General features: G+C 42.3%; 5 protein-coding genes and 1 long non-coding RNA gene across 12 annotated transcripts; 3 read left to right on the forward strand and 3 right to left on the reverse strand.

Moving 5' to 3' along the window:
* Positions 1–14,402: 14,402 nt before the first annotated feature.
* CACNB3 (calcium voltage-gated channel auxiliary subunit beta 3) lies at positions 14,403–55,589 on the forward strand. Of its 2 annotated transcripts, none has more exons than XM_087954015.1 (13): positions 14,403–14,611; positions 31,482–31,604; positions 34,443–34,565; positions 37,846–37,961; positions 38,484–38,536; positions 39,644–39,663; positions 40,165–40,245; positions 40,381–40,439; positions 40,662–40,771; positions 47,252–47,403; positions 48,899–48,994; positions 51,970–52,128; positions 53,077–55,589. In XM_087954015.1, exons 1-13 carry the CDS (start codon positions 14,570–14,572, stop codon positions 53,389–53,391), a joined length of 1,449 nt encoding a protein of 482 aa, XP_087810141.1. In that variant the 5' UTR covers positions 14,403–14,569; the 3' UTR covers positions 53,392–55,589. The 2 variants fall into 2 exon arrangements, with proteins under 2 accessions (XP_087810141.1, XP_026533150.1); XM_026677365.2 differs by lacking the exon at positions 14,403–14,611 and adding an exon at positions 16,319–16,472.
* Positions 55,590–57,560: 1,971 nt separating this feature from the next.
* Positions 57,561–74,007, reverse strand: DDX23 (DEAD-box helicase 23). 2 transcript variants are annotated; one of them, XM_087954014.1, is made up of 17 exons: positions 73,822–74,007; positions 70,677–70,885; positions 70,315–70,425; positions 68,806–68,902; positions 68,241–68,306; positions 67,233–67,371; positions 66,973–67,106; positions 66,129–66,241; positions 64,906–65,049; positions 64,168–64,393; positions 63,712–63,857; positions 62,671–62,848; positions 62,167–62,409; positions 61,601–61,752; positions 59,969–60,077; positions 59,352–59,526; positions 57,561–58,639 (listed from the first exon to the last, which is right to left on the reverse strand). In XM_087954014.1, the coding sequence occupies exons 2-17, from the start codon at positions 70,883–70,885 to the stop codon at positions 58,416–58,418; spliced, it is 2,466 nt and encodes an 821-aa protein (XP_087810140.1). In that variant the 5' UTR covers positions 73,822–74,007; the 3' UTR covers positions 57,561–58,415. The 2 variants fall into 2 exon arrangements, with proteins under 2 accessions (XP_087810140.1, XP_026533149.1); XM_026677364.2 differs by having other exon boundaries at positions 73,789–74,007.
* A 3,441-nt stretch (positions 74,008–77,448) lies between these two features.
* LOC148132269 (uncharacterized) lies at positions 77,449–79,575 on the forward strand. The gene is made up of 2 exons (XR_015747789.1): positions 77,449–77,585; positions 79,451–79,575. It is a non-coding gene; the product is annotated as an uncharacterized LOC148132269 (long non-coding RNA).
* Positions 79,576–81,105: 1,530 nt separating this feature from the next.
* On the reverse strand, positions 81,106–87,485 carry RND1 (Rho family GTPase 1). The gene is made up of 5 exons (XM_026677363.2): positions 87,254–87,485; positions 86,450–86,537; positions 84,588–84,697; positions 83,463–83,597; positions 81,106–82,020 (listed from the first exon to the last, which is right to left on the reverse strand). The coding sequence occupies exons 1-5, from the start codon at positions 87,371–87,373 to the stop codon at positions 81,772–81,774; spliced, it is 702 nt and encodes a 233-aa protein (XP_026533148.2). The 5' UTR covers positions 87,374–87,485; the 3' UTR covers positions 81,106–81,771.
* A 361-nt stretch (positions 87,486–87,846) lies between these two features.
* On the forward strand, positions 87,847–127,575 carry DRC2 (dynein regulatory complex subunit 2). Of its 4 annotated transcripts, XM_026677389.2 has the most exons (10): positions 111,451–111,575; positions 115,458–115,614; positions 116,874–117,041; positions 118,330–118,499; positions 118,608–118,746; positions 120,074–120,271; positions 121,433–121,651; positions 125,852–126,004; positions 126,961–127,286; positions 127,462–127,575. In XM_026677389.2, the coding sequence occupies exons 2-9, from the start codon at positions 115,483–115,485 to the stop codon at positions 127,273–127,275; spliced, it is 1,494 nt and encodes a 497-aa protein (XP_026533174.1). In that variant the 5' UTR covers positions 111,451–111,575; positions 115,458–115,482; the 3' UTR covers positions 127,276–127,286; positions 127,462–127,575. The 4 variants fall into 4 exon arrangements, with proteins under 4 accessions (XP_087812458.1, XP_087812460.1, XP_026533174.1 ...); XM_087956332.1 differs by lacking the exon at positions 111,451–111,575 and adding an exon at positions 87,847–88,051 and having other exon boundaries at positions 126,961–127,575; XM_087956333.1 differs by having other exon boundaries at positions 126,961–127,575.
* Positions 127,576–128,811: 1,236 nt separating this feature from the next.
* Positions 128,812–135,754, reverse strand: FKBP11 (FKBP prolyl isomerase 11). Of its 2 annotated transcripts, XM_087956336.1 has the most exons (7): positions 135,527–135,736; positions 135,044–135,109; positions 132,972–133,115; positions 132,418–132,505; positions 130,953–130,986; positions 129,486–129,556; positions 128,812–129,051 (listed from the first exon to the last, which is right to left on the reverse strand). In XM_087956336.1, the coding sequence occupies exons 5-7, from the start codon at positions 130,961–130,963 to the stop codon at positions 128,834–128,836; spliced, it is 300 nt and encodes a 99-aa protein (XP_087812462.1). In that variant the 5' UTR covers positions 130,964–130,986; positions 132,418–132,505; positions 132,972–133,115; positions 135,044–135,109; positions 135,527–135,736; the 3' UTR covers positions 128,812–128,833. The 2 variants fall into 2 exon arrangements, with proteins under 2 accessions (XP_087812462.1, XP_026533147.2); XM_026677362.2 differs by lacking the exon at positions 132,972–133,115 and having other exon boundaries at positions 135,527–135,754.
* Positions 135,755–142,615: the final 6,861 nt, after the last annotated feature.

Consider the following 142,615-nt stretch of genomic DNA (forward strand, 5'->3'; position numbering starts at 1 on the left):
AACCTAGCATTTGAAGGCAGAACGAGGAGCAACAATGGATAGAAACTAATCAAGAAGACCAATCTAGAACTGAGGAGAAATTTCCTAAGAGTGAGAACAATTAATCAGTGGAATGAACTTGCATTCAGAAGTTGTGAGTGCTTCAACATGGGAGGTTTTCAAGAAGACACTGGACAAGCATCTGTCTGAAAGGATATAGGTTTTCCTGCTTGAGCCGGGGTTGGACTAGAAGATCTCCAGGGTCCCTTCCAACTCTGCTATTCTGTTCTGTTCTATTGTCCAGGATTCCTTGGGTGAGCTTCACAGCCCAAGTCAAGGTCACTCCCTGCCTTTCAGAGCAAATTTAACAGTCTGGGCCACCTAGCAAGGCACTTTTAAAAAAAAAAACATGATTGAAAGATCCCACAAATCCAGGGGTTCCTCAGATCAACTTGCCTTGTTTTCTAAAGGGAAGTGGGGGAAAAAAACCTTATCCTTCCGGAGCAGAGAACTCCTATGCTTAAAGGCTCCCAAATAGCACTTAGGAGATGTGCTCACAATAAAAAGCAAAAGGAGGGGTAGCTTTCTTGAATCAATTGCCCCTGAGGGAGGGTCAGGAGAAAGGCAGCCTTTCCACTATGCCTTCAGCTCCATCCGAGATGCTCCCTTTGACAGCAAACTGTGTTGCCTTCTAATTGCTGTGAGAAGCTTGGGGAGCCACGTTTTTTTTGGCTGAAAAGGAGGCTAAAAATATCACAAAGAAAAGAGACAAGAACCCCTCCCAGACCCGGGAAATGGGGGAGGTGCCTTCGTACTGTGCATACTGTTCCCTTCTCTTGAGCCCTGGATTCATGCCAGATGATAGGATACAGGGCCTTTATGTTGCCATGATGAGCTACTCAAGTTGTAGGTTTCTCCTCTTCTTCTCCCCAACCCCCCGGCCCCCGACCCAGCAGATTATTTGTGGAAGGGCAGAAAGGAGTCTTTCCAAAGCTGCAGAGTGTAGTCCAGTTTATTCAACCCCGTATCCCCCTATTTGCTAGCATTTCAAATTTGGGTACCAACTTGGGTGCTAGCAAAATATTAACAGCCAGGCTGAAACGATGATTCATTTCTGAGTAGGGTTGTCAATTCTTTGGCATATAAAAGGGCCTTTTACAGAATTTGACAGGTAGGTATTCTTGCTATGGACCTAGACATGGAGTCCCAGTGCTTGGAGGGAAATTCAGAGGAGGAAGCTGCCCAGAAAATTCCCTCATTGCCCCCTCCAAAGCCAAAGGATGCCCTCCTTATTACCTTCCTGTGACCATTCAGGCCGTGAGTTTGACAACCCTAGATTAGGGCCTTGCCTAATGATATTAAATGCATCCAGGTAAACCTAGCTGGATGAATTAAAGCTCTCTTCCCTAAACAGATGCCCCATCCAGATAGGTTGAATGAACAGCTACAAAGCTGACTGGACATTACATTTTGCTCTCTGATTACTCTGGGGACACACCAGCTTGAGGACAACTGCCGTTGTGGGAATGTTACCCTTGAACATGGAATGAACAATGCAATATATTAATTAAATGCTTGGAGCAGGTGGCCTCTTCTGCATTAGATTCACTCAAGTTCCTAGAAAAGGCTTTCCCTTCCATTCTGTCAGCCCTACAAGGTAAGCCAGAGCAACAGAGAGCTATCACATATGCCTTAAACTACCTTTTTGATGATCAGCTATAGTAACAGGATCTTACAAATCTGAATACAGTATGCTTTTTCTCAGTCCTCTTTTATGTGTATGTGAATTCAGGGATAACTGTCTGATATGTTTTCATATCCCTTCCTTGTTTGGTTTCAAGCAACCTTTATCTGCTCATTGCCTTGGTAATAGATCTTCCCTCTCTCTGTCAAGGTCATGCTTTTTATTCTCTAAGCACCCAGTGGACACTTCTGCCATAGCTTTGCAGACCAGCATGATAGGAGTTACAGTCTAGCAGAACAAGGAGTGCCAGGTGGGAAGTTTGAGGTACAGATTCACAGACACTAGATATTATCCAAGGACATGTTACCTCTCATTGTCTACGGAGATTCTCGGTCATCCAAGTCATGGTTGTCCCAAAGGTGCTTTTTCAAGAGGCAACTGGACTTTCTGGTTTTTCTTTGAAAACTTTTTGCTTCTCATCCAAGAAGCTTCTTCAGCTCTGACTGGATAGTGGGGAATGGAGGGATTTATATGTTGTGGTCCGCCGCTGGCCTACGGAGCGGGCAGCAGAGTCGGACAGTGGGGAGGAATATGGGCCAGTTCTGGAGTCTGGGGTGGACTTGGATAAGGGATCTCTGTCCAACACAGAGATGGGGCCAGGGCCATCTGAGAGCTGTGTGCTGACTCTGGAGCCTCCAGAATCTGACATCAGCGAGGCTGAGGAACATGGGGAGCCTGTTCCCAGTGTGCGCTTGCGCAGAGCTGCCAGAAGGCAAGAACAGTAAAGACAAAAGGGGCAACTCGGGAGTAAGGCTTGGAGATGATTGGCCCCTCCCATAAGACATAAAGGAGGAGCAAAGGGACATGAGCCTTTGCAGGAAGCAACTTTCTTTGTTCTAGTCAGTTTAAAATCTGAAGCTGTGTTGACTTTGTGCTCTTTTTGGTCTTGTACAGTTAATTGGCAATTTAGTCATTGGCAGCATTTCAAGGGAGATAAAGGTGGGTGCTTATCAGCTTTATCCTGAAAGACTGTGGCAGACTTCTGTTGGACTATTTATAAACCGTTTGGGACTCATTATGGGCTGTGAATGCATATAATTCACAACTGTTGAAATTAAAAAAAAATATTTTTGGGAACAGCGTGTGATTGTTACTGTCTCAGGAAGCCTTGGTCAGAACATTATACTCCTGGCAGACAGCTGGTCATTTGCATTCTTTCAGCCAGTCATTAAGCCCACCTGGAGGTTTATCTGTTTTGTCAATGGTCACCTGAGTGGTGCAAATGGGTGTGGAGCTTTCTTGGAACATTTGAAAATCCAGTTGCCTCTTGAAAAAGCACCTTTGGGTTACCTCTCATTGATCTTCATTGCTTTTCTTGCACATTGCAGAGCATTGGACTAGATCAGGGGTGTCAAACTCAAGGCCCCATGGGCCAGATCCGGCCCACAGGATGCTTAAATCTGGTCCGTGGGGCTGGCTTGCAAATAGCAAAGAACCACCCCATGGTGTCTCTGGCAACCAAAATGGGACATGGGGGGTGCGCGAGGCCCCCTGAGCCCCATTTTGGCCAGCAGGGTGCTTCAGGAGGCATCCATCCCATCTCCCCCCCCCCCGGGCCCACGGAAAACTACAATGCTGATCTGGCCTTTGAAGAAATCCAGTCTGAGACCCCTGGACTAGATATCCTTGCAGACCCTTTGTGTGCTGTAAGTCTGCCAATTATGTTCCTTTCCTTGGAACAAGCTAACTCAAATGATTTTACTCCTCAATATCAAGAAACAATTCCCCAGCTCTTTATTTACACCTGCATCTTATATATGGATGCAATGGGGGGACGGGGTTTATGATGTATCTTCCTTGTTATCTCCTGGCAACAATTGCTTTCCACCTCTTCCAAAGGGAGTGGGCTTTTGCCTCCTCCAAAAGATTAGAAAATCATAGAGAAGGCTGTAGCACTGGGAAAGATGGAAAGAAAGAAGAGGAAGATCAACACAAGGTAGGGCTCATCTACAGTTGTGATAGGTATCCCATTGGAAGATTTGAAGGAACTGGTTGGGGCAGGTTATTCTGGGGGAAAAAAAAGAGTTGATACCAACTTGATGGTACATAATCACTGAGAAAAATGCAGGGGCATGGCTTCTATATCACTGAAAGTTAAAGTGGAGACATCTGAATATGTTTCTTATCAAGCTAGCTTGGAGCCTCATGAAGTTTGTCACCAAATCACCACCTCTGCAGTTGATCTGGAGAACCAAGTTAGACAGGGTGCCGCAGCCCTCCTGATGGCAGAAGCAAAAAATATCCTCTTTCTCTCTCGTTTTTGCTCTACTTCTGCCTCTGCTCTTTGCTTGTGTCCACCCCCAGCATTTCTGAATCCACCTGGCTTCTTCTCAGCAGTATTCAATAATTCATATGCTGTTTGGAGCTGTGTGCAAGCTGTCCTTAATTTTTGAGGTGATCTTGGTTTTGAGGAGCGGCCTCTCCCTGCTTGCCTCTTTTCATAGCCCTATCTGCTCTGGGGCAAGAATGTAGGGGATTCTGAAGAACACAAGGAGATGAGAAAGAAAGCCTTGCGTAGGTCACTCCATTTTGTAACCAGGAAGCAGGTAACACCATTCGTTTTAGCCTTTGATTAGGGTTGGTTTCTTATTCTGGGGAAAACCCAAATTCTTCTTTATTGCACGAATACACTTAGACAACTCTGGGGGAATGGGGTAAGTTTTCCTTTTGCCCTTTTTTCATGCAAAAAAGTACTGAAAAATAGCAATAGCATTTACTTATATATTGCCTAATAGCACTCTCTGGGTAGTTTATGGAGTCAGCATATTATTGCCCCCAACAATCTGGGTCCTTATTTGACTGGCTTTAGAAAGCTGAGAGAACTTTTGTGGGCAGAATTACCCTGCAATACTGCATTCTAACTACTGTGCAACCACACCACCATAGTGGAACCATACTAAACACTTTCCAAACTACTCTTTTTTTAAAATAAATATTTATTTTACAAAACTTGTACCCCACTGCATTCCACTGACCCTGGGCAGCTTGCATTAAAATTCATGTATCTTATTACTTATCGATTTGAAATCTCTTTCTGGTTGTTAGAGGTTATATTAGACCACTAACTGTCCCTTTCCAGAAAATATAAAGACAGAAGGTCTTTCTATGCTATATAATTGAATCATATATAGCAGGGGTCTCCAACCTTGGCAACTTTAAGACTTGTGGACTTCAACTCCCAGAATTCCTCAGCCAGCTGAGGAATTCTGGGAGTTGAAGTCCACAAGTCTTAAAGTTGCCAAGGTTGGAGACCCCTGATATATAGGATTATATTAAATTTATCAGATTAAGTTTACCAGATTAACCACAGATAAGCAAAGAAAATATGCTGACCTTGACAATTCAGATGTAGCAATGTCTTTCAGTCTTGTACCTTCCTGGTGTGCTGGAACAGCAATTCCCAGAATTCTGAGCCATAATAGCTTTTGACTGGGAAGTCTGGGAGCTGTAGTCTTTAATGCCCTCCTGAACTAGCATTCTCTTTCACCTAGATGTAAACTGAAGTAAAACCCATTCATCTTCCAGTTTATTCCTGTCTGATCTTTGCGAGGAGGAAACTTAATTTGTAATAATTTTTATTTGCTGGCTCACGAGTCATACTAGGGCTGTAATGTAGCATGAGGGAACAGGACTTTTAAGATATATGTAGAACAGGGGTGTCAAACTCAATTGAGTTTGACACCCCTGTTCTACATATATCTTAATATATTATATATCTTAATATATCTACATATATCTTAATACATCTCATTGAGGACTGCATCAGGGTTGTGTTTGACCTCTGGGGGCTGAGGTGGGCGTGGCCAGGGTGGGCGTGGCCAGCTTGAAGTCACTCAGGTTAGGGACGCCTGTGGTAGCCGGAGCACTCTGCCAGTAAAAACCGGCTCCCGAGCTCCATTTTCAGCTGGGACAGCCTCCTGCAACCCTCTGCCAGCAAAAACAGACCTCAGAAGGGCCACCTATGGCCCTCTCGAGCTCCGTTTTTGCTGGGCAGAGGCAGCACGGACCGGTCCTTCACTGTTTCCAGGGTGGCCCCGCAGGCCAGATCTAAGCACCACATGGGCTAGATCTGGCCTGTGGGCCTTGAGGTTGACATCCCTGATGTAGAAGAAGAAATTTCAGCCAGTGTTTGACAAAATACACTTTCCAGAATTCACACTGGATTTGCCCACTGCACAAAATCATAGCTTGCTTAACTAAGGGTCTTGCAAAACCATCATTACAAACACACCATGCCACTGTTGTAAACCACAGTGTCTGGCTTCATGCGACTGCTAAGAGCCAACCCACAGTAAGGTTTAGTGTGATATTTGAACCCAGTGCACTGCTCTGCAAATTAAAGGAGCCTCTTCCCTTTTTGTAGGATTACAGTACACTTCCCGGTCCAATCCTGTTGCATTACATAACCAAAGCTGTTCAATACAATAGCATGCCCTTCCCTAAAACTTGTGGGATAGAGAGGAAGCCAGAGGAGACTGTTTGGATATCAACATGGAAGATACAAGGGTTGGTTTTGCTAAGTACATGATGGTGCTAAGCAGGACTTTGTGGCATCTGTCAAAGCTTCTGAGAGTCAGCAGGAAGCATGCAGTCTTGATAGTGCTGCCTGGATCTGTTGCGCTATTTTTATATCTAGCAAATGCTTTGTCAGAGGACAGCATCCGGAGATACTGAGCCTTTTGAAATACCAGCTGGCAAAGTGACAAGATGGTCAATGGCTCCCAGACCAGTTAGAAGCAAAATAAAAGGGGAGGTTTGTGCCTATGCCAGACCTCCAAGTAAAAAGTCTGTTTTCTAAGCACCAGTGAAATCCTTGCATCCCGTAATAGGAAAACAGCCCTTCCTCCCCTACCCATGTCTTACAGAGTTGACTTAGACTGAGTCACAGCCTGCATCTACATTGTTATATCTCCTCCTCAAAATAAGTTTCAATTATTTTTAGGGGAACCACAAAAAGACTTTTTACGTCACCTAATGTTTGATGCTTTTTGAAATTTCCGGTTGTAACTTGGCTTAGCTTTGATGTTCTGGAACAATTCACTTACTCTCTATTTTTGAGATGTTTTATATTCTAAAAGACCTAGAAGGACTTTCCAGGCCAGTGTGTCAAATGACAGTGTGTCAAAGGTGACATGCCACAACATTTTGGAGGACACACCAGCGTTCACCAACACGTGAGAACCACTCTTCTCAAAAGCTCAACTCTAAAAATGAGCTTGCTTTAGAATTTTAAAAAGTAGATTTTTATAGAAAAAAATTCCTCCAGTTAAGCTGGTGACTTCATGAATTCCAAGTAGTTTTCTTATCAGCAATACAAAATGATTTAGCATTGCCACCGCCCCCTCCAGATGCTTTAAAAATAATTTTAATACATTAATTTTATTGATAGATACATATTACTGTCACAACTTTGGGATTGCCTGGTAGTTCTCCATCCAACTATTAATCAATCAATATTCTTTAGATTTCTAGGGATCAGCCAAAGTCATCAAGATCACATGCTTTGCACATATAACTCCATGTCCCCACAAAAAAAAACAACTATTTCTGAGTAGGCACAGACCTATATGCACAGACCTTTTCTAACTGATAACAGTTCTTCTAAGACTTAGGATGGTAGGAACATAAACCTAGTGTCGGAAGGATCAAATTCCTTCTTTTTCCCTGGTTTGTTTCCAAGCTGAGAATTTTAATAAAGTCATCAGATGATCAGTGGAGGTCAAAGATATTACATTATTTTCACCCCAAGTTGTCAAGTTGATCAGGGGAGATCAAACGTGTTATATTTATTCATCCAAAGTTGTCAAATTGCTTTGAGTAGGTGACTGCAAAGGAATATCTCTCCATTTACCCTTTGATAGATCTTAAAAGATTTAGCCAATCATTATCAATGGAATGGAATGCATCAGCTTATTGCAAACGAATGTTGACTTATCTTAGAAGGAAAGCAGGTGCTTCTTTATTTAGTTAAACTGTCTCCTTATCTAGAGCTAAAATATATGTTTTTGTATGCATAAATTATATGACTTTCTTTACATGAGTTTTGCTACATCATGTTTATTTCATTTATGCTGTCGGAGCCAGCTTTTACAGAATTTAAACTTTTTGTAAATGTATCAGAAAAATATTCCAGCCCTTAGGATTGAAAGAGCCTGTGAACTGGAACTTCATTGCCCAGTCCTTCTCCCGAAAAAAAGACAGCATCTTCCAAAAAATAATAATTCCATTATCACATTTTTGTCAACCAACAAACCCTTTCCCTAAGAATACAGGACCATCATTAAAATTATAGTTCGATACAAGGTGTATCCATACAATAAAAGGAATTTGGGACATTTTTTTTAAAGGTTTGCTGGTATCCCATTTTACAAAAAGTCTAAAGCTTCACTCTTGAACAAGTTCAAGATTAAACTGCTCCAAAAGTGTGCATTCCCATGCATGCACATGTGCACGGATGCATGCACAGATACACCCACACATATAAATTTTACATCCTGATGCAAACCCCCCAAAAACGTTAACCTTAGACTGTCTACTATTGACCTCACCCCTTTCCTAAGAGGTCTGTAGTAAGTCTGCATAAGTGCACCAAAGTCCTATTGTTTCTTTTTTATTCGTATCCATTTCATATATTCATAACCATGCTTATACTTATACCTGTTATCTAATACTTGCTTGACAAATAAAATTAAAAAAAAAACCACATGATGAGGAACAAAATGAGAAAATACCTTCTACTCTCATTATAATTCTCTGCTGCTCAAACCCAATATTTGCCCATAAGAATGGGAAGAGCTAATGGACAGAAATAATGGGAGAATGTTCTTTGGCTCAGAGGTTACTTTTGGTAAGGATTCTTTTGCCAGCTACTCATTCTGAGTGCCGGCATCCAGCCATCCCTCAATCGAAGTGGGAAACAGGAGAGAAAAGTTGGTGCTTGGTCCTCTCCACCTCTCGATCCAGAAGTGACAAGAGTGGACTGCAACTCTCCCCAAAATGTTAAAAGTGGGAGAAGGCTTTGGCAGCCCCGCGTCCTTCCCCTCTCTCCTTCCTTCTTGTTCTCCTTCTTTCTTCAGACAACAAAGAGGCTTCTTACATCCCCAGGGTGTTCTTGGCGTCTGAGAACATCCATTAACGGGCATTCTGGTCTCCCCCACCGCTCCTCTGGTCCTTCAAGGGGAGTGTTTCCTTATTGATGAAGCCGCTCTGAAGCAGCCAAATGGAAGGATTCCCCAGCATACAGATACTCCCACTCCTCCCTCCCTCCACCTTCCAAGTGGAGTACCTGCTTAGAAGGGGGAAGAGGGGGGGAGGCAGGAGCTGATCTTGCAAAAGCATTTCAGAGAAATGCTCCTCAAGCTTTTATTTCTTCGGAGGGGGGCAAGCGATCCTCCGCAGTGCAGGAGGAGGGGCAAGGGAGAAGAGGTGTAAATGGGAAGAGATGAAAACTACTCCGCGTGGGAGGGCATGGCCTCGGCCCCTGTTGGCAAGGCGAGGGTGGATGTGGGTATCTCTTTCTCGCACTACGGTTTCCAGGGCAGGAGGCAAGTCTTTGCAAAACAGATCTTGGGCTTTTGGAATTAAATATGTTTTCAAGCAGGATACTGAAAGATGCTAATCAGGGGCCAGGCTCAAAAAAGGGTGGTCCGGGGAACTGGGGAATGAAGTCAATGAACTACTGAACCCCATGACCCATCAATTAGTCTTGAATCCATTCATGCATTCCAAGAGATCAGGGATTCTAACTTCACTAAAACTGAACCGCTGTTGAATAAAATACCCCTCAATGGCAAGAAGCAAAAAAAGTGTTTTCACAGATCAAACCAAGAAAGCCCATTGCCTTCTGAAAGGGACAAACATGACCTGTATGATTGAGAATCTCCATAGACATTCAGGCCAGCACGTAGGTTTTCCTTCAATTGCAACAGTGCAATATAGTTTTTTTTTTAAAAAAATATTTATATCAAATGTTTGAATGACCAAATATCAGGACCTAGCAAAGGGAATTTGCAGACAAATTGGCAAATCAGCAATTGGCAGGAGTCCTATGGACTTGGAAAAAACCGAGTCCACCCAGGCTCATGAATAAAAAATGAAAGAGAAAAACTCACTCAGGTTAACTTCTAATGGCTACATCCATATCACTCTCTTGGCAACAATACAGATATGGTTTACCTTTGTCTTCTTCCATAATGCTTTTTATTCCTTTCAACTCCCCAGAATGTTGAAAGCAAAGTATGTAAAAGGAATTAAGGTTCTGCCTGTCCATCTATCAGCAGGGAAATGAAAATCAAACAGAATAGTCCAGGTGATTCTGAAAAGGGGCCAGATCTGGCTGGGGGCTATAGTGAAAAACATTCCAGAAAAAAAGTTCTCCAATCCATCCTAAAGGAGCAGCAGTTGGGGAATGGCTTGGAGTGTTGTTGATTGCTTTGTTCTAAGCCAGGGGTCCCCAAACTTGGCAACTTTAAGACATATGGACTTCAACTCCCTATTCTGTGCTGTGCTCCCTATGCTATGCTGGCTGGAAAATTCTGAGAACTGAAGTTCACAAGTCCTCAAAGTTGCCAAGTTTGGATACCTTTGTTCTAAGCCCTCTGACCTCAACCCTGGTCTTGAGACACAGAGTGACCCACACAAATAAAACACAACAAGAGATAAGAAGCACACATGCACACATATATGCAAAAGAAAGGGTTTTAAAAAAAATATTGGTAAAAAGGTTGGAAAGAATATCTGCATGTGTTTGCTGCTTTATTGACTCCCCACTCTAGCCTGGAGTTTCCTAATAATCTCATCTAAATACAAACCATGGTTACTACTTAGTCAACACTGCTGAACTTTTGAGATTGGCTGGGTATTTGATTTTATCTAAGAAGAACTGTTAAGTTTTCTTATTGGGGGAAAAAATTCACTCAGGGTGAGAAAAAAAAGAGGAAACTACAGGGTTTTCTGAGCCAAAGTATTTGTGAAAGTGACTCATGATAAGGAAGGCAAGCATCTGAAACAGGTGGAGGCAAACTGCTGAGAAATATTACCAAAAAGAAGAAAACAAATTTGGGTCTCTCAAATTATCCTTTTTGAAGTTTGAGGGACAAAATGCAATGCTGAGCACAGGTCAGTGTAAAGATAGCACCTGTTAGAAACACTTTAAATCAAGTGTGTCTCTTCCCAGGGTCATGCAGGAGAAACACCTTTTGTTTAAAAGTGTTTCCAACTCATGCTACATTCTCACATCTTCCTACACATCACATTTTGCCCCTCAAATCTGGCTTCCTGCATAAACCAGCTAAATAACCTTTTGGTCTGATCTCACCAGCTGGGCTCTTCTTGGGGTTGGATCCTTCTGGGAGTGGAAAGAAAACAAGAAAAAGCAGAATGTTTTTGGTAAAAAGGAATGAAAAACGTAAGACAAGGCATTCACATATAGATATGTAATGCTTCTAAGATTCAGGATGCAAGTGTCAACTTGTAAAGCACTCCTGGCCTGGTTTAATTAGGGCATCTGTCGGAACCCTGACAGGAAGATTGGGGATAGGCGCCGTACATTTGGAGGAACCCAATAATCCCACAAAGATTACATAAATATGTTTGGCCAAAAATGTTTTGCTGCTTGAGATTCAAGTCACAGAAGGCCAGCCAGATTTGCTGCGTGGAAGTGGCTGTCTGTGGCAGAGGTCTTACAGCCTGGTGGACACATCTGGAATTCTGAAATCATGTTGTGGATGCCAAGAGCACCTGGGGCAAGAGTAAAAAAAAAAAAAGTTAACACGGTGTCCAATAGATTGTGTGGTTGCATCCACCACCTCAACTTTATGATTTTCCTGCTAGTTTCTCTCATAACAAAAATTGCCCTACTGAATTTTGTATTTGCACAGTGGCTGCCAGGAAGAATGTGGCTGGCTGAAACATTAATTTACTGGAAGACAAGCAGGCAGGATTACTTCCAGCAACCCCTTTCTAGCTCTTAGAGATGCTCTTGACCTCTCTATCTTACACTGTCCCTCCCTCCATGTGTTACTTGATTCTTGGTGACGGAATATTATCACACTGACTGAAGGTAATCATATCCTGGATTGCCCACTGAGGACAGGATGAAGAGAAGATACATTCCAGCAATTTGAGAAAAGCAGATATGGCTCAAAAGATCTCGATTGCTGGTCTGATAGGTTTGCCATTTCAGTACTTGCTGGCAAAAATAGCGATTTTCAGAATCAAAGAGATCCTCTCAAAAGGTTTAATCTTTTCTTGGACTTAATTTCAGTCCTTCTCTGAAGACCAATTGCTCCACTGCATCATCCTTCCCAGCAGCCACTCTGGTCAGCCTGAAGATCCAGGAAACAAGCTGCGGAGAGAACGAACACCACTCTTGGGGAAACTATTCCTTCTAGAAGCCATAATCCTGAAGAGTCTTTCTTCCAGCTTTCTTATAGCCTCAGAATTGTCAGTGAGTAGCATGGATAAATCTGTAGTGCTTCAAGAGGATGCACAGCTGACTTTGCGATGACACGCGGGGTCCTATAAGAGCCTACCAGCTAACGAGGTATTTCTGCATGGTGTCATAAGGCAAAGAGCAGCAGTAGAAAGCATATGTGAGAATCAGAAAGGATTCACTGGGGGAAAAAATCATGCCTGTTTGCCTTCTAGTAAATAGGTGTTTGCAGTTGGCCATATTCTTCAGCTGGCAGCCAGGTACACAATTTGCTAGTAGCCCTGATTTTTAGAAACTGCACACTCCCCCTCGCAAAAGATGCGAGCTGGGATTCACAGCTGCCTTATGAAGTAGGTTGAAGTTGGAGGTGGCGGGAGGGGTACAGCGATCTGTGCTGCTTTCAGCAAAGACGCAGCCACTTCTGCATCTTTCCACAATCCAGCATCTTCCTGCTCAATGAGGCATCTGCCATGGCCTCTTGGGCTGAATTGGAAACGAGGAGGAGGACTGGAAGGAATAATCCAGAGCCTGGGTTGGGGCTGGGGTAGTGGAACGGCAAACCCAAACCCCAAGAACCGAATTCAAGACAGGCAGAGTGAACTGGGCCCCGAGGTAATTGGCAGATTCAAAGCAGGCAGAAGGCCTTGGCTCCCACTGTGGCTCACAGCTTCTTCAGCAGCAGAGAACCCAAACAGATGCACTGCTCTGTCTTTTCAGTTTGTTCGCCAGAACAACACCCAAGGCTTATGTATTGCAATGCCCTTTGTCGAATGAAGTCATTTGAGGGAACAGCTCCCCACGAAACAAACAGTTTAGCTGCACAAAATGCTGAAAGTGCTAAATTCTTTGTCTGCCACTCATGCTCCAACTCCTGGCATTATTGTCCTCTCACAAGTCTGGAACACCCGGCCTCCCTGCGGCTGGTGTCACCTCCAGATATGTTGTCCCTTCACTCCCAGCTACTGCCACACAGGATGGGGACAGTTGTAGCCCAAAACACCCAAAGGTCAGAAGGTCATAACGGTTGTTTCTGCACCCTCCCTTCTGAAGTTCCTATCAAATTGTGCCAGGATAGTGACAAAGCTAATTGCTTCCCTCTCTCTCTCTCTCTCTCTCTCACACACACACACACACACACACACACACACAGCCCCCCAAAGGCAACAGTATAGAGACTTCGCTTGCGTAGCTAAGCTTTCCACTTAGATCCACTTGTCTCACATCTGCTGCTCTTTCAAGAGTCAGAGGAGTACGATGGCTCCTATTCTTGTCCCCCTTTCTCAAATCTGGCTGTCCCAAGTGCCAAGAATCCCACCTGGTTTTCAAAACCAGCTTCTGAGACAAGCCAGGAAAGGGAGTGGGGGAGCCTAGCAGAAAAGAGGTTGAAGGAAGGAATGGATGCTGAAGGCAAGGGGCATTTCTGAGTGGATCCCATTACTGGGCCAAAGCAGGATTCAGAAAAGAAAACATCATCACTTCCGGGGAGGAGGGGGGAGGGAGAAACCTTCCGGTAGGTCCGAGTACCTGAACGGGCATTTCTCTGACTTAACGGGAGAGGCTTCTCCCCCCGCCCCCCCATTTCCTGCCGTGTGGAGATGCTTAACAGTCCTTCAGTGGACCTACCTTCTGCACTGAACTTTCAGTAACTGGCACTTTATTTGATCCCCGCCTAAGATTTTTTTCCTTTTCTTTTCTAAATCCCTTGAAATCGGTTGCCCGAGTTGGTTGAGCTCCGGGGATCCCAGACCAACACGAAAATGCGGCGGGGATGAGAGGGAGGGAGGGTGGGTGGAATGGAAGGAGGATGGGTGGGTGGGTGAGCCGCTTGGGCCCGCCATCATCTGGTCTCCCCGGTTTGCAAAGGTGAGCAAACCGCCCTCCGGCCATTCCTGCTGGGGGAGCATCCGAGGAGCACGGCGAGAGAAGAAGCCGCCCGAAGAGTCCGCGGCAGCAGCTGCTTCTCCCGACGGTCCCGGCTGAGAAGACGGTGGGGGAGGGGGGGGCGGCGGGGGGGGAAAGGCGCGGGGTCCCGGAGCTCGAGGACGCCGGACGCCGCCGCCGCGCGAAGTGAGCTCAACGGGCTCGGCTGGGCGCACCCCCTCCCCCTCCCCCGGAGTAATGTGATTATTTAGCGCTTGGCACGTCTCTCTCTTCTCCCCACCCCCCCCAACCATTATCCGAGCGGCGCGTAACGGGAGGAGGGGGAAGCGAAAAGGGGCGGAGAGGAATGCGCGGCGGCGGCAGTCCTGGAGAGCGAGAGAAGAAGGAGGAGGCGAGGGCGAGGAAGGCGCTTGGGAGCGGCGCGGCGGGGAAAGCAGCGGGGGCGGGGGGCGCCTCCCTCCCTCCTTCCTTCCTTCCCAGCTGGCACCGCACTCCGGGCCTCGCCGGCCGGCCGGCTCCCTCCCCGTCTGTCTATGTCTTTTTCTGACTCCAGCGCTACCTTCCTGCTCAACGAGGTAACTTAACAGGCACCGCGCAGCCGCCGCCGCCGCCGCCGTTGCCATCGCCTACCACCACGCTGTACTCAACCTCTCTTATCTTCTTCTCTTCCTCCTCCTCCTCCTCCTCCCTGTCTGCCTCCCTCCGCCGTTCTCTCCTGCTGCTGCTAAGCACCAGGACCGGCGCGGGCGCTCCTGCCTAAGCTCTCTTCCCTCAGATTCCCCGTCCGCCTTGAATGCAACTCCTGGCAGAACCGGAGCCTTTTTGCCTTGGAGGAATTCTGGGCAGGAGACGTCGGGGAGCAGGAAAAGAGGGGCTGGGTTGTTGTTGTTGCTTTTTGCTCCCCCCTCTCTTTCGGTCATGGTTCCCCTTCCCGGCATTCCGATGATATGTGTGTGTGTGTGTGTGTGTGTTTTTAAACATCTCAGCCGGGAATTGGGTGAAAAACTCCTGTTAGAAAACAGTGTGAAGAAATGGTGAGATCGGATCTCGTTTTGGGAAAAGCTGGTGTTAACCCTTCCTCCGCCAAATATATTGGACAGCTCTCCAACTTTGGATGGGAAATGGGCGTGGGGCGGAGATTAGGTTGTGCCAGCAGCTCTGGCACTGAAGTCAAAGAGGCAGATGGAACTAGCGCCTGGGGGATTGCAGGGGGAAAATCCCCATCTGGCCCATTTCCTGCAAAGTCCTCCCCTCCCCGCTTTGCCCCTGCCAGCCCTGTTCATTTCTGTCAGCCCAGTGCAGGTGGATAGGCATAGTCTGTCCCCAAGTTGGTAGGGTCATACGTAGGTAAGGGTGGACGTCTAGTTGGTTCGTGCATGTGCAACTGTGCATGCAAAGTTGAAGATCTGGGCAAAAAGTAGAATGGGTTGTAGCCTTCTGGTGAAGTCCAGAAGTGTTGGACTGTAGCTCCCATCCTCTAGGGAATGGTAGAAATTGTCCAATAGAATGAGGAAGAAGAAGTAGGTTGGTGAAGTATGAATCAAGGCTGACTGTCCAAGAATGCCTCTCAAGATGGTCAAAGGTTACAGAAAAGGCCTGAGGACTAGGAATGTGGTATGTGGGAAATTAGGATTATTGGTAACTGGGTAAAAGCTGCTACTACGGAAACTGGTGTTTGATAGAAGGGCAGTCCTTTGTGATTCCCTGTCCATATGACTTTGCTTGTCCCGTGTTGCTGTGCCCATCCCAGCCCACCTTGCATTATTGTGCCAGGAATACCATGAGAGATCCCCACCCACCCGCAGGTTGGATGTCTCAGTATGCTTTTCCTGCATCTCTGTGGTAAATTGTCTGGGACCCGCTTAACTCTTGGAAAGCAGTCTAAAGGGGTGGGGGGGGGGATGCAATTGCTGGAAAGTGTGGTTACACTTCTTGCTCTCCTCCCATCGGGTGGGATTGTTCCACACTTCCAAGAACCCTCTTCATGACCAGCTTTTCCCTCGTTGCGTCCCGCTGCTTCATGCCGCCTGGCACCCGAACCCTACCTCTTCTGTGTTGCTATAAGGAGTTGCAGATAGAGCTGCACTGTCCAGATGCCACTGCCTTGCCTGCCTGCCTCCCTCCTTACTTGCCTGTCTCTGTGCCTGCCCCCAAGGGAGGGCTGGTGGGTGGGCGCTATTGTTTTTGCTGTGGCTGCTCGGCTGAGAATGAAAGCATCCAGGGAGGGGAATCGGATCGATAGCAGGCTGAGTTGCTTTGCCACTGTGTGCCACCTGCTGCCCCCAACCCAACTAGGGCAGGGGGCACAGCTGTAGACCTCTGTCCGTCTGGAAGAACTCCTATCTTTCTTCCCTCTCGGCTCGGCTTCCTCAACAATTCTTTCCTTCCCCCATGTATGACGACTCCTATCTCCATGGATTCGAAGACTCTGAAGTGGTGAGTCGACAGGCTGAGAGAAAAGCTCTATTTTAAGCTGGGAGACGCCCACTTAAAAGAACTTGGCCTCTTCCTAGCTGGTTGTTGACCGGTGATGATCTCTGGGGCTATTGAAAAGGGACTGCTGGAAAGTTGGGGCTGAGGAACCTCGGGAGGGCCAGGGTTTACCACCAGTTCATTGCATGGTTGCTGGGGATTGGGTTAAATGGGCACCTGGGAAGAGGGAGCAGCATTTCCTTATTTACTGGGACCATCTTGACTGGCTTCCCAAATCAAGAGACGATATTTTGTAACGGAGAGATCGGTGGCGAAAGAATCCCTGAGAAATGGACGGGGACTGAAAGGATTGCATTGTTTGGTTGGAGCAAGACTGTCAGATAGTGTTGGTCTCGAAGTCTTCCTCAAAGAGCAGAAGAGAGACGCTGGGGGTAGGTGAGCCATTTGAATATGGTCCAGACCTGGAAATTCCAGCGCATTAACAGCTCTCTCTCCAAACAGCTCCACCTGCTGGCTGGTGAGCCTAATGTATGTGTGCTCGTCTAGCCCATTCAGAAGGGTGGTCTGGGCATCGAACAGATCCCATGTATTCCCCATTTGGACCCGTTCTACACCCCATCTTTGTGAAGGAAGTGCTTTCTGCCTTTCTAAAGCTGCGAGCAGAAAGGGGTAATGGAGTCCACACAAATAGGAAGCCCAGCTGAGGTTCTTTTACACTGTTTTGGGGAGACATCCGTTGTTCCTGAAGTGGCTTCCTTAAGATAATCCCTTTCTGAAAGAAATAGGGAGCTTGAGAATTAGCTTTGGAAATCCTGGATGGGAGTGTGCGAGTGATAGATATGGTTAAGAAGAGAGGTTATTTGGGAACAACGATAGAAGGGAGGGAGAGGGAGAGAGAGAGAGATCCAGGGAAGCCTCCACCAATATGCCAGCTCAGCAGTGTTGATCACCGGGGTTTGGGGTTTCCTGCAGGGAGGCCAGAGTTGTTCTTATCATCTCCAGACCTGGAGACTTCCTGCTTTCTAGGTTGGGGTCAGGCAGCCACAGTAGGCACATCTGCTTTGCTTTCAGATGTGTGGGTGGGAGCCAGTGGGGGAGGTGGATGATCAGATGGCATGACGGAACTGGGTCGTGGGGGGCTGTGGCATTTCCCAAAGGTTCTGCTTGAGCTGGAGGGATGGGAGAGAGGCACTGCATGTTCAAAGGGTGGGTTGTTGTCATCTTCCCCCACCTTCCATCTTTAAGATGTCTTACCAAAATCAAAAACTGTTTCTGAAGATTGCATGGAGTTATTATTTCTCTTCTTTCCCTTGATTACGATCTATCTCAAGAAAAAGAGAGAAAGGGAGGGCATCTTTTTCTTTAGATAGAAACTGGGCAGATGATGCAAGGTCAAAAGACAATTGAGGGTCATCACCTTTTCCTTCTCTATAGGTGTTGTGGTTTCTGTCAGATATTTTGGGGTGCAATTGCAAATTCTAAGTAACAAGAACATGAATTGGGGATCATGGGAACTATAGTTAAAAAAAAATCTGAGAAGCACCATATTATTAGAGAAAAATATTCCTAAGTGCTAATGTCAGGTGTCTAAATTCTCAGAAATGTTGGCATTCTGTTTATTCCCTTTATAAACTTGTTGATTGTTTTAAGTTTTGTTATTAGATTTATGATTATTCTGTATAGTGCTTTTATACCACTCAAATAACATTTAGATTTTTGCTAAGTTTGGTTGTTTTCTTGCAGATGTTTCACTACCCAAACTTCATAACATCGTCAGTGCCAGTGTTACCTAGTTAGTTACATAGGTGTTATCTAGTTTGGGTAATGAAACACCTGCAAGTAAATGCCAGTGGAGATTCTCAGTCATCCAGGTCATGGTTGTCCCAAAAGTGTTTTTTCAAAAGGCAACTGAATTTTCTTTGTTTTTCCTTGAAGGTATTTCACTTCAGAACTGCTGAAGCAGTTTCTTGGATGAGAAGTGAAATGTCTTCAAGGAAAAACAAAGAAAATCCAGTTGCCTTTTGAAAAAACACCTTTGGGCCTGCAAGAAAACAACCAAGTTCAGAGAGCACCAACACTGAGCTACAAATATTCTCCTTTATTTAGAGTTTCCTTCAAAACTTGAAGGCAGACTATATGATTTTCCTCTACTCCTTTGATCTTCTTGCAGAATCCCAACCTTCCAGAGCAAATTAGGCTGAGAAACAATGACTGGACCCAGAAAACCTTTCAGGCCCTGTTTGATGGTTCAGTAATAGACCCATATTCTTATCTTGCCTTCCATCAGTCCTGATGGCTCTGGTGGTTGGGGGTACATAGAGTTAAAACCTGGGCAATCTGGAAGAGCCTTAATTTGCAAAGGTTTCTGGATCCGCTACACTGCCCAAATGTGTACTGTGTACTTGTTTGAGGGGTTAAGCCAGAAACAGGACAAACAGCCCTGATGATAAATTGAATGTGAGTGCCTGGGATCACGATCACAGCCATTCCTCTTGTCATTGTGAATTCACCAAGTGTAATGGTAAATTAAATAAAATAGCTGGTACAGGAGCAGAAGGTGCACCAAGTTCATGGCTCTGGATATGAATACTTTGAAGGTTGTTTCTTGTCTCTCTGTGTTTGTTTCCTCTTGTCCAATTACCATTGCTTGGGGGACGGGGGAGAAACATACATTAAAAAAGAACCCAGTCCTGCCTTCTGGGTTTCTATTTGTCATTGTAATCCATAATCCCCCATTTATAATATTTGCTTTCAGTATTCTCTGGAGAAAGAAGGTGGTTAGCTTCCATTTGCATTCGCCTTCAAAATAAGGAATCTTTCTTTCATTTTAGACACACGCACACAAACACACGTGTGTGTGTGTGTGTAATATGAGCGACAGTGAATCTAAGGATTGTCAAGACAGTGGAGATCAGAATAAAGCTCAGCTAAGTGGCAAGATAAAAGCAGAGAGAAAGAGTTTGCATCTCTTTGACAAGCATGCCTTTTAAGCTCTTTGACCCACATTCAGTGTCGTCTTAGGTTGCTTGTAGTTGTAGCCATTACAACACAAAGGGAACCAGAGATAACCCTTCTCTCCCATTACTACATAGGTATGGGCATTAAAGATTTTAGATTGGGGGACTTTGAAATCTACAGGCACTTCTAGAAGGAGAAAACCTCCTTAATTCTAATTTTGAGCACAGGCTTTCAGGACGCTCAAAAAATATGTTTCCAGAAACAGGAAAGAGTAAGCTTCTGGCCATGTTTGCTGTGGAGGCCCTGAGAATTATCCCAGCCACCCAGCATTATACGTATGGATTGGAGGATAAAACATATAGTGAACACTTGCTGGAATTGGGTATGTTTAGTTTAATCAAAAGAAGAACTAGGGGAGACATGATAGCAGTGTTCAATATCTCAGAGGCTGCCACAAAGAAGAGGGGGTCGAGCTATTCTCCAAACTAGCACCTGAGAGCAGGGCAAGAAGCGATGGGTGGAAACTAATCAAGGAGAGAAGCAACTTAGAACTAAGGAGAAATTTCCTGACAGAACAATTCATCAGTGGAACCACTTGTCTCCAGAAGTTGTGGGTACGCCAACACTGGAGGTTTTTAAGACAGGATTGGACAACCATTTGTCTGAAATGGTATATAGGGTCCCCTGCCTCAGCAGGGGGTTGGACTAGAAGACCTCCAATTCTGTCATGCTGTTAAGTTCCGGTTAAGCTGAAATACTGGTCATGCCTGTACCCAAGAATCTAGTCAATTAATGGTCAGTAATAAATTGGAGCTAGATAAGAGTTAATAAAATTCAAGAGAGGCTGGATCGCTTGTGGGAATGTAAGAACTTCAGTCAGACTCCTCTCTTAGTCCCTCTCCTGGCTCCACCTTTCCTGCTACAGATCAGATCTAAAGCAGTGGGACTTAAGCACAAAAAGGACTTGATTTCTGACTGGGCTTCAACACAAATGTGGTTTTAAATAATTATTTTAAACTCATCTTCTTTTCCTCTTCTTCCTTCGCTGTGCATGCAAAAAGGAAGCAGGGTTATTCCATTAACATTTGGTTTTCCACAAACAAGATTGGGTAAAACGCCAAGAGATGCATTCACACAACATGCTAAGTTTGATTAGCCTTAACCTTGGCTGTTTGTGCATGGTTTAATGCATTGTACCAAGTGGTTTAATGCCTTGTGCAAAGCAGAAAGAAGATGGATTCAATAACGAGCTTAAATGCCTTGTGTGAACCACAGTCTTTTTGAATTTTTCATGTTCTCCATATGCCCAAATGAGAGAATATCCAGTGGGGAAGAAAAATATAATTTTGGAAGGGAACAAAAAAAAGCAGTTCTGGGTCTTCATCACGCTGCATTTGCACGGAGATTGATCAGACACTTCTGAAAAAAGGGAAAAGCATACCAACAGAGAAGGAAGGATGAGGAATCAGAGAAAACAGGCGCACTCTAGTATGCCCTACAGTATTCTAAAATAGGCTGTTATCAAGCTTTTGCAAAACATGGTGGGCAGAAGCGTTTTGTTGCTGAAGGGGAGTAGAAAATATTTCCCCGACACAACCAGCTTCTTTGGACCTGAAGCATAAATGCCCTTTTGGGAGGGAATACATGTACAAATACAGTATGATTACCAGGATATGTATTCAGTCACTATACTAAGGTAAAGTACCTGCCTTCATATACTCAGCTGTCCTAACATGTGACAAATTTCTTATCGTCTTTAAATAAACAAATGCCGCTTGGAGGCTGTTAATTTGTAGTGGAGGAAAGTAGCCTTCCCCCTACCAGCTGTTTTGACGGAGCTCAAAATCACTGCAACCCCGAAGGAAGAAAGCTGCTTTTGTTATAAAAGGGGAAAGAGAAACAACATCTGTCAGAGCTTTTTGTTCCGTCCATGTGCACGTAATGGGTGGTTGCAGCTCACACGGCAAATGGGGTGGCTCTTCTGATCTTGAAATAGTCTCTGTAAATGTTTTCGTTTGCAGGGTATTGGGAAAAGCCTTTGTGAATGGCTATTGTCCATACAGGAATCTGAAGTTTGAGGTCGGTTTGGTTTGTGATTGTGACCATGTTCGAGAACCAGAAACTAAACACTTTGTTTGAAGGTCTCTGTATAGCAAAGCCTACAGAGCTAAGGCGGCTGGAACAGAAGAGACCGGAAGGCAGATTGTAATTTCTTGTGGCTGGAGCTGGCATCCATTCATTTTGCCACTTTTCTGCTTTCTTTTGGTTGAATGGGAAAGGGTTAGTTTACAGCTTTGGTTGCTGCTGGGATGATAAGATTTATTAATCTCAATTTTCAATGTCTCTCATTCCCTCTTTATATACTGGAGTCAGTCTGGTTTTCACAATATTTCAAGACAGTATAAAGCTTCAGGATGCTTCATACTTTCTGTATATGCTTCCCAGTTCCTACCATCGGGGATCTTCAGCTAACTCCTTCCCATCTTTCCCTTGTCTTTGAACAAATTGTACACAGATCCCTTTGCCGGTTCTTCTGATGTTAACTCCTACTGTCCCTTGTGCCCCACATTTGAACATAAAACCATTCTTCTTTTCAGACCAGCTTTGAAGCTCCAACCATTGCAAATGTCAAAACAGCACTAGCCATGCACGAGTGGGAAATACCAGCCGAAAAGGGAGTAGAGGAACGGGGAACTGAGCATGCTCAGTTGCTGCAGAATGCCAACCAACTCTTGAGGGAAGAAAAATAGAAAACTCAAGAGGGAATACCTGGAATCTCAGTGTATAGCATGCTGCACCGTCACATTTTGTTGCGCGTAGTTTTTGGTTCCTGGTTCCCTTTTACACAAAACTCAGGATGACAGTGTTAACTCACTTTCCCCACTGAGTACTTTATTGTTGATTCAGCCCTTGCTTTGTCAACACAAGGCCTTGCAAGGATAGGGACCATCAGTTCTATTGTGTGTTGGGGTTAGAAGCATATGGTCTTCATTGGTGAGTAAGGGGAGATGCAATATTTTGTGGTCAATTCTGACTGATGATGAGACAACTGCCCTCTTTCCTAAGATACAAGGAATCTACTAATGACAGCCCAATGAGTACTGTTGGTCTATTCCCCCCAAAGGGGAAAGCAGTTTAATAAAGTTTGTAAAACATGACTCTTTGGGATTAAGTTATTTTCTGAAATGAGGAGGTTTATCAATAAGACTTATTTTATATCAATGCAATCCTAAATTGCATTAACAGAGGGACACAATCAAGATCAATGAGATACTAATACCACTCTATAAAGCAGGGGTGTCCAACCTTGGCAACTTTAAGACTTGTGGACTTCAACTCCCAGAATTCCTCAGCCAGCAAAGCTGGCTGAGGAATCTGGGAGTTGAAGTCCACAAGTCTTAAAGTTGCCAAGGTTGGACACCCCTGCTATAAAGTCTTAGTAAGACCACACCTAAAATACTGCATTCAGTTTTAATCACCAGCTATAAAAAAAGATGTTGAGACTCTAGAAAGAGTGCAGAGAAGAGCAACCAAGATGATTATGGGACTGGAGGCTAAAACATGAACGGTTGCAGGAACTGGGTATGTCTAGTCTAATGAAAAGAAGGACTAGGGGAGACATAGGAGTGTTCTAATATTTGACAGGCTGCCACCGGGGGGGGGGCGGTCAAGCTATTTTCCAAGGCACCCAAAAACTAGTCAAGGAATAGTGGATGGAAGCTGATCAAGGAGAGATTCAACCTAGAAGCAAGGAGAAATTTTCTGACAGTGAGAACAATCAACCAATGGAACAGCTTGCCTTCGGAAGTTGTGGGAGCGCCATCACTGGAAGCTTTCAAGAAGAGATTGGATTGCATTTGTCAGAAATGGTGTAGGCAGGGAAGATCTTCTGCTTGGGTGGGGATTTGGACTAGATGACCTACAATGTCCCTTCCAACTCTGTTAATCTATATCTATATCAATAAGTCCAGAATAGGCAGATTTTAGGCATTTGTTTGTTTGTTTTTAGGACCCTGGACTGCCCCAAACAGAGCAAAAGACAAAATAGTGGCTTGATAAAGCCTAGCAAAAAAAATACTTATGAGTGCAGCCCTGTTCAGCCCTATTTTATTTGACAGGGAAAGTGCCTTAAGTTGGCAGGTGCTGTGTAGCTGAGGATGGATGGATGGATGGATGCAGGGGTGGGATTCTACAGGTTCACACCTATTCGCTAGAACCGATTGTCAACATTCTAAGCAGTTCAGAGAACCGGTTGTTATTAGAAATTACTGGTCTAATCCCGTAAGGAAGGCAGGAAGGAAACATTCTGGTGTTGCTTACAGAAACTGCCTCTCCGTTAACCCTTATTACATTCTTGACAGAACTAGACTTCCTGTCTCGGGAACGTCTCTGGAGTTATTTTTCCCCTCCTTTGCTGGTACTTTGCTTGTGTGGAATGACCATTCAAAGTTACAATGACACTGAAAAAAGTGACTTATGACCGTTTTTCACACTTACGACTATTGCAGCATCCCCACAGTCACGAGAGGCCAGGCGAGGAGATGCGTGCCTCCATGTGAGTGATGTTGAGTTGGCCATGCCCAGCTAGTCACATGACCACCAAGCCACGCCCACCAACTAAGCCATGCCCACAGAACCGGTTATTTAAAAAAATTGAATCCCACCCGTGGATGGATGGATGAACTGAAAAGTTGGAGGATGTTCCTGCACACACATACCCTCTGCTCCTCAGCAAGCAAGTCCTTTCTTGACATGAAGGAAGCAAACTTTCTCCAGGCTTCCCCTCATCATGTGCACCATAGGCTGTTCGGTTTCAAATAACATAAATCTGTTGCACTTAGACTTTAATGGGGTGTGGTCAAACAAAAAAACGTTTCCCAATTGCACCAAGAAGAAAATATTTCTTTGTCCTGCTTGCACAGCCCTGTGGGATCCTTGCAAAGATTCATACTTACATTTACTTACAGGAACGGGTCCCTTGTGTAGCAGGCTCAGACTAACAGTATTGCCTCTTACTTACTGTCCAAGCAACATCTTCATTACAGTACTTTCCCACCTAAACCTGGGTTTGATTCTTTTGCAGAGAGAAGCCCAGTGTGTGTGTGTCATTCACTCAGTCACCATCCTGGCCTTGGTGCCTGCCCTTCTAGGGTGACTTGCCTGTTGCTGGGAGCAGCTTCCTTCCCTTCCCTTTGAGGAAGCTGCCATGCCCACAGTTAAAAGGAGGGGAGAGCAGTAGCTGGCATTCAGTGCGAACCGTTTTATGCCCAGCTGGGTGTAGGAAGGGAGGGGTGAGATTATTGCTTCATGGGAGAAAGAAAGGGAGAGGGGGAACTTCACCCTTCTTCTTTACTTTCTCTGCTTTATTTCTGTCAAGGTGCATGTCTGAAAGCTCCCATTTTTGATGCAGTGTCCAATAAATGCATTTTCACTTCTTAGAGAAAGATAAGGTAATAGCCTAGCTGCAGCCGTGAGATACTACCAAGAATAAGTACACAGTCTTGCTGCCATTGGTTTGTCCCAGATCTTAATCTGTGAAAACATAAATGGCAGAAACATAATACAAATGCAAATCTCCTTAATTTATTAACCCTTCACACTCTGCTGTTTAGAAGAGCTACGAAGACCTGGCTGTTCATTCACTTCTTCAGTGAGAGAAAGTGAAACTCTTATTTCATAGAGCTTGCCATCGTTTTTGCATTTTTTTTAATGTTTTATTGTAATTTCTTTCTTCGATTATTGTGAGCCTCTCAGAGTCTTTGGCAGTTGGGCCACTTATAAATTTAATTATTTATTAATGAACCAAGTCATTAATTATTTACTAATGAATCAAGTCATATAATGAACCAAGCAGGGGTGATCATATGGTTGCCTGTGGCCCCCTTGTACAGTCATGTAATACGCAGGTGTCAAATTTGGCAATAGTACAACTAGATATTGGCACGATTATCTTGGTCCATTTTCCAGGATATGGGGTGGTTTTAAGGATTGGGAAGAGAGTAGAAGGCATCCCAGAAACAAAGCTTCCATCTGTAACCTCCCTCCCAAATTTTCAGCCATGTTTTTCCAATGATGCTAGCTAGATGGAGTCATATGGCATTTGATTGAGTGACTGACTGATAGATTGACTTCGAAGACTTATGTCCTCTCTCACAAGATTTGGAATGGTTCACAGTTCACAAAGCGGTACTTTTAAAACTCAATAATATCCATCAAAATTATAGCCGAGATGCAATACCATCAAAATGAAGTGTAACAAAATTAATCCAATAGAAAGGTAGCTTCACAAACAGCCACTCAAACCTCAAACGCCTAGTGAAACAAGATCAGTTTCATCACTTTCCTAAAAATCAACCTTTTGGAGAACCGGTAGTGGAAATTTTAAGTAGTTCAGAGAACCGGCAAATACCACCTGTGACTGGAGATTTTACAGTATCCTTCCCCTGCTACGCCTACCAAGCCACACCCTGTACCGAACTGGTAATAAAAAAAAAAATTGAATCCCACCACTTACTTGGGAATGTATCAACAATCCATTCAGCACCCTCCAGCAAGAGGGCCACCTTCAACTAAAGTTTCCAGGTACTCTTCAAAGGCAGAGTTGAGAGCCAGACTTAAAGGTGTAGCCTTTGTGTAGCCTATGTGTAGGCTACAGGTGTAGCCTATGTGTAGGTGTAGGTGTTAAAGGTGTAGCCTATGTGTAGCCAGACTTAAAGGTGACCAAAGCACGAGTCGTTGCTATGGCTTCTTGCTCCAAAAAGAGATGGAACTGGTACACCAGCCAAGGTTCTTCAAAGGCTGCTCTGGGCAAAGCCTCCACCTGCTGATCAAGGAGATTGAGAAGCACCTCCAAGTTGCAACATGTCTTTTTGGGGACGAGATTGACTCTGTCCAGAGGTAGCAATGGAGTCAAAGTATTTATGCGCCAACAATACCTCCCCCTTTCTAGAATTCTGTTTTAGCTTGGTCAAGTATTTTATTTGTTAGATTTAGCTCCTTTTTTCTACATAGCAAGTCAAGGCAATAGCAAGTCAAGGCAACACACATGGTACTCGTCCTCTTTTTCTTCACAACAACACTCTGAGGCAGGGTGGGCAAAGACAGTGAGTGACTGGCCTCGCACTTTGGCCTCCCCATATTATAGGTAATTTTAGATTCCAAGCAGAGGAAATGTTCCTGTGGATAAGTCATTGTAGAAAGGAGAGTGTCAGCACAGAATTTACCACAACCATGCTTTATTTTGCAGGGTCCAATCTGGGTTGATTACTGGGATCAGAGATTTAGTCTTCTGAGCTTTTGGATTCATGCTGGAGCCCATCACCAGAGAACGTCTCCCTCACCAGAATGTGACATTCCAGTGGAAAGTAGTTCCCTGTGGATGGGTTTCAGCATGAGACTGAAAGCTCACAAGACCAAACCCCTGATCTCTGTGAGCCATCCAGATTATCCTGGGACATGTATATTTGCCTTCATTCATACTTTATTTTGCCCCAAACAATAAGTACTGGCATCTGTCCTCTTTGCAGTAGGTTTGATTTCACATTTGCAAATCATATGTTTTCTTTTCTCAAATTCTTTTGAAACTTGGAGTTCCTTACAGAGGCAGGGACCAGGAGTCTTCTAGAAATTTGTGGCTTATTGTTTTTGTCATTCTCTGGTCATTGCAGTGTGGTTGAGGCTGCTGAGACATGGAGTTCTGCAATAACTGGAAGGCCCCAAGTTCCCTACTTTTTTTTAAAAAAAAATACATCCATTAAACTAGAATGTATTTCCAAAACAGATGTTCCATTTACAGCCCAGTTCAATATTGAAATAAATTATATATCCTTTAAGATGCTTTGAGTATTTTAAAGTGGCCCTATAAATTATTACTACTACTTTTCAAATGCTGTAAATATTTTAAATACGCCATATGCATTGCTTGTTAATGTTGTCAGGTAGAATTTTAGGATGTCAATCATAAGGCTTTTCACGGTGGCCTCACTGTAGATGTCTGGTATCTCAAATTCTTCTTTTGAAAAAAGCACTTCTGACTTTCAAGATCAGCAAACGCTCCTTAAATCTGATCCCCCTGATAAGTGGCATTAAAAAAAAAAAAATCTGTCCAAATGGGTTGTTGGCATTTTTGTTGGTTTAACATACACTTACATGACATGTGTCAAAATTTCATTTGTAAACGTCTGCTGATTCCTTTCCTGTAAGAAAGGAAAGCTCCACAAAAGAGAGAATACCCTGGGAAGGGCAAGGAAACTGAAGGGTCATGAGAAATGAAGTTGCTGTAATTCGCATATAGCAGGGGTGTCCAACCTTGGCAACTTTAAGACTTGTGGACTTCAACTCCCAGAATTCCTCAGCCAGCTTTGCTGGCTGAGGAATTCTGGGAGTTGAAGTCCACAAGTCTTAAAGTTGCCAAGGTTGGACACCCCTGGCATATAGTGTTACATGGATTGGCATGGGACTTGGAGTCTGGGGCTTGGCCAAAGGGTGGGATGAGGGCAAATAGATTTTAAGCAGGACTTTGTAGGTGGGGAACGCTTTAATAATACCCAAATGCTGTAATGTGGTGGAAAAATTAGCTGTTTGATCACAGGAACATGAGTGTTAGCAAATCAGTGAAAGCATGGACAGAATTTAGCATTGAGTTTGTCACTAGAGAGCTGACAGCCCGGGTTTGAGACCCGAATTCTGTGCAACAGGGTAACCCAAGCTCCCATTACTTGCCCCAGCCTCCTGTCCACCTAGCAGTTCGAAAGCATGCCAATGCAAGTAGATAAATAGGTATCACTTTGGTGGGAAGATAACAGCGTTCTGTGCACTTTGGCATTTAATAATGCTAGCTACATGGCCATGGAAGGTTAGCTTCCATGCTGGCTGCCTTGGGTAAGAAAAGGGGATAAATGATGTGCTGTAAACTGACAGGGAGACCTTTACCTTTACCTAGTGGATCATTCAAGCGTTCAAAGGGCTTCATCTAGATTACTTTAGCAATCCTTTCCATAACAGTCATAGAGGGCAAGCCTTTACTATTGTCTATTGATTGCTAATTAAAGGGCATGGAGGCCCCTGTAGAGTCATTTTTGGGGGGATGTGTTGAATTTGGACTTCTGAGTATTTTGCTACTAGCATCTTATAAAGGAGTGGTGCGGTGGCCTTGGGGTGGAGCTCTCATCCCACAATCAGGAAGCTGTAAGTTCGATCCCAGGTAGAGGCAGATATTTCTCTCTCCAGGCCCAATGAGAATATATCTGCTGAACAAAACTCTGCATTGGCAACAAGAAGGGCATTCGGCCATTCAGCACTGTGCTAACTCCATTCAGTTGCCCAGACTCCACCCTGCAAGAGATTATGGGGTCATTAAAAGATGATGATCATCATCATTTTGTTTGTGTATAACAGGAGCTTCCTCATCCACATCAACATAGAAGGTTGAGCTGCTCTTGTTCTGGCTGAGGAAAACTTCAGCCTCTCCATTGGTCTGGGTTACAAAAGAAAATAGGAGCAAAGCTGCAGCAATCCAGCAATTACTACACCATTCCAGCGGTTGTATGCACTGTTATACCACACCTTCAATTACTGTGACTTTATATTTCTACCTTTCTCAGTCTTCTTTTGCCTTCAGTGTTGTTTGTATTGACACCTGAGACAGTTGCAGACTTTCCATTCAAGGCAGCCATGGTGAATGTGGCTGCAAATGGGTGTGATTATAGCCACTCCACAAACATAACCCTATCGGTTGCAACTCACTGCTTTATTAAGGGGTAGGAGTCAGTCTGTTTTCACCCAAGAGCCCATCTGACTCTGAGTAAATGGTCAGGGAGGGGTGAGGAGGTACCTGCAACAAATAGGACAAAATAATCAAATAGGCAGGGCTGTCTCATTGCAGGCATATCTCACACGTAAGCACTGGTCTTCTTGAGTGCAACACATATTCATTGGAAGCCAGCACAGGAAAAGATAATACAAGTAGCCCTTGACTTATGACCACAATTGAGCCCAAAATTTCTGTTGCTAAGCAAGATAGTTGTTAAGTTAATTTTGCCCCATTTTATGGCCTTTCTTGCCCCTGTTGTTAAGTGAATTGCTGCAGTTGTTCAAATTGCTAACACGGTTGTTAAGTGAATCTGGATTCCCTATTGACTTTGCTTGTCAGAAGGTTGCAAAAGAATCACGTGATCCCAGGACATTGCAACCCTCATAAATATGAGTCACTTGCCAAGTGTCTGAATCTTGTTCACGTGACCATGGGGATACTACAATGGTAGTGAGTGTGAAAAATGGGCATAAGTCACTTTTTTCATTGTAACTTCAAATGGCCATGAATTGTTATAACTCAAGGACTACCTGTAGTAAATATATCTCAGAGGAAGGGCCTCCAGTGCTTTCCATATACTATAGAACAGGGGTCCCCAACCGCCGGGCCGCGGACCGGTACCGGGCAGCGGAACAAGCCTTACCGGCCGCTGGTTGCTGGGTGCCGCCATCTTTTTTGGTAAAAAGCGCTTCCGGTGAGCTTTCCGGGTAGAAAGCTCACCGGAAGCGCTTTCGTCAAAAGATGGCGGCTATCGCTCGATGAGCTTTTCCGGGTAGAAAGCCATTTCTACCCGAAAAAGCTCACGAAGCATACGCCGCCATCTTTTTGACGAAACAGCGCTCGGTGGCGTCACCGGAGCGCCTTTCATCATAAAAGATGGCGGCGCCCAGTTGACGCCCGATACCGGGCCGCGGCGCCCAGCTGATGCCGGAACCGGGCGCGGCGTTGAAAAGGTTGGGGATCCCTGCTATAGAAGATGGAAATGTTTTTTGACAATAACCTTTCATGTGAAGAGAGGCCTGTTTTAAATATACAAAAGTACCTTTTTAAATCTGGGAATAAAACTTTGAGGAAGGGATGCATTCATTCTATATACATTTAACCTTTTTGCTGACTTAACCAATTTTCTGTGTTCGTACAATATATCAAAGCACAAACGAATGAAATAAGCTGGGTTCCCAAAAAATGACATTTCCCAACATTTCCCACAACAAATGAAGCAAAGTTAACTCTAAGTAAGCTTAATATGTTGTGGAAAAACACTTGCTAGGGCCTGGCACGTCCTGGTTAAACATAGAGATTTCAGATTTCAACATTTTAATAGACCCCTTTCACCACTTGTTGGTTATCAAATGACAAATTGTAACCTTATAACTCGATCCCAGAATATTATAACCTAATCAAAACCCAAATCCTTCACGTATCCAGTAACCTCTAAGATTTGACATTAGGAATTGCAGCACAAATCACAGTGGGGATGTAGTTTACAGGTGATTGTTCTAAAACCCTTGGTTCTCTTATAGTTAGTAAGGCAGGTTTGAGACTAATTTCAAAGTGTAAAACGTCTCTGTAGCTGAGATATCCACTCCAGCTGTGTTACTTGATAGTGTAATGGTATGTGGGAATGACTTTGGGTGATAGGAGAGAGAGGCACAGAGTGGACAACCAGGTGTGAAAAAAAGGCTTAGCTCAGAGAAGGAGGGATGGTACAGGAAACATTTCAGAACTCTCGCTAGTTTTCCAGAGAGTAAAGGGAAAGAAGGGAAGAAATACCTTTAGTCTTGCAATATTTGGTGGATGTAACCTTACAATAAGGAGAGAGCTAGCACTTCTGGTTATTCTTCTTGCCTGGACTAACTCACTAGGCTAACAGGTAGAGAGCTCAAACAGCCAGTATGAATTCTAATTTCCAGTGCCCCAAATAGCAATAGCACTTATATACTGCTTCACAGTGCTTTTTTTCCCCCCCAGTCCACTCTAAGTGGTTTACAGAGTTGCCCCCAACAATCTGGGGTCCTCATTTTACCGACCTCAGAAGAATGGAAGGCTGAGTCAATCTTGAGCCGGTCAGGATCGAACAGCTAGCAATCGGCAGAGTCTGCCTGCAATACTGCATTCTAACCACTTCGCCACCATCGCTCTTAATATATAAATAATCTGTGAGTGAGTGAGTGAGTGAGTGTGTGTGTGTATTTCTTGCATTTCCACCAGGGCTCTGCTGATATTTCTTGCATTTCCTCCAGGGCTCTGCTGATTCTTACACTAGCCGCCCATCGCTGGATTCCGACGTGTCGCTAGAGGAGGAACGTGAAGGGGTGAAGCGCGAAGTGGAGAACCAGGCCCAGCAGCAGCTTGAAAAAGCCAAGGTAACGGATGGAGTGGGCAAAATCTTGTTTTTTCTTAGGACAGAGAGAGGGTTGCATCAGGTGAGAATGATTGCCTCTGTAACAAGCCAGGTTAATATCCTGCAGTCCAGTTTTTTATTGTTCAGTTGCTCTGCTTCCATTATGGATTTCCCCAGCTGGTTGGAACACTTGTCATCTTTCTTTGTTTTCCCACTCTTTCTGCCTTATTTTTCCTTGAAGCCACAGAGGATCAGCTAAACAGAGGAAGTTGTAACAGCTACACAGCAGAATGTTTTTGGCAATGCGAGAAGCTGCTGTTTGGAAGCACAGATTAATTTCTGGTAGCCCTAATGAATCTGAATTACAATTTCATTAAAAGAAAAATATCATAAGCTGTGAGATCACATGACAGCTATGGAGAGAAGCTGCAGGGTTGCAGAAAAAGACAGCATCTTTAAAGAGGATGCAGGTGCTATATTTATACTCATTTTTGGAATAAAATCTGAATTACTGAGAGAACTGACGAGGAGAGTGGGGGGGAAAGCAACTACTAATACCGATCTCTCTAATGTGACTTAGGTAGCCAAAAAAAGGCACAATTCTTGTCTAAAAGTTGGCATCATCAGGTTTGAGAGAACTCCTTAAGATTTTCAAAAGTACAAACTGTCTTGTGGAGAGGCGGTATTGTGATAACTAATTATTATTATAGACTATAAATAAGATTGCAGATTATAGACTCAAAGACATCCCCATCAGTGAGAGAAGATTCTTTGTCTCTCATACACAATCTTGCCTTTCCTTTTGCTAAGTACTGTATAGAAGGTGGTTTAATCTTTTTAAATCATGGGAAAAAATGTCAAGGGAAAGAAGCTGGCTGGGTATGGAGGTAACAAGTTTTCCATCATCTGCAACTTGTAATGAATATTTAGAAGCACAGATCCATTTGCTTCAGTTGTATAGAAATAGATAAATGTATAGCCAAGTAATAGTTATTATTATTATTATTATTATTATTATTATTATTATTATTATTATTATTATTATTATTATTATTATTATTATTATTATTCTACACAAAAAACAACAATGCACACAGCAAACGAGATAACTATGCTGGGTTTCGTATCACAAATCACTAGTCGAACACTTCCCAAGCATTTAGGACTGCGTGATATATGGGCGGATTATGCAAGCAGATCCCAGTAAGGTGGCCTTCTGCAGCTGACCTGCCTAGGTGTTTAGGCACAGCACCCAGTGTGCCGATTACCATTGGAACCACCATTATTATTATTATTATTATTATTATTATTATTATTATTATTATTATCATTATTATTATCATTATTATGTTGTTGTTATTTCATTATTATTGTTCATTATTGTTGTTTCTCTTTAGTATGTTGTACTACATCTTATTTTCTTTAATTTGGTACACCAGTTGTGGGATTTCAGCTTCTTTCATACTTCAAGCTACGTACATGAAAATATTTTTTTCTTGAGAATATTCTTGTGGTTTGTAGTAATAATTATACTGTATATTTTATCATGGGGGTGGGGTTTACATGATGTTTAGATAGAGAGTTCTTCATATGTGGTAGGAGAGTATCAACCTGTGATCGCATATTTGTATTTTCATTTGAATGCTTCTTGAACTACTTCGCAAGTATTACTGAGATCTGGGCAGTTCTGTATTTATGTTCTGTTTTTTTATGGAAGGTTTACAGTTTGGTACTTAATTTTTTTTTAAAGATCTTGAAATAAAGTTTCATTTTGTTTATCTCCAATGAGATTTGTCCACCTTTCCGGAGACAGTTGAAGGGAGAGAAAAGAAGGGCTGAATTCTCTAGTCATCATACCTGTATGCCACAAGGCCAGGAGGTAGCACTATGGAAATTATTTCACCATTTGCCTTTTTTAATTATTAGAAAGGGATCAGAGAATGTGAAAACTCCATTTCTAATGCCATCTGGGTTTAGGGATTGTGAATCTTAGGTGAAGTGCCCTCTGCGACACCTGAGCTACTGACCCGACTATAACAAAATTGGAGGTGGAAGCAAGGTGTGAAGAACCAGGAAACTTCTGGGAGAAGAATTTTGGAACCTCAAGCTTTCTTTCCTGCAGGCCTTAGCATTTACTAGAAGGGAGAAATACTAAAAGGGGAAAGCTTTCCTTTTTCTATTCAGGTTTCCATCAATCCATTCCATCTCCCCTCTCCCCACTTCTCCTTTTTCCCCATCAATATTCAGCCAGTATTCCACATGCCTTGCCTTGTCTGTTTGCTTGTTTGCAATGGAAAGGATTGGCATAAAGCAGTTTAAAGCACGGTCTGGGAACAGAAAGAGGATGATGGGACTTTGGCATGGCCAGAGCATACTCCTCCAGGAGAGAGAGAGAGAGAGAGAGAGAGAGATGGACAACCTGGAAACTATCCTACCACATATTAGAAAAAATATATAATCCATGTACCCATCTCATTAAAGGAAGGCAGTGGTGGTAGTAGTAGTAGTAGGTAGTAGTAGTAGTAGTAGTAGTAGTAGTAGTAGAAGGAGAAGGAGAAGAAGACAACTATCTATGCTTTGGCTCTTGTGACATAAAAGTGAACCCTGCTTAGATGTAGGTAATCTCCAAGCAGTGTTGTGCCAAAAAAGGATCAACAAAGGCTAAGTGGTGTTTTCCTTTGAAGGGATGGTCTACCTTTCTTGTTCGTGAATCCCTATAATTGTTCTTGGGTGTTCTTTGAGCCAATCAAGGTCATAGAAATAGGAGAAAGAGAAGGACAGACATTTTATTTAAGGTCTTATTTTACATTGGGACTCACCTGGCACTGATAATTCATCTTTGATTTCTTCTGCTCCTCAGAACAAACCGGTTGCATTTGCTGTCCGTACTAATGTCAGCTACTGTGGCGCATTGGATGAAGAATGTCCTGTGCAGGGATCTGCCATCAACTTTGAAGCCAAAGACTTCTTGCATATTAAAGAGGTGGGGCATTAGATGAGCAGAAGCAACCTGCTCTTGGATTTGTGAGGGAAGACACTGCATTGCTGCTGCTACGGGTAGAGGTGGAAAGGGGATGGTCTACAGGTCGTATGACCTGTCAACCAGGTCAATGTATGATCACAGTTGAGACCAGAATTTCTGTTCCAAGCAAGGCAGTTGTTAAGCAGGTCACACCTAGTTTTACAACTGTTTTTGCCATAGTTGTTAAGCAAATCACTGCAATTGTTAAGTGAATCATTCAATTGTTCAGCGAGTCTGGTTTCCCCCATTGACTTTGCTTGTTGGAATCCAGCTGGGAAGGTTGGAAATAGTGATTGCATAATTCCAGGATGCTGCAACAGTTGTAAATACATGCTGGTGCCAAGCACCTGTATTTTGAACATGTGACTACAAGGATGCTGCAACAGGCATAAGTGCAAGGACTAGATGTGAGTCCCTCTTTTCAAGGCCATTGTAACTTTGAATGGTCACTAAACAAATCATTGTAAATTGAAGCCTTTCTGTACAGTGTGGTAAGTTTAGACCAGTATTTTGCAACCTTGGCAGCTTTAAGGGAATGGACTTCCAACTCCCAGAATTCTGGCTTGAAAGTCACTTCTCAAAAAATGTTCTCAAACTTCCCATATAGAAATGGAGTTTAGTTTTTCAAAATGAAAGGGGGCGTTTAGATAGGAGACTACCAGAAAATCCCAAGGCTCCAAGTGTCCGCAGGATCTCACACTTTCACCAGAAGGACGAAAGCTGCATCATGCTGTTGTGATGCAAGCACAACCCATTTCACACAGGTGTCTGATGTATTGACACATGTACTGTACATAAGAGGTGGAACTTATGTTGTGACATTGCAAACTGCTTTCCTCATTCTCCTCCACATGCCCTGGGGATGTCTATGAGTACAGGTTAGGTAGGGAGATTATACAACCCAGAAATAGACAAAAGTTTAAGTCCTTGTATATTATTGCTAAAAACAACATTAAAGTGAGTTGAATAGCCTAGAACATTGAATAACTTTGTTTTTGAATAGCCTAGAACCTTGTTTCTCAACCTTGGCAACTTAGAGATGTGTGGCCTTCAGCTCTCAGAATTCTCCAGCTAGCAAGCTGGGGTGGATTCCATAAGCAAGCTGGCTGGGGAATTGTGGGAGTTGAAGTCCAGATATCTTAAAGTTGCCAAGGTTGAAAAACGCTGGCCTAGAAAGTATGGATTGGGTTGCAATAAGTAACACGTTAACTGATTTCAAAATCTTAATTAAAGTGCAGGTAATGTTTGATTTACAACTGTTGGAATGACAATGGGGGGAGGGGTATTTTGGTACTTGGCAACTGTTTTACATTTATGGCCTGCTGTAGCACCCTATGGTCACATGACTGCAATTTGCAATAGCTTTTGCTCAGTTTCTGGAAATTCTGGTCCCAGTTGTGGTTGTAAGTCAAGGGTTACCTATATTATAAATGTGAACCCATTTATTTCTGTAATTTACGTGCTGCTCCATTTTAAAAAGGTTTCCATTTGATTGCAATAATAATAGGGAAAGAATAAAAGAAAATATAATAATAACCCCACTCCAATAACAGCAATACACCTTCCATTCCATTATCATACCAGGGAGAAGATCAGTTCTTACTATCAACCTTGCAAAAAAATTCTGGAAGAGACAAGTCATAGTGGCTTTTCTTGATCTTCAACAGGGTTGGGGCTGACTGCCTCAAAGATATTATATTGTTAAACACTGCTCTGTTTTAACTGGATATTTCACCTAAACCCAAACCCCATGCAGGTTGAGGAAGAGAAACAGGGAAAAAGTAGCTATTTAGAAGACGGAAGTAGGGGGAAAGTGAAGAAATAAAAGTCAGGCTTTTAAAAGCCCTAAAAATGTAGACAGGGTATAGTTTAATTTAGACCTAGTATCTCATTCCTTGGTTGCTGTATCCAGAAGATCAAATGTTTAATTTTAAACAATTTTTATTCCAGGGATGTAGCTTTCCAGTATTGGAGGAACAGATGTTTAGCTATAATGGCTACCCACCAAATGCTATGTTTAATTAATTATTCATGTTAAAAATATATAATTAGGAAAAAAAAAAACACCTTCGAAGTTCTGCTCTCATCCGAATAGCTTAAGAAGATGAGAGAGAAAGAGAGAGAGAGAGGGAGGGAAAGATGGAGATGCAGAGAGACAGATCCTATTCTCTCTCTCTTTTTTCTTTAAAAGAAAGATTGAGTTCACTATCTGACTTGCATATGACTTTCTTAGCCAAAACAAGGGTTCCCACATCACACTAAACCTTAAACAGTGCTCTGCAAACCACAAAGGCCCAAACAAAATAAATCACATTATGATTGCGTGTGATGCATGACTTTAGCCCAGGTGTTTCCCACCCTTGGCAATTTATTATTTATTTATTAATTAAACAAATTTATATAGCAGCCCAACTCGCATATAGATGGCTCTGGATGGCTTACAACATTTACTTTTTAAAATATATATATATATAATAAAACCATTAAAAAAAGGAAAAAAACATGACCCCACTCACCATGGCAGCCATGATCAGATTAGCAACTTGATCAGCTCCATTTCCATTTGTAGTTCTTAGGCCTGCTGACAAAGCCATGTCTTTAGGGCCTTTCAGAAAAAACAGCAGGGATGGGGGCCAACTGCACTGAGGGGCAATGAAGTTCCATGAAGGGGCCACCACCAAGAAGGCCTTTTTTTGTGGTCAGACCAGATCACAATCCCTAATCGATGAGACCCACAACATGCCTTACCTTCCTGCCCGGTGGGAAGAGGTAATCAGGAGAAACGTTGCTTCAAATAACCTGGCCTCAAGCCAGGTTATAGTTTGTAGGAGCTGTGGTGGTGCAAGTGGTTAGAATGCAGTATTGCAGGCAAACTCTGCCCACAGCCACTAGTTCAATCCTGACCTGCTCAAGCCTTGACTCAGCCTTCCATCCTTCCAAGATCGATAAAATGAGGACCCCGATTGTTGGGACAATATAAACTGCCCAGATAGTGCTATGAAGCACTATTAGTCTAAGTGCTATTGCTATTTAAACCAGCACCTTGAATTATACCTAAAATTTTATATACAATGGCTGGAGGGGGCTTCTACCCTTAGAATTCTCTGCAATGGTTGCGTTGTTAAGCCCACACATTTGGAAGCTGTCGAGGTTAAAAACACTAGTCTAGTTTGTATGTGTAGTGAAGTGGCGATTAAGTTGGGGATCAAGCTTATGGCTCTTCCTGTGATATTCCCTTCAGAAATACAGCAATGACTGGTGGATCGGGCGGCTAGTGAAGGAGGGGGGAGACATCGCCTTCATCCCCAGCCCACAGAGGCTGGAGGCCATACGGCTGAAACAGGAGCAGAAAGCCAGGTGAGATGAGACAAGCATATAGAGTGTTTAATTCCGGCAATGGAAAGAGATATTAAAAGTGTCTCTGGCCATAAATTTGGCAGTAGAAGATCAAGTGCCTTCCCACACTGAAGCTCTTGGCTAACTCAACTCAGCCTCCAATGCATAGAATTCTACACGTGTGCAAATATTTAGGTTACTTTAATGCTTCTTTTAAGGGGCAACATCAGTGGAAAATAATTTGGAAGGTCAACAATCATGTCAATATTTATTAATAAAATTGGACCTTGGGAGGGGATGTGTCATATACAGTAGATCAGGGGTGTCAAATACATTTCATCACGGTGGCATCACGTGACGTATTGGGATTTTTTTTCCCCTTCACTAAACCAGGAGTGGGCATGGTCAGTGCGTGACGCATCCGGCCCGTGGGCTGAGAATTTGACAGCCCTGCAGTAGATGGATTCTAAATCTGTAAACACACAACACCACTTTTTAAATCCTAGGTTCTTACCATGCATTTGCTTTCCTCTCTTACACTAGACAATCTGGGAATCCTGCCGCCAGCAACCGGCGATCGCCTCCCCCATCATTAGGTAAAGACATAAAGTAGAACTAACCTTTACATATCTCTGCTGTTTTGTTTGGTTTTTTTTTTAATTTTTAACTTGAGAAAAGGTGTGAGTCAAATCACGCTGCATATCATCATTTTGAAAAACCCCAACAGGTCAGAATTGGAACTGATCCACCTTGCATGTTTCACCTGTGCATTGGAAATGGGGTGATGATGGAAAAAGAGGGAACAGCTACGAAAGGAAGGAGGGTTCGTCAGATGTGAGAGGAATGTTGTCTGGATTCTCAGAAAGAAATGTGTGAGATGAAGTTGGTAACACCTTTTAGGAGTAAGACAGATGCTAAATGAAATCTTCAGTGGCTAAGAGCTTTTCTCCATAAATAGCAAAAAAAAAAAACAAAAAAAACCAACCCCAAAATGATAGCAGTTAATTTAAATAATGCAGAAAAGGGGATATCTTAGTCATTCGATTTTGCCTCCCTTGGCTTGTCTCAGGTATAGCATTTTCCGTGAAGTTCTAAGTGCAAACAATGACTTCCAATGCTGTAACGTAAATACAGGTAGTCCTTGACTTACAAAAGTTTGTTTAGTGACCGTTCAAAGTTACAACGGCCCTGAAAAAAAAGAGTTATGGCCATTTTTCACAGTTATGACCATTGTAGCATTTCTACGGTCACATGATCGAAGTTCAGATGCTTGGCAACTGACTCCTGTTTGTGACGGTTGCAGTGTCCCTTTTGCAAACATCTGACCAGCAAAGTCAATGGGGATGTCAGATTCCCTTAACAACCACGTTACTAGTTTAACAACTGCAGTGATTCACTTAATAGCTGTGGCAAGAAAAGTCGTCAAATGGGACAAAACTCACTTGGACAAACGTCTCCCTTAATAACAGAAATCTTGGGTTCAATTGTGGTCGCAAGTCAAGGACTCCCTGTATGTGTGGGTACACGTCCTGCTGCATTTGGGAAATAATGTCAAGTATTTCCTGGGAGAAGCCTTCCTGGTCCTGTTGCCATTCCAGGAGACCATATCTCCATCCCTGCAGAACTCCAGTCCTTCGCATAGTTTTTATCTTGCTAGACCATGACCGTTGACAATCTCGTATCTTTTTTTCTCTTCCAACAAGCCAAGCAGAAGCAAAAGCAGGTAAGGCCATAACGCTGGGGTTCCTTCCTGGGACGGTACTCCCTTTTCTCCTCCAGACAGTGTCGTCCCCGCCCCCACAGAAAAGCAGGATAAATTCTGAGGCTGTCTTTTTCTCACTTCATACTTGAACAGGTTGGATGCTAGGAGAAATCTGAGAGCCAGGCTTCCCGGGGCCAAAATAACTGTTCAGTAATAGTGGAGGTTTTTTTTTTATATCACAGAACTTTCAAAAGGCAAAGTGAGGCTGGAGTCTATTCATCTTACAGAAAACCTGAAGCCTCCCCAGCTGGGGTGTGATATTGTAGCAAAAGCAAAACAAAATGGATCCTGGTGGGGTGGGGATGATCTTGATGTTGTGGGGTCAAAGAATTGGTGAAATGTGAGGCTTGGAGAAACTTCTCTTTATCTTTGCTACTTCCCCCTTTTCTCCTTATGATTAGCAGACTTTAGCAGCAGAATAGGGGGGAAGCCACTTCCGGTGACACACTCTCCTTTTTACAGACAGAGCACATCCCTCCATATGATGTGGTTCCTTCCATGCGGCCAGTGGTGCTGGTGGGGCCCTCACTGAAAGGATACGAGGTACGGGGGTGGGCAAGGGATGAAATTCACTCCTAAATTCTCTCCTAAACCCACATCGGATATGCTAATACTGACTGTGGTTGTCAGCTAACTAGTGTCTTTGCTCACCTCCCAACTTACCTGTCTTTCCTCCAGGTGACAGACATGATGCAGAAAGCTCTTTTTGATTTCTTGAAGCACAGATTTGATGGCAGGTGAGGCATTAAAAAAAAACACCCACTTCCTCTCCCTTCTCTCCAACTTCCTACCCTTCCTGAGGTGGGGAACTATGGCCACCACTACCCTATGGCCCCTTTATGTCTTGTGGACTTCAACTCCCAGAATTCTAGGAGTTGAAGTCCACAAGTCTTCAAGAAAGGGCCATCGTTCCCCACCCCTGTCCTAAGGGCATTTAGCAGAGTCATCCTATTTTTCAGAATCTCCATCACGCGTGTTACAGCAGACCTGTCCCTGGCCAAGCGCTCGGTGCTGAACAATCCTGGGAAACGGGCCATCATTGAGCGATCTACAACTCGGTCTAGTATCGGTGAGTCCTAAATAATTGGGGTCATCTAGCCCTGGATTCATTTCCAGAAGAACTTCAATTTGGAGCATGTCTGCCACATAGAAGCTTGATATCTTCAGGGATCAACACAATCTTTTAAAAATTGTGCTTACTATTGCTTTATAAACACTGCACAGAGATTTTTGAACCTGGAGTCAGCAGTGAAAGAGGTCTGGAAAATTTTATCGTATAAAAAATAAGGACAAGCAACATTCTTTTTTACTAAATTATTTTCGGGTTCAGCTTCAGAATTTTATAATCCACCTGAGACCTTACTAAAGAAATTCCAAACTGAAGCAGATCAGAAGTGGCAACGCATTTATGAAAAATTAGCAATAGTACAAAAGTAGTTTTATAAGCATCACATCCTGAAAGGCAAGGGAAAATCCCTCTTTCCCATTTTTATTGTTGCTGCAACTATTTCATTGGTTACTTGTGTGGAACCAGAGTAACTCTTTCAAATCTCCTGGGCAGAGATCTGTTCTTTTCCTTTAGAATTTCTCTTGTTGCTCAGGCAACTATCCCTAAAACAGTATTTCCCATCTCATTCTTGTCATTTCAGCATAGGCATCTATGCAATTGAATGGTTTATACAAACCATTTTCCCTAGATTTCAGGAAGGGCATGGAGGAACCATTTCATAACGGCTGTAATGTAAAGTATGTTTATTGGCGTTTAAAGGCACATAGCCCAAAATAGGCATGAGTGGGAGGAAATGGGGGTATTGCTAAGTGAGTATAAATAGAGGAAGAGGAGGAAGGGAAGATTCAGGGGCAAGGCTGAAAGTATTGTGATTTGAATTAATAGGTGTTTAGGACCAAATGACATTGAAACACTGAATCTTAAACAATGAGCTATGCATTTAACACTGCTGTTGTGGGGAATGAGAATGTCATTTGAGCTTTTGAATTGTGCAAATTGTGCAATTTCCCCCCATTCTGCTACCATCCCAAATAAAAATAATCTCAAAGCTGCCTCTATTGGAAATCCATTAAAACCTAGCAGATCAGCAAGAATTGTTAGTTATTGTCAAGAACCCTCATGTAAATATTAGCATGTGCTAGCCATTAATATTTTAGCAACTTTTTTTCAGTACACACACACACACACACACACACACACTGGAGCCCCTTCTCTGTGAGAGGCACCCTGTTGATGGCATTTTTGCAAAATACAGGAGCTGAAAGTAATTAATATAGCATTGCATTTGTTATGATGAAAACCAGAGGATGAGGCCCATGCTAATACATAACAAGCAAAATACAAGTGAAGTAGTGTTGTACAGGTCACATTTTACAACCTGGGGCAATGCAGTTGAAGGTTCAAATGGTTATTGCTGCAGTGTTTTTGTAATTCTAAAGTCTGTCCTCTCTTGGCACAATGATATGTGCAGATCATTTAAAATAGGCAATAATTCATTTTAAAATTTGTATGCATTTGCACATTGGAAATAGCTTTTAGCTTTTGAAGCACATGACCTTAGAAATCACCCAAAAGAACCACCTAAAAAGCAATCTGTGGGCAAAGTGATTGATGGAAAGCTTGTCTGGAGGATAAATGGGAATATATACCACGGTCCTGGTGAATGACTCCGATGTCATAGTAAGGGGATAAAATATTTGTAGACACTAATACCTTTTTAAAGATGCAGCTACTGCCCCAGATTAAGGCAAGTTACAGTACTAGTATTATTGTTTATTAAATGTATGTGTGATCTAAAAACTCCTGCAATTTTTCCATGGCTATTCATGGAATCAAACAATCTGTTTTAATATTTCTTTCTGATATCCATGCAGTTACAAATGTGGTAGGTGTGAGCAGCCCATAGACCTATAGGCCAGATGCAGCTCTTTTGAGGGCGCATTTAAACTGCAAAATTATATTAGTGGGATTTTTAGGTTAAGTTTGAAAAAGAAGAAGAGAAGAACAGACTTATAATCGATTTCCTCTCCTCTTTCCTGATGGCCTCACTGCTATATCTTCTGTAGCTCTTCCAAACTGGGAAAAGATATGTAAACTTTTAATTACAAAATAGTTATCCTCCCTCAACATATGGTCATGGAAATTCGACTGGATGAAGTAGAAGGCTGTGACATGGCTATGAGTGAGAAAAGTTGGAAAATTGTAGAGATTTTACTTTCATTTGACATTGTGTTGCAAACCTGGATCAGCTAACCTCACCTGATCTCTCTTAAACGGCCATCTAATCATTCTCCTTGAATATACTTGCTAGCTCAAATTTCTCAATTTTCTGCTGTAGTCAACACATTGTATTTATATTCTTTTTATGTTCCATCAGTGCAGACTGTAGTATTTCAAAAGCACTTTCTATGCATTTCCCCAAGCATTGACTGAAGAACAGTGATCCTCCCAAATTCCATTCTATGTATTGTTATTCTATTCAAAAGTAAACCCCACTAAGTTCAAGGTGATTAACTCTGAAATATGCACAAAGCCAACATCTGGAAATATCTACCCCCATCCCTTAAGCCAGGTGCTGAAAGCTTATGTGTTGTTTCAACACCTTGCCTAGTTGAGCTGCTTGCTAACACTGGGACAAAATAACCTGCCAAATTTATGAATATTCTGCATTCAAAAAGGTTTGACATGTTTGTTTTGCTGTAACCTTACAATCGCTGTGTTATATGGGCCACCATTTATAGTACTGTAATCCCCAAATTGCAAAGTAGTTGCTTATGAAAAATTGGTTGGTTACCTCTTGCTACTTTATACCAGTTGTGGAAAAATTAATCAATAGAAAGTTTTTAGATGGGGAGGGTGTGTGTGAATAGATTCCAAGAATCACTTAAAATTCCAATTTGGCAGTTTGAATCTCACCTGGCTCAAGGTTGACTCAGCCTTCCATCCTTCCGAGGTCGGTAAAGGAGGAGCCAAATTGTTGGGGGCAATAGGCTGTAAACCACTTAGAGAGGGCTATGAAACAGTATAAAGTGATATATAAGTGTAAGTGCTATTGCTAAAAGATAAGCCTATTTTTAGAATCAACAAATGATATTATTTTCAGGCAATGGTTCTTAAAGTGCAGATTCTTTCAGAGATTCCACAAAGTTAAATCAACAAATATTTTAAGCTTTCTCAATTTTAATTTCTGATGCAGTAAATATTGATAACTATAACCCACACAAACCAAAGTTCTTTAGGGTCCTCAATAAATTTTAAGAATGAAACCCTTTCATTTCTTTGCCATAGTTATTCTACATCTATTTGCAGGTCTTTGTATTTACTATGGTGTCATTATTATTATCAATATTAGTACCTCAGTATCAGTATCAATACATCAGTATTAGTATCAGTATTAGGATGGGAGACCACAGATAATCTCAGTGCTGTAAGTGGAGACTGGGAAATTGAAAACCATCCCAGGAAAAGGAATGTCAAACTAACCCTTTATTATTTATTTATTTTATTTATTTATTTATTTTGTCAAACAATTATTAGATAACAGGTATAAGTATAAACACGGTTATAAATATATGAAATGGATACAAATAAGAAAAAAAAAGTAACAATAAGACAGGGACAGAGGCACGTTTTGGTGCGCTTATGCACATCCCCTACAGACCTCTTAGGAAAGGGGTGAGGTCAATAGTAGACAGTCTAATGTTGAAGATTTTGAGGTTTGGGAAGAAACCACAGAGTCAGGTATTATTGACAAGGAAGCTCCAGGGATATGTCCAAGCATTCTTGAAAGTGGGAAGAAGGAGAAGCCACAATTCCTTTCAGATGAATGGAAGCAAATCTCAGGAGACAGAATGAAAAAGAGAAAAAGCTCAGGAGAAGCAGCTCAGGAGGAGATACTGCAAGACTTTTCTCAAAGCATTTCTCCTGGAGAAGGAGCCAAACAAGTTCAGCCTGTGAAGAGCCCCGACCCCAATGTTTTGATAAACATTGCAAATGAAGGCCTGAAGCCCCAAGGAGATGCAGTGAGTTGGCACCAGGATCTCAGATTGGCCCTTCCTCAGTGTATGGAAATGGCTCGAGATAAAATTAAACTCATTGATCAATTGTGCACTATTTTAGGAAAGCATCAATTCTATCACTAAATTCAGCTCTCTGAATAAAATATATGTTTGTTGTAATGTCTTTAATTTCACTTGGGTTCATTCTCAAGAATCAGAGAGGGCAAAACCTTGGCTGTCACTTGAAATGGGTCTTTTTTTTTTTTCCCCTTGAGCTTTTCTCCTGAAAGTTACCTTCATTTTCTGCTTAAATCTTCCTTCTGACTGAGAAAGAGGAGGCAGGTCAAGACATCATTCATTACCTTCTCTGAAAGTGACTTCTGCTGACTCATTGCCCGTTGTCTTCTGTGGAACCACTTCCAGAAGACCTCCTTCTATCTCTGCAGACATGCTACTCCATGTGTAAACCCAGAATGGTTTAGAGCAGGGGTGTCAATCTGGATTTCCTTGAGGGCCGCATCAGGATTGTGTTCGACCTCAGGGAGGCCAGGGAGGTGTGGCCAGGGTGGGCGTGGCTAGCTCAATGTCACTCATGGGGGATGTCTATGGTGACCTAAGCACTCTGCCAGAGAAAATGGAGCTTGGGAAGGCCAGCCCTCCCGAGATCCATTTTCGCTGGTGGAGGCACTGCAAGCCAGTTCTTCATTGTTCCCAGGGTGGCCCCGTGGGCCAGATCTGACAACCCAGATGCGACCCTCGGGTCTTGAGTGACACCCTGGTCTAGAGTTACCCTTTTAAAACAGGTAGTCCTTAGACCTATGACCATAATTGAGCCCCAAAGCTAAGCAAGACCGTTTTTAAATGAGTTTTATTTTACGTCAGAGTTGATAATTGAGTTCTGTATTATCAAGTTAGTAATAAGTTTGCTGCATGCATCTGGCTTCCCTGTTGACTTCGCTTGTCAGAAGGTTTCAAAAAGTGGTTATGTGATTCTGGGGACGCCACAGTTGTCATAAATACATGCCAGTTGCCAAGTGTCTGGATTTTGACCACGTGACTATGGGGACGCTGCAACGGTCATTAGTGTGAAAAATGGTCACACACAGGGGTGGGATTCAAATTTTTTAACAACCAGTTCTATGGGCGTGGCTTAGTTGGTGGGTGTGGCTTGGTGGTCATGTTATTGGCTGGGCATGGCCAACTCAATATCACTCACATCGAGGCAAGCATTTCCTCGCCTGGCCTCTCATGACTGTGGGGATACTGCAACAGTTATAAGTGTGAAAAATGGTCATAGGTCACTTTTTTCAGTGCCATTGTAACTTTGAATGATCACTCCACACACAACCAAAGTACCAGCAAAGGAGGGGGGAAAAGACTCCAGAGAAGTTCCTGAGACAGGAAGTCTAGTCCTGCCAAGAATGTAATAAGGGTTAACGGAGAGGCAGTTTCTGTAAGCAACACCAGAATGTTTCCTTCCTGCCTTCCTTACAGGATTAGCCAGTAATTTCTTCTAACAACCGGTTCTCCGAACTGCTTAGAATGTTAACAACTGGTTCTAGCGAATAGGTGCGAACCTGTAGCATCCCACCCCTGGTCATACATCACCTCTTTCAGTGCCATTGTAACTTTGAACAGTCACTAAGTGAATGGTTGTAAGCCATATAAGCCACACCAGGGAGGGAGGGGTTGGTTAATAATGGATAAGCAGGGGCAAAGCCTGATGAGCTTGTTTCCCATTAAAGCCAAGGGAAGAGGCTTGCACTTCATGTTACCTCGTCATGGCTGCTCTTGTGATTCCAAGTGAGTGTCCCTCTTCGGGACTTTTCCTGGAGAAGATGGTCTCCCAAAGTGTAGTAAAAGACAAGGCTTTGCCAGCGAAAATGGAGCTTGGGAGGGCTGGCCCTCCCGAGCTCCATTTTTGCTGGCAGAGCCACCGCAAGCCAGTCCTTCACTGTATCCAGGGTGGCCCTGCGGGCCAGATCTAAGACAAGGCTTACAGGGAAGGAGGAAGATGAGGATCATTGGAGGTGAGAAACACAAGAGATACAGGTATTCCTCAACTTACAACCACTTGTTTAGCGTGTGTTCAACTTTAACAACAGCACTCAAAATAGTGCCTTATAATCTGCGCTTACAATTATTGCAGCTTCCCCATGATTAGAATTCGGATGCTTCACCACTGGCATGTATTTACAATAGTTGCGGTGTCCTGGGGTCATGTGATCACTATTTGCAACCTTCCCAGCCGGCTTCCGACAAGCAGAGTCAATGGGAGAGGCTGAATTCACTTAACAACCCTGAGATTCACTTAACAACTGCCGTGATTTCTTAACAACCATGGCAAAAAAGATTGAGAAATCGGCAAGACTCGCTTATAACAATGGTGTTGCCAAGCGATGGAAGTTCAAGCCCCAGTTTGTGGTCCTAAGTCAAGGATTAACTGTATCTGAGACGTACAGAGGGAAGGAAGCTGAGAAAATGGCATTTCCTCTTGGGGAGAAGGATGTCCAAATTCACAGCCCTTCTGTTGCTTTTACAGCTGAAGTCCAGAGCGAGATTGAGCGGATCTTTGAATTGGCCAAGACCTTGCAACTGGTAGTGCTGGATGCAGACACCATCAACCACCCAGCGCAGCTGGCCAAAACCTCTCTGGCTCCCATCGTTGTCTATGTCAAAGTTTCATCCCCAAAGGTGAGCTGGGAATACAGCCTTCCCGGGGGTGCTTTTGCTGCCTCCTTGTGGTGTTACCTGGTGATGCTCCTGAGATTACAAAGCTGTAGCCTTATTCAATAATCTTTACAATAGTCCTCACAACAGGGAAACAAACAGTTGCTATCCAAATAAAGTTAGCAAGTCAGAACAATCTTTGAATAAGAGAGAGGGGGGAGGGAGGGAGGGAGGGAGGGAGGGAGGGAGAGAGAGAGAGAGAGAGAGAGAGAGAGAGAGAGAGAGAGAGAGAGAGAGAATTCTCTGAATTTTGCCTCTCACTTCCATTCTCGGCTTTAAAATACAAGATTCCAGGTGTGTGTCCCAGAGCAGAGGGTGATGGGAAAATACTTCTTCAGTGTTTTATGCTAAAGCTGCTTGTAACAGGGGGGTCTGGATTGCCCTGCCATTTTCTTTTTAAAGAAATTTGATTGGAAAGGGCTGTTTTCCATCACCAGAGAAGAGGCAGAGCGCTGCCAGCCTTGATTTCTTGAGTGAACAGCCTGATACGCAGTCCCAAAGGTGCTTTTTTTTTTTTCTTGAAAAAGTCCAATTGCCTTTTGGAAAAAGCAGTTTTGGAACTACCAGTCTCTACATTTTGTAAAAAGCACCTTTGTCACCACGATGACCTGGATGATTGAGAATCTCCATAGACATAGGGCCATCTGATAGGTGGGTGGGCTACTCCCATAACTAGATGGTCTTCCAAGCTACCATATCAGAAGAAGGAGCCACATCAATCAAGAGAATTTAGGAAGTTCCTTAGGAAGCCCAGGTTCATTTCCAACAAGGGCAATCAACCTTTGGTTGACTATGGGCTATCTGTTGTAATGAGGAGCAGTTGCATCTACAGTACACGAGGGAATGATTCAAAGGACAAGAGTTTTGCTGGAAGAGCAGACTTTGGAGAGATGTCTTTGTTTTTCAAGTTATTGTAGCCAAATTATATTGGCTGCTTAACTATTTTCACACATCTCCTGCCTCAGAATAGCTGACAACTGCAAGACCAATGCTGCATATTTGCACAGAGGGATATTTGACCTTCTGTGGACCAAGGAAACAGGGCTAAGGGCCACATAACGAGGGGAGCTATAGTGGCATAGCACAGCAGATCTGTAATTTTCTCAGTTGGCTGAGGCTGAGAAAAGGAACTGGATGTTTATGAATTGAACGTTCCTGGCAAGAAAGCCAAATTCATTCCTTGGCCACTGTCTTACTTATGTAGAGCAATAGCTCTAGATCTCCTCTTCCCAATGGGGGGCACCTGCCAGATGTTGGGGTTAAGGAATCCCAAGGTAAGCAAGCATTCTTGAGAATTAATTAACCCACTTGGACTTTCTTAAGTTTGGGTAAGGGTGTTCTAATTCTTAACTCAAATCTGCTACTAAGACTAGTAGCTACTAACCTAGTACTACTAATCTAGTAGCTCTAGATTTCATGTGGTGACTTTGAACTGTATCTTCTCCTTGTTCTGTGGAAGGTGTTGCAACGCCTTATTAAATCCAGAGGGAAATCACAGGTGAAGCATCTCAATGTGCAAATGATGGCTGCTGACAAGCTTGTCCAGTGTCCTCCGGTGAGTCTTTTATGCGTAATTCATTTTCCATCTTGGTCTTGGCTCTGCTTGGTTCCACTTTGGTGGCATAAAGTAAAATAAATTTCTCTGGCTGCCCTTCTCTACTGATAATTTGCCCCTTTCTTAAAGAGACTGAGGCTTCCGGTTTTGCAAGGCTTCGGCGGCGGCAGGAATTCGCGATTCCTGCAGCACTCGCTGCCGAGGTGCCTCCGATCCAAACGGATCTGGAGGATATGGTTGCCCCGTAGAGGCAGCCGAAGAGAGAGGGGATCCGGATTGGGGTTTGGGGGTACCGCAAACCCCCTCCTCAGCCAGCAAAACCCCTTTTTCCCAACGCGGTGGAGCGGCGGTCAGCAATGGCCGCCACAAAGAAGCCTGCAGCCGGGATAATTTGCCCCTTTCTTAAAGAGACTGATACGAAGCTACATACTAGAATCCGTTTGCTTTTGGACATGCGCAGATGGTTTTCCCACAGACCCCAACCAACACTTGTTTTATTTTCTATACAAGTAGTCCTCAACTTACAACAGTTCATTTCGTGACCGTTCAAAGTTGCAACATCACTGAAAAAAGTGACTTATATGACCATTTTTCACACTTACCACTATTGCATCATGCCCATAGTCCCATGATCAAAATCCAGACAGTTGGTAACCAAATCATAGTTATGACAGTTGCAGGGTCCCAGGGTCAATGTGATCCCCTTTTGCGACCTTCTGACAAGCAAAGTCAATGGGGAAGCCGGATTCACTTAACAACCGTGTTACTAACTTAACAACTGCAGCGATTCTGTGGTAACAACTGTGGCAAGAAAGGTCATAAAATGGGGCAAAAACTCGCTGTCAGCTTTGGAAGCCATATTAGCACCAGACGCTTCCACGCTGCCACATTCTTGAGCCTGGGAAAAATGGGAGGGGGAATTTCTCGGAGTGCATGTGGTTAGACATAATAGCATTTTTCTGCTAAGTCAAGGTCATGTTATTACTGCACCTGGTTGAGAGGACATCTCAAGCTAAGGTGAATGGTGATTGGGCATGTGATGCGATGAGGGGTTCAGGGGGTGGATTTGTAGTTTTTACTTATTGCAAGGAAACCTGGAACTTTCAGATTCGGGATTTCCCAGATGGTGCCAGTTTACTACCGAAATAAAAAAGAACTTTGGAGAGGATGTCTGTCTCGGAGTTGTTTGTTGGAGTGGAGGTTTTCTGAAACGCTGACACTCATTTAACAAATGCCTCGCATAGCAACATAAATGTTGGGCTCAATTGTGGTCGTAAGTCGAAGACTACCTGTACTTTGCAATGGCTCGCATCCATAGAGGGAAGATACCCAAATTCTCAATTAATAGGTTTATTTATTCAAGAATCCAGGCTGTCTGTGAATTTTGGGGAACCATCGAAGCATTAAATTCACAGTGAAAGTTCTGTGCCTGTTTGAAGAGAATGTCATTTTCCAGTACTTAATCATGGTCACTACTGAACACTTGCATGATGCCTCAGCAGCGGTTGCCTCTGTTCCAGTGCTCCTTTGCCTTCCGCCTTAAAGATGTGTTGGACCAGAATTCCGATTCTTCCCCTGCCATTGTTGTTCAGGTTTGGAATGATGGGAGCAGGAATACACAATGCAGGTTGTTGTTCTGACCAAGGCTTCCGAGACCGTAATGAAGCACACGCTTAGTTAAAACAACTCTTGTTTTATTTCAACGCTGGGAATTATGTTCATTCCCAGCCTGTAATGAGTCCCAAACAGTCCCTCGAGATAAGCACCTTTCCTTTGAATTGCTGCCAACAACAAAAGTGCCAAAAGAACTATAAAAAACCAACCAAAGTAAAAAGTCCACACAGAGCTTCAAGGATTAATCTGAACAGAATGAACGACTTTGCTTCCTACAAAGATTTCTTTCCCTTTGCCTGTCCTTTATACCTTATGGGAGGGGCAATCACCTCCAAGCCTTACTCCCGAGTCTCCCCTTTTGTCTCAGCTGCTCTTGCCTTCTAGCAGCTCTGCGCACAAGCGGACTGGGAACAGGCTCCCCTTGTTCCTCTGCCTTGCTGCTGCCAGATTCTGAAGGCTCTGGAGTCAGCACCCCACTCCCAGATGGTCCTGGCTCCATCTCTGCATCGGACGCAGGACCCTCATCCAAGTCCTCTCCAGATTCCCGAACTGGTCCCCGTTCTTCCCCACGGTCCGATTCTGCACAGGCTGCCAGCGAACCACAACAGTTGTCTTTGACTTAGGACAGTACATGGAGACTGTCTATTATCAGGGAAGGAGAATATTCGTAGCTCAGGGTTGAAATGAGGGGTCCTTGGTGCTCTCTGAGCCTGCTTGTTTTCTTCAGGGCTTTCATTATCCTAGCTAGATAACATCATCGGTGCTAGTCACAAGCACTGATGGTGTTACCTAGTTAGGGTAATGAAACATCTGCAAGAAAACAAACAGGCTCAGAGAGCAGCAAGGACCCCCTCGCTGCCTGTTATGTGGTCATAAAGTGGCTTATTATGAGACCATCCCACGACCACTGTTATTTTACAGCAGTTGTGAAGCAAATCACCACATTCGTTAGGTAAATCTGCAGCTGTAAAGCAAAAGCTAGAGTTGCTAAACGAATCCATCCGTTGTTTGCTCTGATGTGCTTTTGCTGAAAAGTGGAAGTAAATGCTGGGTTTTGACAAAAACCTACACTGCAGTCACCTGACTACAGGATGCTGCAAACAGCTGTAAAATGCAGGCCAATTGCCTGAATTGCGGTTAAGTGACTGCAGGGGAGGGCAGCCATCGGAACTTCACCACCAGATTGTAAGTACCTTTTGGGGGGGGGTGTTGGGTCTGTTGTAATTTTGAACAGTTGCTAAGTGACTGGTCATAAGTCGAGGACTAGCTTACAGAGGCGGCAGCAAGGGCAGATTGCAGCACAGTTTATAACTCTTACTCCTCCTTCCTTTTTATCTTTGCTGTTTGTTTCCTTCCCCAAGGAACTCTTCGATGTGATCCTAGACGAGAACCAGCTGGAGGATGCTTGTGAACATCTGTCTGAGTATTTGGAGGTGTACTGGCGAGCAACCCACCACCCTGCACATGGTCTTGGGAGCCAAAACCTCCTGACTCCTTCCACTGCCATTTCTGACCTGCAGGTACGACAAATTGCCGGTCTTGCCCCAACTGAAAAGTCTCTTTCTAATACAACATCTAGTTTCTAGCAGTGACTGTGACAGATGTTTTGAAACTCATTTGAGAACTCCAAAGGCAATAGGCTACCCTTGTTATCTCCAACTGGGAATTGCTATTATGTTGCCCCCCCCCTCAAAAAAAACTAACCTCAAATGGGGCAGTGAATCTTGGCCCCACCAGGTATTGGATTCCAGATGCCATTAGCCACTGCCAGCATTGCCAGTGGCCATTCTTTGTGTCCAAAAATATTTTGACTGGCAGAGATTTTCTGTCTTTGAGTTATTCTCTTAGAGAATCTTCAACCAGCTGCACCTCATTTCAAAAAGCTAACTTTGGGTAAAGAGGAAGAGACCAATATACAGGTTGTTCTTGAGTTATGAGCACATTTGGGGCCAAAACTTCAGTTGCTAAACAAAGCGATTGTTTTTTTTTAATTAAATTTTATTAGTGAAACAAAAGGAAAAGCATTTAAAAACAATATAATGTGGTGCATACATCCCGACACACCTGCTTGTCTTACATCACCAAATGACACATATAACGAATAATGCAAATTTACATATATGTATAAACTTTGGTCATCTTTAAAACACTTATTCCTTTCTTTTTTTCAACCAGTGGTTCCATGTTGATGATGGCTCCTTTACAAGCTGTGGACTTCGACTCCCAGAATTCCTGAGCCAGCATGGAATTCAGGAATGCTGGGAGTCGAAGTCCACAGCTCGTAAAGGGGCCGTGGTTCCCCACCCCTGCTGTAGATGGATTGGGGATCCTGAATCTAGTCATATAGTAGGTCTTGGATGGAGCAAATTAAAGGCTGAATTCCAGCCCAGCTCCGGGTGTCATGTTGGGAGAGCACGAGGCAGGCGGAAGGCTTGCTAACAACTTCCTTCTGCGGTTCCTTCCGTCAGAGCCAGGCCCCGGTGGGCGAGCCTGAGAGTGAGCGCTCCCCAGTGGAGCACGACAGCTTGATGCAATCCGACGAAGTGAGCGACGCCTCGCGGAAGACATGGACGGCATCCTCTCAGCGCAGCTCCCGGCACCTGGAAGATGAATACTCCGACGCCTACACTGACCTGTACCAGCCTCACCGTAACCACAACAGTGGCCTCCGCAGCACCAACGGCCATGACTCGCAGGACCGTCTTCTGGAGCGCGACTCTGAGCACAATCACAATGACAGGAACTGGCAACGCAACCGGCCCTGGGCCAAAGATAGTTATTGAGACATCCTGGCCAGGCATCCAGGGACACAAGACACGGCTGCTGCTGTCTTTGCCATCTCCCAAACTGAGTTAATTGCCTGATCTCAAGCCTTTCTCTCTTTCCCTTTGTAGCTGAGCCCCACAGAGTGCAGGTCCTGCCCCAGGACACAGGTGCTATCTAGGGTAGCCCAGACATAGCCATGGCTGCCTAAAAGAGGTTGGGTGATTTGTCTGGCCCCCCTTCACTTTGGATTATGTAGGCCATGGTAGTATCTTTGCAGGGTAAACTTCACATCCTGGTTCTGTTTTGGGAGAGGCGGGGAGGCTAGGATTTGGATTGGGCTTCTGCATCTCAGAGGAAGAAAATTTTTCCAAGAGGGAAGCTGGTTGTAGCTCTTTTTAACTGAGCAGGAGATCAGAGCTGAAGATTACAAGGGAGAAAGTAAGCCAGGCATGTAGAGACCTTAGGTTGAATTTACTTCTTCAAAGCGGGAGATCCAGAGCCTCGCTTTTTGCCTTGCTATAAAAGTTAGAGCTGTGTGCACATGTCCCAAGATCTGTCTGGAAATTGAGATTGGTGTAGATAACCAGGATTGCTAATTAAGAGCGATACGCACTCTAGAAATGGATATGAACAGCCAATGCTGATTCAGTTACAGGGCATGATCCTTTGTGGCATTGGCAACCATTTTGTGCAAATGCTTTGGTGAATCATGTGCAATAAGCAAGTGAAACTGAGCTACAATATCTCAGCCAGCACAGAAAAAAGTTAATACATCAGGAAGAAGGTAGAACTAAAAGGCTCCCTGACATTGAATGTTCTGCATTCAGGGAATTTAATTTCGTTTTAAGTCGAGATCATGAAAGATCATTCAGCTATGGCAGGGTGATCTAAGAGATTATTGAGAAGTTATCCGCTGCTAAGTTGGATAGAATCCAAATATCACAAAGGCCAAAAGATAAATCTGTGTGGCAGTGGCTTTTCTACAAGAATATATAAATGTTCATCGCTATCGCTGAGAGGGCTACCCAGATTCCATCTTCAGTTGCCCTTGCAATCATTGAAAGATGAATAGAGGCAGATACAAAAGGAAAAAAAAATCACTTCAGATTTACCCAAGGTTTTCTTAGCTTCCATATTCTTCTATGTAGTTCCTCCCATGACCTTGAAGCAAGTTATTGATTCTAAGGAAGCTGAGATGCAAACTGTACTGAGATGCAAACTGCACACGCAATAAAGCCTCCACGCTTTATTGGTAGAGTAGCAGCAGGAAAGAGGTTTACCCCTTTCCATCCTAGTTCCAAAGTATTCTCTGTCCAACCTATTCCAGCCAACTGGCTGCCTTTTCTAGATGGGAGTTTTAGATCCAAAGGGGGAGTCTTCAGCAGAGAAAGTTATTTTGCACAAAAAAATAGCCAGTGGAGAAGGGGACAAGTAGGCCTTTCCTTATCTTTGTTGGCCTTCTACTCCAAATCTATTTCATCCCCAATAGAGTGAAAGCCTTGAAACCTTTATTTCCTTGGAACCACAACCCAACGCTCAGCCTTGTTCCTCCTGTCCCGCTAGATCATCTCCTGCACAGTCACTTCTATTAGAGGACTAGTGGGAAGACATTTTTAAAGCCACAGTATGAGATGCTTGTGCTCTGTATCCTCCTCACTTGTTCCAAAATTCCTTGCTAATTGCATGCAACCTTCATCTTCCGCATTCCACTTGTGTTGCGGGAAGTGGAAGGAAGATGTGGTGCCGAATTACCGGTGGGTCCTGCTCTTTCATGGTGACTCCTACCTTCAGCACTTCGGGCTTCCATCTTGAGGAAGTGGCCCAGGGCTATAGCCATCCTTCTTCCTGCTTTTTCTAATGCGCAAACCCTGCTCTTCCATTCCCCTCTTCCATTCTCGAGGCAGTGGGTGGCAGTTCCTTCCCTTCAAAAGCACGTACAGCTACCAGAAATCAGCCTGTAAATATTGCCCACTAGCATTGGGAGTTGTGTTGAGTGTCTGTTGTACCCCTGGATGGTCCAGAGCCGAAGGGGAAATGCTCTTCCCTCTTTTGTGGCTTAGGTGGTTTTGAGGATGGGGAAATGTTTCTATCCATGCGGTAGTGTGGTTGTTTGATGGGCTGCTGCAACAGCTTTGTTACTCTTCTTTTGTAGAGAGCACTTATTTCCCCCAAAACTTGTAAGCCGTTTGAAACAACAAGCATTTGCTATTTATAACATGTGGCTGAGTGGTTGTTATTTTGAGCACAGCTACAAGGACATTGGAATGGAAGGTTTGAAGGACAAAAGTTAAGGTGGTGTTTTGGTTGGTGTACGTAACACCCTTCCCTTGAAGCAACTCTAGACCCAGCGTGGTTCTTGAGCCGAAGGTTGGGATGAACAGATATCCCATGACTTGAGTGTTCAGAATTGATCTACCACAATTTTCAATTGGCTCCAGAGCTATTCTCTTCTAGGATAAGAGTAAGGCTTGGTCTCCTCATTTGCAGGACCTTAGGCTACAGTTCCCAGAGTTCCTTGGGGAAAATCTATGGCAATTACATGGGATACGTAAGCCACACTTTATCGGTATAATTGTCTCAAACAGCTTTCATGTTAAAGTGGCAACGGTTCAAATACCGTAGCCAGAATAAACAAGGTCCTTTTAGCTCAAATGGCATTTGTGCAAAGGAGTAAAAAGCAGGTAGGTCAATGAATGGGTTGCAATCATCACATTCTCGATTTACCCATCAGTTGCATTCAACCTAGGAAAGGTGTGGACTGGGTGGCGTCTAACCTTCCTCAGATAATAACCGAAACACTGAAATTATAAAATAAATAAAATGTCAGAAGTCTGCCTATTAACCAAGACTCACATAAACGCGCATAACACACCATGAGTAGCATTTCTGCTTGCTCCCTATGCATCAATTGTGACTTTCAGATATATTAGAAAAAAACCTAGCCTAGCACCAACTTTTCCCTAGCGGTCTGTCAGAGGTCATCTTCTGAAGGGCTTCTCCTTTCCATTCACAAAATGCATTTTGATGATTCTCACTTTGAAAATTATTGTTTTGAGGAGTGGGTATCTATAGAATGGCTCACTATTTCTGGCTTTCAAGAAATATTTTTAAAAAGCTATGGTCTGAAAATCTATCTTGTTGCAATGCAAGGTAGTCTGTAAAGCCATACTTTTGCAGAAATTTTGACTGAAATTTTTTTTGACTGGTTAAAATTTTTTTTTTAATGAACTGTACAAACCTAAACAACAGTATTTAGTAGAACCCATCAGTTGCAACAAGATAAGCTCATATTAGACTACACTATTGCTTAACAAAGTATCTCCTCTTTGCATCATCCTATTCCCACCGTAGCCCTAGAAGCCAATTGGATGACCATGGGACAGTCTCTCAACCCAACCCACCTCACAAATAACTTACTAAATATATTGGGGATTAAAATTTAGAACAATCGTGTTCATAAGCATAGACCTTTATGAATCAGATTGTGCAATTTTGCATAGTTTGAGATTTAGTACAAGAAGCTTTTTCAAGAAATTTCTCAAGCTTGTGCTGTGGAGTTGATGAACGGCCAGGAATATCACCTTAAGAGTATGAAAGTGTACATAAACAGGGAACTCTATTGTAGCACTAATAAAACTTGTGGCACAATTGAAAACCTTCACCCTCAAACTCCTGGTATAGTAGTAACAATAGTTTGTTGTAATAATGCAACATTTTTTAAACAAAAGAGAACCCAACATTTGTCTCAACTGCTGGCACATTTTCCTGAGACTTTTGAAACTGATGTCATAGTTATTTTGCACGTGGTTATCACTGCTAATCATTAAATTAGAATTGGTCAAAGGAGTCCCCGTCCCCCACCCAAATTCAACTTACAATCTACCTCAGAAGAAAACTATAGTAACTACTGCAGAGAAAATTATTGGCTTTTCAGGAAATGAGACGTTTCCTTGGTTTTTCTCCAGACTTCTCAATTTAAGTATTATTTTGCTACAAGCAGTGCTGCTGTTTCTCATTCACATATACAGCATTAAGCAGCCAACTTATTATTTCTAATTGAACAGTCCTTTCAATAGAACTGCTTCATTCAAAAAGAACAGCAGCAGTACAGCTATGGCAGCAGTATCACAGGTCTTTACAACGTATATATTTCTACTTGTGAAAAACCAAGAATAAACAGGCAGAATAATGTTTCATATGGATTTATAGTAATTTTTTTCAGGTCACTGGGAAAAAAATAGCAGTCTTTCTGTACATTATCTGCCCTTTTTATGTGGACTGGGGGGGCAGTTCCAGATAAAATAAAAACACAATTGCATTGAAACATAACAGTTTAGGATTAGAAATGGGGAGAAGTCCTCTTTGGAACAGGAAAAGAGGGTCTGGAGAAGTAAGTGATCACAAACAGAATTCCCCTCTTCATTGGGCCAAGTCCAAAAAGTCCTCCTTGTCTGATTTATGGAGATGGAAAATATAAAAATAGGTAACTGAATCCTCCCCTCTTCAAACATGTTTGGAAGGCAAGATTGCTAGCCATTCTCAACCACCACAACAAAAAGAAATACAAGTTTTCTATAGACACCATCTTCAAGAAGACGATTAAAGGATCTGTGGAGATCAAGATTGCAAGATGACACCCTACCTCTTGAAGCAGGGGTGTCAACTCGTGGTCAGATGCGTCATGCGCTGGCCGGGCCCACTCCTGGTTTAGCAAAGGGGGGGAAACATTGCGATGTCATGTGACGACAATGTGACATCGCGAGTTTGACACCCGTGTTTTGGAGAAATGTTCCTATTGTTCAGTCTTCACTTCAATGCAGGGGTCATCATATATATATATAGTGGGAGAAGTGTATTTACATTCGCAGAAAATGAGAAAATGAAACAGCCACTTCACTGTTAAAGACTGGAAGAGCCACTGTGTCACTTTTACCCTGTGTCACTGCCTAGGCCTCAAATGGTGGTCAAAGGGTGGCCCCTGATTATAATACAAGGGGGTGTGGGGGGGGAGAGGCAGCTCATTGTAGGCTTAACTACACACTCAGGCAAAGATAGTCTCCTCCCGACGCTTCTTAGTGAGGATGGTTCCTGGTTTGTGTTGGGCATCTGGATGGTTGGCCAGTTCTGGGGGGCATGAAGATACCGGACTCTCAAGGATAGCTTGCTTAAGGTCATAGAAGACAGCAGAGTCCTCTTTGGTGACAAAAGAAATAGCGACACCACTTTTCCCAGCTCGTCCCGTTCGACCAATGCGGTGGATGTAATCTGCAACGAAGAAGGAATTGAGTTGTCAAGGCACAGACGCTACTGGTATATCAGATACAATTTGGAGACCTAGCGCAGAGTTCCCCAACCTTTCTGGCCTTGCAGACCAGCGGGAGGTTTTGCGTGAGCAGCAGGCAAGTGCGTGCACGCAGCTCCATTTGCGCAAGCAGCAGGTGCTGCGGAGACGCGCATGCGCGCACTTGCCTGCCATTTTCACAACTCGGTTGCAAATACGGCCCAGAGATTGGAGACCCCTGACCTAACAGGCTCTGGAGAACTGTATGGCTATCCTTTAAGAACAGCATAATGTTTAAGAAAGCAATAAACAATGGAGAGAGCATTTCAAGGCTCAGAATACTTTCCGTACATTATTTCAACAATCCTGGGACTAGCCTGTAAGACAAGGTGCCGAGTAGTTCTGCTTTGTAAAAACTGTCTAATAAGAAGGCAACTGGAAGAAGATTTAAATTACATACTTTATGGCTTTTGTATTTTGCCACGATTCACCATCTAGCAATGTACTGCTAGGAGAATCCACATCTCTTTGAGATTGACTGGGGCATAATATCTTCTAATATTCCAGTCATCCTGCCTTACACATGCTCACAAACACTAGTTCTTCCAAATTTCATTCGGAGAAAAGAACTATCCAACATTCCACTCATGGGGGAACTTGAAGGAAAGGGAAAAAATAAATAAAAGGATAACTCACCTTCTATGTTTTTAGCCATATCATAATTCACCACCATGGACACATCCTGAATGTCAATACCACGACCGGCTACATCTGTGGCCACCAAAATGTCCTTGGCACCAGCCTTCAAATTGGAGAGGGCAAATTCACGCTGCTCCTGACCTTTACCACCATGAAGTGTGCAAGCATTGTACTGTAGAGATAAAGGGAACAATATATTAAGAAAAGTCCAATTGTAGTGAGGGTGGTGGTGAAGAGAAGTGAGCAGGAACGAATATTGATTATTTCAACGGCATAGATATTTGAAAGGGGAGTGCAGCAGAATTAGTCCTACCAATTTCCTTATAATTTTAGAGGTATCTTGCAAGTTACTTTAGGGATAAAAATAACTGGCAGCTCAGCAGAAACAGTCCTTTTTTTAACAACAAAGTTCCTTCCTAGAGTTGTTTATAAAATTGATGAATGCATTTTACAAGCTCAACAGTCGACTGCAACAGAACAGAGGAGAGAGAACCACACATTGTCCAACAGATAAGGAAAGATTTCGTTCCAGGAGCCTGGAACCCTAACAAGCCTTAATCTCAACACAAACATTTTGTAAACAAAAGAGAACTCTAAATAGGATCGTGACTCACCCCCATTTTCTCCAAAGATTTGGCCAATACATCACAGCCCTTCTTCTGATTGACAAAGATGATAATGGGTGGATCAAAACCTTGCTCCAAAATAGCCAACAGTTTCTTTCTGTGTAAGTGAAAGGGGGAAAATGGTAAGGAATAAATATGAATGGCTGAGACTGGAAGGGTATCACATATTAAACCAAAATATCCTGCTACATTCTAGTACTACATGTATATCACAGTACACTGAAGCCTTTTTCATCCCTGGGCCACCATTTCAGGAATAGTTTGATGCCCTGTCATGCAGGAACACCACGGATATAATCCTACCTTGGAATCAGCCCACGTTGTATATTTCAAATAGAAACACAAAGAGCAGACATGAAACTCTAAGGCAACTAACCACAAAGTACTCACCTATTGCTACGTGTTACTTCTTCAAAACATTTTAATTTGTAATGGGGAGATTTTTATCTAAAATATCAGAGCAATGCTTGTCATGTAAGCAAAAGATAAGCAGCACAGGATAGCTCTCCAATGAACAAGATGCATTTCTGCCCCATTAGGGGCAGGGCATGGGGAGTTGCACTCAAGAAAGTACAGTGCTTATGAACATGTCCCCTGTTGAATTAAAATGGGTCTCCTCTGGACCAGCTCTCAGAGGATGACAATTAAAATTTAGAAATGTTTTAAAGTAAACTTGACTAGTAAATGCAACTATTTTGCTTTATATTGAATAAATATACAAATTATAAGTGTATGAGTAAACCAAATTATCCATACAGATAGTACTTTCTTAACAAACATTTGAATTAAAGATGGCTTCAGTAGTGCTTTAGGGCCTGTAAAGCATTTCTCACTGTTGCAAAAAATGGCGCGCGCATACCCTTGCAGCCATGTGATGACAACCTCAATGCTTACCAATCTATTAGCATTTATGATTGATTGCCAAGCGTCCCATCATCATGTGATCACCATCTGCAACCTTTTCTGCCAGCTTCCCCAGAAAGTCAATGGGTAACCAGCAAGGAAGGTTGCAAGCAGAGAGGACAGAGGGGAAGGGGAAACCCTTCTGGGATTGCAGGAATGGAGCTGAAATCCTAAAGATTTCATCCCTGTTCCTGTAACCCACTGGAGGATTTCCCCACCGTGTACAAACTGAAATCCTTCAGCAGGCTGCAGGAATGTTTGAGAGAGCAAGGGCTGCTTGCTGGGAGGATTTCATCTCTACATGGAGCTGAAACCCTTTGGCAGGCAGCTCTTTTGCACCATCCATTTAATGACCCAGGAGATGGCTTAATTACTAAAACTGAGGAACACCAGGATTGTGGTAATTGAACAAAGCAGTCATGTGGGCATCTCGCTTAACAATAGTTTTGCTCAATGACCGAGATTTTGGCTCCAATTGTGGTTATTAAGCAAGGACTACTTGTAATGCAATTTAAGTTCTCAAAATAGGAAAGCAAATTTAGTTTAACAAAGGGTGGCAGAAATGATGGTTGGATAGATTTCTACTTTCCTCAATGTCCAAAAACAAAGAAAGAAACAGAACAAAACTTGGTTGTTTTACCTTCAAAATTTCTGGAACATTCAGGTCTTTAAACAAAGCTCAAGTTCCCACCCTTCACCTCCCATCCTAATATTTACCTCTTCTCTGATTCTGACATGAGGAAGACCTTTTGCTCCACACGCTCATGTGGCTTGCCAGCTGAGCCAATATAAACCACAGCTGGCCGGCGCAAGTAACTGCGTGCCAGACGTTCCACGGCAGGTGGCATGGTTGCTGTGAACATCACAGTCTATCATGGAAGCAGACACAGAGAGAAAGAAATAATATGCAAAGATTCTTACTCAGTAGTACTTTTCTTCCTCTTATTCCACAGAACAAAAACCTTCTCTTAAAAAAAAAAAATTGAGCTCTTTTTTTCCCTATTGAGAAAGTCTTTTTCCTTTATACTAAGACATTTGAATTCTCAAGTGAACAAAGCTTCCAAAGCATCATAAAATTTAATTATACTTTTCCCCCATAATTGCCATGACCATTCAACTCTCAGACAGAAGGAAACTCCTTTTAATCATGGTTAATTTTCATTTACATTTGAAAGCTGACCATGTGAGATAAAGAGGTGGAATTCTGGGTCAAAAGATAGAATTCAATTTAAACTGCTTAAAAAAAACCTGAGTTGACAACAAGACATTTAAGTGCCACCAACCTGTCGGTATTTATGCTTGCCCGATTCAAAGTTGGCCAGCATCTTCTCGGGGTCCTCAGCCTCATCGGTATCTGGTTTCTGGTTAGTAACAGGCATGTGTTCCAGAATTTTTTGCACATCAGGTTCAAACCCCATGTCAATCATACGGTCAGCCTCATCCAATACCACATAGGTACAACGGCTCAGCACCAGGTAGCGATTCTCCAACACATCAATCAGTCGGCCAGGTGTGGCAATCACAATCTGGAATTCAAAGGGAGAAAGGTACTTGTGTCTACCCTGACACTCAAGGCCAAAATCAACCCTTCCCTTCCCTCCTCCAGCAAGTTCTGGAAGCAAAATACTTGGTCTAGTCAGGACATTGAGCTAGGCTGTGGAGTGAAGGGAATCCTGTATTAAACTATGCACAGTTGCCATTTATTTTTCATGGGGTGCCCTTTGCCAATCTACAAGACAAACATTTGTGACTGGGAAATGTGACAAATTTTATTATTGCAATCGCACCTCGCAACCCATGCGCAGGCGGAAGCCTTGGTCCTCACGTGAGATGCCACCAATAACAGCCACGGTGCGGATGCCCAGGGGCTTTCCAAACTTAATGGTTTCTTCCTCAATTTGCTGAGCCAACTCACGAGTGGGAGCTAAGATGATAGCATAGGGACCTTGATCGGATTCCTCGATCCTGCAATGGAGAAAAACGGCAAGGTGAATGGTAATGTCCAACTGAATGGTGAAAACTTAAAAGAGCTTTTTTAAAATATATATATATAGTTTAATGCCTTTGAAATCTAGATCCATCTGAATCAGCTTGAAACGTATTAAAAACACATTTCTTGTCATTTTCACTCCTACTTTAACAAAGGATTTCCTAGGGTACTGGATTGTCAAATGTAATGGGCTCCCATCAGACAAGATTATTTCTAATCTACTGAATCTAGTGGAATTGTTGAATGAAGTAATGCAGTTTTTTTACAAATATTATTCCAATGTCCAATCAGGGCTTCTTCCAAATGGACGGAAGTCTACTATCCAGATGGTGTCCAGTTGGGGAACCATGTAAAACAGGAACTTTAATAAGATCATTTCGGGGGGTATGGGATTATTTATGAACCACAATCTGGCTTATATCTAATTTGCCTTGTTTGTGAGCTTCCCCAAAGCATCTTGCTGATTTCTATTGGCAACCTTAATGCTGGATTAGATTAACCTTTTGGCTGACCAAATCTTAACTTCTATATCAAATTTTGACTGTAATCCTGCTTCTGCACATTCTACTCTATAATCTGGGAAGTGTCACTTGATTGTGGAGAAAGCTTCATTCCTACACAAAAAATTTTTTACAACACTGAATCCCTTAGTGCAATTCTCTAGTTTGCCACAACACAGAGCTAAAAATTCAAGGAAATGATGGGAGTTTTTCTAGAATGGCCAATAGAACATTGTTTAATATCAGACAACTATCAATCCCTTAATATTTACTGTTTGTCCAACCTTCTCGAGCGATTTTTCCCCTCCTCCTCTAGAAAGATGTCCCAACTCTCTCACCTATCAATCTTAGGCAGAGTGGTGATCCATACCAGTAGCGGAATAAGGAAGGCAGCTGTTTTACCACTACCAGTCTCTGCTACGCCAATGATATCACGATTCTGCAAACCAATAGGGATGGCTTGACGCTGGATAGGAGTAGGTTCCTGGGCAAAACAAGAAAGAGTTATCACGATACATTTGACCTTTTTAGAAGAAATCATGCCGGTTCAAGGCATCATCAACAGACTCCAGGAAATGCAATGTCCAATTGTGGCTGCTGCTGCCGCCACCACCACCACTATTACCATCGTACTTCTGAATTAAGCGCCTTGGATTCAATGTCCATCTGCAGTGGTAAGGCTAAATTATTAGAGACTGACAGTAAATAATACCCTATGCAGAAATCTAGTTTTAAATTATCATGATAATAAATCAAAGAACCCCATCAGACTCGCGAACCGAACAGCTTCTCACCTTATAGCCACATTTGTCAATAACCTCCAAGATGTGAGGAGGCAATGAGGAATCTTTCCAGGAACGAATGGGATTTGGAATCTTGCCTCCCTTGGTGGTGATGCTGTAATCTTCACGGAAGATACGCCAGTCCCTGTCCGTCATTTCATCCAGTTTCTTTTGAGACCAGTGCCGGTCGTCCCATCGCTGCTTAGCCTCCTTTTTACGTAGCTTGCGCAAGCGTGCCCTGGCAAAGTGAGGAAGTTGAATCAAGAAATCAGGCAAAATTACTGCAAACAAAACCAATAAACATAAAAGCAGAAGGAAACATATATCCAACAAAAACACAAAAATTGCTAGGGTCTGGTTATGGATACGGCATACAGCATATGACAACATTCATAAAATTCCCATTAGCAAGTTTCTCTTATATGAATTTTTTTTGGGAGGGGGAAAGGGGGTTGTTTTATTTTTTTTGCAAAACTCTGGCAGAAAAATAAATTCTGGCTGTTTGATCTTCCCAATTCTCTCCCTTGGCCCAAGTTCTACTATTTTTTAATAGTAACTAACTTCACCACCACTGACTGCTACCATAACATTTGGGGAAATATTGGACTATCATGCATTTACCACCTCCATTTGAACACCAGGATCCAATGAAACTGCTGAAGCATGAGCCAATATCACTCATACTGTGAGGATTTTTGTCTTCATCCTTTCAATTCCCAACATCTTTCACCAACCCAGCATGAAACCTACTCTTCTTGCTCCTTCTCTTCCAGTGTTCGCCGCTTCTCCATCAGGTCCCCATAGAAACGTGACTGTTCCCGCTTCTGCTGTTTCAAGTCAATGCCAGCAATGAAACCACGCCCCAACAACTGAACCTGGTGTCGCTCCTTGTACCTATTGGAAGAACATATCAACAAGCCATGATGCGTCTTAACATGTAAGCTCTTACTCTTTTAGAAGTTTTCAGAAAGTTGAGAACCTCTAATCTGAAGTTTTGGTTAAACTGTGGAACAAAATCCATCCCTGAGCTACATAAAGACAGCTTCAAGGATGAAAAATGCTCTCTTTTGGTGCCAGTGCCTTCTATGCACATATTGTACAAATGCCAATTTGCCGCTTGAATTTCTACCAAGCTATCTCACATTAAATCTTTGTGCTTTCTCTTCTGCATACTAAATATTTATTCAGGCCTCATGCATATTTTGAGTGCCAGCTGGGCAGAACCAAGTGAGATGAGAGGGGTAACATCTTGCATTTCAATCTCCAATTCTTTTGAGCTTGTCAACTGACAACATGGCTGGTTCTACTGTAGGAGCCACCTTTTGTTTACATACATGCTCCTCCTGGCTTTTTGGGGTACCTGGGGGGAAGGGGGCATGTGCATCTCGGTTTGGGGACAACAATAATCAAACGCAAGTGGCCTGCCAACTCAAGTAAACAAATAATAACAATAGCACTTAGATTTATATACCACTTCACAGTGCTTTACAGCCCTCTCTAAACAGTTTACAGAGTCAGCATATTGCCCCCAACAATCTTGGTCATTTTAGCTACCTCAGAAGGATGGAAGGCTTCCAACCTTGAGCCTGGTCAGATCTGAACTGCCAAATTGCAGGCAGCTGGCAGCCAGCAGAAGTAGTCTGCAACACTGCACTCTAACCACTGCGCCACTGCAATGAAGCAATTTTCCACTGACTACTTAACTTGCCCAATTTATATCAATGGGAAACTCTAAATATTTGCAAACCACCTAATAAATCTAAGTCCTTAAGACTTTCTTATCCATCCCTTCCTCAGAGTAAGACTGTCCTTATTCTTTTGCATCACACCAAAATGATTTTCCATGTTCCTTTCATTGCATTCTTCCCAGAAGAAAGCAGGTGTAAACACTTCTCCAGTCATAGTTGAGCTGAGTCCAATCCGTATTATGAGGCAGCATACCATACTGAAGCTCTCCTTGAAGAAATACTCACAAAGGATTGTAGTCAATAGAAGTATCTTCTGAAGCATCCCACTCAAAGACAAATTTGCGGTCGTTCAAATGTCGAGTGCGCCTCCGCTTTTTGATCCCACCCAAATATCGCTCCTGGCAGAAATGAAACATGTAAACATTCAATTTTGATCCTATCTTGTTTTCTCTATGAACAATATAGCTAGCAGGATTAAACAGTATGTTCATTTCTGTTTTGTATACCACCAATAGGTGATGGTTGGAAGTGAGAGCATAATAAACCTGAATAAGGCCACCGAGTGGCAGAATATTTATGGAGGTTCAGTCACCCAGGTCAGTTGTCCCAAAGGTGCTTTTTAAAAGGCAATTGGGCTTTCTTTGTTTTTTTCCTTGAAGGGGTTTTGTTTCTCCAAGAAGCTTCTTCAGTTCTGTCTGAAAGGTGGGGAATGGAAAGATTTATATGTCATCCTTCCATTCCCCACCATTTAGTCAAAACTGAAGAAGCTTCTTGGATGAGAAGCCAAACATCTTTTAAGGAAAACAAGAAAGTTAGTTCAGTTGTTTTTGAAAAGGATCTTTGGGACACCTAATGGCAGGTGTGCAAAATTGAGATTTCCTGATTCACAATTCAAACCCGTCATCAGTAGGCTTCACCATCAATCAGCTTTATTCATCTAGAGGTCATCTCTAAGCTGAGTTTATCTTAGACTCCTATACAGTACATGTAAGAAGAATGGGCTTTAGAAGCCAAGAGTCATAAAACAGTTGAAAGAACTGCTCAGAGACAACTTGAATGTAAAGATGTTCTACTGAACCCTATTCCCTTTTGAACAGTGGCTGGAATTGCCCAAGTCGGCAAGCATTACTTTGATAGCATGCAGTTCCTTGGTCTTGTCTTTCTCCTCACGGATTTTCTGCCGTCCTTCCTCATCTTCATTGCCATTGGTCTCTCGTTCCAGGCGTTCCCTGCGCTCACGCCGCTCTCTCTCCTGAGGGTCTTCTGCAAGTAGGGCAAATGGTAAGATTTTCACAAAATTAATAACAGTATCAGAGAAACAAACTCTGAGCATATAGCGGGGTTGATAAATTGTACAACACCCGAGGGGTAGGGGGTGGGGGAATATACCTAGCATTTTTCTTCCCATTTCTTGGAATTGCTTTCTCTTTTTTCTCTCATCTTCCAGGAACCGCTGTCGTTCCTCCACTTCCTGCTGACGACGCTTTAAGGCCTCAGCCTCTCGTTCTGCTTTAGAAAGGAACTTGGGCTGCAACCAATCACAAGCAGGTGAATAGAAACATCCTTTTGTTGGAAGTTGTAAAAAATATCAACTACTACGAAATAAGGTTGAGAACGTCTAGACTGCTACAATCTGTTTTTCTCTAACTTGGTGCTCTTTAGGAACGCAGGACTATAACCCCTGTTAGGGATAACATTGTTTTACCCTAACTGTTTTGGGTAAAGATAATAAAATGATGAATCATGGTTTGTCACATAAAGTGTATGTGACTTTAAGCTAAAGGAATGTAATTAAGGGTGCAGCTGTAAAAGTACTATATAAGCAGCAAGGCACTCTCTGGCTTTTACTGGCTGGCTTATTGAAGACTGCATTCTTGCTGGATCGGGGAGGAGAAGAAGTGTTGGATTACTTTGAAAATATTTCTCAACGGAGAGAAGATAAGTTTTGGACAGATTTATTATATGTGTACTGACACTGGCTATTCGACACGGACTTTGCAATTAGAGTATCCTCGACAAGACTTGACTGAATTTGGTATATGACTAATGGACTGTTTATAATGACTATGCTATAATTCTTAAATGGAATAAATTATAATTTTTGATAGCACAAGCGTATCTGTATTTTTACTGCGTGTTAACTAGAAAACTTATCTCACACATTTACCTGTCTTCCTATCTGACTTCGCTGCACATTCTGTTTAGTTTGTTTTCCTTAACACCCGTTGGGGAATCCAGGCTTAACAACCCCCACCCCCAAATTTTCCCTGAGATAAATATCACATCAGACTACTCTGCAGGAGGTTGCTGGAATCCAATATGTCTTCCAATAAGGCCTTCCAAAAGTTGATTGATATCTAGAAGCAGAGAAAATGGAGAGATGCTCTTTGGACTAACCTTGGCTTCAGCCTCTTCTTCAGCTTTCTTCTTGGCCAGCAGCTCCTCCAGAGAAAGTGGCTGAGCCTGTGAACAATACAGGTGCTCATTAAGGTACCAAGAAAGATCACTAAAAAGAGACGTTGCTGTTATAAAAGCTAAGTGGATCTGGACATGACAAAAGCAGCCCACTAAATTGAGAAAAGAAAAATCTGAAGAATATAGGTAGTCCTCAACTTATTGACAGTTCAAGTTACAATGGCACTGAAAAAAGTAACTTCTGACTGTTTTTTACACTTAGGACCCATGGTCACACAATCAAAAATTCAGACACTTGGCAGCTGACTCATATTTATGATGGTTGCAGTATCCCGGGATCATGAGATCCAAGAAAGGTCATAAAATGGGGTATTTTGAAAATTCACTAAACAGCTATTTCACTTAGCAACAGGAAAGTTGGTCTGACTTGCGATCATAAATTGGGGACCACCTCTATATTCTTTTTAAGCAGATCATCTAAAAGAATTATTCTTTAATATCAGAATGCATACTTGACCATGAATGATCAAGAAGATGCACGCAGTACCTTTTCCTTCTTGGACAAGGAATCATCATCGTCATCTTTGCGAGAGTCTCTATCTTTCCTTGATTTGGAATCTTTGTTCCGACCTGGGGAGGTGCTCCTGAAGCAGAGACAGAAAAGAATCAAAAGGGAAACAACCTTCCTCCGTTGCAGTCAGGATCCATACATTTTAAAAAAAAGTGAGTTTCACGTCTCTCTCTTTCTCTTGGGAAGAATGTCATTCTGTTTCTGATATCACAGAGCACAAGACTGAAACAATCTCCTGATCCTCTCCAAAGCTAGGACTCTCGACTAATCCAAAATCACCGCCACAATTCAAAAATCAAATCAGAATTCCAACTACAGTGAGAAATTTTCAGAGATATTTTAAAAATAATAAACATAAGAAGCTCATCACTTTCTCTCAATATTGGAAACTAATAGTTAGTGCAGGTTCAGAAATTGGGTTTTGAAGGCATTTGCTATATCTTGAAAATCAGGTATAACAGAATAATCAGGATCCTTCCCATGCTTCTCTCTAGCTATCAGCACTAGGTTTTCTTTTGACATTGGACTTCAAAAAACATTTAAGAGAATAATATAAATCAAAAGTTCCTTTCTGAAACAGAAGAGAAAGTCTAGGAAACTTGTATGTGTGTATGTGTATTCTCTCTCTGTGTGTGTGTCTCTCTCCATATTACTTGTAAAATGTAATGCTCAATTTCCAAATATTCTAAACTCACCTACCAGAAAACACCCAGAATGAAAATATGTTTAACCCTTTCCCAAAGCTGCAGTCGAAGGGTTTACTGGAGGGTTTATTATCTTTACTGGAGGGTTTAGAGCAGGGGTGTCAAACTCACATCATCACAGTTGTATCACATGACGTATTGGGACTTCCCCCCTTCGCTAAACTGGGCATGGGTGTGTCCAGCGTGTGATGCATCTGACCCATGAGTCGGGAGTTTGGCAGCCCTGCTTTAGAGGCTTGAAAATCATTCCCGTATCATCACAAAATTGGAAATAATTTGACACCATATCAGTAAAGGGAGGCACATGGCAAACAAAATTATCGGACCACACCATTAAAATATACTCCACAAATTTCCTAACTGTATTTTTCAATTATGACTTCACTTTAAATGCAAACCTTGGGCTAAGACAAGAAATATGCATTTCAGTGCCCGATGCAAAATATATGTACTAGAAGACCACTAATAGTATTTTTTTTTAAATCATTCAGCAAGAGACATTTGTCCACTTAATCAACAGCCAATTTCTGAATAGTGAGGAGCCAGAAACACAATTTACTTAAACTTTCTACAACCAGAAAATGCAAAGCTGGAATACAATTTCAGCAAGTGTTGTCTCTTAAATCTTGAATATAATGTGTTTGATTTCTTAATTCTTGTAAACCAGTGATAGTTATCTCTAGGCCTCTAGTTATTGTTGCAATACACTAAGGATCTCTCTAGAATTACTGCAACACCTTTGAAGCAGCTTCTTTCTTTCTCTCAAAGAAAGCTGTTTTACCTGGATCGTTTTCGGTCTTTGTCTCTTCGATGCCCATCTTTGTCACGATCTCGATCTTTCTTATTGCGTTCTCGTTCTTTGTCTCTTTCCCTCTCTTTATATCGCCGCTCTCTACAAACATATAATTTGCAAGAAGAGTTTCTCTTAATACATGTAGCTCCAGAAGTTTACTGTCATCTGCTTAAATTCTGGAGAGTTTATTTACCAAACACATCAAATTCAGAAAGCAACCTTCTCTATGATCTTCTCATACCCACCAAACCAGCTTCTGCAGAAATACAGTTGTTGAATTTACACAGAAGACAGAAATTATCCCAATTATCCTTGAAAAAGCTAACTCTGATTACATTGATACACATTACCTCTCTGTTGATTTGGATCTAGATCGGGATCTTGATCGACTACCTCTCCTCCTGTCACGAGAGCGGTGTCGTTTTCTGTCTTTAGCAACAGGGGAGGCTTTTCTATCACGCTCCCGGTCACGTTCTCGTTCTGCTGACCGTGAGCGTCTCCGCTCTTCTTTGATGGGAGAAGATTCTCGCTCTCTCTTTTCAATGGTTTCCCCAGCCATCTAGATTAGGAGGATTATATTAATATGTGGGAGAAAAGGATAACAGTGAGAAGAGAGAATGCAACAGTCCATTTTTGCATGCAATTGTATCACATCTGCATCAGTGGTGGTATTCAGCCAGTTTGCACCAGTTCGGGCGAACCGGTAGCAAGGATTTGGCGTGGGTTACCGAACTGGTAGTAACTTCTGACTAGCCATGCCCCTGACCAGGTTGCCCAGTCGCTGGTCGCTCGCTTGCCCCGCCCGCCTGATGCTCGCTTACCCTGCCTGCCTGATGCTAGCCCATCCAGTCACTCCTTAAGGCAGGGGTCCCCAACCACCGGTCCGCGGACCGGCGTGCGTCCGCGGAACAACTCCTACCGGGCGCGGCTTGCTGGCGCCGCCATCTTTTTCATGAAAAAGTGCTTCTGGTGAGCTTTTTCGGGTAGAAAGCTCACCGGAAGCATGTTTTCATCAAAAAAGATGGCGGTGCCAGCGCTTCGTGAGCTTTTCCGGTAGAAAGTTCACGGAAGCATGTTTTCATCAAAAAGATGGCGGCGTCAGCGCTTCCAGTGAACTTTCCGGGTAGAAAGCCATTTCTACCCGGAAAAGCTCACGAGCTGGCTGCCGCCATCTTTTTTGATGAAAACGCTTCCGTGAGGTCACCGAAGCACTTTTTCATCAAAAAAGATGGCGGCGCCCAGCTGATGCCGGTACCGGGCGCGGCGCCCAGCTGATGCCGGTATCGGGGCAGGCGTCAAAAGGTTGGGGATCACTGCCTTAAGGTATTTCCTTTTTTCCCCCCTCCTCCTGACAATCGGCTGTTCCTACGACCAGCTATGCCGGGATTCCCCTCACTTACTGCTTAACCCAGGAGGCTTCCCTGAGGCCCAGAAGGCCCAAAATACGAAGGGGTGTGTGTGTGCTGCCAAAAGCAAAAAAAAAAAAAAAGCCACGCCCACTTACTCATATGACCACGCCCCCTAGTCACACCCACAGAACCAGTAGTAAAAAAATTTGAATCCCACCACTGATCTGCATCCCTGTAATCTTAAAGAAAAATCTATGATATTTTCTTTATAAAGTATAGGCATGACAGGGAACATAGAATACTACAGGTAGTTCTTGACTTACAACAGTTCATTTAGTAACTGTTCAAAGTTACAATGATACTGAAAAAAATGACTGTTTTTCACACTTACGATAATTGCAATATCCCCTGTAAGCAGATTTACTTAACAACCATGTTACTAACTTAACAACTGCAGTGCTTCATTTAACAACTGTGACAAGAAAGTTTGTAAAGTGGGGCAAAACTGTCTCATTCACTTAGAAATTTTGGGTTCAATTATGGTTGTAAATCGAGGATTACTTGTAATTAATATCAAGCACACCCATCTGACTGGCAGCAACTTTCCAATATTTCAAATAACTGTCTTCCCCAGTTGTACTTTGAGATTCCAGGGACAGAAGTTAAGACAAAGCTGCATAACGTGTGAAATCCAAGATGTTGCTTAATATCTCTTAATATTTCTCACAATAGGTCAAACTGGCTGCAAAGTTACATTTCAGCAACATCTAGATGCTATGTACACCCATGGCATGGATATTTTGCAAATGTTCTTTTCAATATGGCTATCTTGCCTTTTAAGATGTTCATAGACTTGTCACATATTCATTTTAGTCCCACTGACCTGTGCTTGAAAAAACAGAAATATTTTTCTGCTAAAAATAAATAAATGACATTTTAAATTAATTAACCTGTACAGTTTCAGATCCATATATACACTGATAATGGTACTTTCTGCTACAAATACTATATTCTTTGTGAATGTGGGGAATGATGTGAGCATAAAGTCTACACATATAGGTTCTTGAGTATATTTCAGCATTTCATATAATAAGAAACCAGGATTGTCAGTCAGTTAATTCCAGTATTATGCACATTCTGTATCCACAGTGCAAAATATGAAAATCTAGTTTTCAATCCACATACATACATATTCCAGGAAAATTACACTAATGTTTCCTGAAAGGATGTGATAATACATCGTGGATACCACTTTGAACCTTTTTTGGGAAAAGCCAAGCAAAAAGAGAAAAATTGAAAAATAAAAAGTAAATTCTCAAAGGAATTCTGTGCAGGAAAAAAATAGGCAGTATACAAAGCAATAAAAAATAGTAATTGCAGTTGTTTATTGGTCTCTGTGGTAAACTGAAACATATTTTTCTTGTAAAATCAATTAGGTCACCACAGGTTCTTTTTTCTCATAAATTGGATAGAAATCAGAAATCTTAAATCTCAGCATCATTTTAGGATTTTCCCACTATCTCACTCTAAAAAACAAGAAATATTGGAAGAGAGGAGATAAATTTTAGTCTGGTGAGAAACTTTTTCTGTTCCTGGAAATCTGTCCTCCCAATTCCAGAAGTAAGAAGAGGAGGGAGGGAGGTAGAGATAAAGATACAGAGAGAATATTTACACAGTAAGGTAAATGCTACAAAATATATCATCCAACAAGCTAAATTGGCTTAGCTTTGCATGAGTGGGTGGATTAGCCTGTTTTATAAATCGAGGCCATTTCCTTATCTTATGGTTCCATGTACTCTGCGCACACAGAAACATTCAGTAAAATTTAATAAGCAGCTTATTAAGCTGAAAACGTGAAAGGAACCAATGAAAATGCAAAATGTATTTTGCGCTTCCTTCATGGCCCTTTCGCTTTTCCTCCTCTTGTGGAAATACTGAAAACAAAAAGAGGGACACTAATCGGGACTCGCTTCCCTAGTACTGCTGGCCATCGATAACAAACTAATCCCCTCCCACACCCCCAATTCTTCCTATTCCCAAACTTAAAAACCCTCCTCTGCTTGTAGCCTCCAACATCAAAAGATTCCTGGGGAAAGAAAGAAATCTAAATCACCTGTAACGTTTCTCGACGTCCGTAAACACTCACAGCGTTTCTATAGCCCCGCCATTTTAGCCAACCTCATTCCGGTCCCCATAGCCCCTTGCCAGGCAGCATGATGGGAAAGCGAGTCCATCCAGCCTAATGATCCACCCTCAGGCACTGGGTTGAAACTACAACTCCTAAGAGACCTCACGAGAAAGGTTAACGTTCCAGCATGCACCACACCAAATCAAGCTTTTGAGGTTTGGAGAACTACAGTTCCCAGAAGGCCTTTGTATGAGAAAGGAGGAAGAGGCGTGCCCTAGACCTATACGTTGTTCTGTGCAGAGGCTTGAGCTTTTTGCTCTCATGGGTTGGGGTTTGTTTTTTTGGTTTCATGTAGGAGGTGGCGTTTCCGCATGGGAACAGATGAAGCTGATGAGGGTTGACTGGCCGGATGTATGGCTGTATAAATTTTTGCGACCGCTTGACGACCGCAATGCGTTATATAATTTTTTTTTTCCAAGTGACTCTCCCGATTTTTTACAGATCACCTTTGATCAGTCCTTGCTGAACAGGTCCCCCAAAAGGAAACAGCTCAACTAGCATGGATCTGTTCATTTACATTGCATTTGTACATTTTCTGTCCCTTGGGGAACAATAATAACGGCTGAGTATAGAATAGATAGAATAACTTTATTGTCACTTTGAATGTACACTAATTGGCATACATTAAAATGAAATTTCGCTGCTGTGTAAATTGAGTACTACCTATAATCATCTAATGCTATGCAATTAGGTCTGCCTAACGGCAATCCCCCAAAATCTCACCAAGTGAACATCTTTTTCAGTCCCCATTAATTACTGTCTGAAACATGAAAAAGTCAAGAGGCTACACCTTCTGTACATTAACTAGTACTCTGCCCTAAATATTGTTTGGGTTTGTTGAAAGACAACTTCTATCTTTTAAGAAATTACAAGGGTGTTAAACTGCTCTACATTTATTTATTTATTTATTTATTTATTTATTTGATTTGCCAATTGTTTACAAGATAATAAGTATAAATGTATACATAGTTGTGAATACATGAAATGGGTACATATAAGAAAAATAAAAGAATAAGAGAAACAATAGGACAGGGACGGTAGGCACGTTGGTGCGCTTATGCACGCCCCCTACAGACCTCTTAGGAAAGGGGTGAGGTCAATAGTAGACAGTCTAAGGTTAAAGTTTTTGGGGTTTGGGGAAGAAACTACAGAGTCGGGTAGAGTATTCCAGACATTGACCACTCTATTGCTGAAGTCGTATTTCCTGCAATCAAGTTTGGTGCGGTTTACTTTGAGTTTGTATCTATTGTGTGCTCTTGTGTTGTTATGGTTGAAGCTGAAGTATTCATTGACAGGTAGGACATTGCAATGTATGATTTTATATACCATGCTTAAGTCAGACCGAAGACGGCGTAATTCAAGGTTTTCAAGTTCTAGAATTTCAAGTCTGGTGGCATAAGGTATTCTACAACGAGTAGAGGAGTGGAGAACTCTTCTTGTGAAATATTTCTGGACTTTCTCAATTGTGCTAATATCAGATACGTAGTGTGGGTTCCAGACTGATGAACTGTATTCGAGTATTGGTCTAGCAAATGTTTTGTATGCTCTGGTTAGTAGTGTGATATTACCAGAGAAAAAGCTACGTAGGATTAGGTTAACAACTCTAATGCCTTTTTGGCTATGTAGTTGCAGTGGGCTCTAGCACTTAGATCATTAGAGGTGAGTATTCCAAGGTCCTTTACAGAGCTTGAGTCATCAACAAGATCTTGACTATTCAGCTTGTATTTTATTTTCTGATTTTTTTTGCCAATATGTAAGACAGAGCATTTATTTGTTGAGATTTGAAGTTGCCATTTGTTTGACCACTCTGATACATAGTCAAGATCTTTTTGTAGGGTAGCAGTATTGTCTGTGGTATTGAACAGCTTTACATCATCAGCGAAGAGAACGCAATTGCTCTTAATATGATCACAGAGGTCGTTTATGTAGAGTATGAAGAGAGTTGGTCCTAGAACACTGCCTTGGGGAACACCACTATTGACAGGTACTGGATTTGATAGTACGCTCCCGATTTTGACCATTTGTTGTCTGTTTGACAGGAATGCTTCTATCCAGTTATTCAGTTGTCCAGAGATACCATAGGATTTTATTTTTAGGAGTAGTTTGTCGTGTACCACTGAATCAAAATCACATCTCGGCTTGACCTAAGAAACATGAGCCACACACTGCAAGCCATAATGTGCTTTGCCTCTTGCCACATATTGTGTATCTTTGTGGTATCCCTGATAGTGAGCAGCAGGCTATTCCCTTACAAGTGCAGGTTACAATGCTGCACAGATGTTTTGCAGAATTACCTAGTGACTCATTTTCATGGGAGAAAGTGAAGAAGTGAATTTTATTTAATAAAAATTAAGTAATGAAAATCAAGTATTATCCCTCATCCCTTTGTTTAAATCCATGGCCTTTTTAAGGGGTGTCAAGGATGGATCTCACTGCCTTCCCCAGTGAGTGCTGGAGGAAGTAGAATCTATCTTGTTCTCCATAACCCCAGTCAACATGCAAATCTTCAAGCTCATACAATTAAATTGCCAGTTTGCCACATTCAGTTTATTAATTGTACCAGCCACAAAATTATTTGAGATGCCTGTTGTTTTTCTGTGTGAAAAATGAGGGGAAAAGATTTCATCAGAGGATAACCATACTAGTTTTAAAAAAAGAAGCTTGTTATTACATTAAAGTAAAAATTTGATGTAATTCTATGACATAAATGTGGTCCTAGCAATGCTACAATAGGACTCAATGTTGAAATAGTTGAATCCATAGTGGAATTTGTTTTTATTTTGCTTTCTAGAACTACTGTGTGATTTTGTTTACCATACATTAAATTAAAAGTATATTATTTTTATCCTTTATGGTAATATATCTATAAAATTATTTCTAACAAATCAATATTACTGTTGAGGTGTAATCAAATGCCATATTTTCCATAAAAATATCACTTCAGATATTTCACAAGCTGAAATAACACTACCATTTTGCAGGATACATTAACTTCACTAATTGAGACCTACCTATATTATAAAGGTTAGAACACTGAATGGAATAGCTTTTGGATCGATAGACAATCTGAGAGTCATCTGGTATTTTGTGACTGACAGGAATTATCAGTTTTTTTATATGATTTTTTTACTTAGCTACATTATTTACTTTTGTTTTCAGTTCCAACAAAACATGTTAGAACATCCATTGTCTTGAAGTTAGGATCTTTCCACCTGGGCTGGAACAAGAAACTTTGCAAAGGTCAAGGAAATGGTCTTTTTCTAACTCATGTTGAATAGCTGGTATTAGGACAGCATCTTCCATTATGTCTAATAGAAGCAACTCGGGTTGAAAAGCAGGTCATACAAATCAGATGCGTCACTTTCTTGCTGCTCCCTCTTCAAATATCCATCTGATCTAATAATGAATCTAGCACACTTCATAACATGGGACTGTCTTCCCCATTTAACTCAGGGTAGTTACACCCATGGAAACTGCCTTCTTTCCCACAGTCCACATGTATACTACCCATTTTTGTAAATTTCCATATGAAAGTTTCATAGACCGGATATGATTGAAGGCACTTATTTGCTCAGGGGATAAAGTCCAGAACACTTTGTGTTACTGCCTAGCTATGGCGTAGTATATGACAAGCCAGCAAAAGTGTAGATGATTAAGGACTTTGGATCTCAGGCAAGATGACGCATTCAGACATTTTTGTCATCTTTGACTCCCTCTTAGAGGTAAGAATAGGTTCCATTCCTACCCAAGAAAATACTTATAATTTTGTCATTGATAGAATTTTAGATTTTTTTTCTCTCTATCCAACGGAAATAGGTGAGGGTGAAGGTTCGTTCTCTGAGCTTGTGGGTTGGTTTCTGAACGTTTTGTTACCAGACTAGATAACATCTTCCGATGAGTTTAGGAGATGTGTCAAATGTTCTTCTGTTGGATTCACTGAACTGCATTGTTTATCAACCAAAATTCCAATCCCAATTGTGGTTGTAAACCACAACCTAAACTCCACTGAACATGTTACCTAGTCTGGTAAATAAACGTTCAGAAACCATCCACAAGCTTAGAGAATGAATCTTCATCCTCATCCTATATCCAAGCTACAGATATTTGCCACTATTGGAAATAGAATTGCATCAGCTTCCTCAAAACTATCACAAAATGAGGATGTATATTAAATACAGTATATCTTGATTTCAAATAAAATATATTTTTATTTACCAAGCACAACTCTGTAACAGCAAGAAGTTAATTAAAATGTAATTCAGATGTGGTGCGGTATCCCAAGAGCAGATTAACTGTGCTGTAGAAAGAAAGAAAAATATTCAGCTAGTAAGTAGGATGGAAAGCCTGGAGAATTAACCAGTTTAAACCCCAGCTTCCAAAAAAATGTAAAATAGCTGCCTTCAAAGGCAAGTCCAACATTATCGGTGGGCTAGCTTGAGGGAAGATGACTACTGGTGATTTGGACTGTGGGAGTATCATTCAACTCATTAAGGGTTCTGCGACCTAATAGCACTTCTAGATGTGCTAGGATTGCAGAATTACCTTTGGTCTTACTAGCTTCAAATTCTGGTTATAGTCTTAACATCTCCAAGGCAACTCAAACTGGTTGGAAAAACCAGGAACAGGTTCTCAGGTTTAGTGTACTTCAATGAGTCATTGTTCTTCTATATGACATTTTGCAAACAAAGTCAATATAATAAGAGAAGCAGAATTCAAGGCTTGGTCTTTCAGTTGCATAGCTTTTAGCAGTATTGAATAGATTTTATTTATAAGCAGACTCTTTAGCTGGGCCAGCCTTCCCCAGTTTGGGCACCCTTTAGTTGAATGGATACTGTTTCCAGCCAACCCAGGGATTGCTGAGAATTTTGAGATCTGAGGTTCAGACGTCTAGAAGGTAGCAGATGGAAGACTAATGTATACAACAATCACTAAAAAACATGCACCTTTTAGTATTATTGTTGCCTGGAACTGCCATATCCTAAGTCTACAAGTGATGCTCAAAAGGTAACCTTTTTTTTTTTTACAGAGCCCCCAGCATATGGAGATCTAAGGTTCTCATGTGTAACTGCAGCTTAACTTGTCTGCCTGTAAAGGCATCTTAGAACAAAGGAGAATGCTCTTGCCACCAATATTCAACTATATTTTTGACCTCTTCTGGACTTGTCTGGATCTGAGAACTAAACAGGATTAGAATTCCAGAGTTACGGGTTGGCCCAATGCCTTTCAATCTTGTCAATTTTAAGGTCTGTAGACCACCACTCCTCAAATCCCGTATAAGCTTGCTGACTGGAAAATTCTGGGGACTGAATTCCACACTTCATAAAGTTGTCTTGGTTGAGAAACACTGGGCAACACTAAAAAAATTTAAAAGTATCATGGAAGGCATTGGCAATCTTCTATCATGTAACTGTCAAGAGAACTAACTGCATGGTCTTGTCATAAATTGACCCTGATTCAACAAGTTTACATAAGCTTTATATATGCATTCAAGTTAGGAGTCGCCTTCAGTCTAGCCATAAAATCTTCTGCCAAGCTTGACTTCTCTTTCTTCTGCTCAATAATAACAAAGCACTTATCATACTCTCAGGTGCACATCACTGAAATCAGACAGATTTGGCCAACAGACTCTGCACCTACTACAACGAAGAAATGTGTAACATCTTTGTGAAAAGGACCTCATCAAATGTAAAGTTAAATAAACTAACAACACTGCTCTTGTGTGATGCATTCACTTATAGCCTTTTCAATCTGTGACTATGTTGCAAAACATTCCTAATGGGTAATGAAGCTTAACCATTGGCAGACAAGCATCAGACATCAACCACTGCTTGCAATCCTTATAAAAGAATTTATAAGAATCCATTAGAGAAAAAAAAATAAGACCTGATTTCACATCCAAATAAGCAACCATTTATAGATCAGCTCACCTAAGAGAACTACAGGTAGTCCTAAACTTACAACAGTTCATTTTTAGTGACCGTTCAAAGTTGCAACAGCACTGAAAAAAATGACTGATGACTATTTTTCACATCTGCAATGACCATTGCAGCATCCCCACGGTCATGTGATCAAAATTCAGACCCTTGGCAATTGACTCATATTTACGACAGCTGCAATGTCCTGAAGACATGTGATCATCTTTTGCAACCTTCTGACAAACCAAGTCAATGGGAAGGCCAGATTCACTTAACCGTGTTACTAATTTAACAATTATGGTGATTCACTTGACTGTGGCAAGAAAGATCATAAAATGGGGCAAGCATAAATTTTGCGGTCAATTGTGGTCATAAGTGAGGACTACCTGTACTTATCACACAAGAGAATAAGCCCTCTTCCACTAAAATGGCCTCTTCCATGATAAACATTCACTAACACGGGATTATCAGAAGGGAGTGGCTAGATATGCTTTGAACTGGACAAAATAAAATCTAATATATATATACAATTAGTAGATAGGCTGCTATGATAGAAGCAGCAACATGTTTTTTCAGAACCAAAGGATTTCTCCTACTTTGCTGGTTGTATCAATACAGCATTTTAAAATCTTCAAATTCCATGGCACTCTTAGCATTCACAGGATAATTGCAACCAGAAATATAGTTCATGTGCTACTGGATAGAGGCTCTGTTTGTCCATTAAAACCAGGCCACAATTAGCCCACAAGAGCTACTGGGGCAGTTTGTGATCACACCACAGAAGAGGTGTGATTTAAATTAAAGAGCTCTATTTAAAATCAGGGGCCTTCAGCATAAGCAGTGTTTGCAGAATACACCTCCAAATTAAAAATAGAGCAAAATCCTGGCCCGAGAATACAAATCTGAAATAAAATGTTTTTGTTTCAGGAGCCAAAACAAAGCAGCCTCCCAAAAGCTATTGATCCCAACTGCCAGCATCCTTCCCTGTTGGCCAGAGACTAAGATTGGTGGGAATTGGAATTTAAAAGCTGTACATATTGCCTATCTTAGATCCAGCTGATTTCCTTCACTTTGATTGACTAAAGCCACACCAGGTAGCTCCCAGATTTCCTGGCTAGAGTCATTTGGAAATGTTAAAATATTACTTTAGGACTTTGACCCACAGCTAGAACAACGGGAAGGCAAACCCCCTGCGCCCCCCCCCCCCACCTTTGGGGATGAGGGAAAGGAATCAAAATTTGAAATGTTGTAAAATAGTTTCTCCTTATTCCCTTCTATCACCGGGAGAGCGGAAGAGAGGTGATGGCAAAGAAGAAAGCCCTTTGAATAAGATGGTTAATCTGTATTATATTTTCATGAATAAATAAGTTCTCTTTTAATAACACTGAACATTTCACAGATCTCCCCCCTCCCCCTATATTTCCATTCTTTCCACACATATACACAAGATCAATAGGTCATTCTCTCCTCCCCCCTCAGCTTTATCTCCACAAGGAGGGATGCCTGGGCACCTGTACCCTAGATTCAAAGAGGGGTACATGTGCTGGCATAGAGGGAGATGCTTGCACTCAGTCCGCATCCAACAGGCAATTGACAAGCAGCAGGTGTATGGGATGACCCAGGGCCAAAGGAAGAATATTAACTGTGCATTGGCAAGGCGGGATAGTGGTGGTGGTAATCCCCCCCCCCAGTTCCTTCAAATATGCGCCACAGTCACCAGGAGCTACCGTCCAAGATGTCGCTGTGCCAAGCCCCAAGACTTGCAGAGGAGGCAAGTCTTGCACCAATCTTCGTTCAAGCCGTCCAGCCATGTTTTGCTGTTTCCCCCTCCTCCCTGGATAGCAGGAAGAAAGGGAAACTGGATCCTTCTGAACTTTCCAGCTCTGGCTTGGAGGAGCCAAGCCCGGTCCCTGAATCCCACACCCTGGAGGGGGGCCACCTGGAGGCCCAGGAGTCCACAGCGGTTCCATCACCACCCTCTCCTGCCAGCTCTTCACATGACGGAACAACTTTTTGCTTTCTCCTTCTTAAAAGTGGAAGAAATGAGCTCCGATCGGCTGGGAAGACGGAGAAGTCTCTTGGGGAAGCTTCGGGCGGGGCTCTTGGGGGGCCCTGGGAGGCCAGGCTTGGTGAGGCAGAGGGACGCCACTGTCCGGAAGATGCTGTGGACACTCTTCTCTGATGTGAAGGCAGAGCATTCTAGGTAACTTTCTGCTCCCAGCTGCTTGGCGACAGAACAACCCTGGAAAGGGAAAGAGGCATTAGGACTCCCCTTAGGGCAGGGATGGCTAACCTTTCCAGCACCAAGTGCCCAAAGCCCATGTGTGTGCACCCCCAAAATGCAACACGCACATGCCCCTGTGCATGCACCCCACCCTGTTCATGAGCAGAGAGCCAAAGACCAGCTGGTTGGCAGGAGGTGCGCACGCATGCGCAGCGGTGCTGAGCTGGGGCGATGGCTCATAAGCCCACAGAGAGGGCTCTGCATGCCACATAGGTTTGCCATCACGGCCTTAGCGCTTTTACAGAACAAACACCAGGCTCATGGTAGGGTCTTCAGGGGCCGTAGAGAAATGAGGACATGGAGGAATATGGAAGGACTGGACTATTATTCTCATCCTTCAGGAGCTGACCAAGCAAAATGACTTTTCGCTTTCTATGAAAGAGCACTTTCCTCACTCCACCAGGGGGGCTTTTCAAGTTCCTTTGGCAAAGAGGCGAACAACAGCCACCAACACTGATGCAATACCAGTTAGAATAGAAATCAGTAATCTAGTGTCCTCTGGGATTTTAGACTACAGTTCTCACAACAGCAATAGCCCTTAGACTTATATACCGCTTCGTAGAGCATTACAGCCCTGTCTAAGTGGTTTACAGCAGCGCCCTCCCCCCCCCAACTATTTGGGCACCAGGGACCAGCAGCATGGAGAGAGGTTTTTCCTCCCCACCAGACCAGAGGGGAGTAGTTTTGCATGCTACCTGTATCCCGTGGATGGGGTTGTGCTTGTTTGTGCAGCCTGGTTTCCGGCATGCCATGGTCTAGTGCCAGTCCACAGACCAGAGGTTGGAAACTCCTGGTTTACAGAGTCAGCATATTGCCCCCAACAATCTGGGTCCTCAGAAGGATGGAAGGCTGAGCCAACCTTGAGCCGTTAGGATCGAACTGTCAATTTAACCTGCAGTACTGCATTCTAACCACTGCGCCACCACAGCTGTTTATTTTCAGTTTCCCTTGATTAATCTTAGTAGAACTACCGGTCCAAACCATTTAAGAGTATACCAGGTTTCTGCCTCTGGCCTACAATCATCACTGGATTAACTTTATGGATTTAGAGTTATCTGCCCACCCATCTCAAGTACGTGACTCTGATAACAAACAGGGTGTTTGCAGGAAATTGGCTGTGATCCACCAGTGGTTTTATATTCTTATAGAAATACTTCATTGCAGGCATTTCCAATAACACAGCAATACTTGAAGGTGAAAGATGACAAGTTCATTAGCATATGCAAGCCTTAAGTCTAGCACCCCTGATACTATTTTAGTCATCTTGGAAAGAAGAAGAAAAAGGTAAACTAGAACAAGTTTGAAAATGAGGAGGCCTGATGCCCCAGGAAAGATCCTGGTTGAAAGGAAGTATTGCCGATAGATATCCAGACCAGCACCAACATCCTGTATTGCCTCACCTGTTCATAAGAGACTGGGGCTTGCTTTTGGTGAGACAACTCCATCAGCGTGCTGAGGTCAGTGCGCAGGTCTGTCTTGCATCCTATCAGCAGCACACGGGTATTGTGACAATAGTCCAAGATTTCAGTCTTCCACTGGAAAGGAAAAAGACAGCGCAAGAAACGTTAAAGTCATTTAATACAAGTCTTAAGAGCACATCTTGGTTAGAGAAACTGCCCTGATCTGCCATTGCAATGCCCTGCTATCCAGGCCATGTTAAAAACAAAATGCACCACAAAGCAAAGTAATTAAACAATTGGTATCACCGTTTCCCTTTTTGCCACAATGAATGCAGGCCTTTTAAATATCAAATGTCCTATGTGAAATATTAAGTTCTTTTCAAATGCACACCGAAGAAATCACTATAGCTTCCTTGATCTCCACAGTTCTAATTCTGAGCAGAGTTGCACTGAATTCAAACCCATTCTTCTAAAATTAGGGAAAAGAAACTTATTGGGTGACATTTCTCACCAATGCAGTATCTGTACCTAATAAGAAACCTTCAGTCTGAAACTTGTGATGTTGATTACAGTGGTACACATTTAAAAAAAACTGTAGAATTTCCTTCTCAAAATACAACAAGCTTCTTACAATCCCTTTAGAGGCCTATATACAAGTTCCAGAGTACTCAAAATGCTTGCTACAACAATGAAATTTATTTTGTGGCAAAAAAACAAAATGCCATACAAAGTGAGTAATTAAATGAATTGTATTTAAAACTTCTGTATTACTTTTAAAGTAGGGTTTTAAAACTAGAGCTATTTCTTTGTTCTGGTCCACCCTACTTTTGGTGATGTTAGCTTCTTTCTCCTCAGTGCCTAAAAGTCACTCATATTTCCTTTTTTCCCCCTTTAAAAAGTAACATCCTCAAAGCTTTAGATCAGGGGTCTTCAAACTTGATAGCTTTAAAGACTTGTGAACTTCAACTCCCAGAATTCCTCCTCCAGTCATGTTAGCTCAGGAATTCTGGGAGTTGAAGTCCACAAGTCTTGAACTTGCCATGTTTGAAGACCCTTGCTTTAGATCAAGTCAAGTCCCAGTAGGCAGGACAATGGGATCATCTAGCCAGGTCACACCTTCCTTACCTTCTTCATTGCACTATCCATGGTCTCAGGACGACTGACATCAAAACAGAGCAGGACGGCATCTGAATCACTGTAGCATAGGGGGCGCACATTGTCATAATACGGGGATCCTATGAGAAGCAGTGAGAAAAGCCATGAAGTGACTCAACACGTCCTTCTCTTCCCCTTTGCCAATATTGTTGAGGGGGGAAAAAGTTGCTTGCACCAATGCCAGATGATAAAACTGCCCAGTGCTGGGATTAGATGCACTTCCAGGTTTTGTGCTTTTAACACCCCCCTCCCCCTTCAAAGGAATAACATGAAAAAGTAACAGGAGTCAGAAATCTGTGGGGCTTTGCTTACTCTCTCCCATCCTTCATATCCCCAGGAAATAGTTCAACCATGTTTTACCAAACAAAGTCCATTTCCTCTTTCACACCTGACATATAAGCAATACTGAATGTGGGGGAAAAAAGGGATACAGGCATTTCCAATTACAGAGATTTACAAGGAGGGTATGTAGCTTAGAGGGAAGAATGGAGTTGCCCGGTAAAATTTCTCATTAAACATGGAGAAAAATGAGTTGTGCATGTTCCAGGCATGTCATACATGCAGGAACAGAGAATGGACTATGGCGGTGTAGTGTTGGCTGGCTGCAAAGTGAGGGAGAGACGAATAATATACACAGGCTATTCTCCCCCCCTCAGGAACCGCAGCATCCAAAATGTTGCAGCCCAGACGCTTCGTGCCTAGAATAGCAATCAGCCCCTGGTTCCCTGCACCAGCACAATCACCATGGCAACAAGGGGATCCAAATAGCCAGGGTCCCCCCACTTACAATCCCCTTCAAAAGAGGGGATGATGCCCATCCCTAGTTGCTAGGAGAACTCTCTTCTTGGCACCTCCTCCATCACACATACAATACTTTCAAGAGCCCCCTTATTATAAAGGGCTGCTTTGCCCCCTTGATTCCTCTTGCAGAATCCACTGAACCCCTTTTGCCCTGGGATTCTTCCTCAATGTGCATGAAAAATGGGAAAATCTCTCTCACACACACATCACGCATTCAGGGAGAGATGAAATGAAGGGATGGAGAAAATAGATGGGTGGGGGCTTAACAGCCTTCACAGGGTTTATCAGAAGGACTGGGGAAAAAGCAGGTGCAAGCAATAGATGGGGTGGGAAGGCTGCATTACTTAAAAGGCTGAGATACCGGAGCATCTTATTTAAGGAGCTAGAAAAAGTCTCTAGCCCAGGTTTGAAATCTCAAAATAGATGTTTAGCACCACTTCCCTTTAAGAATGGTTGGGGGGGGTGGTATTTGGTCAAGATGCAAGCCTTAAAAGTCCTACTCTTACCCATCTCTTCTAGTTTCACATCATACCCACCCACTCAATATAAATCCTTAAAGAGATATTAGTTTCTACATATAAATGCAAAAGTATCTTCCAGTCCAAGATTGCAACACAACACACAAAGCACATTATCCTTTCTTTGTACTAAAGGTTTGAAATACACATATATGGTCTAACTTGCCTCAAAAACTACCTCTAAGCCAGGCCATGTATTGTTCCTTCCCAGTTATGACAAAAAGCACCTTCATGCATTTCTACCTGCAGTGTAGTCTTCCTGACCTCAAAACTAAACGGACTAGTAAGTCTTCTGCCTCCCCCTTAGCTCCCTTAGAAACAGACTAGAACTCCTCATTTCATACACCAGGTAGTAATCAGTAGCAAGGAATGTTCAGGATTGATATCCCTTGGCCAGCTACTAGGTCCTACACAAGCTAGTCCTTCAGTTAGACCACTCCATTGCAGCATAAGGAGAATGTGGGTCGGGGTCCTGAGCAGCAGCCAAGCACAGAAGGAAAAGAGGTGCCTTACCAGATGTGTCCCACAGACTGAGCTCCACCCGTTGCTCCTCCGTTTCCAGGCATGCTGTGTAGTTCTCAAAAACAGTGGGCACGTAGGTCTAAAATAAAGACAGAAGACAGAGAAGAATCATCTGGTGAACACAACAATCTTTTATGTCGCTTGTGTGTTTATTGGAACAAAAAGGGGGGGGGGGGGCTTGGCCAAAACGGCCTTCCTAGCTCCAAAAACGAGCAAAAATGGAGATGGGGGGGCAGCTCCTGCATAGGATTTGCACACAGCCCGAAATCGTAATTACTATCGAGCAAGCAACAGAGATGGTCAGTGAATACCTCTGCAACTCAAGCCGCTTGCAGGAGAGGTGGGGGGGGGATACCGACAGGCTGCAAACCGATGAAATTGGCAGCAGCCCGCAACCCGCCCCGAAGCAACGGAGACCCCTTGGCGCGCCAAGTACTCCAGGAAAGCTACAAGGGGCTTCCAAATCTGCGCAGAGGCGGCAACCGGTGCTTTGCAAGAGACCGGGCTTAGGTAAGGCAGAGCAAGCCCCGAGAAGGGCCGGGAGCCACGTGATGCCATTCCAGCGAAGTCGGATCTCCCGGCTGGAGGGGAAACCGCATGGCAGGAAGCCCCCCGAGGTATCCCGCATGAGGGACGCATCCAATTCCCCGCGAAAGGAGAAGAGGCGCAAAAGAACGCGCGGGTGCCAAAGCCGTCGGGGGGGGGGGGAGCGCAAGATAACGCTTTTCACCCTCCCGCAATCGCAGAGGAAGCCGCCCCCCCCCCCCCCCCCCCCAAGCCGTCTGTTCCTCTTACCTCCGGGTAGCAGTCTTTGGCCAGGACCTGAAGCATGGCCGTCTTGCCACAATGTACATCCCCCACCAGAACCAACTTGCACCGGGCCACTACTGGCTGAGGAGTCCTTCTCTCTCTCATGGCAGCGGTAAACGAAGCGGGCGGCAACTGCAACACCAGCGTTCGCGACTTGCAGCAAAATCCCAGCACTCCCCCCACCCGCCGGCTAAATTAATACAGCGGGCGGGGCAGGGAGTCCTAATAGGGAATGCAGGGAGCCAATGAAACGTAGAGTTGGGCACCGATCAGCCAATCAGAAGAAGCTGGCCCAATGACCAGCGCTTGGAAGGGGAAGCTGAGTCAGAGTTTTCCCCCCCGCCCCGCCACCTCCGTTCTTACCTGGTCGGGTCATATATATATATTTTTTGCCACGAGAGTCAATCATCGGCCAAGAGGCGACTTATCATCCACTCTGATAAGGGCTTCCCTGTGTTTGTTTTTCCATAGAGTACGCAGAATTAGAGTCGTCCCTCCGTCCGTGATAAAATAGGTCGAATCTTTCAATAAAGCAATGGGTGACTAAGACTTCTTCCCGGGCCGCGGCAGGAGGAAGAGGGGGAAGATGCCTTGACAAACCTTCCGGAAACACCTGGACGGAGAACAACCTCTTCGACGTACTCCAGAGCCTGCCCTAGTGTTTTCGTGTGATCCATTTCTAAAGAGCGCAGGGTGTATGTGTGTGTGGGGGGGGGGGGTTCCGCTTTCTGCCAGGCCAGACACAGCCTTTCGGATGGTCTGCACGCGTGGCCCCCAAATAAGGTAAGGCGGGAGAAGGACCATCTGTCCTGTTATTGGGGTCACCGAAGGCTGCCGTGAGCATCCACCCCCACACACACAAGGGTTTCAAACTTGATTGCAGAAAGTACGACTTCAGCAACAGAGTGGTCAATGCCTGGAATGCACTACCTGACTCTGTTGTTACATCCTCAAACCCCCACTCCTTTAACCTCAAACTATCATTGACCTCACCCCATTCCTAAGAGGTCTGTAAGGGGCGTGCATAAGTGCACCATCGTGCCTCCCATCCCTGTCCTATTGTCCTCATTTATTTGTACCTATTTCCTGTATTCTTACTCATGTTTATACTTATATCTATAATCTTGTGATTGACAAATCAAATAAATAAAAAATAAAATAAATAAAAGACTCTCCCACTCTGCCAAAGTGACTCCCATTGCCCAACTTATTTTGCAAACTTAGGCCAGACCTGGCAGCAGATCTCCAAGTTATTAGGACTGGGAAGAATGGCAAGGTAATTTTGCTGTTGGGGAGGGGGGGAAGAGCAGATCTTTAGGCCCCAGGTCTCCTATCCAGAGGTCTTCCACAATTGGAGAACTGTTGGGGGAAGGGAAGTGGGAAGGAAGCTGCTTGTTAGTGCCCCCCTTCAGGGTGCAACTGCTTCCTGTTCCAAAGGTTTGGGTGAGGCCATTATTTTACATCTGTCCAGTGAGGAGAGCTGAATATATGTTTCACTATATGTTCAATGTTCTTCAACCCAACTGACACCCAAAATGCATGCTTTTCCTCCGTCCTTCCCCTCTCTTGCACACTCTGACGAGAAGTGGGGAAATCAGGTCCCCTTCTCTCTCATTGCAGCTGTTCCCATGGTTGACAGAGAAACAGGGGAGAGAGATACCATTAAAGGTAAGATACTTTGGTGCCAGTTCCCTGATTCCATAGAGCAGTGCTTTTCAAACAGGGAATTCTGGGACTTGAAGTTCATACATCTTAAAGTGGCCAAGTTTGAAAAACAGTGCCATGGAATGATGCTAAGGGGAATTACAGAATTGACACCTGAAGATCCAGGCTGGCAGGGAAGGCTTTCTTCATCCCCCCTCTCAGTGTCATGTCAACAGAAATCCCTTGTTCTATTTCATTACTAAAGTAGAAGAATCAGCACTGCAGTCAACACAGAAGAACTTGCTTTCCTTCCAGCTTCCATACTGGAGAATAGTATACTTCAAATGCTATTGTTCAAAACAGTCCTAAGTTTGTTGGGTCAGTGACTGAGTATTGTTTTTCTTTCAGGGGAACACATTAGAGGAAATGTGGAGGTAGATACATATGGTTTTCACCTAGAAAACCAGCCTGCACAAGTATGTGTGTAGTCATGTGATTCAAATGTGCAGTGGAACTTGCTTGTGGAAAGTGTCAAGTGTTCATAAATTCAGAAAGGTGCACACAAGCTTTTCAGCACTGATATTTTAAATATAATCCTGAGAGCAGGTTTTCAGAGTGTATTAAATGTTCAGAGAGCTTAGACTGAAAGCAAGGTTTATGTTAATAGTTAAAAATAATACAGGTTATCCTCATTTAGTGGCTACAATTGGGGCATTTAAGTGAAAAGATGGCTGTGGCTTATGATCCTACGTCAGCTTTGCTTTAGAGACCTGCTGAGATTGTAAAAATTAGGATTGGTCATAAAATTACTTTTTAATCACTTTCATAATTCTGAACAGTTGCTACATGAGGCATTCACTAAAAGAAACAGTTAACAGGTCTGAAGATCATGTGTTTTAGCACCAAACTGTAGTCTCTTCTCATGTAGTGGAGATCAAATGAATTGTTGCTTTTGTCTTCTCAAGTTTGACAATGTCTTGTTTCTGAATGGCATATTCACTTGCTAAATGAGGACTACCTGTAATTATTCCAAGTCCTGCTAATAGCCATGTACTTAATGTACTCAAGCCAACAGTGGCACTTCAAGTCTACAGTCAGAGGTCTCTTGGGGCTTTCCTTAGGTCTTGAGTTAAATGCTCCTTCTCCCAGTCCACAGAGAACTATATTGGCTTGTGATGTGTTATCCTCATCACATGCCTCTTCTGCCTGCATTCTCAATTACTGTGGTGCCCTGACTTTTCCAATGGGTGACTAAGTCTAACAGGTGTTCCACACCTTCAGGCTAGTCTTAGATACTATTTCAGCACTGGAACAGTCAAGAATGATTTAAGCTTATCTAACTTCGGAGATGAGGAAGAAGGGAAAGGAGTGTTGTGAGGGTGATTGAAAAAAAACAAGGTTTCAGGCCATAGTTTACTGTAGTTTGGCACACACATTCTCCTGTAGAATTTCAGATTCCTTTTTACTACTCAGCTGAGACAACTGAGATCCAATTGGTCTGCAGATCATGTGTTTTAGCACCAAACTGTAGTCTCTTCTCATGTAGTGGAGATCAAATGAATTTTTGCTTTTGTCTTCTCAAGTTTGACAATGTCTTGTTTCTGAATGGCATATTCACAGTTCTCTTGTTTTACTTTCATAACACTCCCATAAGGAAAATTATTGGCTGAGAGTTATTGGTTACCTGAAGTACATTATTGAGCATGGAATATAATCCAGGCCTCTTAAACCTAAATGCAGCAGCCAGTTCACTGCAACAAGCAAGTCAAAATCTGAGCAGGCTGTGAAAAAGATGCTAGGAACAAATTCCACTTGTTAGAAACCAAGATATACTGCTTGGTTCTTAAAGCTGAATCATAGACACAGGTCATATTGCACAGTGCTGACCTGATCCAGTGATAAATCAGCAGCCTCTGGTGTATTATGGCCAGGCAGAACTGTTTGAGAATAATATCCCACTTCCAGAGAATTGTATCCCCACACACAGTGGGTGTGTTCCAGTGGTGGGATGCTGCCGGTTCGGGCTGGTTCTAGTGAACCAGTAGCTCTGATGATCAGCTGGCCCCACCCACCTGCCTCCGCCCTATCCTGTCCTATATTTCCGCATTTTTCAGCTCAGCTGATTCACATGGCACAGTGGATTCCTGCGCCTCAGCTGTTTTACTTACCGGGGCTGCCCTAGAAGGTAAGGTGTAGTGCTTGAAATTGGTGTATTTTGAACGCTGTACACAAAGCGCTCTCTCATAGAACCGGTACTAAAAAAAAAATGAATCCCACCACTGGTGTGTTCCTGTCCATGCACACCCTGTCAACAATAACAGCTACGGGTAAAAGCTGTGCATTTACTAAAGCTAAGAACCACAGCTTTCCTTCAGTTCCCAAAATTGGATAGCAAGCAAGTGTATATCTTGTTTCATTATGAACCATGTAACAGACTGGCCTGCCTCTTCATGTGAATGCTATTAATGTGTGGAGAACATGAGTTCTTCCACGAATCTGCCATAACCTTCTATATTAGGATGTAGCTGAAGGTCAAATATATGTAAGAGGTTGCACATGGCTTTGTTACCTAGATGTAAGCAAAGAGTAGGAGGTGCAAGGTCCTCCATTATTCAACATTCTTGGAGGAAGCAAGGGTAAACTAGTAGGCAATAGCAGTAATAAATATCACGATTTCTGGACTCTCTGACCTTCTGCTAATGCTAAAATTTGAGTAGACAATCCTCATACTTCTTCAAATATAGCTTGAAGATAGGGATTAGTGAGATTTCTGGTATTAATCTTTTTAGGAACAAATTTTGGTTGCATACTGCCAGCAAGTCCATGAGAGAATTCATGGTGGCTATAATATAACTCAACTAGCATTTATTGTTTCTTGAGAAGAAATCTGTCATGACGCGAACTCCACTTTCTAAGCTATTCTAAATTGTTCTAATAACTGGATAAGGGTTGTCAGTGGGGACATTGTATGCCAGTATAGTTTTCTGCTGACTGCAAGGTAATAGATGCTATTTCAGCTCAGGAGTGGGGGAAAGTCTGCTTCAAACCACTGCAGTCTTCTGACCTCCTTCCTAGATGCTGTGTAAGAAAGCCTAACAGCTTGCGATGTCTGTTGGTATTATCAAAATAATAGGGAAAACCGGAGGAGTAATACCTCCTTAAAAAACCTTGGTCCAATTGGCCCAGCTGGTAGGACTTGGTAAGGGCCCCTTTCCAGGGTTACAGGAGAAGATGGTCAACAGTTTTGAAGCAGTGGTGGGATTCAAAAAGTTTGATCACAGTTTGGTGGGAGTGGCTTGGTGGGCGCGCTTTGCGTGCGCACTCTTTTTCCCTCCCTGCCGTTTCTTCATCTCATTCTCAACCCATGTCTGAGGCAACTTTATAATTCTTTTGGTGTTAAAGCTGTTTTTTCCTCCTTAAGCTGGTGGCAACCCATCTAGTTTTACCAAAGGTGTGATCCAATGTGTTTCACTGACCATTCTGTCGATGCAAGAGATGAATAATATTTGGGAAGGGAGATCAACCTAGCATTTACTGTATTGGCACATTCGGGTGATGCAGTTGTATTTCCTCATGCCTGATCAATGTTCTAAAAGTCCAGAGACAGCCTCCCGTTTTTTTTTGCATGAGGGGAGTAGTTGAGACCAGTTTGTTGTCATGTTGTTTGCTGCTGACCTTGTTGGATTTATCCCCCAAACCAGGATGGACAGGATAGAAATTGGCATTGGAACAATAATTTTATGATGATACAGTTTTCTGTCAAGGCAGAGAATGGTGGGGACCACTTCACTTGGCAGGGGTAAAGGCTCTTGCTGTGGAGTTCAAGGGCAAGAGAATTAACCCCAGTCAGCAAGTATGACAGGAAATTCCCTGTAATTCTTCTGAAATGATTTGGGAAGTTCCCAAAATAATTTGTAATGGAAAGTAACTTGGAATTAATAGACTTGTTTTTGCATGCATGCCTAGATCAAGGAAGTGTGAAATCTTCTGCTTTCTATTTTAAGGGTTGATTCACAGCCTGCCCGTAATAAGCCATTTCACATCAGTTTATAGACTTGCTGCAAACAGTATGTCTGAGAATTGTGAGATGGGAATTAAAAATTAAAAAAGTGTGCATAGGCAATTGAGTGTGCAAAAAATGTATACTTTGTGGCACAAGGGGAAAAAAAGAGATATTGAACTATGAAGATACCTTAAAGGTATGAAGAGCCATGGTGGTGCAGTGGTTAGAATGCAATAACTCAGGCTACTTCTGCTGACTGCCAGCTGCCTGTAATTTGCCAGTTCAGATCCCACCAGGTTCAAGGTTGACTCGGCCTTCCATCCTTCCGAGGTGGGTAAAATGAGGACCCAGATTGTTGGGGGCAATATGGTGACTCTGTAAACCACTTAGAGAGGGCTGTAAAGTACTATTGAAGCAGTATATAAGTCTAAGTGCTATTGCTATTAAATGCCATCGATTATTATAAATTACAGTTACTTCTGTTTTAAAACATACTGGCTCCGTTTTGAAAGCCAAGAAATGAAACTTGGAATCCTAGTAGTCTTCTTGTAACTGGGACCAGCCCTTCTCCAGGTTAAACACATCCACAGTGACAGTCACTGCCTTCAGAATGGGGGCAGTGATTAGAGGTTTTTCGACTTGATTGTTTCCTCAGGTATATTTACAGTAGGCATGAATAGGCTTTTTATTTTTATTGGGTAGCTGTGTATACTTTTTAACTTCTCTATCTTTAATCCATGACTGTATATTTTAATAAACCAAGGGTGAGTGATTACAAGTAACCCTTGACTTATGACCACAATTGAACCCAAAATTTCTAAGTGAGACATTTGTTAAGCAATTTTCCCCATTTTCTTGCCACAGTTGTTAAGTTAGAATCATGGCTTCCTCATTGACCTTGCTTTGTCAGAAGATTGCAAAAGATGATCACATGATCCCGGGACTCTGCAACTGTTATAAATATGAGTCAGTTGCCAAGTATTCGAGTTTTGATTATGTGACCATGGGGATGCTGCAACTGTCATAAGTGTAAAAACCAGTGATGTCACTTTTTCAGTGCTGTTGTAACTTCCAAAGGTCACGATATAAACTGTTGTAAATCAAGGATTACCTATAATACTTTGCCTCTGCTAAGGTGCATGGAATGGGGATAGGGGTCTGATCACCTGATTCCCTTGCCATTTTATAACCAGTGACTGTCACTTCAGATACCCCTGCCTTGGACCTCCCTCAGTTGGTTCAATATATGTATCTAAATTTTTGTTTACAATGCTGATTTTCAGCAGCAGGAATATAAACTTTTAAGTGCATGTTTCCTTTGATGATTGAACTTAAAATATTCACATAAATAACAAATTGGGGACTTCAACACAACATTTTATTCAAACTGTAGGCCATTTCATCACTGATGCCTAAGTTGCAGGGATGAATTTTTGCTGTATACATTTGATTTATGCTGGAATTGAACAGAGCAGATTGCTCTTTAGGGGTTCATCCAGCTAGTCCAGCTATGGTCCTTTTCGAGAAATTCTATTCATCTTAACCCATTGTTCATTTTATCAACAGGTGATGTTCAAGTATCAATTATTTGTTTAGTAATAGTGTCCATTGGCTGCTCCAATCTGTAGAGATGTTCTAAGCACAATAAATTAAAAACCATTAAAATGAACTAAACATGGTGGTGGTTGACCAGATACAACTAGGGGCTGAAAGCACACTGAAATAATAATACTCATTTATTCACTTTCACAGAGACTTTGGGACATTCATACATAATTCAAGAGAAAGATTTTTTGGTACAGCAGAAGCTACCCCTGAAAAGACCTGTCACCTGCTCTACCACCCATGTGCCTTAGCAGGAGGTGGGACTGAAAATTGGACAGGTTGATTCTGTTTTGGAGATGGTTGCCTTGTGTATCTCAGTGCTGCACTAATTCTTTATTGTGCTATTTGTATCTATAATGCTGTTTCCCTCCCCTCCTCCCCCCCTCCCTATCTATCTATCTATCTATCTATCTATCTATCTATCTATCTATCTATCTATCTTCTCCCTCTCTCTGTCCCCCCCTCTCTCTCCCCCCTCCTCTCTCTCTATCTGCACTTCTGCAAATCCTTTTAAGGAATATCTTGCTTCCTTGCTATTATATCTGGCTGAGGTTTTTCAAATTCATCTATCTTTCAGTGACAAGAAAATAATTCAATATTTTTGGTTACTATCAGTGGTTACTCCCATTCTAGGGGAAAAAAATTGAAATCCACTAGAATTGGTAAATCTTATCCACCCTCTCTTTGTTCTTTCCTTCCTATTTATCTTACTGGCCTAAATTCAAGTTCTTCCCAAGAGTTAAGATAAGAACATCATTGCTTCCAGTAATATTATTGTAACCACTTTTTTTTAAAGAAAAAAGCAACAACAATATGGCTTCTAGATGTGCTTTTCAGTATAGGATTTCTTGCTAGTTGCTTGCCAAAAATGATCACTGAAACTCCCATTGGAATCTTATGTTTCAATAGCGGGTGCAACAGTGGATTTCTCCTATCAACTTTCTAATTTTGGCCCAAACATGTCCCACTAACTATTTTTAAATGCAATATTTTTATAATGTTGCTTCTTCATTATCCTCAGCCCACAGGGGAGGCATCTTATAGTCTCTTGCTTGTTCCATGTTTAATACAGTCTTTTCTCTTTCCTGCCTAGGCAGATTTTATTATAGACCCAATCAAGTACATCTGTCCATGTAATGTCTGATACTTTCTGAAGCCTTTACAAGCTAATAATCCAGGTTCCTTATACATGTGGATTAGTATTCTTTTGAAAGAATACTGGGCCTGTTTTTTAAAATGTTCTTTTTAAGAGTGCTAATCTTACGTTGCTGAGAAGGGAGATTTAAAGTGGAAGCCACATTTGGCCAGCGGTGGGTTGCAGTGAGAGTATTACAGGCTGTTTACTGCCTCTGTTTTGTATGGCCATACCTTTTAGGGTTAACATTCTGCTAGCTCTTAAACTGTTTTGCTTATTCCACAGAGTATTTCTAGGTGCTAGTGGTCATGGCCGCTCCTTGCCAGCTCTGATAATTCTTGGCAAGCATGGCAGAGGATGGAACTTGCTTGTTATCAAACAGCCGCTCCCTCTTTATCCGGTACCACTCTTCCGCGGCTCTTGACCTGCCTAACGGGTCAGAGGTACTACAGAAGGGTAAGGAATGAAGCAAGGAGAGGGGGATTTTTTTTGAGAAAGTCATCATGGCCACAAACACTTTCATAAGACTTCAGAAAGGAAGAAGTATGGCAGCTGAACTTGACTGAGTCATGTGGTGCAATGCAGGTTACTAGAGGAAAGGCTAACAGGCTGGAAAAGGAGGGAGTTCATAGCAATCTATGGCAAAACATATTCCTAGATGCACTTGTCCTCCACTTGGTGAAAAAGAATGGAGGCTCAGAGAGATCAGTGAATTGAAGGAAGTCGGATTTTGATTACTTAAATTTTCTGTATCTTGCCCCTAAGCCTCCCTTCCATCATCTGGAGATTTTACTACTGTATACAGGTAAAACTTGCTTAATAACCGGCTGCTTAGCAACTGTTTAAAATTACAATAGACCTCTCCAGAGCTACTGGTACTTACAACCCGTTTTGAAAGTTCTGACCGCCACACTCCTCGAGGGTTATTATACGACTGAATCTTGGGTGCTTGGCAAGCAGTTTGCATTTTACAGTTGTTAGCAGTGCCCCATGGTTATGTAACCATGATTTTCTGCACCTTTTGCAGGTTTCTGGTGTTTACATCCAGTTTTTGGCAAAAAGTAACCATTGGGGAACAACTGACTTGCTTAATGACCAGCGTGTTCATTTAACGACCACCACAAAAAAGATCATAAATTTGAGTACAGTCACGTGGTGAACCACTTAGCCAGCACCATGATTTACATCTGTAAGAGCCAGTTTGGTCTGGTGATTAAGGTACCAGGCTTGAAAGCGGAAGATCATGGGTTCAAGTCCTGATTTAGTCACGAAAGCCACCTAGGTGACTTCAGGCCAGTCACTCTTTCTCAGCCCAATCCACCTCACAGGATGGTGGTTGTTGTGAAAATAGGAGGAAGGTGTGTTGGATATGTTCACCACCTTATTTGTAAACATTATAAAGGTGGGGTATAAATAATAAACAAATAAATTAATTAAAATTTTCCTGTCTCAATTAGAGTTGTAAGTCAAAGACTACCTGTATAGTTTGGCAAATTAAAGGAGATGTTATTAATCAGGGTCTCTATGCATTCAACATTGGCATGAAGTTCAAAATGGCTCCTTCCTCCAGCCAGTATGTACTTTTCTTGGTGAACAACCGGCATGAAGGAAAAGCAGCCACAGAGGAGGAAACAAAATGCCTTGTCATGCTATCAAGGTGTGCTACATAATAACCAGCAATAGTGGATAAAGAGTAGCACAAAGATTGCTTTGGAAAAAAAAACCTCTAATATATAGCCCAGCTAGCTGAAGGCACCTTGTCAGGAGCTGGATAATGTGGGAGGGGTCTTCACTTTGTTGGAAGAAATATCCTTCTGGGGTCAGTTCCAAGTGGGGAAAAAGACACTGGAAACATGGAAGCCGCTTGGAAAGAAGGTTTATCAATGCGCAGGATGGGCAGAAAAGGGAGGAAATGCTGAGAGTCTCTGGGTTTGATGCCCTTTCTGGGCCTTGAACTTCCTGGGGCACAGGAAGAGTATCTTGACTGGTTGCTGTCAGAGGTCATAGCTAGCTCTGTAGGTTGTCTGTGTACTAAGTTTGGTTGAAACTTGGTGGGTGGTGCAATGAAGGGCAATTCAATGGCTCTGCCTGAAGGAGGTAGATCTTTGTTATGTAGAATAGATTGACCCAGGCCATAATGGCCCATTAACAAAGGTGGGGGGATGAGTTTCTGTCTCTCTGAGTTTCTACTTCTCTTTTAAGGGAAATATTCTGCCTTTTTAGTATATCCTAAAATATTTCATTTTTCTAGGAGAGGGGTGGGTTTGAACTTCCAACTACTTAATGTTTCCTCTGCATCTTCTGGGCTACCTTTCAAAAGAGCATTAATTCAGAAATATTTGAACTAGTAGGCCATGGATGCGCACAGGACCCACTGAGTGAAACAAAAGGAATGTCCCTGATACTTATTGCAATCTCTCTTTCATTTTTATGACTGCTGGGAAACAGGTGGCATGTTGATTTAATAAATTACTATCGTTATTTGGGCTATTTCTGAACACATGTTTAAAGAAAAAAGTCTAGTGCTCTTTTAGAAGAGAGCTAGAGCCACGGTCAGATACAGCTTGAGTGAAAGGACACACCTCTGTGCCGGTGATCTATCAGCTCGGCAATGTGAAAGGTGATTAAGACTCCTTCACACACATACTTTTTCCCACACAACTCTGCCCCACCATACATTAGGGAGAGGAATTGATGATGGTTTTATCTGCTGGAAGAATAATGCTTAGTTGGGAGAAACAAAACTGGAGAATCTACTAATCACTTTTCTCCAGCGTCCCAGATTAAAAGTATTAAAGATAGCCAACCTTCATTGGTCTTGCTTTGGAAGCACAGTCGATTTATGCTGGTGTACTTTTCTGGAGGAAATGATGCTCACGCAGTCATGAAGAAGACCTTCGGTGTATGTGGGGTGAACAGGGGATGGAATGCAAGAAAAACTGATGCAGTTTTCATTGCAAGGAAAGATGACATCTTGCTTCTTGCTGTTGCTCTAGGACACGGGTCGCCAACCTTTTGGACCTCAGGGACCACCAAACTCATAATTTTAAATCCCAGGGACCATTAACTGGCTCTGTGGGCGTGGCCTAATTTGTGGGTGGGGCTTGGTGGTCATGTGACTGGCTGGGCATGGCTTGTATGTAAATATTATAAATATTTATATAAACATTGATTTTTTATATATATATAAAAAAGACCAACTTTTACCCAAAATCAGGCAAAGCAGGCAGGCAGATTGAGTTGCTCACAGAATCACAGATTCATTCAGAGATCTATCTATCTGCCATTGGCTAGCTCAGTCTGTCACATAAAATTTGCTAGCAAGCAAACTCACAAAATTAACTCACAACACCCCATGCATGTAAATATTGAATTTTTTATTTAAAAATAGAGCAACTTTTACCCAAAATCAGGCAAAGCAGGCAGGCAGATTGAGTTGCTCACAGAATCATTCAGTGATCTAGGAGATCTCATCTTCCCTGAAAGTAACCATTTGTAACTTTTTGTTGTTTAGCCACTAAGTCATGTTTGACTTTTCACAACCCCATGAACCATAGCATGTCAGCCCCCACCCCCTTCCAGCGTCTCCCGAAATCCACCCAAGCCCATGGCCACCACATTGATGACTAAAAATCTCATTCTCTGCTCCTTTTGCCTTCAATCTTTCCCAAAATCAGGGTCTTTCAATGAGTCCTGTCTTCTCATTTGGTAGCCAAAGTACAGTTAGTCCTCGATGCATGACCACAATTGAGCCCAACATTTCTGTAGTCAAGTGAGACCCTTGTTAAGTGGGTTTTGCCCCATTTTGCGACCTTTCTTGCCTCAGTTGTTAAGTGCTGTTAGTAACCTGGTTGTTAAGTGAATCTGGTTCCCTCATTGACTTTGCTTGTCAGAAGGTCGCAAAAGGTGACAGTGCAACCATTTTGATCACATGGTCATGGGGGTGCTGCAAAAGTCATAACCATGAAAAACTGTCATAAGTCACTTTTTTCAGTGCCATTGTATCTTTGAATAGTCACTAAAATGAATTGTAAGTCGAGAACTACCTGAATTTGAGCTTCGGGAGAGAAGAATGATCGCTTCCTCCTCCCAGTACATATGCAATGAGGAGAAACCCCCTCTGTGAGCTAGAGAAGGAAGAAGTAAATTGAAGAGCCAACCCACATCTCTTTAAAGTTTTATTGTTTTCATGTTAATGACCCCTTACTCCGATTGACCTAATAGTGTGAGCCTCTGTGAGAGCTTCGGGTGCTTTAAATAAATACCATAAATAAATCTCAGGTAAGAAAGCAAAACTAACCTTGACACATCTGAAATTAGGGAATATATTTTCAAGATGATGTAACTTCCAAGCAGCCTCAATTTCTGGCATGTTTAGTGAAGAATTTAAGCCGCTTTAGTTTCTTCGGAATGTCACAGATGTTGCAATGCATATATTAAACATTAACTACTCAGAGAGAAAATTCCCTGGCAGACAAACTAAAGGTAAAAATACCCTCAATTCCACCTTAACCCTGGGTGGATGCCTTGTATTCTTGTAGTTTTCTTGGCATGATATGCCCTTGCTGTCTTCTGAAATACTGTTTTCTATTTCCTCATTTAGCCAGTTTCTCTGGAACTTCCAGGTGGGATCATATCCAAGTATTAAGTGAGCCCAACTCTCCTTAGCTTCTGAGATCAGCAGAGTGATTAAAACACTCAAACAGCAAGAGTACAAACATTAAAACACAGCAATAAACAGCATGGGAATATGGAAAAAAAATGTATGAATGCCATTATCCCTACAGAAAGTGGACATTAAGAAAGTAAACTCCTATAACAATTTGCAGAAAAACTGCCTCCTCTTAGGAAAGAGCCCCAAAACTGAGGTGGCCTCTTTCTTGTGGCCAGCCATCTTACTTCATTTGGTAGAAATATCTGAAGGACACCACCACATGTGGTCAAAGAAGGGACTGGCTATATCAGGATTTTCTTATTACTGTTCTGCAGCACCGTGCCACAAATCTGGTAATACTCCAGAAGTTACTAAACCCTAACTCCCAGAAGACCATGCTATCATGGCCAATGATGAGGAGGGCAGGGTCTTGATAATCTGCCATATCTATCTTTTGTTAACCAGAGCACATTCCAATTTCTATACAGAGAACATTCTGTGGAAATCTTCAAGGACCTGACAGTGATGAGTTAAAATTGGTGAAAATAAGTCACATGGGATGGGTAAACAAATCCAAGGTGAGGTTGTTTACTTGGGATAATAATCCCAACGTTACACCATTCCATTTATAATACCTTCCTCTGTTTATTCTTTCTCTTCATTCTTCCCTCTCCTTTCAATAAATAATGCAGACCAACCCATAATTGACAGGGAAATTTTATTACTTAATCCCCTTTGACTGCTGTTGCATCAGGGGAAAACATGGTTCTTAACTTAGCTAAGCTTTGGGCAGATTTACTTTCTGAATATTCATTATGAGCCTATTTTAGTGAATATACACCCTTACATACCCATTTCCCCAAAAATAAGACCTATCCTGAAACAAGCCCTAGCATGTTTTATTCATGCACTTAATTTAAGCCCCAACCCCAAAATAAGCCCTATTTAAGAACCTGCACAGCCATCCACCCACCCATTCTGTCTGGTTGCTTGCAGTGCATGGTCATGAGGTGAGGTGGAGTGGTAGTGGAGTTGCCCCACAGGCCCCGTACCAGCTTACCTCAGGGCCTCCCAGCCAGACCAGCTATGCTCTGATATCTGCCTTGTGGCAGCAGCACCAGCAGTCATGTGTAGCAGGCGCCCAGGCGGCTGCCAGCCCACTTCTGTTTGCTCACAGTTGCAACGGAGCAGGAGTCTGAGCAATGTGTTGGTGCTGAGGCCACAAGGCAAGGCAGGTGTTGGGGTGTGGATGGTCAGGCTGCGGGATCCCTGAGGTAAGCCAGTGCAGGGCGCATGGGGCAGCTCCACGCCTCGGCTCATGACTGTGGGACCAGCGTGTCGCTCAGCCTCCTGCTCTGTTGCAGCTGCAAACAGAAGTGGGTTGGCGGCCATGCAGGGTCCTGCTGGATGGGACTGTTGGAGCCGCTGCTGCAAGGCGAGACATCACAGCATGGGAAGCCTGACTGTGGAGCCTGAGGCAAGCCGGTGCAGGGTGCATGGGGCAACATCACCACCCTGCCTCGCAGCGGCAGCACTGATGCACCATGTGGCCTCCTACCCCTCCACGAGCAAGCAGAAGTGGGACTACTGTATATGGAGAAAAAAATAAGACACCCCCTGAAAATAAGCCCTAGTGCTTATTTTGAGGCTCAAAAGAAAATAAGCCCAGTCTTATTTTCGGGGAAACAGGTAGCTAGAAAAATAAGATTAGTGTATCTGGATGAAAATATTTTATAGCCTGTAGGTGAGAGCAAAGAACCAGAATTTTCTGTAATGGTGATTTGGATGTTTGCAGCAGTTCTACATGAGAAAGCCAATGTGCTTTCACATTCTTCCTAATTGACTCTACTGACCGTAAAAGTTACTGAATCTCTTTTTCCCAGTTCTGATGAAAGAAACCAACAATTCTGAATCAACACAGAAGAACACTGTGAAGTTGGGTAGAACAGGGGAACTTTCCTGCTCCCCAATTTGCATTTTCCTCTAGTTGCTTTCAGCCTTTAAGGAAGTAGATGTGACAGGGATAAAGTAGATGAGGCAGGGCAAACTTTTTGGGCCTCTTTTTTGTTCTGCTGGGGTTGTAGTAAATTAGGGATATTAGGTCTAGCAGAGGCTGTATTGTTCTAGTAAATTTCAATAGTTTGCTATCCAGTGTTAGTAGCCTCGCATGGTGGGGGGGGGGTCTTTAGAGGCTGCAAATAGGTGCTATGCTCTATGATATTGTCACTAGCTTATATGTCAGTTGATTGAGTACTTGGATTTTGTTGTGTTTTGTTTGGCAAACTTGAATACGGAGGAAGTGGAAGTGGGGAAAGAGATCTATGTAGAATGACATGAATGTAGTGATGAATAGGAGAAAAATGCTGCACCGCAGAGCTTCATTTTCTACCAATGTTTTCCTGGCTTTGGGATTATATGTGGAAATTCTGATGATGTCAGTGTAAATGTACAACAGTAAAAAGCACCTTTGATGCCTGGAAATTGTGAAATGGAATGCTTGAACCCAAAGTCAGTTAGAAAGAAGAAAAAAAGTAGGTGGATTTGTTTTCCTTAGTAATCCCATATAACTGGGTCTAGAAAGTCATATATGGAACAAATTTAGTGGCTAACCAGTAAAGTTGTTATTCAGGAAATCCTGGTTCCAATCTCATTTCAACCAAGAAGTATGTCTCAGATCCACGTGTCATTTAAAATAATATTGAATCAATATTGTAAGAATTACTCAACAATTGCCAAGATGAGCATTGCAATAATTACTCAGCTATTTGTTTGTTTAAAGTATGCATATACCCCACAGCTTCTTTATGGGCTAGAAAACAACCTTCCCTAAATAGCATGAGAGATTGGGAGGTTGAAAAAGGAACGGAAGGGACAATAAACATAAGTAATAAGTCTAATAAATGACAGATCAGCCCAGGTGACAAGAAAGCTGGGAAGAAGTGTTTCAAATTATTCAGAGACTCTACCTGTTGAATGAATTCACTGAAAATGAGATCGGAAATTCCTCTGGTAGTTTCCAAAGCTCTGTATTTTTCCCAAGATTAGTATTAAAGATATTTTACTGTAGTCTTTGTAAAAGGAGAACCATGTTAATCTATGGTAGTAAAAATGAGAAGGTGGTACTTTTTTCAGGTCATTTTTTGATTGCTTTTTGGCTTGCTGGTGTAGCTACCCCTGCAGAGAGGTAGGATCTGCTAAATTGGTCTATTCAATCAACTGGAGTCTGTGGGGCTTCAGAGAGAGTCTAATCCTAACCCATGAAAATTTGGTAGGCAGTTTGGTCAAGGAATTAATCGCATCTTAGAATGGGTAGGTGATATAGGGGTCTTGGATTGAATTGCTCCTATGTGGCCTCTCAACTGTGTCAATCCCAAAGTGCTCTTTGATTCTCCAAGGAACTCTGGGAGAAGTGCCAGAAGAGATACCCAGAGCATTACTGAAGAAAGATGAAGAGTGAAATCCAACCAAACATGAATAAAAGCCCACACTGTAGATCACATCTTGGCAATAAGAATAGCAAAATGTATTTATTTCTCCGCTCTTATTGTGTATGCCAATAACTATCTGGCAGCCCTGATCCAGGATGATTAATTCCTTGTTGGAGAAGAACCATTAGATAGGACCATCAGATCCTGTGAGAAATCCAGCGGATAAGGCTGCTATCTAGAAGATAATGTCTCTCTAATCTACTTGCAGTTGGACTCTTGACTGGGCATGTCTGGATGAGCAGCCTGAGGCATGGTCTTGTGATGGAGTGATTGAGTCTATGACTCCCAAGGCAATAAACAGAGTCTTTCAGATTATCAACCTGACCATTATTAAATCCATGTCCTTCTTGGCGTGTTAAGTCTCCTTGAGAGCTCCTTGTGCTTGGATCCATGCTGTGATGTTACTTCAAGGGAGGGGTTGGTTTTACTGGCCTTAAAAGAAGGTAGGGAGGGGTGCATCCCTTCTCAATAATGACCTATTGCTGGACCCAACAATTCTGGGCATCTTTAATCTCTGATATTCCTTTTTTTAAGAGAAGGTGGTTTATTCTAGACCCATTTTGGTTAAGTTTCAGACCAGGGCATATGAAGATAACACTGATCACCTTTGTTGATGACTTCTGGTGGAGCTAGCACTGGGGTGGCATGTCCATCCTGGTTCTCCTTGATTTCTCAACAGTTTTTGATACCATTACACTTGGTACCTTTCTGAGATTATTATGGGGATTGGGAGCTGGGGGGGAGGGGTACATTGTATTGCACTGGTTCTCCTTTCCATGTGGGTTGGTTCCTGTCAGTGTTGAAAGAAGGGAGAGTCTGTAGCCTCCCACCCCCTCCTCCCCATTTGTAGAGTACTGAGAGCTCAATATTCTCGTGCTTTCTGTTTGCATCTATATGAAATCACTGGGTGAGAACTTCGATTAGTTTGGAGTCTAATACCATCGGCTTGCTGATGATATCGAATAATACGCCTCATCCCTAGTCTACCCAAGCAATGGTGCTGATGTCTTTGTGTGCTGTTATGACCACATTGTCTTGCAAGCTGAACTGGTTGCCAGTTAGCTTCAATTCAAAGTGTTAGTTATAAAGCTATTAAAGGCCTAGGTCCTGGTCATTTCAGGGACCCTGTAATTCTGATAATTCATGCCCTTCCTATGCAATATGGCAGGATGGACCTTTTGTGGGTTCCTTCACTTAAACAATGTGGTCTGTCAGCTCTAGAAAGCAGACCTTTTCTGTTGCAATGTCTGCTCTCCGTGTAGTGTTGCACACTGCTCAGAATTGTATGGTGTTATTGGCTTTCTAATCCCAAATTAAATAAAACAAAAAGGCTGTTTTCTTTCTATTTTCCCAGGGCCAGGTAATCATTCCATTCCTCTTCCCCACTTCCTTTTCAAGGCCAGAGTTAAATTCCCCTGACCTTAGCTACAGGTAGCTGTGTAAGCCTTTCAATTACAGGTAGTCTTCGACTTAACAGCAGTTCATTTAGTGACCATTCAAAGTTGCAACGGCACTGAAAAATGTGACTTATGACCATTTTTCATAGTTATGACCTTTGCAGCATCTCCATGATCATGTGATCAAAATTCAGATGCTTGCCAACTGACTCATATTTATGACTGTTGCAGTGTCCCAGGTGCCAGGATGCCGGCAGTTACCCCAATTAAATCATGAGTCTCGAGCCAAACTTCCAAAACTTCAAAAGGATTTATTGGGAGTTAACATGTCTGGCACTGCCTGGGTGTATCATAATTCATATTCTCCAATGGGACACATCCATAGCCAAGAGTCATCAATCATGCCCTCCAGTTAGAATTTTGCGCAGCAGAAACTTCAGTCACCTAGTTACTATCTCTGAAAAACTATGTATGGAATGCACTTTTGATTTCCAAGCTGCCGCACTGCTCTTTCAAACCCCTTTCCCCCCTCCCTTTCTGTTGGCAACTCTAAAAAGACCATAGAAATGTTTTATGAGTTGACACCAGGGTTATGTGATCCCCTTTTGCAACCTTCTGAGACAAGGAAAGTCACTGGGGAAGCCAGATTCACGTAACAATCAAGTTATTAACTTATCAACTCCAATGTCTCACTTAACAACTGTGGCAAGAAAAGTCATAAAATGGGGCAAAACTCACTTAACCAATGTCTCAACAACAGAAATGTTGGGCTTTATGGTCATAAGTCAGGGGCTACCTGTATAGACTTTAATTTGTATTGGGACTACAGCTCCCAGAATTCCTCTCAGCAAATTTCACAGCCATGTTGATTTGGAATTACTGAATAAGAGGCCTGGTACACATGCATGGAGAGAGCCCACAGTTAAGAAAGACAAGGGTGGATATTTACCTCTTCTTTGGGGCTTTGGGAAGAATATCTATGTTCAGGAAACAAATCTGATTTCTATTCTAGGATCAGTATTTGGAAATTTTCAGGTAGATAAGGATACAATAAGAAAAAACTAACCTCTATTGACCTCACCCCATTCCTAAGAGATCTGTAAGGGGTGTGCATAAGTGCACAATCATGCCTACCACCCCTGTCCTATTGTCCCCAGTTATTAGTTCTTATTTCTTATATTTAAACTTATGCTTATTCTTATTTTATATTGTAAGCATTTGACAAAATAAAAAAAATAAAAAAGTAACAAATAAATAAATTAAATAAATAAAAATTTCCACATCCCCCTGAAAAAACATGGAGCGAATGAAAGAAAATCAAAAACACATCTTATGCATTAAGACCATTATATGAATGATAACAGTTCTATATTTTATTATTTTGCCTCATTTCATTTCTGGGTATTTATTTATTTTTCCATTTGTATACTACCCAACTCAACCAACTGAGCATTGTTGGACTTGGTTTTGGGAGAGGCAAACAAGATATAGTCTAAGTTACAAAAGGGAAGAAAAGAACAGTTATGCATTACCGTATTTCATATTTTTTCAACTTTATTCCTTCAAGAGCAACCTAATTGAATATTCCAGGGTAACTGATATGCTGCTGAAGGTATATATTATGAGAAGGGGGAGTGGATTGAAGAAAAGAAAAAACCTACAGCCATTTGGGACTACAACCAAGCCTTTCCCTTTTGTTGCTGCCGCTTCTCCCGTTGAACATCTGTTTACTTCAAATAGCATCTTTCTGGCCAAATAGTAGCCACAGGTGACACTTTTAAAGAGGAGCTAGGTAGCACTTTTACAGGAACAAAATACCATTGGCACTTCATTGAAATACTAGTTTACTACGGACCATCTATATGTTTTAGCAGCCAGTATGAATATGATTTAAATGCATGGATGAGGTAATTTCTGGTAGAGGGATTCAAAGAGTTCATCTGTATGGAAAGGAAAGCAGGAAGTAAAGTAAGATAGACCAGGTTTTAGAGCAGCTAAAAGAAAATTTAACTTTCTTCCCAAGAGCTCCCAAATTAGGATACATTTGGATCATTACTTACCATACCACTTCCCCAACCCCCATAGTGGTCAATGAGGAAAAAATTCATAACATCTTCAATTCCCGTCTGCCAATTATCTATTGACAGCTTAAGAAGTTGATGGAACATAAAAATTAATCCTCATCAGGTGAGAGTTAGCGTTTAAACTGGTGGTTTGGAAATGTTGGGAAACATTTAATTTAGTGTTCCCCAATTTGGTAGCCTCCAAATATTTTCGGGGTCTCAATATATCTGGCAGGCAGAAGAAAGGGAAAGGTTGATGGAAGTTCTATTGAATTTGATGGTCCTCCACAGAAACGTGTCTCTGTTCATCAGGACACCTCCTCAGACTAATAGCAACTGGTTGAAAGGGCTGCCACCTTGTGGTATTTAATTTAGAGATATTCTGGTGCTGGGGAAAAACAGCAGGAAAGATTCATTTGTAGTTTTATTAGTGAGGCCAGTGACATTGTAAGCAAGGCTGTAACAGTTTCAGAATAAGTCCAGTGAGTTGTTTAACTTGCTTCCTTACTTCTTCGAGGCAATGTTGACAATAGTGTTCTGAGTGCTGAATAGAAGGGAGTCTATTTGTCCAGTCTTTGGCACTGGCAAGCCATCATTTCCATGCCTCCATTTGAATCAAATGAATTCATATCAAAGCCCACTATTTAAAGAAGTATCCTCCCCTGCAAAAGTAAATCAGGAAACACATATGTGGATTTTATTTTTAATTTCATGAAGTACAGAAAGTTCTGTTGCAAGGAGATTTTTTTCGAACTGGGATGTGCAAAATGGTTTTGTTTTTGTTTTTTAACCAACAGTATTTTATTGTTCTTAGACCATGTTCTTTTAGGAACAGAAGAACCCTCAGTATCCAGATTCTGCCAGGGTTAATTTGACTATGTTCCTGTAAAGCCTTTTCTGAAACTCACTACATTTTAGCTTGTCTTAATTCAGCTTTCCCACTTGTATTTTTGAAATTCGAAAGAAACATTTCTTCTAAGGTTATTCGTAACTGCTGGATGCTTTTTGTCATTTGGACACTGTAAAATTTCTGAACTCTTATTCCTTGAATATATGCAAACAGGGTGCTTGAAGGATAAAGAAAATGGGAAAACTCTTCAAGGTTCATAGAAAAGGACGTTGTGGTGAGCCAGTCAGCTTCTTTATTTATTTATTTGTATCCCACCTTTATTATTTTTACAAATAACTCAAAGAGGTGGTCATACTCAACACACCTTCTTCCTCTTATTTTCACTCAGCTGGCCTTCACGGCTAAGGCAGAACTTGAACTCAAGATCACCCGCTTTCTAGCCTGGTGCCTTTATGCCAATTTATATAGCTGCCTATCTCACATCTGGGCAGCATACAAAAGAGCTAAAACATTAAAATATATAAAACCCAATCTAAAGCAAAGAATGATAGTTGAAGGGATGTTAAAAATAGTGCAGCCACCTTCACTAGTTCATATTCTATTGTCTCCCATACTGAATCAAATGAAAATGAAGCTGTCTTAGGAAATAGTTGTTTCAGGTTTCATTCCATTCTTCAAATTTGGCAATGAAGGTGGCTAGATGTTCTGTCCAGAGAGTGGTTAACATGGTCCCCGGCTGGTGGATAGCCCTGCTTTTTCAGTCTTCACACAGTCCTATGTCAGTGGTGGGATTCAAATTGTTTTACTACCGGTTCTGTGGGCATGGCTTTGGTGGGTGTGGCAGGGGAAGGATACTATAAAATCTCCATTCCCACCCAACTCCAGGGCAAGGATACTGCAAAATCCCATTCCCTCCCCACCCCACTAACCTGCTTTCTAGCTCCATTCTCCTGTGCAGGGCAACAAAAGAAGACCCAGCCGATTAGCTGGGACTCGGGAAGCAGAAAATAGATGGGGCAGGGCCAGACAGAGGTGGTATTTGCTGGTTCTCTGAATTACTCAAAATTTCTGCTATCGGTTCTCCAGAACTGGTCAGAACCTGCTGAATACCACCTCTGGTCCTATCCCTGTTGAACGAGCAAGCACCAGGCACTGTTTTTGTGTTCTTGAAGAAGCCTCTTGGATGAAATGCCCAAGGTTTTCAAGGAAAAAAGCCAAGAAAAGCCAACTGCTTTTTGAAAAAGCACCTTTGGAATAATTGTTCTATCCTTCAAGATAAAAGAAGAGGAAACCAGGAATGTAAGATGAAATTTAATGCAAAACAACAAAGACAGAGAGGGAGGAGAGGAAGAGAGAGATCCAACTTCACAGATAGTTTGTGTTTCATAGGTGTGTGTGTGTGTGTGTGTGTGTGTGTGTGTGTGAAAGAATCCCTCAATGCCATCTCCTTTTCACTTTCCATTCTAGACCCCTGACATCCTCCTCTTCACCAAAGTCCTCTGAGTATTTATAATCCTTTCAATAATAGTTTTAGAATAGAAACATCTCTATATGCACTTCTTAAAATTCAAGGCTGGTCTGAACTTCTTTGCTTTCAGTATACAGTTCTTATTGCTTCCTAACAAATTGAAAAGTAGCCAGGTATTAACACACATCTACTTGGGGATCATGTCTTCAGCTTAGAAACCTCTGGTCTGATTTTCCTAAATATCAGTATGTTAATTTTTCAGAATAATCTTGCCAAACACCTTCATCATCTCCATGTACTAAAGTTTGCCTAATCACCTAACTAAGCTGCCTGACAAACAGAAACTCATCCAGAAATTGAGGCAACCAGTTGGACCTACAACCGTAGACCATCTGATAGAGATTAGTGGTAGCCATGAACCTCAAAGTCCTGAGAATATGTTATGACTGTGATGCTGTACTAGCTTCTAGCTTCAGATCATGTGTCTGAAGGAGAAAAAACAGATCAAATTGTGCCCTGCAATGTAAATTTGGGCCTCAATTATTTGGGATGAGTGCAGGATTTTCATGGTGGCAATGAAATCCCAAGTTCATCCAGATTGAGATCAACACAGAAATGCTGATCTGGTTTTATATTTTACAGGGATTATCCCTCAAAAGATTTTAGTCCCAGTTCTTTTCATTCCTACTGCATTGTCCCTTCCCTTCTGTTCTGTGTATTTTGCTCCCTTTCCACTGAAAATGTAGATGACCTAAAATTTAAAGGGGGCTTCTTGGCTATATTTAGATTGCAGCTTCCTAAGTAGGTCCAGGTTATATCTGAATAAGTTGACTACCAAGCGCTGTTGCCATGGCAACTGAGACTCATCTTCAGACCAGGCAATGTTGTTAAATACTGAAGCAGGCATTAAAATATCTTAGGGGAGTATCTATAGGAGCACAAATGATGTGTTAACTGGCTCTATTTGGCAGCAGGATTCAATTTTCAACCCCCATGTTATTTTCCTTTGCTAAAGCTCAGACTAAGTAGATTTCATATGTCCTCCTTTGCCAAGGGGGAAAAACAAACAGAAACAAACCTCAAATACAGAGTTTAGAATTGTGGGTTTCAAGGATTAACTTTCAGGTAGATTTTGCGTGACAACGGAGAAAGGTGCACTGCTGATCAGTAGATGATTCCCAATAATTTGCATCCTCTGGAAAACTAAGAAATGCCTTTTTTTCTTTGTACTTTATACTTTGATAAACTAATAAAAATGTAAATGATAAAAAAAAATTTGGAGGAGAGATAATCTTGATAATCTTCTGTACAAAAGCGAGACATAGACCTAATTAATACATAAAGGCTAGATTTTACTTATTTAAATGTATTATCCGCCTGGTACCAATGGACTCTTTTGGCTTGCTTTCCAAAGTTCTATTCCAACTTTTGTATAGCTCAGGGAGTATCACAAGCCTATCTAAAGAATTAACCACTCAAAATTTGCAAGTACGTTTGTTTCCTGGAAAGAAATAGAATAGAAATAAATACTACTTGTTTATTTAAATATTTTTTAATTTAACTTTTTTATTTAAATAAATAGAAATAAAGAAATAGAATAGAGAAATAAATAGAAAGAAAAAAAAATAGAGCCAGAAACGACTAGCACGTATGTGCGAGGGGAACCTTTTAAGGCCTGGTTTTCCCCTGAGGCTGTGGCTGCAGCCTCTCCAGTCTTTAGGCGTCGCTTTCTCTTCGTCCTTCCTCCCTCGGGGCTTTGAACAGGCAGGGCGCACGGCGTTCTTTTAAGGCCGTCCTACTGGACTGCACAACAAGGGGGCGCTGTGGCTCTGGAACGTCTCCCCGGCGCGTCCCCGGGAAAGGGGGCCGTTGCTCGGAGACCGGGAGGACTCGGCTCGGAGCAAGCGTCGCGCTCGCAAAGAGGGACGCGGTGGGTCGAGGAGGAGGAGAACGGGAGGGCTGGAATAAATAATATATGAGCAGACTCTTTTGGTGGAAAGGTCGGTGCCAATTCGTAGGGAAAGTCTTGGGTTTGCGAATGTGTGTGTGTGTGTGTGTCGGGGGGGCGAGTGTCGGTGTTTCAGGATCCATTCCTATTATGGAATGATGACCGAAAGGGAATTTTTTTTGGGAGGGGAGGGGGACTGTAAAACACAAGTTTTGATTGATCTGAATATCTACAGGTAGCCCTTACAACACTTCGTATAGTGACCGTTCAAAGCTACACCGGCCCTGGGAAAAGTGACTTTATGACTGTTTTTTCACACTTGCCACCTTTGCAGGATTTGTGGGATCAAAATCCAGCTGCTTGGCAACTGGTTCATATTTATGACCATTGCTGTGTCCCAAGATCATCCTAATAAGGGAAGTCAAAGTGGGGGGGAGGCAGATTCACTTAACAACCAACTTACTAACTTAATCAACTGTGGTAGGTCCCTTAACAACCGAGGCAAGGTCATAAAATGGGGGCAAAGCTTATTTAACAAATGTCTCGACAACAAATTTGCGGCTCAATTGTGGTCGTAAGTCGAGGACTACCTGTGTTATCTGAGACAGGTTTGTGTTTTAGCAGGAGTTTTGGCATTGCTCCTGTTTGGAAGGAGAGCCTAGGCTGTTGGCCATTAAAGAAACAGCTATAGTAATAAAGAAATAAACAGTAAGAAACAGTAATAAAGAAACAGCTTCTTTTGAGAGTGAATTGTTATGCTACAACTCCTGAACTCCCTGAAGGATTCTGTTACAAATAGAATTCCTTGTGGAAAGACTCAACCATATTTTCAATGGAGAAACCTTGAGCATCCTAAACCAAGCTAAATCCAAAAACACTAGGGAATTCTGGGAAGTTTGCCCTTTAAACAAATCAGCCAACCATAAACACATAGACATAAACCATATTTATGCACCATTCAGAAGAGACAATAAAATGCTAAGAAGGAAACAGAGACCAGAAAACCTCCTCTTCACCAACCAACACCCAGATAAGCAGGGATTAATACCAGAGAAACAATCTAGCAAAAAAATATCCTAATCAAGGAGAAAACTATACCCTCATCAGTACGTTTGGGCAGGGTAAATTACTGTATACAAATGGAGCAGAGCTCAAAATTCACTAGCAGTGATGATGTTACCTACTCGGGTAATGAGATGTTTGCAAAAAAAAAGACAAGCTCAGAAAGCATCAAGGAGTCTATAGAACTACCTCTTTGATCAAGGCTAATTGGAAGGAGGCATTGATTAAAGCAGGGATTCTGAGCCTGTGTTGTCACAATAGTCTTTACCAGGTCAGTTACAAATCTGGAGATTGCATTCCTATTAATTTTTACGTTGATTGGCTTATTTGTGGTTTAGCATATGCTGCAAAGCCAGGTCATTTTGTCATTTTTAGCAAAGGAATATAAACTATTCAGGAATATAAACAAATCTACAGATTTAAAAGAAAGAAAAAGAATAAAAAATGGAACATGAAAAAAAGAAAGGAAAAAAATATGTAAAGAATCAGTTTTTTTTACCAAACAAATTAATTCTTCCCATTTCTGCAAATTCTGTCATCTTCACCAATCAGTATGTTGTGGGTGTTTTGGAATCTTTCCATCAATGGTGTGATTCAATTTTTTTTACTATCGGTTCTGTAGGTGTGGCATGGTGGGCGTGGTTTGGCTTGATGAGCGTGGCTTGGTTGGCATGGCAGGGGAAGGATACTGTAAAATTTCCATTCTCACCCCACTCCAGGGGAAGGTTATTGCAAAATCCCATTCCCTCCCCACCCCACTAACCTGCTTTCCAGTTCCGTTCTCCTGTGCAGGGCAACAAAAGAAGACCCAGCCGATCAGTTGGGACTCGGGAGGCAGAGAATAGATGGGGGCGGGGCCAGTCAGAGGGTGGTTTTTGCCAGTTCTCCAAACTACTCAAAATTTCTGCTACCGGTTCTCCAGAACTGGTCAGAACCTGCTTAATACCACCTCTGCTTTCCATCTTTGTGCCTGCAATAATCTTGCTGCAGTAACCATGTATAAAAACAATCTTCTATGCATCTTTTCTGGTTGACTGTTCATGAACCCCAAGAAAATTTCTGGTTCCAACAGAATATTAATCTTTTAAAATTCCACTTTGGCCCACTGTTTAAGGCACCAGACTAGAATCCCTGCAATTTTCTTGGCAAGATTGTAGAAGTTGCTTACCATTATCTCCTTCCTTGGGCTGAGAGGAATTGGCCCAAAGTTACCCAGGTGGCTAAGGTAACCTTAGGGTTAATGAGTAGAATTCATAGTCTCTAAACCAGTGCCTTAACCTCTGTGGCAAACTATTTTAATTGGTAGAAGCCATATGTGAAGAATTATATGCCAATTAAACTTCAGCATAATTAACAATTGGCACATAATTCAAGTCCAAGGTCAAGTTTCACCACTTGTTTTCAATTCCTTGCATTAGCATGCAACTTCTGACTATAAGATTCAAGGCAACCTCTGGGGTGCGGGGTGCGGGGTGTGTGGAAATCTCCACAAAGAAAACTGTTAAACTAGTTCATCATGACATGTGTAGTTTGCTTTTGATTATTTGATATTTCAGGCTCAGGGATGGTTTCCTCCCTGCCTTCCAGCAAGTGATTTCATAGTTTGTATCCTCATAAGGTTTAGAACCCTGATGTAGAAATGGAAGCAAATGTGGAAAAGTGAACAAGGCTGGCACCCGAGAAAGTGAGGTCTGGTTATGTGGCTTCAGGCTTCAAAGGCATCTAAAAACCATAGTGACAGAATTAAAATGAGGAAAAGAAAGACAGGAGAAAGAGAACAATGTATTTGTTTTATGTTATTCATTGAATTTGCACACTTTTTTCTCCTAAAAGAGGCACTAAATGTATTGAACACTATAAAAATGAAGAGAAATCTAGACAAAGGAATTGGTTAATTAAAATCCTGTTAATATAAAGACACAATATTCAGTCATGTTAAGACCAAACTGACAGATAATCAATTGTAATATTGACACATCTGTCTAAATAAGAACATATTTGCCTACTATTGGAAGAGCAGGAAGGAGAACATTAAATTGTATTTCTTTCGTAGGGAAGTTCAAAATATGAACCATCCATTCAGAAGGAATTGTTTTTTATTCTCCCCTAAACTGCCTCTGACAGCAATAAGACCAAGAGAATTCCAGTTGTAAAGCTTGGAAAAGGTTGTATAGGATGTGATATTTCAAGTATCCACTTATCAATCATCAGCAGAATTTTGAGTTATGGAAAGGAGTATAGTGACACTCAAAGAAGCAACTACAGTATAACACTACTGTAGAATCACAGCTCCTAAAACTGGTTCTATTCAATAATTTGGCCAAAACATCCCTGATCAGCTGATGCTTTTAATATGTTCAAGTTAGATTGTGTTACACTAATAGTTCATACAGGAAGTAATTTAGCATTTGGGAAATGGCTTCAAATCCCAGCTCATCTGCAAAGCAGATTGTTGTCTTTCTGCTTCTCAATCTAAACCTCCTCACTGGATTATGAAGATGAAAGGGTGGGATGGGGAAAATAATATACTATATCTAAATGTTTTAGAAGAAAATGAGGATAATTACATATATAAAGAATGATAGACAGGATTAAAGGAATGAGTAATACATTCATTGAATTTAGAGATGTATAGTAGCAGCTTGGCTCAGCAATTGTATTTTGTAGCTTCAAATGGGATTTCTCAATTTAGAACTTTCCAGAAGTGTAAGCTTAACAATTCCCATAATCTTTAGACGGGATATGTCCAACTCAGAAAATACAATAGGCATGCAACTTAATACCTCTATAGGCATGCAACTTAATACCTCTAGATATTGGGAAATGGCTTTAGGTCAACTTTGTTGACTTGGATCTTTCTTCTGTTCGACAGATCTATCCGTTTTCTAAATATAACCATGCCAAAAAAGAAGGGACCCAAACGGGCTATAGTCTCTGAAGAAGAACGGTTGCTTATGATGCAACAAAAGCTGTTGGCTGAGGAGGAAATGAGTAAGAAGAAGGAGGACATGTTGATCCAATTTCTAAAGGTACCACATGCTACTCAAAAGTTAAAGAATGAAACCAAAAATAGGCGCAAGTCTGCAATGTACTACATGCTACAATGAAACCAAAAATAAGCGAGACATACTCTGCTCTAAGGGGAGGAGTGTAGGGCCAGCAAAATGTGCTGCATTCTATCAAATGTGAATGATGACTTTACAATTTAGAAATTGTATTTGTATCAGATATGTAAACTTGCTCAAAATCAAATTTCATGTGTCAAAGTTCTCTTGATGTTATAATTGAAGCAGAGCATTGCTTTCAAATGTGAATAGCATGAATCATAAAATAGTAGAAGGAATACTAATAAATGATAGAAGAATACCTTGTAATCTGAAAGGTTTTATAAATTTAATATAAATTTATACTTAATATAAAAAAAAGAAATGAGCAACATCTGTACATATATTTTTGGACCTGAAGTTTTGATTAGCCTGTGACAAGAGTTTCAAATTAATGAGGTGAATTGAATAAGAGGTTAAAATTGTATGAAAATGAATTTATTTGATGTAAAAAAATGTTCTGGAATAGGCTAGTGGTTCAGAGGGATATATATATATATACAAGACAAGGAAGGGTAGGTAATGCTATTAGTCAGTATTTACTGAAAACTCCCAGTCTTATTCGCATGGAGTTTAAAATGTTTAATCAGTGGAGTAATAATTGGCCCAGAATAATATCTAATATCCAAAACAATTGTTAAGATAATATAATTCCACTGAGGGGGATTATTTTCACTTTCCCCTTGCAGCTTCTAATATGCCCTCAAGCTCTTCTCTGATGGGAAATCTTTGGAACAGATTTTAAAAGACAGGGTGTAAAGGGCTGGAGAGGCTAGGAGACATCTTCATTGTATAAACAAATTTCAGCTTACATGGCAATGAAGTTCACCGTTCAACTACTGGTACTAGGCACCTGTAGGGAAAAATTCTTGAGTGAAGATCTTTAAGTCTGTATTGTGATTACAAAATCAATAAACATCTGTTTATATTTTTTCAGTGCACATTTGCTTCAGTTTGTACAAGAACTCTAATCAAATAAACGCAGATCATTGATGAAAACAGTTTCCATTATGAATTTTGCATGGCCATAATTGCTTCATTTCCCATATTCTTCTCAGTGAAAAAAATATTCAAGGCATTTTGATCTTCAGAATCACTTAATATTTAGTCCCTGCCTACACTGCCTACTTGCTGCAGGGGTAAACTCTGGGGGAGTGCATTGTAAGCTGTGACTTGTATTTCAGGACAAGTTAGCCAAGGAGGAACGCAATAGCTGGGTGAATCTGAATAAGATCAACTTGCAATGGCGCACTGTTCTCCGTGAAGTCAAGGCCAGGGAGCTGCGTAAAGACATTGAGATTCTCAGTCAGACATTTGAACGTGTTGTGGATTGCAAAGACAATGTCATTAAGGTGAGCAGCAATCTCTAGAAGTCCGTGGAAGAAAACTGTATCAAGCAGTCGGGGGACACTCTTACAGAAAGGCAAGGCAAGTAGGAATAGAAAGCAACTTGTGAAACTCTCTGGCTATATGGCATTATGCAAAAAGAATATGAGCTGTGGGAACAGATTATATACCTTTAAATAAAAACTTGTTTCTCAGTTGGTATCATCTTGTGCAGTATTTATCTCTTTTACATATTTTAGCCGACTGTCACAAATTGTATAACTGAAGAAAGGCAAGATTTATTCATATAACAGTGTGTTAGCAAACATACAGAATTATTTTAAGAAGCTTCTCTGAAAAATGGAAGTCATAACTATCTCACATAAAACTGAGATAGGTAATAAAGTAGTTTGCTTTTGTTTTTTGCATTCGCAAGCACAGTAGACCAGCAATATTGCTTGTTCCTTCTCATCTGTCTGGCGTTTAATTTTAAAGTATGCACAGTTATTCCCGGCTGCATAGTCCATTGTCTCATTATGAGGCTTGGACCTCTCTACAAAAACAGAAAAGGGACAGGAAGTGCAGCACTCTAGTTGTGTGAAATTGCCACACAAGTTCAGCATCAGGAGCCAGTGACAATGCTGTTCAGGAAGAAGCCATAGGAAGACCCAAAGGTGCTTTTCAAAGGGCAGCTGGACTTCCTTGGTTTTCGTTCATTGAAAATGTTTTGCTTCTCATCCAATAAGCTTCTTCAGGTCAGAACTGAAACCATTTCTTGGAGGAGAAGCAAAATGTTTTCAAGGGAAAAACCCAAGAAAATTCAGCTGCCTTTTGAAAACCATCTTTGGGTTTTCTGCGGCGTCTTCCTGAAGAACAACCATGATCTGGATGATTGAGAATCTCCATAGACATTAAGCCATGGAAGAAGCAAAGGTACAAGTCAGTATGGCATCACTATGGGACCACCCTCAGAAAACTGGTGACCATCAACATAACCCATCTTTATGGGTTTAAAAGGGTCCTCTGAACTGAAGGGTTGCTCAAAATAATATAATTCGAAAATGTTTAAAGCTTTAGTGGGTAGCCTCCCACACATTCAGCTACACCAACAGATAATGTAGCTCATACTACTACTACTTTAGTAGTATTATCAATATGGAGAGGGGGAAAAAAAGATAAATTAGTAGCTTTGTATACATTTGCCTGCCTGAGTCTGACTACTGCAGAGTTCTGATTCTTTTTTTAATGCTGATTTCCATAGTTGTTTCAAACCTGCCTTTTGTCCCGATTTTATGGTTTTTCTCTGCCTCTCAGTCCCTTGCTAAAGACTTAGCTGAAGCAGAAGCTCAGTACACCCACGCCCTGCGTAGCCACTTACACAACATAGATCAACTGTTGAAACTCCAGAACTGCCGCCTGGGCTACTTAGAAGAGGATTACCAGACAGAACTGCAGGCACTGCAGAAGGAGTTTGACACAGAGAGGTAGGCCTGTGAGAAAAGAAAGAAAGGACATAGGGTTGGGATAGAGAGTCATGGGGCACTGATCTGTGAACTTCTTGATGCTCATGGGGCCATTTCCATTTCTGCCAGGAAGTTAATCATAGAACACCATGACGAGGAGAGTCTCTACCTTCAGGATGTATTGTTAGCGATGGAGCAGAACTTTGCTGAAAATGAATATGAAGCCAGACTTGACTTCCAAAGTACACGAGATGATGTCAAAAATAAGGTGTGAGTTAAGAAAGGGGAGCAAACTTGATGATATTTTCGTATTTGCTGATGAATGGGGGAATCCGATCACAATTTAGAACAGACAGATGAATCTGCAGAAAAAAAAATCTTTACATGCAGGTTTTGCATGTAATTTTGTATTAATTTTTTTCTTTAGCAAAACTGTAATGACATATTGAGAGGGCAGTCGTTACCTATGAAAATGTTCTCTTTTTCTTGTTATGGCTTTATGAAATATCTGAGAATTATATTTCTGTTATATATGGGTGTGTTGATTTAAAAAGGAAGATGCTAGTAGGAAGGACTTGGAGTTGTTTGGCAGTCATCAATCCAAGATATCCTGTCATGGTTCTAAATAGATCAGGTGCTTGATATTGGACATCACAACCTACTCTAGCTACAGTACTTCTTGTCTCTTGCTTATTAATACTAAAATCTATATTCTTTACTAGTTTGCTCTTTCTCCAGTGCATTATCATCATAGTTAAGATATACTAAATACCAAGCTAGAACACATTGGCTAGATTCGTAAATTAAACTAAGCCATAGTGTGGTTTCCATGGTTATAGTTTAGTGTGTTGTATGAATCCAATTGATGTTAATAGTAGTTTTGGGCTTAAGAAGCGTGAACCTGGTTGATTATGGCATGTTCAGTTAAACAAAACAGACTATGTTGAACCAGGCTTCTATAATCAAACTACTTGGAGGAAACTCAACAATCCTTTTGTTATTTTAAGCCGATATGTATAGTCGAATTCTGAACTATAGCTGAACTGTGCACAATCTGATTAAAGATTGTGGGTTCATATCATTGTGTGACCGTGATACATCGAAAACAACTACTATTAGGAGTGTTCATGCAACGTAAAACCATATGCTACAAACTATATTGATCAATTTTTTACAGCTTGCTTAGTATGTTTTGGGAACCAAGGCATTATAAAACATGGAGCCATTTCTGCTCTACATTATTTTCTCTCCTCTTCTAGATACTGTGGGGTACAACATGAGTCATGAGCTAAAGTTGAGGGACTATGAAATACGCTAGCAGTTTGGGACTCCAACTGATTAACTCATTATGGATGCTGCCCTTATTTCCAATACTTAGAACTGCATCACAAGCAATAAAGGGTTCTGCTAACAGGACCTGAAACAATCAAACAAATAAACCGAGTATATTTTCTTGTATCTGCAAGGAAGCTGTTTTTTTTTCCCTTGAGAAATGTCATCTGTTCAGACAGATTAAAAAGTACAGGTAGTTGGAGAACCCTAAAGCTGGCAGGGAGGGCATTGGGGAATGGTTGACCCATTTTCATTTCCTGCAGAATTTGGAGGACAAACATTACCTTCGCATACAGTTGGAAGGAAAAGTGGAAGAGCTGTGGAAGCGCTTTCAACAGGCTTTACGTAACTACACAGAAGCAACAGAGGATCGTAAATTTGCTTTTGAAGGTCTCAAGCTCAAGGATGAAAGGAGCACCCGGGAGATAGAAATGCAGATGAAGAAATTGCAGAAGTTACAGGTAAGGAATCTTCCCGAATGTGTCCGAATGAGTGACTAAAACTGCTTCAGCTCTACAGGTAATCCTCCACTTATGACTACAAGGGAGCCCAACATTTCTGTTGTTAAGTGAGGTATTTGTTAAGTGGGGTTTGCCCCCATTTTACTACCTTTCTTGCCATAGTTGTTAAGTGAATCACTGCAGTTGATAAGTTAGTCAGCCGGCTGCTAAGTGAATCTGGCTTCCCCATTGACTTTGCTTGATGGAAGGTCACAAAAGGTGATCGCAGATGACCTTGGGACACAGCCGTGGTCGTAAGTAGGAACCAATAGCCAAGCATCTGGATTTTGATCACATAAATCATGGGAATAAGACAACGGTCGTAAGTGTGAAAAATGGTTATGTCACATTTTCAGTGTCGTAACTTTTGAGCGGTCACTAAATGAACTGTTGTAAGTCAAGGACTATGTGTACTTTCACACTTTCTAACTTCAGGGAGCCCTCTCTGGGTTCAACTGTCCCTACCTTTGTACTTCTGTCCTGGCAATGGCAGAGGATTTTGTGGCATCTTTCATGCATTTCGAATGAGATACCCAAATGTCTGGACCTCATTACCACGCTGCATGAATTCAAAAGTACCTCCTAAAGTACAGTACTGTTTGGGCAACTACTTTTTGAGGATTTTTGTCCAGAGTTGCTGGTTTTCTTATTGATGAACTGCTGATCTGCTTCTACATGACCCCAAGATCCCATTGGGAAGCGGTTTGGAAACATCTCTTATCCTCAGCACCCATGCTACAAAATTAGCCATGATGCTTCAGCCTGTGGATTTCCTTGATGTTTAATAACAGTAGAGAGCCTGTCTAAAACTGCCATTTAGCTGCACTTCCAATTGCTGCTCTATTTTTCAACTTACAGCACCGGTAGAAAAACTTCCTTTTTAAACTGAGGGCCACATTTTGGATGTGGCGTGGGACTAGCGGGGGGATCCCATTCCTGTGGTAGGCAAAGCAGTAGTGGTCAGGATTGGAGCCCAAGAGGGGAGCCAAATTTGTAAGAATATCCTTTGTCCTCTTTCTCTCTCTGTTCCCTTTCTTTGCTTTCTTTTTTTTTTTCCTCCCGTTCTCTGTCATTACAAAGAATGCTCTAATGGTCTGAAAATATCTCCTCTGTGGTCACCAGGATCTTATTGCCAGCATGAAGAACAAGATTGCGCTCCACGCAAGGGAGAGTGAGGAACAAAATCGGCGTGTCCGTGATGAGAAGGAAGTGGTTTTGAAACAGCTGCAGAAGCTCAAGAGCCAGATGAACCGGGCAAGAACTAAAGCCCGTAACAATCTGGCTAAGCTGACGAAGGAAAGCAATGCAACTCTCAAGGCCTTGGAACATGTGGTGGAAAAGGTAGGCTCTTTGGAGACTACTTCACTCTTGGTTTGAGGCGATTTCCTCGCAGGGTTATGACCCAGGTGGTTAAGGCAAGGTAGGCTTTTAGAGAGTCCTTCATTTATCTCAACAAATGTCCAGCAAATGGCCCTCCAACAACTGGTAAGGTTCCACCCCCCCCACACACACTACCTTGAAGGCAGCCACCCTTAATCCCCCAAACAACAGCCCGTGCGGTACCAATCAAGTCCCCAGAGTAGGCGCACAACCACAGGGCAAGGTCCAGGGCTCCAAGTCCAGTGCACAAGACGGTGGCATTTCTCAAGGCAAAGAAAAGGTCCAAGTCAAGACACAGCGAAGCAAAGGCCCAAAGCAGTCCACAAAACAAGGGCAAGGTCCAAGACAAAAGAGCAATCTCCGTAAGCGAGGCAAGGCAAACAGCATCAGTCACGAGTCGAAGCCAGGGGAGTATGAGCCAAAGCAAACCACAATTGTTCCTGGCAAAGGCTAACTCTCCATGGCTTCTCCTTCAGTTACTCCACTCCGGGGGTTCCTGGTGAGGAGGGGTGGGGTGGCCGTCTCCCAAGTAGCCTTGCAGCCCTTCTGTGGGCTTGCCTACGCTCTCCTTGCCCTTGGAGGAGGAAGCTGTTTTCCTCATCAGAGGAGACCTGCTGCCTATCAGCACTGCTGCCTGTCAGCAGCCGACCCTACCCTGTGTCTGTGAGAGCAGGCAGTTCTCCATCTGGGTCAACTCCCTCCCCCAATGCCTGGGGGGCCTGGAACAGCATCGTCCTCAGCGTCTGGCCTCTCCAAACATGCCAAGGGAGATGTGCCATCCCTTTCGGGCGGTCCCAGTTCCAACTCCTCCTCCTCTTCCTTTGAACCGGGCTCCAGTAGGGCCGTGACACAGAGGCTCCTAAAGAAGAGATGGAAATAAAATTATGCTTAAATATATTAAGAACTGCTTAACCTATACACATAATACAGGCAATCCTTGACTTACAACTGTTTAGTGACTGTACAAAGCTACAATGGCATTGAAAAAAGGGACATTTTTTTCACATTTATTACCGCTGCAGCATTCCCATAGGTCATGTGATCGAAAGCCAGATACTTGGCAACTGACTCCTATTTATGACGGTTGCAGAGTCCTGGGGTCATGCGATCAGGTTTTGCGACCTTCTGATAAGCAGAGTCAATGGGAAGCCAGATTCACTTAACAGCCATGTTACTGACTTATCAATTGCAGGGATTAACTTTGCCGCTACAGCAAGAAAGATCATAAAATGGGGCAAAATACACTTAACAAATACCAGTGGAAAAATAGTATCTTGGACCTTTCCCCGCTCTCTACCCATCCTTGGATCGGAAGAAAGCCATATGGGTGTGACGTTGGCTGTTTTCATTGCCATTATTTAGACTAACCTTGTTCCTTGCTATCACTGATCATCTGCCTTTCTTCCAAGTAAGAATGACAAAACACGCCAGATTTTACGTGCCTTGAGATTGTCCTTGGGCAGGGTTGAAATAAGGGGAGAAATACCCGTGTTATATCAGTGCAGCTTGAGACAATGTGAGGCTATCTTATTCATGGGATGAAGATGAGACAAAAACAATATTACAAGGCCATTGCAGGAAAAAAAGAGATTGCCAAGCTGTTTTGTTCAAGAAGGAAACAAAATGGACTGTATGTGCAAGCAAGAATGTTCAGAGGCTGCCCTAAGCGCTCGGAGAACAGCGGTGTTTGGCTTTTATTGAACGTTCTTTCTTATAATATTTATATATTGCTAAATAGTTCACACTCACTCCCAGGAACATTTCCCACAAGAATCGTAACACCTGAAACCATTAAAATACCCATCATTCCTTTCCCAGCATCCAAAATCCCAGGAACATTTATCACGCAGGATGAAAGACACAGGACTCAGCCAAGCTGAAGTACCAAAGGGGAAAAAGGAACAAACTAGCTGGGATTTTCAAACTGGAGAGAAAGATGGCTGGAGATTTTTTTGCAAAAAGAAAAAAAAAAATCTCTTCTGCTGATGGATGAGAAATAGCCATGGAAATCTTGGCTCCATTTTGGGCATGTGGCTATTTTTATTCATCCTTCCTGATAGAGTCTATCGGGTCTCAGTGGGAAATGGGTAGGCAACACACTTTGAAGCATCTCTTGTTTGTCTTGAACGTCTGAAAACCTTTACAGATATTATGTAGCACAAATTCTGTCACATATTCTCGACTTGCCAAGGAACTGCTCCCACTTAAGAGTTCTTCTGTGATGAACATTTCCAAAGATTTATTTGTCACACTGACATATGCTCTCTTTAAATAAGCAATTTAGCAGCCTTAAAATTCCATGTAAGGGAAAATACGTATTAATGTGTGATGCAAATGTCTAATCTTGTCTTCATCACCTTGAGAGTTACTTTCAGATATGGAAGGATAGCCAGAAAGATAACAGCCCACCACAATAACTTTCCAAAGCCTACCCTGCTTGAATGAAGCGGAATTGAACAACCATAAATATAGCAGCTTTGAAAGCCTAATCATGAAACTTTTGGTTATTATTGAAAGTACTGGCTTAACTTTTAAAATGTTAACTGGCTTATGGCTTAGTCTATCTGAGAGACTTCTATCTTGATATCAGCCAGTTCAGAAATTTTGGCTGGCTGAAAAAACTCTTTAAGGATGCCAGGGGTGGGATTCTACCAGTTCTCACCTATTCGCTAGAACCGATTGTCAACATTCTAAGCAGTTCAGAGAACCGGTTGTTAGAAGAAATTACTGGCCTAATCCTGTAAGGAAGGCAGGAAGGAAACATTCTGGTGTTGCTTACAGAAACTGCCTCTCCATTAACCCTTATTACATTCTTGGCAGGACTGGACTTCCTATTCTCAGGAACTTCTCTGGAGTTTTTTTTTTCCTCCTTTACTGGTACTTTGCTTGTGTGAAGTGACCATTCAAAGTTACAATGGCACTGAAAAAAGTGACTTATGACCATTTTTCACACTTACGACTGTTGCAGCATCCCCACAGTCATGAGAAGCCAGGCGAGGAGATGCGTGCCTTGATGTGAGTGATGTTGAGTTGGCCACACCCAGCCAGTCACATGAACACTAAGCCATGCCTACCAGCTAAGCCACACCCACAGAACCGGTTGTTAAAAAATTTGAATCCCACCCCTGAAGGATGCTCCACTTTAAGAAGCCCATTTGTTGGGTCTGTGAGAAAGGGCTTTCTTTTGCATTGGTCCTACACTAGGTGTGAATGTATCTGTTTTCATCTTTAAAAAAAAAAGAATTCAAGGCCTTTCTCTGGAACTAGGTCATTTAATTATTAATAATATCATGCATTTAGCCTTCACCATTGACTCCCAGTGACTGCCTGGACTAATTCCTGCAGTTTTCCTGGCAAGATTTTCAGAGGTGGTTGCCATTGTCTTCTCCCAAGACCTGAGAGAGACTGACTGGGACAAGGTCACCAAACTGTCTTTGTACCTAAAATGGGACTAGAACTCATGGTCTTCCAGTTTCTAGCCTGGTGCCTTAAGCACTGCACAAACTGAGTTTCTATTAATATTAGTTGTTGTTTGAACAACAACAATACAATATTTGGATAACTATTGCCAGAGTCCATGAACATCCTAGGAAATAGAAAGAGAACGCAGATAGACAGACAGCTGATGCAATGCCAAGAGATACCTAGGAATTATAATTCCTAATTTATTACTACATTACAGGTAGTCCTCGACTTACAACCGGTTGCTTGGTGATGAATCAGAGTTACAACTGATCCAAAAAAAAGGAAACTTAGAATTGGATTTGAAATTCTGATAGTTGGGCCAACCTTGTGGTCACTACCAAGACCAAACTTTGTGTGCTTGGCAACATGGCTGCATTTATGGCTGCTTGCAATGGCCTGTGGTCACATGACAGTTTCGCTGAAAACCAGCATTTCCAGTTTTTGGCAAAACCTCGCCGGCAGCAGAGCATTGATTTGCTTAACAACCATGGCATTTACTTTGCAACTGTCGTGTTCGCTGACCAACTACCCCAAAAAGACCATTACATGGTTTCACGACCATTACAACACATAACTAATAGGCAAGCTCCATTGTTGTCATAGGTCAAAGACTGCTAAGCTCCAGCACTTTGTAAACACACTGTGCCAAAAACCTTGCGAAAACCAGGACCAATCCCTTTTTTCCCTGTTTTGCAGGCAGAGATCATTCTGCGCCTGGCTGAAATGTGCCGTAGGCTGGAGTCTGAGGAAGAGAAGGTGCTACCATTTTACCCGAACTCCCTGAACTACGAAGAACAGAAAGCAGTTGATAAGTTGGCTTTGGAAAAACCAGTTGAACCACTTGCTCAGGTGAATTATCTGAATTCAGATATGGGTGGGATGCACCTTTGTCTTCTTCGTTGCCAAATGGAAGAAATATTTCTTCAGTTTACTGTTTGGAATAATCTATCCATATGTTAAAATTAATCTGCACCTTCAGAGTTTATTGGTTGGCATTCACTGTGCCTCTCCCAGGAGGGATGATAAGATTTGAGGCAAAGACTCGTTGAAGTTAGGAGTTTCTTTTTCTGAGTTTGGCACCAGTTGCTCAGAGGGATTTTCCTTGAAACCCTAGGAAAAGAAAAAAAGAAAAAGACAGTTAAACCTCACCCTCTTTCCTGATCCTCCATTACCTATGAATCTGCTTTTCATAGGGGAAAATCTGATTCAGATGATATGATTGGGATTTGGTGCAGTTTGGCTCTCTAAGATTTGTTCAGGATTTGCCTCTGGTCTTTTAACATTTTAGTATTTTGCTTTCCCCTTGGCAAGAGCAAATTTGTCTCAAGCACAGCTTTTCATTTTGGTATTGGGCTGTTACCCACCTAAGGGAACTGGTCTTTATCATCTTTCTAGTGGTTGTATATTTCCCTCAAGGATCTCCCAATTTAGAATTGGCTTGGGAATTGCATATTTCACACCGCAGACACTGCGCTGGTGTTTTTATGTAGTCTTGAACACTCAGGAGTGGTGTGGCGGCATAGATGTGAAGCTCTTCTCTCACAGTCGGGAGGCTTTGAGCTCGATCCTAGGTAGAGGCAGATATTTCTCTCTCTGAGCACACTGAGAATATATATAACAAAACTCTGCACTGGCGATAGGAAGATCATCCGGCCATTAAAACACTCGGCTAGATCCATTCCGTGGCCCAGACTCCACCCTGGAAAGGATTATGGGGTCATTAAAAGATGATGATGAGGGTCTTGAACACTCAAAGTTGAGGTGTAGTTCCTTGCAACCAATCAAGGCTTTTCAACATTTTATAGATGATGCTGGACTACGTGGGTCTGGAGCGCTTTTGGAAAAGATACAACAAGGTGAGGCTGGAACAGCTCTCGCTAGAGCGGACTAAAGATGTACTGATGCAAGACAATTTTAAGTTGAGACATCTTCTCAAGCAGTACTTGGATGGCATCTCAGTGAATGATGAAGTCCTGAGCCAGGTCAATCCTCTGATGATCATTAACCAACCTACAACTGTCTCAGATGGGTCTCAGGCAGCACCTGCCGGAGGGTCCCAAGCCAAGCGGCCCATCTATAATGTTATAGAGGCAGCACATGAAGTTTCACATATCCTCTGAATCGGCATTTGGTGAGTTCAAGTACTTCTTTTCTACTGTGTTAACACAGCTGTTGGGCACAAAGAAGAGCCAGTCCATTCTAGTTACAGTCTAGGCTGGGCCCTTGTTAGAAAAATTCCCCAAACTGCCATTAAATAGTAACTGGTGTGTCTTGCGGCTTTTTCTTCCATGGCCAATCCAATCCAGAGGCATGTACAACAGAAGCTGAAGATATACCTCATGCCTACATGTAAACTTTGAAACACATCTGTCTCTGTGCCTTTGCAGCGTGGACATTTAATAAAGCTCTTTTTTTCCTTACCATATTCTCTTTTTCCTCTCAAACCTGTTATATGCTATGTTTAAAGTTCCCCTTTCAAGAACTTGAAATACTCTATATGAAAAGGTGGGAAGTAGGCTCCATGGATGGAATCACTACTAAGCTACTAAAGAAACCCAACAAGGAGATTATTTTGACACCTTCGCAACCAGAACACAGCCTGTGAGCCGCCAAGAAGATCTTTATTCTAAGGTCTTGTCTATTTTACAAATTATACTTGATTTATACTAATTTAATTGATGTAGTTGTCTCAGCTACAGGGCAGTAATATTAATCTCTCACTATCCTTATACGTTCTTATGATTTCGTGGGAGATGGAATGGCCATTAGACCAGTGTAAGTTTGGACTGTAATTGGGGTTAAAGGTAAAGGTTCCCTTCACACATATGTGCTAGTCATTTCCGGCTCTAGGGGACGGTATTCATCTCCGTTACAAATCCAAAGAGCCAGCACCGTCTGAAAATGTCTCCAGGGTCATATGGCCGGCATGACTAAACACCAAAGGCGCACAGACTGCTGTTACCTTCCCACCAAAGTGGTCCCTATTTTTCTACTTGCATTTTTACATGCTTTTGAACTGCTAGGTTGGCAGAAGCTGGGACAAATAACGGGAGCTCACTCCGTTACGTGGTGCTAGGGATTCAAACTGCTGAACTGCCAATCTTTCTGATTGACAAGTCTTAGCCACTGAGCCACCATGTCCCCTTTGGGGTTAGGCTACCATTTAAATCCATTGGACAAATTCCTGTCATTCTCAGGCACTTATTAAATGTACCCAAGGAATTGTAAAGCATTCTCTAACTTTAGTTATCTTTAAGTATGAATGTTTAAGTAAAATCTATCCTATAAGGGCGTATGATTAATAGATGCCCTATATAACCCCATACAGTGACTTTTTTAATTAACATGTTTAAGTCAAGTGTGCAAAAAACACTCAAAATCACTCTTCTGTGCCACTTACATGATTAAATCTTGTGCAAACTATTAGATCAGCTTCATGAATAGTCTTCTTAGAAGCTCATTGGCTAGAAGGAAGTAGTTGTGATCTCACATCTAAAGGGCAATACAATGAAGTTTATGCAATGATGGGAACCAATTCCCCATCCTTGGCCTTTTGTGCAAGAGTTATGTCTAATGAAGTTGTTTAGATACCGTGTACATGTGGGAAACAGTATGAGCACTCCCCACCTACACACACATTCCACTGGGAAACAATATTGAAAAAGATAAAGAACAACTTTATTTCTTTTTGATCTTGTTTTTCTTCTCTTCCTTGAGTTTCTTCTTAGATACTCGGGGCATCTGGGCTTTCTTGTAGAGATAGTAGCCAATCAGTCCCAGCAGTGCTGGGACAAGCACAATGCTTAGCAAGGGGAGTATATCGTTGGATAGCTTCTGCCAGTAATTGGCTCTGGAGAGCTGGATTAATTCAACTTCAAATTGCAGAACGGCATCAGCTGGAAAGAAATGAGATCTGTGAAATACACCTAAAAGATCCTAAGAGATTATACATAATACCCAATTCCACAAGGCAAACTAAACCTAGAAGTATTATTTTTGAGTTTCTATGTTTGCATGCAGTGATACTCCTGAGCTATCCTTTTTTGCATTTCCTCTTTGCCAGAGTTTTATAACACTTTTTTTCTTAAGTCCTCCCTTGGTTTACAAAATAAAAACTGCAGCACAGGTGTGGCTTTACAATATTACTTCCTAAATGCCCCCAATCAATTCCTTTCCAATCTCTCTTTTTTGGCCCAGAGATAGCATGTCCAATCAATATTACAAAGCAACAGGACTGGACATCCTTGCCCATACGGTGCTAAATATCTGGCTACCTCCAGCCCTTGTAGATTGACTGACCATTAAATAATTTCTGATATATGAATCATACCTGGTATAGCTGGGGGAGAACCTCGCTTGCCATATGCCAGGTGAGGAGGGATAATGACTCTTCGTTTCTCCCTTGCCGGAAAAGAAAATGAGTAAAGGTCAGGTGGGTACTGATAAGATACAGGTGCACAAGTTTTTTTTGTTTTAGTGGGATTTTGACAACTGAGAGAATAAGCTTTGCAGCCTTCAGCAAAGCAAGCTATGTCCTTGAGGGGAGGGGAGGAGCAGTCCTGGTAAAATCTGAGCAGACACGCTGGACCAGTTTTTCTGACTAGTTTGCCTGTTTTTATGCGTGGAGTGACATTTACATAACTGGAACACAATGTTTGAATTTGAATTCTTGAAGTTAAGGCCTAGAGCACTTTTGAATGTTAAGACGGGACCAGAAAGAATTGGCAAGAGCTTCCATTAAGGTCTGAAAGAAACCTAATGAGATTTTTTTCAATTACATTTTGTCCTCCAAACCTCTTAACGTTGTTTTGTTTTCCTCCGCACATATTCCAGTTTGTTACTCTTAATCTTCAAGCATCAGGCTAGAAACTGGGAAGAGATTCTGAGTTGTAGTCCCACCTTAGGCACAAAGCCAACTTAGGCCAGCCCCTCTCTTTCAGCTCTAGAAAGGGGCCAATGGCAAGCCACTTTTGAAATCTTACCAAGAAAACTGCAGGGATTTGTCTAGGCAATCACCAAGTGTCAAGATTGACTTGACCTGTTATCCCCCAAACCTTTATCTTTGGCCTTTACTTCATTGTGCTTGTCCTCTTTTACTTTTTATTGATTTTCTTGCAATTCGTTTAACAAATGTGAGCAATCCAGAGTTGCTGAGAGTTGGGCAGCATGTGGTTAAAATATTGATCATAGAGCTGTCAGATATTTATAGACAGGATTTGGCATTCTTATCCACCACCCATTGAGTCTTTCCCAACTACCTGGGATAGGCAGGTGCTGTTTGTTAAAGGCACTGTTGTAGGATATAAGCTGTTCCAAGCATAGCTGCTTTCAGCAGTTGACTGATGGTGATTTTGTCAATGGTATTCAAGTGGTGGTCCAGAGGGTTTGGGATGGCACAATCTTTGTTTTATTGTGATTGTTCTTGCAAACACTTTTTCAGCCTCTATTGATCCACTGCCTTTTTAGCAGCATCTCCGCTTTGATGCCCATCTCTATAATATATATATTGTTTTTCAGATGTTCAATTCCATGTACCATCATTTCTAGCAATATAGTCTCTAGTAAGGAATGCTGGCAACTGCAGCATTATATTTAAAGGGCCAGAGTTTTTCCACTGTGGTCTGAACAAGCAAATACTCTGAATGCAGACAGTACTTTTTGTGTCCCTTGGAAACTGTAGTCCATCTTGCCTTTTCACAGATAATTCAACAGAATTCAAAACAAAGAAGGCTGCAGGCTTGACCTGAGTATAGCAACTACCTATGAAGATTTCCAGTTACTTACTGGGAGTACTTACCCAACACACATATTCAGCAGACCCTGTTCTAAACCTGAATTGGGAGTAAAAAAGAACTTAATTAGAAGTCTGTTTTTCCCCTAGAACATTCAGATCTTCTATAAAAGGAGCTCTTCATATTAAAATAATAAATCTCTGTTTGGTTACCAAAACACAGGTTGAGATTAATGTATCAAACTAAAAATAATAATAGTACAGGCAGGAAAGAAAGTTGGGAGCCTAGGACAAAGAGAATGACATATATAGAACATGCCAATCACAATCTTACACAATCCCACAGATGACCACTGTAGTTAGCTTCTGCTGGAAGTCTTCTAAAAGAAAGCACAAAACCAGATTGCGGGGTCTAACACTTTTATCACTAAATATTTATTCTAATCTTCAACTGAAATTATCCTCCTACAGTTGGAAGTACGTTGAGTTTGGGTCTTCTTCATGGCCAAGTGATTTCCATTAATCCTTGAAGTAGCATAAAAAGATACCAGTGAAATTTGTGCTAACTCCTTGTCAGCTACAGGCAAGATGTCAGCAAATGCTGTTGTAGTAACTCAAGCCATACAGAACCGTTTAAGGGGAAATAAATTGGTGTATACCCTTGGCTTTATTTCCATTTCTTTCCTACCAAACACCAACATTCAACAGGAAAGCATCCACTGTCAGCATAACATTGAGTGGAATTGGGAAGGAGATGAGTTTTGCCTGATGGCTAGACCAGCAAATTTAGCCATTTGTCAAAACTTACTGTGATATAATACAAGTATTTTGCATGGATACCATTCAATGGAAGACTTTTAAGCTACAGTCAGGCCCCATTCCTTTTGATATTTCAAAAGAGCGCTAACCCCATGTCCAAAAGCAGCCTGAACAGTATTTAAAAGGTGTGGATTGGAAGCAGCAGATGTAAAGTTGTCTCCTTCGCTCCACTTCATACAGCTTCATACTGCCATCATGAGTGTGCTGAAGGGAAGGAGAATATCTGCACTAACAAGAGAATTTGAGCTAATCTCATCTCCAAAAGTCAACTGAGTGCACCACTTCAACAATTGGTAAAGTACAGTATGTCAGATTGTGTCCAGAGCAAACTCTGTGTTGGGAAGATAAGGGAGGAAATCACTACTTCAGCAATGGTACAGGTAAAGATGACTAAAAAGTTCCCAGATATAAGCTGGGGTCAAATGATGAAATCAATTTCATGAGGACACAGCAGGAAAAAGAAGTTGGTGGAGCATGTTTGTGCCATAGCCACATACAAGTGAGAAGAGACTCAAACTCTACATTTGTGGCAATTGTAAAATATGAACGGTGGCATAGTATGAAAATACTTATTTAGTGAAGAAACAGTATCAAGTATGTTTCTTTGACTAAAGATTGTTTGTGGGCACAGATTTTCTCTCTCTCCCTACTGCTTTCCTTGGTGTGTTCCTCAGCTAAACTAAGCATCTTATGATAAAGAACAGAGGTCTACCTGGAATGACTTGTCTTTTGCCCAATTCCACTTGCAATGGATCACGGGAGAGTGAGGTATCAATAATGCGACCATCTTCAAGAATACCCTGTTTTAAAAAAAATTCCTTAAATTAAGAGTACGTGTGCATATTTATAACATCAAATGACAATTAGCAATTGCCCTGTCCAAAATTGATTTGTTTTAAATCAAAAGAGTGCTGAAACCTGCAACTTTGCAAGAAATGAAATATCATTATGTTCCATGATGAAAAAGTATGGACAGCAACTTCATGTAGGGCAATTTGATTTTCTATTATACTTCAAAGCAAAAAGACTGTATGCAAGCATGGGGTACCATTTTAGCAGAAGTCATTTTTCCTCTTTTTCATAACAGCATTTCCTGCAACTTAAGAGCAGGGTAATTCAGAATAGTTTTTATTCATATTCAAAGTTACAGTATGTAATCAATTTATGAATGGCTAATTCCCACTGAAGTAAATCATGCTCCCTTTCTTTCAGAAGATGATTAGACATACTAAAAGCTGGTATGATGGTGTTCTGAGCAAAAATTACCTTTTTAAAAACATACTGATACTTGGACCACTATCTCAGTTTGGCTCGGGGCACAAAGATAGGAGGCCCCCGAGGAGTGAACTGGCCATTTTCCTGTTAGGATAAAGTATCTGAAGATGATTTCAACTCTTACTCTGTAGATCTCTGGGTAACAAGTGATAAAAAAAAATGCTTCAAAATAAAGCCAACTCCAAGGATGCACAATATGCTTTGACTAGTTGTGGCTAAAGTCCACTAGTAATTACAGTTTGTACTAACCAAGACTTCCCACATTAGCTTCAAATATCTCCACTCATAAAGAATTGCAGCAACTTAAACTAGAGGTTACCAGGCATCTTTACATAATGGCATAAAAAGAAAAGGGTATGGGCAAAATCTGCGCTACTGGACTCTGATAAGATGGGTTTCCTGCCTTCCCAGAGCAGAGACTGTTCTATTTTTAATCTTTTCATCCATTTGCCTACTTTACACCTGCCTTAGCGCCTTTAACTGGCATAGCTTTTTTGCATTAGTATTACAGACACCTCAACTCTCCCAATTCCAACAGCCACTTCCATCAGCTTTAGCTAGAAACCTTTAGAGACACAGGATTATCTACACGGCATATAGGAGAGCTGAGAAAGCTACAGCCCAGTGCTTTTCAAACTTTGCAACTTCAAGATGCGTGGACTTCAAATCCCAGATGCATTCTATTGGGGAATTCTGGGAGCTGAAAATCTTAAAAGTTGTCAAGGTTTTTTTATTTTATTTTTTTTATTTTTATCCTGCCCTTTATTTTCAACTCAAGAGGCAAACATACCCAATACTCTTCCTACTATTTTTCTCACAGCAACCCTGTGAGGTGAGTTGGGCTGCGAATGAATGACTTTATTTGAAAAACCCATCAGATGTTCCTAGAATTAAAACGTTCAAGGAATTAAAACGTTTAAGGAGTAACTTAGGCCAGATCCTATCCTGGCTCATGCAGAAATCCAAATTACACAGGTAAAAGTAAAGGTTTCCTCTGTCTATTCATGTCTGACTCTAGGGGGCAGTGCTCATCTCCATTTCCTAGCCGAGAGAGCCAGTTTGCCCAAATTCAAACCCTCTACAGGTAGTCCTCACCTTATGACCACAATTGAGCCCCAAATTTCTGTTGCTAAGTAAAACATTTGTTAAGTGAGTTTGCCCCATTTTACAACCATTCTTGCCACAGTTGGTAAGTGAACCACTGCAGTTGTTAAATTAGTCAAACTGTTCAGTGAATCTGGCTTCCACATTGACTTTGCTTGTCAGAAAGTCGCAAAAGGGAATCACGTGACCCCCGGATACTGCAAGGTCATAAATATGAGTCAACTGCCAAGTGTCTGAATTTTGATCACATGACCATGCAGCTGCTACAAAGGTGGTGAGAAAACTGGTCATGTCACTTTTTTTGCAGTGCTGTTGTGACTTGGAATGGTCACTAAACGAACTGTAGTAAGTCGAGGCTCTCCAGGCGTTAAACGGCTCTCAACTTCCACCGAACACACCCAGTGAAGGGGAGCCCGCTTCCTCTTAAGAGGACCCGCAGCTGATAAACCCAACGATCAGAGATGGTGACAGGTGTCACCCATAAGTTGGGGGACCACACATTTCCCCCCCCCCCCCTTCTATTTTACGGGGGTGTAAGGCAATATAGAAACCTATGGAATGTGATTCTCACACAATGGCCGCTACGCGTTGGGCATAAAGCCTTCCAAAACTTCCAGAGGGCCTGTGCGGTTTAAGCAGGTCACGAACTAAGCTGCCCCTCCGTTTGGGCCTCGCCCCACGCCACACGATTGGAAGGCCGCTCCCTTAAACCCGCCGGACCCTGCCCCCCTTCGCCACCACCACCCCGGGGCCTCTGGGCATCCCACAGGAAACTCTACAGAGTAGATTTTCGAGACTTCCTCCTCAATCTCGACCCGTGTTTCCGAAAGGAGAAGGTGGAGCCTTCGTAAACCCCGCCCACCTCAAGCGGGAGGAGGCTGTGCTGACGTGTTCGTGCGGCTTGGCTTGGCTTCCCGGCGACGCGCCTCTCGTCCCCGCCCCGCTCCCGCTTTACTCACTGTGTAGTGGATGTCCACAGTGTCGCCTGTCGCCGAGCGCTCGGTGCAGCCTTCAGGAGACGCCACCTGCGGAGGAGAAAAAGCGAGAGAAGATGGGGGTGGGGGTTGTGGGGCTGCCGGCCGGGCGGCCGGCTGCTCGTCCTCTCTCTCTCTCCTCGGTTGGTTAAGGCTTCGCGGGGACCGCAGCTTTCCTCCTGGAAACGCGCGCGTCCAGACGCTCCGTCCCGAGAGGGTTCTTCTCCTTTTGCCCTCCCCAATTCGCCCGCGAGGCGAAGCATTCGCACGCGAGGGGGAGCCTGGACCTGCTGCCGGGCTAGGCAAAGGCGTCCTCTCGCCTCGAGCTGTCATTTTAAGCAGCCGGAGGCCCCGAGGCGTGCCGGCTCCTGACCGCAAAGTAGCGGAGTAGCAGCAGCAGCAGCAGCAGCAGCGGGCGCGAACGGCGCGTCGGCGCCTTGCAAAGCCAGGCGCACCCCGCACACTTACCAGGGTTTCAATCTGGAGCGGAGGAGTTTCGCTTTTGCTCGCCTGTTCCTGGCCTCTCGTCCCACAGCTCAGGAGGAGGAGGAGGAGGGAGAGGCTGACACGGAGCCGAAGTAACATAGCGAGGGGAGACGGAGGCGGCTGCTGAGGGGGGGGGCGGGCAACAGAAAGAACGAGCAACTACTACCGGGCTTATACCTCAAGGCTAAGGGTGCCTCCTGGCGCCGCCCCTTGCTGCCCGCTTTCCCGCCCCAGAGGGAGGAGAGAGCAAGCGGGGCCCTCCTCGCAAGAGGGCGCGAGAGGGGAGACGGGGGCTTTGGGCCCTACCTGCATCCAAGAAGTAGTCCTGACTTTTTGTACTACCTGTGGATCCTGAAAATGAGGTGGATTAACAGCGGGATGGGCCTGGGCCTTATGACAGAAGAGCCATCTCTTAGAAAGTGAATGAAAGTTGTGCCGGGCAAACATTTTTGCCTATTGCACAAATGGTATCTATATCAAAAAAATTTTTTTTTCAATTCTCGGAGTTGAAGTCCTTGGCCATTTTAAGATGCTGTGGACTTCAACTCCCAGAATTATTGGCTGTGGAGTTCAGGGAGCTGAAGTGCTACACCTCTTAAAAGTTGCCAACGTTGAAAATATCTGGTAACTAGGTTGGCACAAACGGTATACACTTTGGAAATGTATAAAGAAAAGGTACCAGTGGAAAGAGGAAACTGGCTGTGGATAATAATTACAGGAAAAAGTCACTCTGTGTATTATCAAAAACATTCTTTGTGATTTACAAGTACATAGCTTTGATGCCGGAGAAACAAGCTCTTAACGATGAGCTTGTACAAGAATAAGAAATGATTTACTTTATAGAATAGAACACAATTGTTTGGATTCACACAACACGCTAAACCAGGGGTGGACATCCTAGTGGCCCTGTGGCAATGTATAGTTATTGATCCCATACTTTGTGGCCCCAGATGTTATTTCCAGGGTTTCCAAAAATAGATAGCATAGTTGTTCGTTTATCAAATATATGTAACTGCCATCTCATGTATGTAACTCTGTATCATGTACACAATCTAAATAAAGCAATTAAAACCTTAAAAAATATTAAAAACAAATATATAAACCAAGCCATGGGAAGAGTTCCCTCAAGAACTTTCATACAAAACAGTCAATTTATGTGGTTCCTATTTCCATGGGATCCCTTGATTGACAGAACCAAGTTTTAGGGGATTTCTGAAATAGGATTGGAGCTTCTGGGGGAGGGGTGATGTTTCAAAGGGCAGGTGAAACGGGAGAGAAGGTTTGCCTCCTGGGCCTTATCACGGATGGAGCTCTTCAGCGGACGAGACCCATAAAGGGCCCTTCCTGCTGGACTTGGCAAGACAGGTAGATGTAACAGAGGAGAGAGAGTCCCTCAAATAACCTGGCCCCATAAGGCTTTAAAGTTCAACACATCTTGACCTGGAAGCAAATTGAGAGTCAGTTTGGTCTTGTGGTTAAGGTACCAGGCTAGAAAGCAGGAGACTGTGAATTCAAACCCCACGTTAAGCATGTACTGTATTTTGCTCCTGTTGAACTTTTGAATACTCTTCAAGGGCAGCCACATGTAGACCACATTACAGTAGTCAATTTGAGAAGTGACCAGGTAATAAGAACCAAGTAACTTTTTCTGTTTTGAGGTGGAAAACAACCCAAAGTATAGTATAGTATATGTTCTAACATAGATAAGGATTCTTTATTACGATTTATATAAATTACAATTCTGTATAAAATAAAATTAGGTTTTTATGTTACCTGTAAAGGCAGGATGTCTCTGCAAAAACAGAGATGACAACTTCATCAAAGACTAAAAAACTGGTGACTAGAACAAGGAGAAGACAGGAGATTGCCCATGTATGCTCCAGACAGTTGTGGCTTGTAAAGAGGCCATGGGACAGTAACCTTCCATGGATTTGAGCAGTGGGAGATGAAGGGTTGTTAAGCCTGGATTCCCCAACGGGTGTTAAGGAAAACAAACTAAACAGAACGTGCAGCGAAGTCAGATAGGAAGACAGGTAAATGTGTGAGATAAGTTTTCTAGTTAACACACAGTAAAAATACAGATACGCTTGTACTATCAAAAATATAGTTTATTCCATTTAAGAATTATAGCATAGTCAAATAAACGATCCATTAATCATATATCAATTTCAGTCAAGTCTTGTCGGGGATACTCTATTTGCAAAGTCCGTGTTGAATAGCCAATGTCAGTTCACTTACAATAAATCAGTCCAATCTTTATCTTCTCTCCGTTGAGAAAATCAACACTCCTTTTTCTCTCCCCGTTCCAGCAAGAACGCAGTCATCAATCCATCCAGTAATTAGGGATCTTCAAGCCAGAGAGAGCGAGCTGCAATTGCCTCGCTTCTTATATAGTGCTTTTACAACCACACCCTTAATTACATTCTTGTAGTTAAAGTTACACACACTTTAACTAACAAACCATGATACCATATTTATTATTTTTACCCAAACCAGTTAGGGTAAACAATGTTATCCCTAACATTCTCCCCTTTTGGGTAATAATAATAATATTACAATAATATAACCATTTACACCTTTAAATCATAATTGTTACAACTCTCTTTAAATTTTACAACACCTTGTGCTTTTGTAAACTGGTCTGCAATATTTTCTTCCGTCATGCAGTACTCTAGTTTAATTAGACCATTTTTAACAGATTCTCTAACATTTAAGTATCTTAAATCAGTATGCTTTGATCTAGTCTTTACAACAATATTAGTAGCTAACTGTATGGCTGCCTGGTTGTCCTCGTACACAATAATGGAATCTTTAACAGTTATACCCATGTCTAATAATAACTGTTTGTACAGAATTAAGTCAGTGCATAGTAATGACAGACATGAAAATTCTGCTTCCATCGTTGACAAGCTAATATGCTGTTGCCTGATTGACCTCCACCCTATTAATGTCTTACCAAATAATATAGCCATCCCAGATGTTGATTTTTTAGTGTTTATGTCAGTTGCAAAACTTGCATCTGCATAGGCACTAAGAATCAAATCACCTTTTGGCTCTAGATATAATGCATGGTGCATTGTTCCTTTAAGATATCTTAAAATTCTCTTTAATGCTTGCCAATGACATTGATGTGGATCATTATTATATCGTGCCAGCTGATTAATACTATAAGCTATATCTGGTCTTGACCAATTGCTTATATATGATAAGCTACCAATCAAAGATTGATATATGGTCTTATCAAATTTGGGACTTTGAGCATCAATTTTGCAAATTTCCTGACTCATTGGAGTCTTTGCAGGCTTACAAAGTTCCATTTTATACAATTTAATTAATTGGCAAATTTTATCCTCTTGAGATATCTTAAATCCTTTTGTGGTTTTGTTAATTGTCAATCCTAGATACTTTTTAATTTCACCTAAATGCTTTAATTTTATCTTTTTGGCTAATAATGAAATAATCTCAGTAGCTTCATTATTGGTCTTAGTAATCAAAGCAATATCATCTGTAAATAATAACAATAATGACACCGTTCCATTATTTTCTCTTTTAAACATACATGGATCTGCTAAACCAGATTTAAACCCTATATTGTTTAATTCTTTCACAATATATTGGTTCCATTCATAGCCAGATTGTTTCAATCCATATAAACTTTTCTTGAGTTTCCAACAATCATTGCTATTTACTTTATTATCATTTATACCAACTGTTTTTTTCAAATATATTGTATGCTGCAATGGTGCATGCAGATATGCAGTTTCTACGTCTAAATGGTTAACTATATAATTCTTTTTAGCTGCCCATACTAAAGCTGCTCTTAAAGTTGTAGCCTTAAGATTTGGTGCAAATACCTCATCATAATCAGAAGTATTTTGGTTAAATCCTTGTGCTACTAATCTAGCCTTATAAGTTACTTTCCCATTATTTCCAGTCTTTACTTTGAATATCCATTTGCACCCAATGGATTTTTCTCCTGGAGGTAATTTGGTTTCTTCATAAACCTTCATTTCCTTTAATGAATTTGACTCTTTTTCCATTGCCTTTTGCCAATTCTCCTGATCCTTTACAGGATACATCTTAAGTTCATCTATGCTAGTAGGAACTTTATTTACTTGGCAAACAATACTCGCCTGATATCTATCAGGTGGTCTGGTTATACGCGTTGTGCGTCTAGGTATAACAGGACTTACAGGTGGACTTTCCTTTATTTCCTGTTCTTGACTATCTATCTCTTCTTGATCAATTATTTCTTCTTGATCTGATTTTATTTGCTCTTCATGGACTTCTTCTTTAATTGGACTTTTCTTATAACTAGTCTTTTCTTTCTGCCTCTTATAGGGTTCTATAATAACATCATTATCTGAATCTTGCTCTATTTTATTCCATCCTATATGTTCTAGGAATTGTGCACTAGCACTGCAGTATACTCTAGATCAGGGGTGGGCAAACTTTTTGGCTCGGGGGCCGCATTGACTTTTAAAATTTGACAGACGGGCCGGGTCAGCACAAGATTTTTTGGGAATTGCCCCCCCCCACCCTTTCCCCCCCTCTCCTCCTCCTTCCCCTCCCCTCGGAGGCCCCGAGTCAGGAGTTGCTACCGCCGGCACGGCTCCGCGCGGCTCCAGTCCCGCGTTGCCTCGGGAAGGGAAAGGCAAAAAGGAAGAGCCGTGGCGGTGCTTTGCAATGGCAGCAGTGGCACCGGAGGCTCAGGCTCAGCAGCTCCTGGTTTTGCCTTTTCCTTCCCAAGGCAACGCGGGACTGGAGCTGCGCGGAGCTGCGCCAGCGATAGCAACTCCTGACAGCCCCAGCCGGACACCTGAGCGGAGCCCGGGCGGAACTGCCTGTTGCTGCTGCCGGAGCACTGCCGGGTCGCCTCCTCCAAGCAGCCCGCCCGCCCGCCGGGCTTCCCCTCCGCCGCGCAGCTCGGGGCCAGGCGCGAGCGCCCGCGAGTTAAAAGGAAGCCGAAAGTTGCTGGGAAGTTGCTCGGGTTTCCGGGGCTTCCAGGCTTAAACTTTGCACAGGCAAAGTTTGCAGGCGGGAGCGTCTTTCCACCGAGGAGCAAGAAGGGTTCTGCCCGGTGGGCGGGCTGCTTGGAGCAGGCGACCCGGCGGCGCTCCGGGTTTCCCCTCCACCATGCGGCTCGGGGCCAGGCGCGAGCACCCGTGAGGAAAAAGGAAGCCACAAGTTGCTGGGAAGTTGCTCGGGTGCTGGGAGCAGGCTTTTAAAGTGCCGCCCGAGCAGGACCGCCAAGCCGGGAAACGGGGCACCAAGGCAGGGGGATCGGCGGGGACTCACCTTCGGAGAAGTCGCACTCGAAGGTGATTTCGAACTCCCAGACGAGGCCTTTGCAAAGTTCTTCTTTTCTTTCCTACCCCGAGAACGCTCCGCACTGTTGCAGCTTTGGGGGCCACGCGGCGTAGGGCAATACGCCACGCCCTGCTATTTTTTTTCAGGGGCGGGCCGGATTGGACAGACCAACGGGCCGGATGTGGCCCGCGGGCCGTAGTTTGCCCACCCCTGCTCTAGATGTACCTGGTTCCCAGAATCTATAAGATCTATGGTTTGCTTGATATCCAACAAAAATTAATCTTTTAGCTCTATGTTGTCCTTTGTGCCTGAGTTGTGTAGGGATATGCACCCATGCTGGCGCACCAAATGTGTGAATATAACTCAAATCAGGTTTCCTACCATGCCACAGAGTGAATGGTAATTCACCTGTTGTTGAATTAACAACATTGTTTAATATGTGATTCCCACACATTATAGCTTCTCCCCACAAATTGTCAGGTAATCCAGAATCAGATAACATTGTTCTTCCCATTGATTGCAGTGTTTGGCCTCGTCTCTCTATAAATGCATTATGTTGAGGCCTATATGGTGCAGACTTTTTATGTTGAATACCTGCCATTCTAAGTCTATTCTGGAATTTATTATTTGTAAATTCCGTACCATTATCTGTTATAAGAGTTACTAATTTCTTTTTAGTTTTCCTCTCTGCAAATTTTAACCAATTAAAGAAATTTGTATACGTTTCAGTTTTTCTCTTCATTAAAAAACAGAAACCATACCTAGAATAGTGGTCCATTATGCTTAATATGTATCTAGCACCACCTACACTTGGCTTTTTAGGACCTATTATATCGGCAAATACTACCTCTAAAGGCTCTTTGGTAGTAAATCCATCAACTCTATTTGCCGGTATAACTTTGCTTTTGTTTTGATTACAAGCAGAACATTGCAAATACTTATTACAAGGTTTCAAACTTATTCCCTTAGATAGTTGAACAGTTCTCTTAATCATTTTAAAATTTAAATGACCTAGCCGTCGGTGTAACAAGTGAATACATTCATTATGAGGTTTCTTATTATCATAAACTGTGTTAGCCACCTCTAAACCATTATCATTTAACATATATAAGTCACCTCTTAAAGATGCAGTAATTTTCTTACCTTCTTTTTCAATTAAACAAGTATCTCCCTAAAGGTAACTATGTATCCTAATCTAACCAACATTCTAACAGAAAGCAAATTAAATTTAAGTTGAGGTACATATAACATTTTTATGTTCTCATTTATACTAGAACAATGAGCAATACCTTCACCTTTTGCCTTCAATTTCCATCCGTTTGCCAATGAGATATGCTGTGAACTCATGGACATTTTTACAAATTTTTGTTATCATTTGTAATACAGTGGGACGCACCACTGTCAACCACCCATAAATTATTTTTTACAACTTCATTACTATACATTGCTAACTCATAATTCTTATTTCTTCTTTGATGGCTTACAGCATTCTGGCTTGCATTTTGGTGCTTTGGTTTCTTACAAAATCTTGCAAAATGTCCTCTCCCCCACAATTAAAACACTTTTTAATTGCGTATGCAGTAGGAGATTCATTATTTTCCTTTTGAGGTTGCTCCCTCCTTAACTGATCTCTTTCAAGCCTTCTTCTGGCCTCTTCAATCAATCTGCCAGTGATATCAGTTAAAGTTAGGCTTTCTTTTAGGCAATATTTCAAGGGAAGTTACGTAGTCATCAAAACTTTCGTCTAATGAAGATAGAATT

The sequence above is a fragment of the Notechis scutatus genome, chromosome 2, assembly GCF_049901735.1.
Source record: "Notechis scutatus isolate UNSWTSFEM ecotype Mainland chromosome 2, rNotScu1.2, whole genome shotgun sequence".
Classification (NCBI taxonomy): domain Eukaryota; kingdom Metazoa; phylum Chordata; class Lepidosauria; order Squamata; family Elapidae; genus Notechis; species Notechis scutatus.

What these genes read in the sequence shown, in the direction of transcription:
- CACNB3 (XM_026677365.2), top strand. Translation starts at nt 16,428, where the DNA reads ATGTATGACGACTCCTATCTCCATGGATTCGAAGACTCTGAAGTG. An exon ending in AAACAGGAGCAGAAAGCCAG is followed by an intron (nt 37,962 to 38,483) that starts GTGAGATGAGAC and finishes CTCTTACACTAG; the next exon opens with ACAATCTGGGAATCCTGCCG. An exon ending in TCAAAGTTTCATCCCCAAAG is followed by an intron (nt 47,404 to 48,898) that starts GTGAGCTGGGAA and finishes GTTCTGTGGAAG; the next exon opens with GTGTTGCAACGCCTTATTAA.
- DDX23 (XM_087954014.1), bottom strand. Translation starts at nt 70,885, where the DNA reads ATGGCTGGGGAAACCATTGAAAAGAGAGAGCGAGAATCTTCTCCCATC. An exon ending in CCTTGTCCAAGAAGGAAAAG is followed by an intron (nt 68,307 to 68,805) that starts GTACTGCGTGCA and finishes TATTGTTCACAG; the next exon opens with GCTCAGCCACTTTCTCTGGA. An exon ending in TCTATTGACTACAATCCTTT is followed by an intron (nt 65,050 to 66,128) that starts GTGAGTATTTCT and finishes TTCTTCCAATAG; the next exon opens with GTACAAGGAGCGACACCAGG.
- RND1 (XM_026677363.2), bottom strand. Translation starts at nt 87,373, where the DNA reads ATGAGAGAGAGAAGGACTCCTCAGCCAGTAGTGGCCCGGTGCAAGTTG. An exon ending in CCAAAGACTGCTACCCGGAG is followed by an intron (nt 86,538 to 87,253) that starts GTAAGAGGAACA and finishes TCTTTATTTTAG; the next exon opens with ACCTACGTGCCCACTGTTTT. An exon ending in CCCCAGTCTCTTATGAACAG is followed by an intron (nt 82,021 to 83,462) that starts GTGAGGCAATAC and finishes TTCCCTTTCCAG; the next exon opens with GGTTGTTCTGTCGCCAAGCA.
- DRC2 (XM_087956332.1), top strand. Translation starts at nt 87,966, where the DNA reads ATGTGTGTGTGGGGGGGGGGGGTTCCGCTTTCTGCCAGGCCAGACACA. An exon ending in GCAAAGACAATGTCATTAAG is followed by an intron (nt 117,042 to 118,329) that starts GTGAGCAGCAAT and finishes TCTGCCTCTCAG; the next exon opens with TCCCTTGCTAAAGACTTAGC. An exon ending in GAGATGATGTCAAAAATAAG is followed by an intron (nt 118,747 to 120,073) that starts GTGTGAGTTAAG and finishes CATTTCCTGCAG; the next exon opens with AATTTGGAGGACAAACATTA.
- FKBP11 (XM_026677362.2), bottom strand. Translation starts at nt 135,643, where the DNA reads ATGTTACTTCGGCTCCGTGTCAGCCTCTCCCTCCTCCTCCTCCTCCTG. An exon ending in CGCTCCAGATTGAAACCCTG is followed by an intron (nt 135,110 to 135,526) that starts GTAAGTGTGCGG and finishes TCTCCTCCGCAG; the next exon opens with GTGGCGTCTCCTGAAGGCTG. An exon ending in CTGCTGAATATGTGTGTTGG is followed by an intron (nt 129,557 to 130,952) that starts GTAAGTACTCCC and finishes TTTTCCGGCAAG; the next exon opens with GGAGAAACGAAGAGTCATTA.